General features: G+C 47.6%; 3 protein-coding genes, 4 long non-coding RNA genes and 1 pseudogene across 8 annotated transcripts; 5 read left to right on the forward strand and 3 right to left on the reverse strand.

Moving 5' to 3' along the window:
• Window positions 1-10,472: 10,472 nt before the first annotated feature.
• Window positions 10,473-17,704, forward strand: LOC140420275 (uncharacterized). Its single transcript, XM_072504309.1, has 2 exons — window positions 10,473-10,623; window positions 13,358-17,704. The coding sequence occupies exon 2, from the start codon at window positions 13,725-13,727 to the stop codon at window positions 14,898-14,900; it is 1,176 nt and encodes a 391-aa protein (XP_072360410.1). The 5' UTR covers window positions 10,473-10,623; window positions 13,358-13,724; the 3' UTR covers window positions 14,901-17,704.
• A 2,140-nt stretch (window positions 17,705-19,844) lies between these two features.
• On the forward strand, window positions 19,845-31,865 carry LOC140420276 (uncharacterized). The gene is made up of 2 exons (XR_011946259.1): window positions 19,845-20,513; window positions 26,613-31,865. It is a non-coding gene; the product is annotated as an uncharacterized lncRNA (long non-coding RNA).
• A 19,508-nt stretch (window positions 31,866-51,373) lies between these two features.
• On the forward strand, window positions 51,374-64,398 carry LOC140420278 (uncharacterized). Of its 2 annotated transcripts, none has more exons than XM_072504310.1 (2): window positions 51,374-51,494; window positions 57,565-64,398. In XM_072504310.1, the coding sequence occupies exon 2, from the start codon at window positions 57,923-57,925 to the stop codon at window positions 59,180-59,182; it is 1,260 nt and encodes a 419-aa protein (XP_072360411.1). In that variant the 5' UTR covers window positions 51,374-51,494; window positions 57,565-57,922; the 3' UTR covers window positions 59,183-64,398. The 2 variants fall into 2 exon arrangements, with proteins under 2 accessions (XP_072360411.1, XP_072360412.1); XM_072504311.1 differs by lacking the exon at window positions 51,374-51,494 and adding an exon at window positions 53,215-53,232.
• LOC140420279 (uncharacterized) lies at window positions 63,325-70,770 on the reverse strand. Its single transcript, XR_011946260.1, has 3 exons — window positions 70,612-70,770; window positions 66,638-66,967; window positions 63,325-63,792 (listed from the first exon to the last, which is right to left on the reverse strand). It is a non-coding gene; the product is annotated as an uncharacterized lncRNA (long non-coding RNA).
• A 164-nt stretch (window positions 70,771-70,934) lies between these two features.
• On the forward strand, window positions 70,935-76,631 carry LOC140420280 (uncharacterized). Its single transcript, XR_011946261.1, has 2 exons — window positions 70,935-71,082; window positions 75,252-76,631. It is a non-coding gene; the product is annotated as an uncharacterized lncRNA (long non-coding RNA).
• Window positions 76,632-84,753: 8,122 nt separating this feature from the next.
• Window positions 84,754-90,302, reverse strand: LOC140420292 (uncharacterized). The gene is made up of 2 exons (XM_072504325.1): window positions 90,146-90,302; window positions 84,754-89,737 (listed from the first exon to the last, which is right to left on the reverse strand). Exon 2 carries the CDS (start codon window positions 89,379-89,381, stop codon window positions 88,536-88,538), a length of 846 nt encoding a protein of 281 aa, XP_072360426.1. The 5' UTR covers window positions 89,382-89,737; window positions 90,146-90,302; the 3' UTR covers window positions 84,754-88,535.
• An 8,350-nt stretch (window positions 90,303-98,652) lies between these two features.
• Window positions 98,653-102,857, reverse strand: LOC140420293 (uncharacterized; annotated as a pseudogene).
• A 131-nt stretch (window positions 102,858-102,988) lies between these two features.
• Window positions 102,989-111,476, forward strand: LOC140420301 (uncharacterized). Its single transcript, XR_011946279.1, has 2 exons — window positions 102,989-103,346; window positions 109,115-111,476. It is a non-coding gene; the product is annotated as an uncharacterized lncRNA (long non-coding RNA).
• The last annotated feature ends 10,420 nt before the right edge of the window (window positions 111,477-121,896 follow it).

Below are 121,896 nucleotides of genomic sequence, written 5' to 3' on the forward strand. Positions count from 1 at the left end.
TCCGACGGACCTTCGGGCTCTTTTAAGAGCCTCAACGGGGAATTTTTCGACGACGCAACCCGGTGTGGGGGCGTGTGAGAAGGGAGTCCCCCCCAAACGAAGGAGGAAAAAACCGGCGGCGGCGGCTGCAGCGCGAGGAATCGTCGACCAAAGGGTCAGAAAGAGAGAAGTACAAGATGGCGGCGGAGAAAGCGCAGGCGACATGGGGGCCTGAGCATGAAATTGTGAGACGGTGCGTGGAGCTGCTGAAGAGGGAGGTGCTGACCCCGTTGCTACAGGCAATTGAGGGGCTCAAGGAGACATTAAAGACCCAGGAGACAGAGCTCCGTGTGGTGGAGCAGAAGGTGACAGATATTGAGGACGAGATCCTGGGCCTGGCGGTTAAGACACAGACGCACGAGGCACTTCATAAAAAGTGTACTGAAAGGATCGAAGCCCTAGAAAATGGAGCGCGAAGGAAGAACCTTCGGATACTGGGTCTCCCTGAGGGTGTGGAAGGAGTGGACTGTGGAGCGTACGCAAGTACGATGCTGAGCTCACTGATGGGTGCTGAGGCCCCTACGGGCCCCTTGGAGGTGGAGTGGGCAAATCGGATTCCGGCGAGAAGACCAAAAGCGGGAGAACCACCCAGGGCGATAATCGTGCGATTTTACCGCCTTAAGGATAGAGAAGAGGTCCTGAGATGGGCTAAAAAGGTGTGGAGTAGCAGATGGGAGAATGCAGTGGTACGGGTATACCAGGATTGGAGTGCGGAGGTGGCGAGAAGGAGGGCGAGCTTCAACCGAGCCAAAGAGGTGTTGCATAAAAGGAAGGTGAAGTTCGGGATGCTGCAGCCGGCAAGACTATGGGTCACGTATCAGGAGAGACACCATTATTTCGAGACGGCGGAGGAAGCATGGACCTTCATCAAAGAAGAGAAATTGGATCGGAACTGAGGGACTGATGCTGCAGGAAATGTTATTGATAATGTTACGGTGGAAGTTAATTGAGAAGTAAACAGGGAAGGGGGGAGACATTGGGGAAATGTGGGCGCCGGTGAGGGGGGAAAGACGGGACATAGTTGGAGAATGGGGAAGGGGAGGGGGAGGGGAAAGGGAGCTGCGCCATAAGAGGCGGGTCAGGTAAAGGGATGTTCCCGCACCAGAAAGAATAAGGCGGGAAGACAGGCGCAAGGCGGATGGGAGTTCCCCACATGGGGAGGTCGAGGAGTGAGCAGGAGTAGCCGGGGTCAGTTGAAGTCAGCTGACTTACGGAAGTAATATGGGGGGAGCAATCAAGCTAGAAAGAGATCTAGCGGGGAGGGGAGGAGGGAGGGAGAAGGGGGGGGGGGACAACTGGGTTGCTGCTGCGGAAATCCAAAAGGAAATGGCTAAAGAGTGGGTGGGCGGGGATGGTGTGCGACGCTGGGGGAGCGAGCGGGAGCGCGGAGGCGGGATATGGGACTGGCCTAGAGAAGGTAATGGCTAGTCGACACGGGAGGGGGGCAGGTAGCCCCCTAGTGAGGCTGATCACGTGGAACGTGAGAGGCCTGAACGGACCGATAAAAAGGGCCCGAGTGCTCGCGCATTTGAAAGGACTAAGGGCAGACGTGGTTATGCTCCAAGAGACGCACCTAAAGGTGGTGGACCAAGTTAGGCTAAGGAAAGGATGGGTGGGACAGGTGTTCCACTCAGGACTGGACGCAAAGAATAGAGGGGTGGCCATTTTGGTGGGGAAACAGGTCGCATTTGAAGCAAAGAACATTGTAGCAGATAGCGGAGGTAGATATGTAATGGTGAGTGGCAGGCTGGAGGGAATGGAGGTCGTGTTGGTTAACGTGTATGCCCCAAACTGGGACGATGCGGGATTTATGAGACGGATGCTGGGACGTATACCGGACCTGGAGGTAGGAAACTTGATTTTAGGAGGGGACTTTAATACGGTGCTGGACCCGGGGCTAGATAGATCCAGCTCAAGGACCGGAAGAAGGCCGGCAGCGGCCAAGGTACTTAAGGGGTTTATGGACCAAATGGGGGGAGTGGATCCATGGCGATTTCTTAGACCTAGGGCTAGGGAGTATTCCTTCTTCTCCCATGTCCATAAAGTGTACTCCCGGATAGATTTTTTTGTTTTGGGAAGGTCGTTGATCTCTAGGGTGGAAGAAGCTGAGTACTCAGCCATAGCGGTTTCGGATCATGCCCCACATTGGGTGGACCTGGAATTAGGAGAGGAAAGGGAGCAGAGAACACTCTGGCGATTAGATGTGGGACTGATGGCGGATGAGGGAGTGTGTGCAAGAGTGCGGGGGTGTATTGAGAGATACCTGGAGGTCAATGACGACGGCGAGGTCCCTGTGGGAGTGGTATGGGAAGCACTAAAAGCGGTGGTCAGAGGAGAGCTGATCTCCATTGGGGCCCACAAAAGGAAAACAGAGGCCAAGGAAAGGGAAAGATTACTGGGGGAGATTTTAAGGGTGGATAGGGAATTTGCAGAGACCCCGGAGGAGGAATTGTACAGGGAGAGGAGACGACTCCAGACGGAATTTGACCTTCTGACCACCAGAAAGGCGGAGGTATTGTGGAGGAAGGCACAGGGGAGGAGGTATGAATATGGGGAAAAGGCGAGTCGCCTGTTGGCTCATCAATTGCGAAAGAGGGCAGCAGCGAGGGAAATAGGAGGAATTAGAGACGAAATGGGAGACACGGTGCGAAGGGCAGGAAAGATAAACGAGGTGTTCAAGACCTTCTATGAGGAACTGTATAGGTCTCAACCCCCAGAGGGAGAGGAGGGGATGCGGCAGTTCCTGGACCAATTGAGGTTCCCGAAAGTGGAGGAGCGGGGGGTGGTAGGCCTGGGGGCACCGATTGGGGTGGACGAGGTTATTAAGGGACTGGGAAGCATGCAAGCAGGGAAGGCCCCAGGACCAGACGGGTTCCCGGTGGAGTATTACAGAAAATATGTGGACTTGTTGGCCCCGTTGATGGTGAGGACGTTCAATGAGGCCAGGAAAGGGGGGACTCTACCCCCGACGATGTCGGAGGCGACGATATCGTTAATTTTGAAGAGGGATAAAGATCCGTTGCAGTGCGGGTCCTATAGACCCATTTCATTGTTGAACGTGGACGCCAAATTGTTGGCAAAGGTACTGGCATCGAGGATAGAGGACTGTGTCCCGGGGGTGGTGCACGAAGATCAGACAGGGTTCGTAAAAGGGAGACAACTGAATGTTAACGTGCGACGACTATTAGGGGTGATAATGATGCCCCCAGTGGAGGGGGAGGCAGAGATAGTGGCGGCAATGGACGCAGAGAAGGCATTTGATAGGGTGGAGTGGGAGTATTTATGGGAAGTGTTAAGGAGGTTTGGGTTTGGGAACGGGTTTATTAGCTGGGTTAGACTTCTTTATGGGGCTCCAACGGCAAGCGTAGTTACAGGTCGACATAGATCGGAGTATTTCCGACTATATAGGGGAACAAGACAGGGATGCCCGCTGTCTCCATTGTTGTTCGCGTTGGCAATTGAACCTCTGGCCATGGCGTTGAGAGACTCCAGGAAATGGAGAGGGGTGATTAGAGGGGGAGAAGAACACCGAGTCTCGTTATATGCGGATGACCTATTGTTATACGTGTCGGACCCAGCGGGGGGAATGATAGAGGTTATGCGAATTTTGAGGGGGTTCGGGGATTTCTCGGGGTATAGGCTAAACATGGGAAAGAGTGAATTATTTGTGATACATCCAGGGGACCAGAGTAGAGAGATAGAAGGCTTGCCTCTAAGGAAAGTGGAAAGAAACTTCCGATACCTGGGGATTCAGATCGCTAGGAGCTGGGGAACCTTGCACAGACTTAATCTGACACGGTTGGTAGAACAAATGGAGGAGGACTTCAAGAGGTGGGACATGCAGCCTCTATCGCTGGCGGGCAGGGTGCAAGCAATTAAGATGATGGTCCTCCCGAGGTTCTTATTTGTATTTCAATGTCTCCCTATACTAATCACTAAGACCTTTTTTAATAAAATAGACAGGAGCATCACGAGCTTCGTGTGGGCAGGGAAAGTTCCGAGAGTAAGGAGGGGGTTCCTTCAGCGTAGTAGGGACAGAGGAGGATTGGCACTACCGAACTTGGGCGATTACTATTGGGCCGCCAATGTGGCAATGATACGTAAATGGATGATGGAGGGTGAGGGAGCGGCGTGGGAAAGACTGGAGAGAAAGTCCTGTAAAGGGACGAGTTTAGAGGCGCTGGTGACGGCGCCGCTACCGATCTCACCTAAAAAGTTTACCACGAACCCGGTGGTGGCGGCAACATTGAATATCTGGGGACAGTGGAGGCGACAGAGAGGGGTGCGGGGAGCCCTGGTGGGGTCCCCAATCAGGAACAACCATAGGTTCGCCCCAGGAAGAATGGATGGAGGATTTCAGAGCTGGTTCCAGTTGGGAATTAGGAGGGTGGGAGATTTATTTATAGATGGGACTTTTGCGAGCTTGGGAGCATTGGAGGAAAAGTATAAGTTGCCCCGGGGAAATTTCTTGAGATATATGCAGGTGAGGGCATTTACTAGACAACAGGTGAGGGAATTTCCATTGCTCCCGACACAGGGGATACAGGACAAGGTGCTTTCAGGGGTGTGGGTCGGAGAGGGCAAGGTGTCAGAGATTTACCGAGAGATGAGGGAAGAGGGGGAGGAGTCGGTGGGCGAACTAAAAGGAAAGTGGGAAGAAGAACTAGGGGAGGAGATAGAGGAGGGTATGTGGGCTGATGCCCTAAGCAGGGTAAATTCCTCTTCCTCATGCGCCAGGCTTAGCCTGATTCAATTTAAGGTGCTACATAGAGCACACATAACGGGAGCAAGATTGAGCAGGTTCTTTGGAGTGGAGGACAAATGTGGGAGGTGTGGCGGGAGCCCGGCAAACCACGCACATATGTTTTGGGCATGCCCGGCACTGGAAGGGTATTGGAAGGGAGTGACGGGAGTGATTTCGCGGGTGGTGAAGGCCCGGGTCAAACCAGGCTGGGGGTTAGCTCTATTTGGAGTTGCGGAAGAGCCGGGAGTGCAGGAGGCGAAAGAGGCCGACGTTGTGGCCTTTGCGTCCCTAGTAGCCCGGCGCAGGATCCTACTCATGTGGAAGGAGGCGAAACCCCCCGGACTGGAGGCCTGGGTAAATGATATGGCGGGGTTCATTAAACTGGAGCAGATAAAGTTTGCCCTGAGAGGATCGGCTCAAGGGTTCACCAGGCGGTGGCAGCCATTTCTCGACTACCTAGGGGAACGTTAGAGGGAAGACAGATGACCAGCAGCAGCAACCCAGGGGGGGGGGGGGGGGGAGGGGGGGTTTAGTTTAGGTCAAAGATAAAGGGGTTTTGTTACTTGTGTATTGTTTAAAATTTCTGTATTGTTATTGTTGCGTTTGCTTTGTAAGAGGGGAAAAATTGTTGTTTGGGAAAAAAATTTCAATAAAACATTTATAAAAAAAAAAAAAACTGTTGAAGTTTGGATTCTGAGTCAGTATCTTTCTTTTGGAGTTCATCAATTTGAAATGATTGTTGTTGAACTTTAAAGGTTTCATTTTCCAATAATGTTTTAATCTGATCACATTGTTCAAGTTTAGATTTTGCATCGCGTAATTCTTCAACAACTGCTGCTAGTTGGTCTTTAGTGAACTTAAGGTCATGATCGAATTTAGCTTTTGCGATTGTCTCTTGATGTTTTTGGAGTTGTGCCATTACTGCAAAAGACCATTTCATACGTTTTCCTCCATTTAAACGTGTGGTTTTTCCCCATGCCTTCTTGATATTATCAAGGAACCACTGTCCTATGGGGATATCATATTTTGATTCAATCTTTCTTGCAACTTCAGACAGTCCATATTATCGACAAATCAAAGATCTAAGATCACCCAATATATCGTCAATAGAGACATCCGGTACAGCGCGACCTCCCTTGGACATTGTGGGAACTTGTTCTCTACCATTTGAAGGTCCTGAATCTATTTTAGGAGTCATGTCTGCCATAAACTCAGCCTTACTTTTTGGTCGCCAACTATGTTTGTGTATCTGTGTCCACTAGCCCGACTATTCTTTCAGTCCTGTTTTATTTTAGTTTCAACGACCAGCACCCGATTGAATTAACACAGTCTATAAAAAGGTCCTTTCTAGGGGTCGAAGCACTGCTTGAGGCGGCTTTAAGACTTTTAATGGGTGAAAAAGATATTTCTTACCGCAGTCTAGCCGTTTTTATTTGGGTCTTCCGTCCTTCTGGTCTTTCTTCAGTCTTCTGATTTCATCCTGGCTGGCTCCTCCCCTTTTGCCAAACGACGCCAGTTGTAGAGACCTACCATGTGGATTTGGTGGCACTTGCGACACTAAAACTCAGTAGAAATTTGAGTTAAAATTTATTGGGTGCAAACAAGAATCGTTTATTGCCTCTATTTGTTTACAATTGAGAACCACTTAAATCTTATTCTCTAATAAGTCCGGCTAGCAAAAAGGACTTAAAAAGAAGCAACTTGTACACAATTTAACTTTGAAATAATACAGAAATGGTTTCTTGCTTACGGCAAATCAGATTGCATTTACTTCAACAGTTAGAGTGGAAAAGTGAAAGTATAGAGACAGCGAATAATTTAGATCAAAGTATCGATGATTCATGAATAAAGATGGCCATACGGACCCGCACGGTTATACAAAATCATATCAGTCTTTAGCCATCTTGGTTTAGGTTAAACCCAATTGGTTTAGGTTAGAATCAAATGAGTTTGATTTGACGATTAGCTGTCAATCTTCAATGTGCAACATTAGCTTTAAATGTTTCATATCTGAATACTTGTGTATGTTATGGAATGCGATTCTGTGCGATTATCACAACCAGTTTAAACTAGACTTAGAATAATAGAATTTACAGTGCAGAAGGAGGCTATTCGGCCCATCGAGTCTGCACCGGCTCTTGGAAAGAGCACCCAACCCAAGGTCATCACCTCCACCCTATCCCCATAACCCAGAAACCCCACCCAACACTAAGGGCAATTTTGGACACTAAGGGCATTTTATCATGGCCAATCCACCTAACCTGCACATCTTTGGACTGTGGGAGGAAACCGGAGCACCCGGAGGAAACCCACGCACACCGGGGAGGATGTGCAGACTCCGCACAGACAGTGACCCAAGCCGGAATCGAACCTGGGACTCTGGAGCTCTGAAGCAATTGTGCTGTTCGCAATGCTACCGTGCTGCCCTCGCTATTTTGCACATTGTGGACACTAGTGTCAGACTTCTGCTGACTTTGCTATTTTGCACATTGTGGACACTAGTGTCCGACTTCTGCTGACTTTGCTATTTTGCACATTGTGGACACTAGTGTCCGACTTCTGCTGACTTCGCTATTTTGCACATTGTGGACACTAGTGCCTGCCCTGTCCTTGGAATGATACCTGGTACGGCTTGTGTTTTAATGTCACACTGTCTTACAAATGTATTTGTTAGAACAATGGAGCTCAGTAAAAGTGCTGTTTTGATCTATAATGGAATTATGCTGTGTCGTGCTGTTTTGTGTCTCTGTTCTGTTGAAGCTATATGTTTTGAGATGACCTGAGGTTATGAGTGTTGAAATCCTTAATTTAAAATGGGTATTTAAAACTGGGGCTTAATATTAACGTTAAATAGCTATCTTTTAACTATCAGGTGTATTAGAAAATAGTTGGTTTCTACAGAAGCCATGTTAAACTCTAACGTGTGACGAGATCTTTATTTCAGAAATTAATACTGTATAAACGTGAATGCTTCGACGCTGCTGAGTGAGCATTAATTGTTGAAATAAATAAATTCTTCAATAATTTTGACAAGAAAGAGAACATTAAATTGTGCCAATATCTGGCTCAACCACAAGGCTATTTGTTGAATCCAATCAAGATGAGTAAGAAATAAAGCTATTGTCTTTCACAAACTGTCTTTTTGAATCAATGTACCTTGGAGTGACCAAATATATTAATTAAAGATTACTGTTTTATTTAGCCACCAATCAGTAACAGCTGATTGATCCTTAATTCAGTTACAATGAATGAATCAATAATGAATCAGCAGTTCTCGTAAAAGACTGATTTTTATTTGCTGTAAAAATGCAAAAGCAGGGCAGCAGAGTAGCACAGCGGTTAGCACTGCTGCCTCACAATGCCAAGGTCCCAGGTTCGATCCAAGCTCTTGATCACTGTCCGTGTGGAGTTTGCACATTCTCCCCGTGTTCGCATGGGTTTCGCCCCCACAACTCAAAGATGTGCAGGGTAGGTGGATTGGCCACGCTAAATTGCCCCTTTGTTGGAAAAAAATGAATTGGGTACTCTAAATTTCTTAAAAAGCTTAATTGCTGTATATGTAAAGAATGTTTTGGGCTGCATGGTGGTGCAGTGGTTAGCACTGCTGCCTCACGGTGCCGAGAACGGGTTAGATCCCGGCCCAGGGTCACTGTCCATGTGGAGTTTACACATTCTCCCCGCGTCTGCGTGGGTCACACCCCCACAGTCCAAAAAGATTGTGCAGGATAGGTGGATTGGCCACGCAAAATTGCCCTTAATTGGAGAAAAATAGTTGGGTAGTTTAAATTTATAAATTTTTAAAGAAGGAATGTGTAATGAAGGTAAAAGTACTGGCAAGAGAGACCTTCAAGGTCAGATTAACCTCATCATATGATATTGTAAAATAAGGGATTATATAGAAGCAGATAAAAGGACAGTATGAAACAGTTCTATTGTATTTCTGCCTAAGTTAATGAGAGAAGGAGGTGTCAGTAATTGGGGATCCAATTCAATTAATCTAGTGACCAAATTGACCAATTGTCATGTTATGAGGTAATGGTCACTTTGGTGATAAAAGTAGAGGTTCTGAACGCCTTCCTTGCTGGCCAAGTACTGAAGACTCCTGAGGCCGAGTTCCAAGGAAATGACTGTCAAAGGAGCCAGAGAGGGTTACGCTTCTACAGACTGATCCCCCACATGAAGTTGGAAAAGTCAATGCCTTAAAGTTCAGTAAACCTTTTTCTTTTCATAAACTTATTTTTGTATTTACTATCCAGAAAATTCTGCCTTTGTCTTAATTGATTTAAATGCTGTCCAAACTAAAGTGAATTTATTAAATGGTAAGTTGGGGGTGGCTGAAATTAATTATGTTCTCGATGACAAGATCAGTATCTTCAATTAAAAACCTTGCATTTCTATAGCACCTTTCACAACCATAGGGCGTCCCAAAGTGCTTCACAGCCAATTAAGTACTTTGAAGTGTCATCACTTTTTGTAATGTAGGAATCGTGGCAATCAATTTACACACAGCAAGATCCCACACACAGCAATGTGATAATGAGCAGGTGATCTGTTTTTAGTGATGTTGATTGAGGGATAAATATTGACCAGGACACTGGGGTAACTCCCCTGCTCTTCTTCAAAATAGTGGCCGTGGGATCTCTAACATCCATCTGATAGGGATAGACAGGGCCTCAGTTGAACATCTTATTTAAAAGAAGGCTGTTCTGACAGTGCAGCACTCCCTCAGTGCTGCGAGGAGGAATATTGGATGTAATTTTTGTCCTCCAGTCCCTGGACTGGGACTTGAATCTACAGCCTTCTGACTCAGAGGTGAGAAAACTGCCCACTTAGCCACGGCTGATACTATAGACAATACAAAGTTAGAAAGTGAAAGCTACCCTTTAAAGCCCTCATCCTTTGCCTCCAGTGCCTAAATGTAATAATAAAAACCCCAGTATAAATAACATGGATTTGACTGACAAATGTTGAGGTGTTGGTTTCGAGTCGCAAGGTTTGACTTCCCATTTGAGCTTCGGGCACCTTTCTGTCTCTCTGTTGCTCATGTCAATGACAGACAGCGATGGAGCTGAGGACTGAATTTAACTGAGAATAACGCTCCAGTTGGCAAATTTCCATGAATGTCACACAATTTATGTAAAGGGCTAAATCCAGATTTCGAGAAGACAGATTTTTAATGGGTTGAAGGGTAATGGAGAACTGGCAGTACGGTGGAATTAAAGCCAGGATGAGCACAGCCATGATAGAATTGCAGAGCAAACTGGTTGGGCCAAATGGCCTAATTCTGCTCCTATATCTTATAACTTATGAAAGGGGGAGACATTGATTTGCTCCCAGATGTTGCCCAGAGGAGGAAGTTTTCGTCTGACACTCATTGTCGAACCTCCACATTATGACATCACAAAGGAGCTCGTCCTCTAAACCAGCCAATAGGAATAAATCCGTTCCGCAGTGGCGTCACTGCATTTGAGCGCCCAGGGTGCCGACCCCCCCACCGTCTGTTCCCTCTTCCCCCAGCACATCGTCGAGACGGTTTCCAGGCAACCAGCTGACAGCTCCGGCCAGAGCGAGAAGCCCCTCCCCCAACCCAGGACTGCGCATGTCTCGGGGAGAGGGGAATCTGCGCATGTGCAGGGTGAGCTCAATCCCGCTGGCTTTACCGCTGACTTGTGCCCAATGGGAAGATTGGAGGACCGGAAGGACTCTGTTTCTCCGCCAATCAGAGCTCCCCCATTGTCTCAATGCGGAAGCTGGACATGGAGGTTTCTGCCGAGCAAAGCCGTTGTTCCTCCAACCCTGAATGAGCTTGAGCCGCACACAGACCCCTGTCTCCAACATCTGTGAGTAAAACACTTTCTTTTCTCCCTCTTTCCATTTCCTTTCTCATTCTGACCTTCAATTGGTCACTTGCAGCAACTGAAGGGAAAGGAAGTGATTCCAGGGAGGGTGCAGACTCTGGAAAGCTTGGCCCAGGTCTCTCTCTCTCTTCAAGACATTGACATCCTTTGCTCCCTCAGCTTGACACATTTATTTGTCTGGTTAAAAGGATGGTCTCTTTCCTAATGTTCACAATTAAAGGGCTGGTTTCCCCAGGAGATGGCTGACATTTAAGGGGACAGTAAGCAGGGCAAATCCAACTCAGCCAATTACTTCTCTGTGGGTCTACTGTCTATCATCAGCAAAGTGATGGAAGGAGTCATCAAAGTTGCTATTAAGTGGCACTTATTCTGCAATAACCTGCTCCCGGACGCTCAGTTTGAGTTCCGCCAGGGTCACTCAGCTCCTGACCTCATTACAGTTTTAGTTGAAACTTGGACGAAAGAGCTGAATGCCAGAAGTGAGGTGAGAGTAACTGCCCTTGACATCAAGGCAGCATTTGACCGAGTATGGCATCAAGGAGCCCTAGCTAAACTGGAGTCAATGAGAATCGGGGGATAACTCCACTGGTTGGAGTCACACCTGGCACAAAGGAAGATGGTTGTGGTGATTGGAGGTCAATCATCTCAGCTCCAGGACATCACTGCAGGAGTTTGTCAGGACAGTTTCCTCAGCCCAACCATCTTCAGTTGCTTCATCAATGATCTCCCTTCCATCATAAGGTGAGAAGTGGTGATGTGCAGTCATCCACAATGTTCAGCACCATTCTCAACTCCTCAGATAACAAAGCAGTCCATGTCCAAATTCAGTAAGACCTGGACAATATCCAGGCTTGGCCTAATAAGTGGCAAGTTACATTTGTACGACACAAGTGCCACGCAATGACCATCTCCTACAAGAGAGGATCTAACCAACACCCCTTGACATTCAGTGGCATTTCCATCGCTGAATCCCCCACAACCAATATCCTGGGGGTTACCATTGATCAGAAACTGATCTGGAATAGCCATATTAATACTGTTGCTCCCAGGGCAGGTCAAACGCTGGGAATCCAAGGTGTGTAACACACCACCTGAAGCCCCAAAGCTTGTCTACAAGCACAAGTCAGGTGTGTAATGGAATACGCTCCACTTTGCTGGATGAGTGCAGCTCCAACAACATTCCAGAAGCTCGACACTATTCAGGACAAAGCATTCAAACCTTCCATCACCGAAAAACAGTAGCAGCTGTGTATACCATTTACAAGATACACTGCAGTAACTCATAAAGATTCCACAGACAGCACCTTCCAAACCCACAACCACTACCATCTAGAAGGACAAGAGCAGCAGATACCTGGGAACCTCACCACCTGGAGGTTCACTTCCAAGTTACACACCACCCTGACTTGGAAATACATTGCCGTTCCTTCACTGTCCCTGGGGCAACATCCTGGAATTCCCACCCTAACAGCACAGGGGATGTAGGGCAGCATGGTGGAGCAGTGGTTAGCGCTGCTGCCTCACGGCGCCGAGGTCCCAGGTTCAATCCCGGCTCTGGCTCACTGTCCGTCTGTAGTTTGCACACTCTCCCCTTGTTTACGTGGGTTTCGCCGCCACAACCCAAAGATGTGCAGGGTAGGTGGATTGGCCACGCTAAATTGCCCCTCAATTGGAAAAAATGAATTGGGTACTTTAAATTTATAAAAAACAATTTTTTTAAAAACAGCACAGGGGATATATCTACACCTCCAGGCTGCAGCAGTTCAAGAAGGCAACTCACCACTACTTCGGAAGGGCAACTGGGGATGGGCAATAAATGCTGGCCTGACCAGCATTGTCCACATCCCGTAAATTAATTTTTAAAAATTTACTATCGGACAGAAATATGTCTAGTGTTGTTATGTGGTATGTATTATATATATTATTGATGGTTCTGTAATAAAATACATGGATTATTATTTCTAGTTTTGTAAATAGTACTGGACCTACATTATATATTTCCAGTCATACAGTCATTGCAGCACTGACAGAATCCATTTGGGAACTCAAGTCCATGCTGACTCTCTGTACAGCAATCCAGTCAGTCCCATTCCCCCTCGATATCCCTGTTCACCTGCAAGTTTATTTTCTTCAAGTGACCATCCTATTTTATTTTAAATTATTGATCATCTGGACTTCCACAACCCTTGTGGGCAGTGAGTTCCCTGTCATGACCACTCCATGACTAAATAAAATTCTTCCTCAGAATTTCCCCATCTCTAATCAGTAAATGTACTTATATGGAGATTCTCTACGGTTGTACAGGTTTTAGTGAGTTGAGATTTGTTGATCAGCACCTTCACGAAAATTGGGAGGGAAAGTAAGTGAATACAGGCTGTATATTACACACATTTTTCATCCAGTAATATAGACATATATCTGTCTGGCAGCCTGCATGAAGATTTCAGGTCTCTGTGTCCAGGACAGGAAGCAGTGCACTCTTGAGGTTGGCCTGGTTAAAGTCCTGGATCTGTCAATCAGCCTGAATCATCACCTTCAGGAGAATTGGGAGGGTGAATATTAGATACAGCAGAGTGAGAATGCAGGGAGAGTGTGTGGGTTGGAGATTGAGAGCATTTCAGGGAAAGAGAGAGGAAAGAATGTTCAATAGAAACTAGAATTGTCTGTTCTGAGTTTCTATCCTGTACTGACAATGATTTGTAAAATCTGATTGCAGGAAGTTCGAACGAGAGGAGTTTGAGGCGGATATCTCAAACTAAATATCACGTCAAGAACTGACTGAGTCACTCAATTCTTGGGAACCGGAGATCATCGGCCTTTGAATCTAGAAGGAGAAATGTTTGTCTATTCTGTCTGCTTCAAGAGATTTTAAACATCAGTGTGTCTGGAAAAGCACTGAGACACACACACACACCCGTGTGAGACTGTTACAGAGCACTGACTGTGGAAAGAGCTTTAACCAGTGACACAGCCTGAAAAAATACTGCACCATTAACAGCAGGGAGAGACTGTACAGGTGTTCGGTGTGTGGACGGGGCTTCAACTGATCGCCCAACGCAGTGAGACGCAAGATCACCCGGACCATGGAGAAACCATGGAAATGTGAGGATTGTGGGAAGGGATTCAAAGGCCCATACGGGCTGGAAAGGCATCAACGCAGTCACACTGGAGAGAGGCTGTTCACCTGTTCTGTGTGTGGGATGGGATTCACAGCCCCGTCCAAGCTGGCAAGGCATCAAAGCAGTCACACTGGAGAGAGGCCGTTCACCTGCTCTCAGTGCGAAAAGGGATTCACTGACATTGGCAACCTGCGGAGACACGAACGAGTTCACACTGGGGAGAGGCCTTTCACCTGCTCTGACTGTGGGAAGGGATTCACTCAGTTATGCAACCTGCAGAGCCACCAGAGAGTTCACACTGGAGAGAGGCCTTTCACCTGCTCTCAGTGTGAAAAGGGTTTCACTGACATTGGAAGCCTGCGGAAACACGAACGAGTTCACACTGGGGAGAGGCCATTCACCTGCTCTCAGTGTGAAAAGGGATTCATTAACATTAGTAGCCTGCGGAAACACGAACGAGTTCACACTGGGGAGAGGCCTTTCACCTGCTCTCAGTGTGGAAAGGGATTCATTAACATAAGTAGCCTGCGGAAACACGAACGAGTTCACACTGGGGAGAGGCCTTTCACCTGCTCTCACTGTGAAAAGGGATTCATTGACATTGGCATCCTGCGGAGACACGAACGAGTTCATACTGGGGAGAGGCCTTTCACCTGCTCTCAGTGTGAAAAGGGATTCACTGACATTGGCAACCTGCTGAGACACCAGCGAGTTCACACCGGGGAGCGGCCATTCATCTGCACTGTGTGTGATAAGGGATTTACTCAGTTACCCCACCTGCAGAGACACCAGCGGGTTCACACCGGGGAGAAGCCGTTCATCTGCTCTGTGTGTGATAAGGGATTTGCTCATTTATCCAACCTGCTGAAACACAATGTCACTCACACCAAGAGCAGGCCCTTCAAATGCTCTGACTGCAGGAGGGGTTTCAAAAGCTCACAGCTACTGATGTCCCACCAGCGCGTTCATTCTGAGGAGAGAACGTTCAGCTGCTCTCGATGCACGAAGAGGTTTAGATCCTCATCCAACCTGATGAAACACGAGCGAGGTCACACCGGGGAGAGCCCGTTCACCTCTCCGACTGGGAAAAGTGTCACTCGGTCATCACTTGCTGAGCCACAGTGTCACTCACAGCAATGAGAGACCCTTTAAATGCTCCGACTGTGGGAGTGGGTTTAAAAGCTCTCAGGTACTGATGTCCCACCAGCGCATTCACACTGAGGAGAAACTGTTCAGCTGCTCTCACTGCGACAAAGAGGTTTCAAACATCATCCAGATTGCGGAGACACCAGCGAGTTCACACTGGAAAGAAGCCATTCACCTGCTCTCACTGTGGGGAGGGATTCACTCAGTCGTCCAACATGCTGAGACACCAAAGGGTTCACAAGTGATGTCGGGTTAGATTCTGCTGTTATTCCTGCTGTTAATCACATCCAGGACTGAACCTGGAGTGGGTGGAGGGGTTTGTCTCCTCGTCAACTCCTGGTGCTAGCACGTGGTGACCCTGGCGAACTACTGCTCTCCGGATCTGGAATACCCGACTGTGAAGTGCCGTCCATACTACCTTCCACGGAGTTCACTTCTGCCATCATCACGGCGGTCTACATCCCACCCCAGGCGGAAGTGAAGAAGGCGCTTGATGAATTGTAACCGCTATCAATAACAATGAAGCAGAATACCCGGAGGCCTTGTTCATCGTGGCCGGGGACTTTAACCAGGCCAACCTCAAGAGTGCACTGCCAAAATTCCACCAACACATCTCCTGTCCCAACAGGGGCCCCAACATCCTTGACCACTGCTACACAAACATCAAGAGCGCCTGATGATCCATTCCCTGACTGCACTTCGGAAAATCGGACCACAAGACTGTGCTCCTTCTCCCGGCATACAAGCAGAAACTTAAGCTGGAGAATCTGGCGATGAAGGTTGTGCAAATGCTGGTCTGAGGCAACAGAAGAGCTCCTTCTCGACTGGTCCATATTCAAGAACTCAGCAGTCAACCTAAATATGTATCCCAGCACCATCACAGACTTCATCAGCAAGTCTGTAGAAGATTGTATGTCAAAGAAGGTAGTACGTACGTTACCCAACCCGAACCCATGGTTTAATCGGGAGATTCACTCCCGACTGAAGGGCACGTCTGAGGCATTCAAGTCCGGCAACCCTGACCTATACAAAAAAATCTAGGTACAACCTCTGCAAAGCCAACAGGGATGCCAAGCGACAACAGAAGAGTTGTCCGGAATAAGCGAGAATCATGGACTCTCATCGATTGTGGCAAGGCTTAAACAACATAATGCGCTAAAAAGCAAAGCTGAGTAGAATCTTTTGCAACAGCGCACCCCTTCCTGACAAACTCAATGCATTTGATGTTTATTTCGAGCAGGAAACCAACAAACCTTTGTCATCTGTCCCAGCTGTCTTGGGCACACCCATGCCCACCGTCACAGCCTCCAAAGTCAGTTTGGCCGCCTTGAAAGTGAACCCTTGGAAAGCGGCGGGTCATGACTGAGTCCCTGCCATGCACCCAGATCCTGCGCGGGCCAACTGGCGGGTGTGTTCGTGAACATCCTCAACCTCTCTCTACTCCGTTCTGAGATTCCCACCTGCTTCAAGAAGACCACCATCATACCAGTGCCAAAGATGAACCAGGCAGAGTCTTTAAATATTTTGAAGACGGAGTTGAATAGATTCTTGATAAGCAAGGGGGTGAAAGGTTATCGGGGGGGTCAGTGGGAATGTGGAGTTGAGGTTACAATCAGATCAGCCGGGAACTTATTGAATGGTGCAGCAGGCTCGAGGGGCCGAGTGGCCTACTCCTGCTCCTAATTTGTATGTTATCACATCCTTTATAATAGATTGTAGCATTTTCACTCCTACTGATGTCAGACTAATGGGTCTGTGGTTCCCCATTTTCTTTCTCCCTCCTTAAATATTGGGGTTACATTTACCACCTTCCAATCTGCAGGAACCATTCCAGAATCTATTGAATTTTGAATGATGATCACCAATGTATCCACTATCTCTCCAGCCACCTCTTTCAACACTCTGGGATGTGGAGCAGCAGCTGCCCATATAGTTAAGTGTGTAATTGTAAGGTTGAATTGAGTAGTATCTGTAATATGTAACTGAGTTTAGTGTTGGGGCCTTACTTAATAGACAGGTGACTGGGGATGCTGGGCAGGTATTGGTTCTAAGTCTGTGATCTACCACGCTTCGCGTTCAGGATCAAGAGGAGGGATATGTGGCCGCCTAAAGTGGCGTCTGGCAAAGGATGCTGGGAAAAGTGGCCAAGTTCAGGGACAGACAGGCTGCAGCTTCCAAATAGACAAAAAGCTGGTTTGTCTTAACAACCGAGGAAAAAGGCCATTGAAAGGCCATCCCGGGACAATGGGCTTAAATGGAAATTGACAAAGTGGCAGATTTGGTGGCGTCAGTTTTCCTCATTTGGGAAGGCATACGTGCCTCGGACACCAACGGACATGGCCGGTCAGGACAAGCCCCGCAAGGTAGCGGATTTAATTGAACATTATCGATCAAGGTGATCAAGCCCTGATCGATTGATTGGGCCTTCACCTGGGACCGCCCAAAGGGGCTCAAACTCCTGGGGATAAAAGGTGCTGCGCAGCCCACCATTCGCTCTCTCGACAGCAGCTCTCAACAGTAACCAACAACAGTGACCCTTCACCGACCGAAGAGGAAAACCATCCACGCCATCGATGGAAGGACACGAGCCGAGGATAACAACGACCAGCAACAGACTTTCAACACTGCCAGACTGCGGACTCCAGATAAGGCCATATCTGCCCCGTACTTGCCAGTCACTTGAAAGTTAAGTTAAGGTCTTGTGTGCATTAGCTTAGAGTTCAACTTGCATGTGTGTGTGATTAATTAACAGTAACAATTGTGTGATCGTAAATAAAGTATATTATTGTCTGATACAACTTATGGTAATTTGTCCAGCGTATAAGGGTTAAAGACACGCTATGGTTTTGGTACAACAGATCCTTGTGAAATTTGAAGCCATGTATTCGCAACAAGGCTCAAAGAGCAACAGCCCACTGCAGGCAAAGTCGGGAGATCGGCCAGTCCAGCAGAAAGAAACCCTCCGACCCTCCCCATTGACCAATTGTCAGAATGAACAAAATGCAGTCCTGGATGTAATTGAAGCAGAAACAATAACAGCAAATTCCAACCCTTGTAATCACTTGTGAACTTGTTGGTGTCTCAGCAGGTGTGATGAATCACTGAATCCTTTCCCACATTGAGAGCAAGTGAACGGCCTCTCCCCAGTGTGAACTCGCTGATGTCTCTGCAGGGTGGAGGAATCACTGAATTCCCTCCCACATTGACAGCAGGTGAACGGCTTCTCCCCAGTATGAAGTCCCTGCAGGCTGGATATCTGAGTGAATCCCTTCCCATAGAGAGAGCAGGTGAATCCCCAGTGTGAATGTGTCGATGAGCTTCCAGTGCAGATGGGGCCTTGAATCCTTTCCCACAGTCCACACATTTCCATGGTTTCTCCATGTTTTGGGTCTCCTTGTGTCTCTCGAAGTTGGACAATTGAAGCCTTACCCACACAGGGAACACATGTACGGTCTCTCCCCGCTGTGAATGCTGCAATGTTTTTTCAGGGTGCGTAACTGGTTAAATCTCTTTCCACAGACAGTGCTCTGGAACACTCTCACTCGGGTGTGTGTGTGTCTCGGTGCTTTTCCAGTCACAATGGTGTTGAAAATCTGTTGATGCCGACAGCTCAAGCAAACATTTCTCCTTCTAGATTCAAATGCCGAAGATATTCAGATCCCAAGGAATCGAATAACTCTGTCAGATCTAGATGTGACGTTTGAGATTTCTCTCTGAAATTCCTCCACTTCTAATATCTTGGAAAAACAATTTACAAAAGTCAGCACTGTCAGTACAGGATAGACATTCAAAACAGACAATTCTGGTTCCTATGGAACATTCTTCCCTCTCTCATTCCTCAAAAGCTGTAAATATCCATCCAACACACTCTCCCTCCGTTCTCCCTCCCAATTCTCCTGAAGGTGCTGATTGACAGATCTATGCTCACTGCTTCCTGTCCTGGACACAGAGATCATAACAAATAGGAGCTGCAGTCGGCCATTTGGCCCACTTGCCCCATCCTTTAATGAGCTCAATGGCCAATCGACCTCAGCTCCATTTACCCACACTACCCTCATATTCCTTGGTGACTTCAATGTTTTTGGGGGGGGGGGGTGTCACAATCAAACCCAGTGACTACCTGCATGTACTTTGTGTCAGGTTGAGGTCAATGCCACCCCCCCTCCCCCCACTTTTCATCCCAGTCCCAGGAGATTAGATATTGGGCTCCAAACAATTCCCCCGTGCTGGAGAAACTGCTCTATCTGCCATGCAGGCAGATGGCCCAGAAATGCACATGTCCAAGGGATGGGGGCCCTTAATTGAAAAAAAAAAGACTGGGCTCTTTAAATTGAAAAACTAAATCTGTCTAACTCATCCTTGAATATATTCAATGACCTCTAGACTCCACTGGTCCCTGTGGAAGAGAAATCCCGAGATTAACAACCCTGTGAGGTAACAGATTACTGAAAATATATGATGTAGTTACAGTACAATATTACATTACTAGAAATAATAATAAATGTACTTTACAGAACCATAAATAATATATCTAATCTGTACCATATAACAACACTAGACCTATCTCTGGCTAATATTAATTTACTGACCCTTAAATGTCAGCCATCTCCTGGGGAAACCAGCCCTTTAATTGTGAACATTGGGAAAGAGACCATTCTTTTAGCCAAATAAATGTGTCAAGCTGAGGGAGCAAAGGATGTCAATGTCTTTAAGAGAGAGAGAGGGACCTGGGCCAAGCTTTCCAGAGTCTGCACCCTCCCTGGATTCACTTCCTTTCCCTTCAGTTGCTGCAAGTGACCAATTGAAGGTCAGAATGCGAAAAGAAATGGAAAGGGGGAGAAAAGGAAGTGTTTTCCTCACAGATGTTGGAGACAGGAGGACGTTTCAGTCTGTGTGAAGCTGCATTCAATCTTCATTCACACAAAGGCAGTGCTCTGATTGGCTGGAGGACCAAAGTCCTTTTGGTCCTCCCAGTTTCTCAATAGCCAATACCTGAGCAGGAAGGTCAGAGGGTGGACTCTCCTCTGCACTGCGCAGTTCCCTACCGCCCTTGGACATGCGCAGTCCCGGGCTGGGTGGAGATGGAGATCACTGGGCTAGTTCTCGCTCTGGCCGGAAGCGTCAACCGGTTGCCTGGAAACCTTGTCTGCTGGATGTGCAGGGGAAGGGAGAGGGGGAACAACAGGAGGGGTCGGGGCTCTCGTGCCCGCCCGCCGGGCCTGCGCACTGGAACCCGGAAACGTCACCGCGGAACAGAGTGATTCAGGCAGGGCTTCTTTGGGACGTCACAATGACCCAGAGGGGCGTTCTCAGCACTCTGAGAGCAACACCCTGGTCACAGAAACAAAATACTCCGGATTGGACAGGAGCTCAGCGTCGGGAGGTCAAATACCCGCCCACCCCACGTGCGCCGAGGTCCGTCCCCTCATTGTCTCCATGACGGAGATTGGCCAATGGGAACCTGTGGACGACTGGACAGGCGCTGATCCTCCAGCCAATCAGAGTCTGGGGCCTGTGTCACTGGCTGCACGAAGCTTCCTTCACTATCTGCCCAGCAAAGCTGCTGCTCCTCCAGCTTCACACAGACTGAAACTTCCTCTCACGTCTGTAAGTAAAACCCTTTCTTTTCTCCCCATTAAATTTATGTTCTTATTCTGCCCTTTATTGGTGACTTGTTTAAATCCCCAGGCCCAGATGAGATATTTCCAGGCTGCTGTGGGAAGCAAGACAGGAGATTGCAGACACTGACAATTTTCAAATTTTTCTGGCCACAGGAGCGGTGCCAACGGACTGGAGGACCGATAATGTGGTTCCATTGTTCAAGAAGTGAAGTAGGGAAAATCCAGGCAATTGCAGACCAGTGAGTTTAACTTGAGTGGTCAGGAAATGATTGGAAAATATTCTGAGGGACAGAATTAATCTCTGTTGCGAAGGCAAGTACTAATTAAGGATAGTCAGCATGTCTGCGTGGGTTTCACCCCCACAACCCAAAGATGTGCTGGTTAGGTGGATTGGCCACGCTAAATTGCCTCTTAATCGGAAAAAAAATAATTGGGTACTCTAAATTTATTTTTAAAAAGGCTAGTTAGCATGGCTTTGTCAAAGGAAGATTATGTCTTATAAAGACCTACCCAAACAAAGACTGTAACAGGTTTCAGAGCAGCAATAGCAGTGCCTCTGGTTCTGCACCAGAACAAGGAGATGGAGCTGAGGTTGTGGACAGGGCACGTTCTGCACAATGTCCTCTGCCAATTTGGAGACTTGGAGCCAGACCTCTACATGCTGCTTGACAGTGAAGAGGAGACTGTCTGACAAGCCAGACAATCCACCCAGCATCTCAATATACACCCTCATCAGTGCCTATTAAAATCCTCATCTGATCCACCCAAAGCAGCACCCATCTCTGACCACACCCTCCAATGAACTGGCAAGCAAACTATATTTCACCCTGTCCTGGATCCAGTCCAGTGTGTCACCACAGCTGATCCCAACTCTATAGTGGCTGCTAAGTTTGTGCAGTGTTGTATCTGAGCTGGTAGCAGTGAGGGTCATATCAAATGGCTACCTGTCTTCATGAAGTGCTGAGCTGTTGCTCTCTCTTTTCATCTTTGACCTGCTGTGGCTGAACAGGCAGCATTTTCACGATGGGCCAAAGGGCATCTTTCTGTGCTATAAAACTCTCTGACTCTAAAGCAGGAAATCAGAAGGGGAAAGTTGGTTTGAAGGAAGAGGGTGGGGAATTGGAAAGGAAGAGATCTAAGGTATACACTGTGTGGAATTTGCTCGTTCTCCCCCTGTCTGCATGGGTTTCCTCCGGACGCTCCAGTTTCCTCCCACAGTCCAGAAGATGTGCAGGATAGGTGGATTGGCCATGAACAATTACCCCTTAGTGTCCAAAAGGTAGGTGGGTTTAAGGGGATAGAGAGGAGGAGTGGACCTGGGTAGCATGCTCTATCGGAGGGTCAGTGCAGAAGGATTCTGTGGATTCTATTTCATTTGCATTTTCCGTGGAGGTGACTAAGTGTGTCGTTGAGGGTAATGCAGTTGATAATCTTTATTGTCACAAGTAGGCTTACATTAACACTGCAATGAAGTTACTGTGAAAATCCCCTAGTCGCCACATTCTGGCGCCTGTTCAGGTGCACTCAGGAGAATTCAGAATGTCGAATTCACCTAACAAACACGTCTTTCGGGACTTGTGGGAGGAACCCAGAGCACCCGGAAGAACCCCACACAGACACGGGGAGTACGTGCAGACTCCATACAGACTGACCCAAGCCGGGTATCAAATCTGGAACCATGGCACTATGGAGCAAAGTGCTACCAACTGTGCTTCCGTGCCGCTCACATGTAGCCCGGAAAAACTTCAGTAAGGTTTGTGACAAGGTCTCACATGGGGGACTGGTCAAGATGGGATCCAGGGCAAATTGATACCAAAATTGGCTTCCTGGCAGCAGGCAGAGGGTGATGGTCAAAGATTGTCTTTGTGACTGGAAGCCTGTGTCCAATGGTATTCCACTGCGATCGGTGTTGGGTTCCATGTTGTTCGGAGCGTACATCAATGATCTGGATGTGAATGTGGAGATATGATAAGATCGCAGATGACACAAAAATCGGGGGTGTTGGAAATGGTGAAGAACGCCTCAGATTACAGGATGATATGGACGGGCTGGTTAGATGGCAGAACAGTGACAAATTGAAATTAATCCTGAAAAGTGAAGAGGTCAAATTTGAGTAATCTCTCCTAACTCAGCAACTGGAGTTGTGTATATAGTTACTGTTAAATAAAATAAGTTTTGTTTGTCTACAACTCGGTGTTATACTCTTCATTGTCCCGTATTAAATACCCATATCCCCACACTCTCCTGCCACTCAGCCAATTTCCTAACCGTGTCAATAATTTGCCCTCAACTCCGAGGGCTTCCACCTTAACTAACAGTCTCTTGTGTGGGACTTTATCAAATGCCTTCTGGGAGTCCGTATAAATGACATCCATAGACAGTCCCCTGTCCTCTACTTAGTCACCTCCTCAAAAGATTCAGTAAAATAAGTCAGGCTGGCTGTCCCTGATCGAACAATGTTTTTCAAAGTGTTCAGTTACCCTATCCCTGATTATACATTCCAGCAGTTTCCCCACCATAGATGTTCATAATAATCTTTATTAGTGTCACAAGTAGGCTTACATTAACACTGAGGGACTGAATTCAGACTGTCCGATTCACCGAACAGCTCGGCTTTTGGGGTCTTGTGGGAGCACCAGGATAAAACCCACGCAGACACGGGGAGAACGTGCAGACTCCACACAGACAGTGACCTAAGCCGGGAATCGCACCTGGGTCCCTGGGGCTGTGTAGCAACAGTGCTAACCATTGTGCTACCATGTCGTGTTTGGCTAACTGGTCTGTAATTCCCTGTTTTTCCCCTTTCACCCTTCTTAAAAAGTGAATCCCTTCCCACACTAAGAGCAGGTGAATGGCCTATCCCCAGTGTGAACTCGCTGGTGTATCCGCACTTCAAAAAGTGAAATTTTCCAATCCAGAGGGACTACTCCTGAATCTAGGGAACTCTGGACGATTATCGTTGGGGCATCTACAATGTGCTCCCCGACTTCCTTTAACAGCCTCGGATGGAAACCGTCAAGTCCTGGGGATTTGTCACTCTTCAGTTCCATTAGTTTCCTAGTTAGTGATGGTATCGGTATCATTATGTTAATTGTATCAAGTCCCTGTCCTCTATCGACTATTAATTTTTTCGGGACTTATGGCAAGTTATCCTCCTTTTCAACTGTAAATACTGAGGCAAAGTAATTGTTCAGCGTGTCTGCCATTCCCCCATTATCACTGACAATATCTCCATTTCCAGCTTTTACTGGGCCTACATTGCTCTTCACCACCCGCTTTCCCTTGATATAACGAAACATTTCTTCTCAGTGATATTGATGAACCTTGCAAGTTTCCTTTCATAATCCCTTTTAGTCGCTCTCACAAGCTGCTTTGTGATCCTTTGCTGGTCCTTGTACCTATCCCATTCGTCTGGATCTGTCCTGTGTCTTGTATTTTTGTGCGCTATTTCTTTTAGTTTTAAGCTGTCCCTAATCTCTTTATTTGTCCGTGGCTGTTTTTTTTTGTGAAATGGAGCCTTTTCCTCTCAGGGGTATATACTTGCTCTGTATCTCGTTAAATGTTTCTTTAAATATGCTCCACTGATCTTCAGTTGTTTGACCCATTAACAGATCTCCCCAGTTTACCGTGGACAGTCTCTGTCTCATCCCGTTAACGTCAGCCTTACCCAAGTCTAAAATTCTACTGTCTGTAACGTGCTTTTCACTTTCAAACACTACACTGAATTCAATCATGTTGTGATCACTATTTGATCAATGTTCGTGCACAGATAGGCTGCTAATTAAATTGGGCTCATTACTCATAACTAAATATAATATTGCCTGTCGCCTTGTTACATCTGGAACATATTGCTGCAGGAAACTATCCCGGACACATTCCAGAAATTCACTCCCTTTCTGACAGTTGCTTGTCTGCCCCTCCCAATCTGTGTGTCAGTTATAATCCCCCATTAATACTACTCTGCCTTTGCTGCACACTCGCCTAATTTCGGCCTTTATACAATCTAGCACCTCCGAGCTAACCAGACAGTCGATACACAACACCCATTACAGTTTGAGATTTTTTTGTTCCTCAGTTCCACCCATGTGGGAGGGGATTCTCCGTCCTGGCAGCTGGCCAATGGGGTTTCCCGTTGTGGGCACCCCCATGCTGTCGGGAAGTCCGCGGGCATGAGTGCGCTGCCGGAAAGCGGAGGATCCCGCCGACGGAGAATCCAGCCCATGGTCTTCGCTGGATCCTTCCCCTCATTATATCCTCCACAGCAGACGCCATCTCCCTGGCGCTACACTCACTTGGAGCATCTCGACAACAAGGACTCCGACATCAGTCTCCTATTCATTGACTACAGCTTCAAATTCCGAGGTGTGCACATCACCAACAACCTGTCCTGGTCTACCCACGTCAACACTACGACCAAGAAAGTACAACAGCGCCTATACTTTTTCAGGAAACTAAGGAAATTCGACAGGTCCACATTGAATCTTTCCAACTTTTACAGATGCACCATAGAAAGCATCCGACCTGGCAGCATCACAGCCTGGCCTGGCAACTGCTTGGTCCAAGACTGTAAGAAACGACAGAGAGTCGTGAACACGCCCAGTCCATCACGCAAACCCGCCTCCCATCCATTGACTCTGTCGACACCTCCCGCTGCTTTGGGATAGAGGGCAGCATAATCAAAGACCCCTCCCACCCGACTTGTTCACACTTCCAACTTCTTCCATCGGGCAGGAGATACAAAAGTCTGAGAACACATCCAAAGACGTGCAGGTTAGGTGGATTGGCCATGATAAATTGCCCTTAGTGACCAAAAAGATTAGGAGGTGTTATTGGGTTATGGGGATAGGGTGGAAGTGAAGGCTTAAGTGGGTCGGCGCAGACTCGATGGGCCGAATGGCCTCCTTCTGCACTGTATGTTCTAACAGATTCAAAAACATCTTTTCCGCTGTTCCCAGACTCCTAATCGACCCTCTTATGGACTGACCTGATCTCTTCACACATCTCCTCCACTGAGTAGTGCTACACTCCTGTATGCTTCACCCGATACCTGTGTCTATGTATTTACATTGTGTATTGATGTTTGCCCTGTGTATTCTCATGTATGGAATGATCTGTCTGAACTGTACACAGATCAATACTTTTCACTGTATCTCGGTACATGTGACAATAAACAAATCCAACCCTCACCATTGAGGTGATAGTATTTCTAATCAGTAAGGCTACTCCACCCCCTCTGCCATATTCTCTGTCCCTCCTGTAAACTTTATAACCGCTATATTTGGTACCCAGTCCAGACCATCCTGCTACTTGTTTTTGGAACTGTATTGAGTTCCCCTGAGGCCTTCCTCTCCCCCACCATTTGTTAGTTTAAAGTCCTTCTGACCTCCCTATTTATCCTTTCCACGAGGACACTGGCCCCAGATCGGTTCAGGTGGAGACCGTCCCAACGGTACAGATCCCTCCTGTCCCAATACTGATGCCAGTGCCCCGTGAAATGGAACCCCTCTTTCCTGCACCACTCCTTTAGCCACGTGTTTACTTCTCTAATTTTCTCATCCCTATGCCAATTTGCACGTGGCTCAGGGAATAATCCAGAGATTATAATCCTTGGGACCTGTTCTTTAATTCTGTTCCTAATTTCTGATATTCCCAAACAGGTCCTCTTTCCTAGTCTTGCTGATACTGTTTGTCCCAATGTGGACCACAACAACTGGATCCTCCCCCTCCCTCTCCAATATCCTTTCAAGCCGGTTAGAGATGCCCCTCACCCTGGCACCGGGCAGGCAACATACCATGTGGGACTCTCGCTCCTGCTTCCAAAGGATGTTATCACTTCCCCTAATTATAGAATCCCCGACAACGACCACTTCCTCCCCCCGCTTGAATGGCCTCCTGTACCAGGGTGCAGTGGCCAGCCAGCTCATCCTTCCTACAGTCACTGCTCTGATACCCTGCCCCTCCGAGTCCGCTCCCTGGAGACGAGGTATTGGGGAATGAGAGGAAGGAATGTTCCATAGAAACTAGAATTCTCTGTTCTGAATTTCTATCCTGTACTGAGTGTTGACTTTGAAAACTCCTTTTACAGATATTACAAGAGGAGGAATTCCAGACAGAAATCTCAATTGTCACGTCTCGGTCTTACAGAGTCACTCGATACCTTGGGATCTGAGTATCATCGGCCTTTGAATCTAGAAGGAGAAATGTTTGCCGAATCTGTCAGCATCAAAATATTTTAAACATCAATGTGACTGGAAAAGCACCGAGACACACACACCCGAGTGAGAGTGTTCCAGAGCACTGACTGTGGAAAGAGCTTTAAACATTTACACAGCCTGAACGAACATTGCACCATTCACAGCGGGGAGAGACCGGACACTTTGTGTGTTCTGTGTGTGGACGAGGCCTTAACTGATCGTCCATCCTGGAGGGACACGAGGAGACCCAAAACATGGAGAAACCGTGGAAATGTGGGGACTGTGGGAAGGGATACAGATTCCCATCTGAGTTGGAGACTCATCGACGCATTCACACTGGGGAGAGGCCATTCGCCTGCTCTGTGTGTGAGAAGGGATTCACTCTGTTCTCCAGACTGAAGAAACACCAGCGAATTCACACTGGGGAGAGGCCATTCACCTGCTCTCAGTGTGGGAAGGGATTCACTCAGTTAACCCACCTGCAGAGTCACCAGCGAGTTCGCACTGGGGAGAGACCGTTCACCTGCTCCCAGTGTGGGAAGGGATTCACTCAGTTATCCCACCTGCAAAGTCACGAGCGGGTTCACACTGGGGAGAGACCGTTCATCTGCTCTCAGTGTGGGAAGGGATTCACTCAGTTCTCCAATCTGCAGACACATCAGCGAGTTCACACTGGGGAGAGGCCATTCACCTGCTCTCATTGTGGGAAGGGATTCGCCCAGTTATCCCACCTGTGGACTCACCAGCGAATTCACACTGGGGAGAGACCGTTCATCTGCTCTCAGTGTGGGAAGGGGTTCAGTGAGTCATCCAAACTGCGGACACATCAGCGAGTTCACACTGGGGAGAGGCCATTCATCTGCTCTCAGTGTGGGAAGGAATTCACTGACTTATCGAACCTGAAGAGACACCAGCGAGTTCACAATGGGGAGAAGGCAATCACGTACTCTGAGTAGGGGAAGGCAATTAGTGATCCATCCCACCTGCAGACACACCAGCGGGTTCACACTGGGTAGAGGCCATTCCCCTCTGTGTTAGAAGGGAATCCATGATTCATCGCACCTGCTGAGACACCAACAAGTTCACAAGTGATTACAAGGGCTATTGCTGTTATTGTTTCTGCTCTCAGTTACATCCAGGACTGTATTTTGTTCATTCTGTCAGTTGGTCAATGGGGAGGGTTGTAGGGTTTTGTTCTGCTCGACTTGGCAGTCCTATGGCTTTGCCTCCAGATGGCTGATGCTCTTTGAGCCTTGTTGCGAATACCTGGTTTCAAATGTCACATGGATCACTGAGTGAGGCGGTGTTTCGAAGAGAGAAGATATTCAGTTTGCATTTCTGTTTGGATCCCCGTAAATCATGCCACATTGCCATGAAGATGGACATTGGTGGTTACATGTTTTTTGTTTAATTTATCTGGGTGAACACCCAATCAGGGTATGAGGGACATGTTGTCTGAGGTAGACTGGGAAACCACATTAAATGGTATGATGGGAGACAGGCAATAGCTAATATTTTCAGGCATTATTATTCATCTACTGGGGGAGTCAGTTAGCTCAGTTGGCTGGATGGCTGGTTCATGATGCAGAGTGACTCCAATAGCAGGGATTCAACTGTCGTACTGGCTGAGGTTATCCATGAAGGGTCCACCTTCGCAACATTGCCCCTCGCCTAAGGTGTGGTGACCCTCAGGTTAAACCACCAGTTGTCTCTCTCTCTCGCTCTCTCAAAGGGGAGAGCAGCCTATGGTCTTCTGGGACTTTTGCAACTCATTTCACATATATACACCAAAATTGATTCCTTTAGGGAAAAAAATCCAACAGGAAAAGTGATGCAACCGCGGCTAACAAGAAAAGTTAAAGATTCCATTAGATCAAAGGAAGAGGCTCATAAAGTGGCCAAAATAGTAGTAAGCCTGAGGATTGGGAACTGAATGAGATTAATAAGTAAAAAAGTAGTCCTGGAGAAATTAATGTGGTTGAAAGTTAATCAACCCTCAAACGTGATGCTCGACATCCCAGAGTGTTGAAAGAGGCGGCTGTAGAGATAGTGGATACACTGGTGATCATCTTTCACAATTCTATAGATTCTGGAATGGTTCCTGCAGATTGGAAGGCGGTAAATGTAACCCCACAATTTAAGGAGGGAGAGAGTAAACGGGGAACCACAGACCCATTAGCCTGACATCAGAAGGTGGGAAAATGCTACAATCTATTAATGGGGTGGCACGGTAGCACAGTGGTTAGCACCAGGGACCCGGGATCGATTCCAGGCTTGGGTTACTGTCTGTGCGGAGTCTGCACGTTCTCCCCGTGTCTGCGTGGGTTTCCCCCGGGTGCTCCGGGTTCCTCCCACAAGTCCCGAAAGACATGCTTGTTCGGTGAATTGGACATTCTGAATTCTCCCGCGGTGTACCCAAACACGTGCCGGAATATGGCGACTGGGGGATTTTCACAGTAACTTCATTGCAGTGTTAATGTCAGCCTCCTTGTGACAATAATAAAGATTATAATTATACTATTAAAAGAACTCAACCCATGTCAATAGAATTTGGTTCACGTGAATTGATATCTTCAGTCTGGATAGGCCCAGTGGACCAGGCTATTCTGGGTCTGGATATTTGATCCTAATTGAATTCTCCCTTAAGCTTTGAAAATGGGACAGTAACATGGTCAATCAGAACCATCAGGAAAGATCAGCTTTATGAACATCCAATGTGGCAAAAGATAAGAATGATTGTGGCCAATTACAGATGGAACCAGCATCATTCACTGGTAATGTTCCACCGTGTACCAAACAATACCCATCAACCCGTCCCCAACCAAAGGGATTTTACCCACAGTAGAGCAACTGGAGGAAAGAGGGATGTTAATTAAAACACGCAGTTCGTCAAATAGTCCAGTTTGGCAAATGGTACAGAGCGTCTGACCATTGACGACTGAAAGGCAAACCTATATCAATCTGGTATCCACCTGTGTTCCAGTGAAAGTCTGGAATGTTTAGATGGGATTAATAAATTGATCACTTTCTCCTGGAAATATTTACATCCTGGCCCATGAACTTTGTTTTAAAGAAATCCACATTTGAAAGCCCAGCCACAACATGAAATATCAGCACCATAACAGGGCAGATAAGAAAGACAGACACTCACTTTGATCTTCAGCGCATCTGAGAGTTAAAAAAATGTGACATGATTTTGGGATACCGGTGTGGGTGTGCAGTTGTGATTTGTTCCATGTGAAAAATAACAAGCCTAAATTCACAGTGAAATGGACTGAAGACCGGGTCCCAAACACACACAGCTACTGGAGACACAGCAGGAGATGAAATGGTTAATGTGGCCAGGAGATTGAGACACCATTGTGACATCATCAAGACATTGACACACACTCCAGAGAGAAACTGACTTTAAAACAATCAGGATAGAATGAAACACACTGGACATGGGCAAAGTGGGAGTGAAATTAAAGCGATAATGGGACAATGAAGGGCTTGGGAGAAATAATACTGAGTAAGAACTGTCCACAAAGAGAGAGCTGGAGAATCTTTTACATCCATGTTTGATCTGTTGCTTGAAGCATCTGTCCTAATGTACCAGTAACCTGGAACTCATGGTGCTCCTTCAGGAGAAGAAAATATGGAGTAGATGTTACCCCAGGCGGAGCCAGAACTGGACAATAATGGAGTGAAATTGAGTGAGGTTTTGTGGAGAGAGTTTTGTAAATTCTGAATGGGATGTGGAAGTCGCTGGACCAGAATTTATTGCCCTTGAACTGAGTGGCTGCTTGGACATTTCAGATTTTAACCGGGTCTCCCCGATTTCTAGTCTCTGCCACAAGGGAAACATTCTCTCAGCATTCTCTCTGTCAATTCCACTCAGGATCTCACGTGTTTCAATACGATCATCTCTCATTCTTCTCAACTGTAATGGATACAGTCCCAACCTGTCAAACCTTTCCTCAGACGATAACCCCCTCATTCCAGAATCTGGGAGTCAACCTCCTCTGAACTGCTTCTAATGCAATTATCTTATTTCTGAAATAAGGAGACCCAAACTGTACACAGTGCTCTAAATATGGGGCGAGATTCCCCGTCCTGTGGCGCGCCCTCACCAGCTGCGGGATTCTCCGTCCTGCCAGACGGACAATGAGTTTCCCATTGTTGCCAGCCTGTCGTCTGGAAATCCCCGGGTGTGAGTGCGCTGCCGGTGCAATGGAGAATCCCGTCAGTGGAGAATCCAGCCCATGGTCTCACCAAGGCCCTGTACAACTGCAGCAAAACACCCCAACTTTTATATTCCAGTCCCTTTGCAATAAATAACAATATTCCATTCACCTTCCTCATCACTTGCTGTACCAGCTGTAATTTCTGCCGTTACATTTTTGGTCCATGGATGATTAATGGACATGTCACTTTAAGGCAAGCAGCCTGTATCTTTAATTCAAGCAGAAGAATCCAGGTGCCTGTACTGGTTTAAACTGGAGCTGAAGATCTTTCGGCACCAGTGTGAGAATTGGGGTTGGGACTCGGTTTGATTGATTCGCTGGTGGCCAATGAATTGGTCCAAACGGCTGTGCTCCTAGGTAACAGGCGGTGATTGGATCCTATCCCACTGGGATGTTTTTCAGAGTCCCAAGCTTTCAGTTTGATTCTAGCAGCACAAGAGGCAGAACTGACTAACTCTCTCTCCAGAAGGCAGCTGTGAGTGCTATCTCTCTTCCCAGATAGCCTGTGGGTGCTATATTCCTGAAACCACGGAGACCTGAATACAAACCACAAACTGAAAGAAAAGTTTGAACAGAGGTGAGGTGTGTCTCCAGAAAAGTGTGAGTACTGCATTTCTAAACTACAAAGAACGTGAACAAATTAACCTACAGAGAAGATCACTACAGACTGTAAACTAAAGACTTTAACCTGCAAGCTTGCTGTGAAGTAAAGTGTGCTAAAAATCATCATCTGAAAAAAAGAATTTCTTTCACTTCTGATCTTATCCCTTTCCACCCCTCGGTGTTTGTATGTCTCTGTGTGTGTAGAGGTTGGGGGCAGGTTAAAGTGGGAATTAGGAATTGGCTTATTGTAAATCAGTTGTGTTTGCTGCATATTTTATTATTGTTCTTGTTATAAATAAACAGTAATCGTATTTACATTTGCAACCATGGTGACTGATTATTGGGCAGCCAAGGGCCAAAGACATAGGGTATTTTTGTAAGAATTATTGGTTAATTGACTAGTGCTGTGACTCTGGGGCACGTGGGGCTGGAATTGACAGCGCACTAGCCCAGGGTGTCGTAACACAGCAAACTAACTTGTGATTCCTGTATCAGGACACACAGATCCCTCTGCGCCTCAGAGTTCTGTAATCTCTCTCCCATTTAAATAATGTGGACACATTCACATTTTCCCAAGTTATTCTCTATCTGTCAATTTGTTCCCACTCACTTAACCTATTTGATGTCCTTTGTATTCTCCAAGTCCACTTGACAAATTAATTTCCAATCCCTCTTTGTGTCATCAGCAAATTTAACCACATTCAACTCATTAATATAGATTATAAATAGTTGAGGGCCCAGCACTGATCTTGTGATGCTCCACTTGTCACATCTTACCAACCCAAACATGACCCATTTATACCCACTCTCTGCTTCCTATGAGCTAACCAATCCTCTATCCCTGCTGACATGTTGCCCTCTACACCATGAGCTCTTATGTTGTGCAGAGACCTTTGATGTGGCACCTTGGGAAATACCTTCTGGAAACCTGAATAAACCACATCTGCAGGTTCCCCTTTGTTGACATCCCATGTTACTCCCTCAAGGAGCCTCAATAAATGAGTCAATCAGAACCTGAACCGCATTTTGCATGTCAAAAGAAAAATCACATCTCCTCTACCCCTCTGGTTCCTTTGCCAATCGCCTTAGAGGGACTCACTTTCTGTTAAAGAGCCTGTCAACCTCTCACCCACTTTCCCTGAACTACATCAATCTAATCATGAAAAATCCAACAAAATCAAATATTTTGACTGTTAATTGTTTATTAATGAAACAACATGGATAAAAAAACTAACAGAAAATTACTTGAGAATAAATAGCAAGCAGAGTAAAAGGATGTTCACAATGTTCAGAACCCAAGTGGTTTCTCTTTACTCTGTTCCCGTGACTCCCCACTTTGGACACCGGGGCACTGAATACCGGGGGGTCACTACCAGCCCTGGTCACCTCCTTCTGTGTCCTAATTGGTTGGAGGCCCATTTCCCAGTCAGTCCTCCAACACCTTCCTGTCTCTCTATTAGTGCGACGCCCATTGCAGTTTCCCAACTGGGGTGCAGGCCCCATTATTAGTAACTAAATTCAGCCCTCAGCTCCATCTCCTGGCTGTCACTGACACAAGAAAAGTGAGCCAGAAAACTGCCTGAGGCTCAAATGGGAAGTCAAAACTTGTGGATTAGGATCTCTGTACAGATCAATAACTTAAAAAAAAAATCAATTCCAAGTCAACAATGTAAAGGATCACACAACAGGAGTTAAGGTTTTGTGGCTTTTACTGCAGCAAACAAACTAGAAGCAACATTTTGTTTTTAATTTTTCCAATTAAGGGGCAATTTAGCGTGGCCAATCCACCTATCCTGCACATCTTTGGGTTGTGGTGGTGTGGCCCACACAGACACGGGGAGAATGTGCAAATTCCACACGGACAGTGACCCGGGGCCAGGATTGAACTCGGGTCCTCAGCGCCATGAGGCAGCAGTGCTAACCACTGCACCACTGTGATGCCTTAGAAGCAACGTTAACTCAACACTATTTTTGCCAGAAACCTCCATCTTTATTTATAAAATAGAACTTTGTCCTTTTACACAATCTAAAATTCCACTCCACAGTTATACTTTACTCTGCACCAGAAATCCAAACTTATGTGTCTCAGGACCAGTCAAAAATGATGATATAAAGATAGTGGATACATTGATGATCATCTTCCACAATTCTATAGATTCTGGAATAGTTCCTGCAGATTGAAGGCAGCAAATGTCACCCCACTATTCAGGAAGGAAGGGAGGGAGAGAGAAAATGGTGAACTGCAGATCTGTTAGCCTGACATCAGTATTGGGAAAATACCAGAATCTATTATAAGGGATGTGATAAATGGACACCTGGATAATAATAATTAACCTGGATTTATGATATGGAGATGCCGGCGTTGAACTGGGGTGGGCACAGTAAGAAGTCTTACAACACCAGATGAAGGAGCTGCGCTCCGAAAGTTAGTGATTCAAAACAAACCTGTTGGACTTTAACCTGATGTTGTAAGACTTCTAACATGGATTTAGGAATAGGTAATCATGTTTGACAAACTTTTTGGAGTTTTTGAGGATGTTATTAACAGAATTGATATTGGGGAGTCCGTGGATGTGGCGCACTTGGATTTTCAGAAGGTTTATGATAAACACCCGACAGGAGGTTAGTCAGCAAAATTAAAACACATGGGATGGGAGGTAATATACTGGCATGGATTGAGAATTGGCTAACAAGCAGAAAACAGAGAGGAGGAATAAATGGGTCATTCTCACCTTAGCAGTTGGGACGAGTGGGTTACTGCAAAGATCAGTACTTGGGCCCCAGCTGTTCATAGTTTATATAATGATTTGGATGTGGGGACGAAATGGAATATTTCCAAGTTCACTGATGACACAAAGCTAGGTGGGAATGTGTGTTGTGAGGAAGATGTAAAACGGCTACAGGAGGATTTGGACAAACTTAGTGAGTGGGCAAGGACATGGCAGATGGAATATAATGTGGAAAAATGTAAGATTATCACTTTGGTAGGAGGAACCGATGAGCAGAGTATTTCTGAAATGGTCAGAGATTAGAAAGTGTAGATGTACAAAGGGACCTGGGTGTCCTCATCAATAAGTCACTGAAGGCGAACATACAGGCGCAGCAAGTTATTAGGAAGGTTGACGGGATGTTGGTCTTCATCACAAGAGGATTTGAGTACAGGAGTAGTGAAGACTTGCTTCAATAGTGTAGTACGTTGGTTAGACCACAGCTGGAGTATGTGTGCAGTTTTACTGCCCTTAACTTCGGAAAGGTATTATTGCCACAGAGGGAGGGCAATGAAGGTTCACCAGACTTGTTCCGGGGATGGGAGGTGTTGTGTCTATAAAACCTCAGACACTTCGACCAGTTTATTAAACAAATGTTTTACCCAGGTATCTTTATTGACCAGGTAAACAAAGGACAACGGAGTGTAGAAATCACATAACTTTATTCCACAAGCAGTAAAACAGTTACCCTTAAATTATCCCACTAATTACAGTTCCAAGATTCTGAATAGTACCCGAGCCGATGAACTCATTCGAGCTGCGGGTTTGATTCTGTATCTCAATCTCCTCGGGGTCTTCTTCCGAGAAGATGGGTCTCGCCGCTGCTTCTTTCCGTCTCTGGTCAGCCGGCTCGATTACCTCTGCGTGGAGTCTTCACTGCTGGGCGGTCCGAGGGTTCGATCGTTATACCCTTTCTGTGTCCTTCCAGAATGTTCTCTGACCCCAGCCGATGAGGTCACAGGGTGGGAGTGGCACCACCCAATGGAGTTACCAATGGCCACTCAGCAGGACACCGGGAATCTGTCCACAGGAGTCCATTTCCCGGTGCGTTGTTTGTTATGTAACTTTGTCTATTCAAAACAATCAATCGATGAATAGAGCCAATTATCTCTTGATTGGTGATTGATGGAGCAGAGCAGCTCCAGACATGTGCTGGCAGCTTGTCGGAGTTCAGTGTATTCAGGCTGGTTGCTGGAGCTGGCTGTGGCTTGATTTAAAATGTCCAATTTTTAATTTAAAGTGTCTGATTTTATCGAGTCTAAAATACAGGCCACGGCACATTTTACCACCGAGGACTGTCCTATGATGAGACATTGGGGAAACTGGGCCTGTATTCACAGTTGTCTGTGCTAGATTGGGAAATTACAATAAAAGCTCGGACGATAGACAGGCAATCACAAATATTTGAGGAATTGTTACATATTTACAAAAAATATAGACTCCCTTAATAAACAAAACTCCAACAGAGGTTTTGCAACCGTGGCTAATAAGCAATGTTAAAGATTCCATTAGGTCAAAGGAAGAGGCTCATAAAGTGGCCAAAATCATAGTAAACCTGAGGATTGGAACTTGGTCTTCCTTTGCTGAAAACCAAACCAAAAGACTGATAAAGAAAGAGAAAATAGAATGTGAGAGCAAACAGGCGAGAAACATAAAACCGACAGGAAAAGCTCCTATAGGAATGTGAAAAGGAAAAGATTAGCAAAGACCAATGTGGGTCCATTCCAGGCAGAGACAGGAGAGTTTATAATGGGGAATAAGGAAATGGCAGAGAAACTAAATAATGTGAGTCTGTCTTCACGGAGGAAGATACGGAAATTTCCCCCAAACATGAGAACACCAAAGGACTAGTGAGCCCGAGGAACTGAAAAAGATTAATATCAGTGAAAAACTAGTACTGGAGAAATTAATGTGATTGAAAGTTAATAAATGGTATTTTTTCCCTGTATGGAGTGATCTGTCTGGACTGTACGTAGAAAAATACTTTTCACTGTACCTCGGTACACGTGGCAATAAAGAAATAAATCAGAAATCCCCAAAAGCTGATGCTTTACATCCCAGAGTGCTGAAAGAGTTGGCTGGAGAGATAGTGGATACATTGGTGATCATCTTTCAAAATTCTCTAGATTGGAAGCTGGTAAATGCAAACCCGCGATTTAAGGAGGGAGAGAGAAAACAGGGAACCAGAGACCACAGGGGATGGCAGGACTGTCCTATGAATAGAGATTGGGGAAACTGGGGCTGTATTCACTAGAGTTTTGAAGAATGAGAGGCAATCTCACCAAAACCTCTAAGATACTGAATGGAATAGACAGGGGAGGTGCAGGTGAGATGTTTCCCCTGGTTGGGGAGTCTAGAACCAGGGGACACAATTTCAAAATAAGGGGGAAGCCACTTAGGATTGGTCTCGGAGGAGACATTTCTTTACTCACAGGGTTGTGAATCTTTGGAATTCTCTACCCCAGAGGGCTGTGGGAGCTCAGTCATTGGGTGTGTTTAAAGCAGAGACTGACAGATTTCTAAATCCCAATAACACAAAGGGATATGGGGACAGTGTGGGGGAAAAGGCATTGAAGTGGATGATCAGCCATGATCGTATTGAATGGTGGAGCAGGCTCGACGGGCTGAATGGCCAACTCCTGCTCCTATGTTCCAATGATATAAAGATAGGTAGGAAACTAAATTGTGAAGATGACATAAGGAGGTTACAAAGGGATATAGATAGGTTACGTGAGTGGGAAAAGATCTGCCCAATCGAGTATTATGTGGGAAAACATGACATTATCAATTTTGGCAAAAGAATAAAAAAGCTTATTATCTAAATGGTGAGAGATTGCAGAGCTCTGAGATTCAGAGGGATCCGGGTGTCCAAGAGCATGAATCACAAAAGGCGAGTGTACAGGTACAGCAAGTAATTAGGAAAGCTAATAGAATGTTATTGTTTATTGGGAGGAGGATTGAATACAAAAGTAGGGAGGTTATGCTTCAGTTATACAGGACATTGGTGAGACCACATCTGGAGCACTGTGTGCAGTATTGCTCTCATTTAAGACTGGACTTGTGAGTGATGAAATGTAGGTGACTTGATTGAAGCGTACAAGATCCTGAGGGACTTGACAGGGTGGATGTGGAAAGGATATTTCCTCTTGTGGGAGAATCTAGAAATTGCAGTCACTTTAAAAGTTAAAACTTGCCCATTTAAGGCAGAGGAAAACTTTTTTTCTCTGAGGGTTGAGAGTCTTTGGAACTCTCGTCCTCAAAGGGCAGTGGAAGCAGAGCCTTTGAATATTTTTAATGCAGAGCTGGATAAATTTTTGCCAAGTAAGAAGGTGAAAGGTTATCGGGTGGTCGGCTGGAGTGTGGAGTTGAGGTTAAAGTCAGATCAGCCGTGAACTTATTGAATGGTGGAGCAGGCTCGAGGGGCCGAGTGGCCGACTCCTGCTCCTAATTCGTATGTTATCACATCCTTTATAATAGATTGTAGCATTTTCCCTCCTACTGATGTCAGGCGAATGGGTCTGTGGTTCCCTGTTTTCTCTCCCTCCTTAAATTGTGGGGTTACATTTACCACCTTCCAATCTGCAGGAATCATTCCAGAATCTATAGAATTTTGAAAGATGATCACCAATGTGTCCACTATCTTTACAGCCACATCTTTCAACACTCTGGGATGTAGAGCAGCAGCTTTTGGGAATTTATTAACTTTCAACCAATACTACTTTTTCACTAATACTAATCTCTTTCAGTTCCTCGTGCTCACTTGTCCCTTGGTTCTCTCGTGTTTTTGGGACAATTTCTGTATCTTCCTCCGTGAAGACATTATTTAGTTTCTCTGCCATTTCCTTATTTCCCTTTATAACCTCTCCTGTCTCTGTCTGGAATGGACCCACATTGGTCTTTGCTAATCTTTTCCTTTTCACATTCCTATAGGAGCTTTTCCAGTCGGTTTTTATGTTTCTCGGTGATTGTCGCAGATTGGGGACCAGACCGATGCTCCCACATGCCCCCTCCACTGCCCCCAGACTCTCAAGGCCGCCACCACCATGGGACTGGTGGAGTACTGCGCCGGCGGGAACGGTAGAGGGGCAGTATGCCGACCCCCCACCCCCAGCCACTTCCTAACCATGGCTATGTTAGCCTCCCAGTAATAATTGCTAAAGTTCGGCAGTGCCAGCCCGCCCTCCCCCCGGCTCCGCTCAAGCATTACCCTCCTCACTCGCGGGGACTTACCCCCCCATACCGAGAGCGGCGGGGACACAGGATAAAAGAGCGCGAGGAGAGCAGCGGGGACACAGGATAAAAGAGCACGAGGAGAGCGCTGGGGACACAGGATAAAAGAGCGTGAGGAGAGCGGCGGGGACACAGGATAAAAGAGCGCGAGGAGAGCGGCGGGGACACAGGATAAAAGAGCGCGAGGAGAGCGCTGGGGACACAGGATAAAAGTGCGCGAGGAGAGCGGTGGGGACACAGGATAAAAGAGCGCGAGGAGAGCAGCGGGGACACATCTGCCAGAGAAGCGACCTTCAGATTGTCGGCGGGAGCAGTGGCCAGGGGTCTGTCGGGAAGGTAAGTTTTCCTCTTTAAAAACTTACCTTGAAGAGTGACATCACAGCAAAGCAGTGACCGGATTGGCTGGTAAGGAAAGTGCTCCAATTAGCAGTAGCTGGGAGAAATTAAACTCTTCGTGTGTTGGTAAGTATTGTGATTGATAAGTAAAATCTTTATTCCTTTCACTTATTCATTATTTGATATTATATTTGAAATCAGTTAAGGTAAAAGTGTAAAAATGCCAGGAGATCCCAGACCCATGTTATGCTCCCCGTGCTCAATGTGGGAGTTCAGGGACGCGGCTGATGCCCCTAATTCTTTCATGTGCGGGAAGTGTGTCCAGCTGTAGCTCCTGTTAGACTGCGTGACGGCTCTGGAGCTGTGGATGGAATCACATTGGAGCATCCGCAATGCTGAGGAGGTCGTGGATAGCATGTTCAGTGAGTTGGTCACACCGCAGATTAGGGTTGGTGAGGGAGACAGGGAATGGGTGACCAAAAGGCAGCAAAAGAGCAGGAAGGCAGTGCAGGTGTCCCCTGCGGTCATCTCCCTCCAAAACAGGTATACCGTTTTGGATACTGTTGGGGGAAATGACTCACCAGGAGAAGGCAGTAGTAGCCAGGCTCATGGCACCGTGGCTGGCTCTGCTGCACAGAAGGGCGGGAAAAAGACTGGCAGGGGTATAGTTATAGGGGATTCAATCGTAAGGGGAGTCGACAGGCGTTTCTGTGGTCGAAAACGAGACTCCCGAATGGTATGTTGCCTCCCGGGTGCACTGGTCAGGGATGTCTCAGATCGGCTGCAGGACATACTGAAGGGGGAGGGTGAACAACCAGTTGTCGTGGTGCATATAGGCACCAACGATATAGGTAAATAACGGGATGAGGTCCAACAATCAGAATTTAGGGAGTTAGGAGATAAGTTAACAAGTAGGACCTCAAAGGTAGTAATGTCAGGATTGCTACCAGTGCCACGAGACAGTCAGAGAAGAAATTCAAGAATAGTCAGAATGAATACGTGGCTTGAGAGATGGTGCAGGAGGGAGGGGTTCAGATTTTTGGGACATTGGAACCGGTTCTGGGGGCGGTGGGACCATTACAAATCGGATGGTCTACACCTGGGCAGGACTGGAACCAATGTCCAAGGGGGTGCTTTTGCTAACACTGTTGGGAGGTTTTAAACTAATGTGGCAGGAGGATGGGAACCAGATTAGGAAGTTAGAGGTCAATAAAGAGGCAGCAACTAAAGCCAGTAAGGTACTAGATAATAAACTCAATGTGACTAAGGGGAAGAGTAGACAGGGAAGAGATGATGAACGCAAAGGGACAGGTGGTCTGAGGTGCATTTGTTTCAATGCAAGAAATGTAGCAGGTAAGGCAGATGAATTTAGGGCTTGGATTAGTACCTGGGAATATGATGTTATTGGTATTACTGAGACTAGGTTGAGGGAAGGGCAAGACTGGCAACTAAATATCCCAGGGTATAGATGCTTCAGGAGGGATAGAGAGGGAGGTAAAAGGGGTGGAGGAGTTGGATTACTGGTCAGAGATGATATCAAAGCTGTGATTAAGGAGGGCACGATGGAGGATTCGAGCACTGAGGCAATATGGGTAGAGCGAAGAAATAGGAAGGGTGCAGTAACATCGTTGGGACTTTACTACAGGCTTCCCAAAAGCGAGCGAGAAGTAGAGGTACAAATATGTAGACAGATTATAGAAAAATGTAGGAGCAATAGGTTGATTGTGATGGGAGATTTTAACTTCCCCAACATTGAATGGGACTCATGTAGTGTTGGAGGCGTAGATGGAGCAGAATTTGTAAGGAGCATCCAGGAGAAGTTTTTTTAGAACAGTGTGGAAATAGTCCAACTCGGAAAGGGGCCATACAGGACCTGGTATTGGGGAATTATCCCGGCCTGGTGGTTCAAGTTTCAGTCGATGATTACTTTGGGAATGGCGATCACAATTCCGTAAGTTTTAGAATATTCATGGACAAAGACGAGAGTGGTCCTAAAGGAAGAGTGTTAAATTGGGGAAAGGCCAAGTATAACGAAATTCGGCAGGAGCTAGGGAATGTGGATTGGGAGCAGCTGTTCAAGGGTAAATCCACATTTGAAATGTGGGAGTCTATTAAGGAAAGGTTGATTAGAGTGCAGGACAGACATGTCCCTGTGAAAATGAGGGATAGAAATGGCAAGATTAGGGAACCATGGACGACGGGTGGAATTGTGAGACTAGCTAAGATGAAAAGGAAGCATACATAAGATCTAGGCGACTTAAAACTGATGAAGCTTTGGAGGAATATCGGGAAATTGGACAAATCTCAAACGCGCAATAAAGAGGGCTAAAAGGGATCATGAAATATCTTTGGCTAACGGTTAAGGAAAATCCCAAAGCCTTTTATTCATATATAAGGAGCAAGAGGGTAACTAGAGAAAGGATTGGACCACTCAAAGACAAAAGAGGGAATTTATGCGTGGAGTCAGAGGAAATGGGTGAGATTCTTAATGAGTACTTTGCATTGGTATTCACCAAGGAGAGGGACATGACTGATGTTGAGGCTAGGGATGGATGTTTAAATACTCTAGGTCAAGTCGGCATAAGGAAGGGGGAAGTTTTGGGTATTTTAAAAGGCATTAAGGTGGACAAGTCCCCAGGTCCGGATGGGACCTTTCCCAGGTTACTGAGGGAAGCGAGGGACAAAATAGCTGGGGCCTTAACAGATATATTTGCAGCATCCTTGAGCACGGGTGAGGTCCCGGAGGATTGGAGAATTGCTAATGTTGTCCCTTTGTTTAAGAAGGGTAGCAGGGATAATCCAGGGAATTATAGACCTGTGAGCTTGACATCAGTGGTATGCAAACTGTTGGAGAAGAGACTGAGGGATCGGATCTATTCACATTTGGAAGAAAATAGAGTTATCAGTAATAGGCAGCATGGTTTTGTGCAGGGAAGGTCATGTCTTATAAATCTAATAAAATTCTTTAATGAAGTGACAAAGTTAATTGATGAGGGAAAGGCTGTAGATGTGTTTGATAAAGTTTCCCATGGCAGGTTGATTGAAAAAGTGAAGTCGTATGGGGTTCAGGGTGTACTAGTTTGATGGATAAAGAACTGGCTGGGTAACAGGAGACAGAGAGTAGTGGTGGATGGGAGTGTCTCAAAATGAAGAAAGGTGACTAGTGGTGTTCCACAGGGATCCATGCTCGGACCACTGTTGTTTGTAATATACATAAATGATCTCGATGAAGGTATAGGTGGTCTGATTAGCAAGTTTGCAGATGATACTAAGATTGGTGGAGTTGCAGATAGCGACGAGGACTGTCAGAGAATACAGCAAAATATAGATAGATTGGAGAATTGGATAGAGAAATGGCAGATGGAGTTCAATCCAGGCAAATGCAAGGTGATGCATTTTTGAAGATCCAATTCAAGAGCGGACTATACGGTCAATGGAAGAGTCCTGGGGAAAATTGATGTACAGAGAGATCTGGGAGTTCAGGTCCATTGTACCCTGAAGGTGGTAACGCAGGTCGATAGAGTTGTCAAGAAGGCATACAGCATGCCTGCGTTCATCGGACGGGGTATTGAGTATAAGAGTCGGCAGGTCATGTTACAGTTGTATAGGACTTTGGTTAGGCCACATTTGGAATACTGCGTGCAGTTCTGGTCGCCACATAACCAGAAGGATGTGGATGCTTTAGAGAGGGTTCAGAGGAGGTTCACCAGGATGTTTCCTGGTATGGAGGGTGCTAGCTATGAAGAAAGGTTGAGTAGATTAGGATTGTTTTCGTTGGAAAGGCAGAGGTTGAGGGGGGACCTGATTGAGGTCTACAAAATTATGAGAGGTATGGACAGGGTGGATAGCAACAAGCTTTTTCCAAGAGTGGGGGTGTCAATTACAAGGGGTCACGATTTCAAGGTGAAAGGGGGAAAGTTTAATGGAGATATGCGTGGAAAGTTTTTTACGCAGAGGGTGGTGGGTGCCTGGAATGCTTTGCCAGCGGAGGTGGTAGAGGCGGGCACGATAGCATCATTTAAGATGCATCTAGACAGATATATGAACGGGCAGGGAACAGAGGGAAGTAGATCCTTGGAAAATAGAAGACAGGTTTAGATAAAGGATCTGGATCGGCGCAGGCTGGGAGGGCCGAAGGGCCTGTTCCTGTGCTGTAATTCCTTTTGCTCTTTGTTCATACAAAGCCCGCTATAACTTTATTGACCCGCTTAAAAAAGGACCGCTGGATGAAGATGGGGAGACATTGAAAAACAAACAGGGATCTCGGGAGGACCGTCATTTTCACCGCTTGGACTCTGCCCGCTAGAGACAACTGGAGCGCATACCATCTCCGGAAGTCATCTTTCATCTGATCCACCAACCGGCCAAGTTCAATTTGTGTAGCCGGTCCCAATCCCTCGCCACCTGGATACCTAGGTACCTGAAACTGTCCCCTACCACTCTAAACGGCAGTTCCCCCAGTCGCCTCTCCTGATCCCTCGCCTGGACTATAAACATCTCGCTCTCCCCCATATTAAGCTTATACCCCGAAAAGCAGCCGAATTCCCCTAAAATTCCCACAATTTCTTCCACCCCCTCAATTGGATTTGAAACATACAAAAGCAGGTCGTCCGCATACAGCGAGACTCTGTGCTCCCCCCCTCCCCCGGACGAGCCCCTTGAGACCCTCAGAGCAATTGCCAGCGGCTCAAGAGCCAGTGCAAACAGCAGTGGGGAGAAGGGGGATCCCTGTCTCATCCGAAGTCGTCCTGTTCGTCCGTACACTTGCCACAGGAGCCTGGTACAGCAACCTGACCCAGTCAATAAAGCCCCTCCCAAATCCAAACCGCCCCAGGACCTCCCAAAAATAATCCCACTCAACCCGGTCAAAAGCTTTCTCTGCATCCATTGCGACCATTACCTCCACCTCCCTACTTTCCGGGGGCATCATGATCATGTTTAACAGCTTTCTTACATTGGCCACCAGCTGCCTGCCCGTCTGATCCTCCACAATGACGTTCAACAAAATTTTGACCAGCAGTTTGGCATCTACGTTCAACAGGGAAATCGGCCGTAGGACCCACAGTGCTCCGGGTTCTTGTCCCATTTCAGGATAAGCGGAATCGTGGCCTGTGACATCATCTGGCGCAGAACCTCCCTTTCCCTTGCCTCGATAAACACCTTCATCAGCACCGGTCCCAATATCCCGGTTCCGACCTGTACAACCTGCTGTAGAAATCCTGAAACGTCTTACAACCCCTACCGAGTCCCCAACTAAGTTCCCATCCCCGTCGATAACTTTCCCTATTTCCCTAGCTGCCTCCCTCTTTCTAAGCTGCTGTGCAAGCATCTTGCTGGCCTTCTCACCATGCTCGTATATCGCCCCCCTCGCCTTTCTGAGCTGTTCCACTGCCCTCCCTGTGGTTAACAAGCCAAACTCCGCCTGTAGCCTCCGCCGTTCCCTTAAATGCCCTATCTCTGGAGTCTCGGGGTACCTCCTGTCGACTTGTAGAATCTCTTTTACCAGTCGGTCCGTCTCTGCCCTGTCCGTCCTGTCCCTATGAGCCCGGATCGAGATCAGCTCTCCTCTCACCACTGCCTTCAGCACTTCCCAGACCACCGCTGCTGAGACCTCCCCCGTATCATTTACCTGTGGGTAATGCAGCATGCATTTCCTCAGCCTCTCGCACACCGCTTCGTCCGCCAACAGCCCGACATCCAACCTCCGTTGCGGGCGCTAATTGCTATCTTTACTCACCTGCAGGTCAACCCAGTGTGGAGCATGGTCCGAGATCGTAATCACCGAATACCCCGTGTCCACCACCCCTGCCAGCAAGGCCCTACCCAAAACAAGACAATCGATCTGAGAGTATACCTTATGTACGTGGGAGTAGAAAGAAAACTCCTTCACCCTCGGCTGCCTAAATCTCCATGGATAACCCCCCTCCCCCCATCTGCTCCATGAACCCTTTCAGTTCCTTTGCCATTGCTGGCACCTTGCCTGTTCTCGAGCATGACCGGTCCAGGCCTGGATCAATAACTGTATTAAAGTCCCCTCCCATGATTATCATAGAATTTACAGTGCAGAAGGAGGCCATTCGGCCCATCGAGTCTGCACCGGCTCTTGGAACGAGCACCCTACCCAAGGTCAACACCTCCATAACCCAGTAACCCCATCCAACACGAAGGGCAATTTATCATGGCCAATCCACCTAACCTCCCCCGTATGGTCAGTTTGTGCAAGTCCAGGTTCTATTTTCTCTTTTATCAGTTTCTTGGTCCTCCTTTGCTGAATTCTAAAATAAGTTCCCAATCCTCAGGCTTACTACTATTTGGGCCACTTTATGATCCTCTTCCTCTGATCTAATGGAATCTTTAACTTTTCTTGTTCACCACAGTTGCATCACTTTTCCTGTCTCACATTCCCTGAGAGAGAAAAAGAGAGAACAAAATGCAGTCCTAAATGTAATTGAAGCAGACACAATAACAGCAGAATCCATCACTAATCAATTGTGAACTTGTTGGTGTCTCAGCAGGGACGTGGAAACACAGAATCCCTTCCCACACTGAGAGCAGGTGAACGGCCTCTCCCCAGTGTGAACAAACTGGTGTTTCAGCAGGCTCGATGAAGTAGTGAATCCCTTCCCACACTGAGAGCAGGTGAACGGCTTCTCCCCAGTGTGAACTCGCTGGTGTCTCTGCAGGGTGCTTGAGTCAGTGAATCCCTTCTCACACCGAGAGCAGATAAACGGCTTCTCCCCAGTGTGAACTCGCTGGTGTTTCCTCAGATTGGATATTTCAGTGAATCCCTTCCCACACGGAGAGCAGGTGAACGGTCTCTCTCCAGTGTGAATGCGTCGGTGAACTTCCAGCACAGATGGGGATCTGTATCCCTTCCCACAGTCCTCACATTTCCACGGTTTCTCCATGTTTTGGGTCTCCTCGTGTCTCTCCAGGTTGGACAATCAGTTGAAGCCTCGTCCACACACAGAATACGTGTACGGACTCTCCCCGCTGTGAACGGTGTGATGATTTTTCAGGCTGTGTAACTGGTTGAAGCTCTTTCCACAGTCAGTGCTCTGGAACACTCTCACTCGGATGTGTGTGTCTCGGTGCTTTTCCAGTCACACTGATGTTTAAACTTTGTTGAAGTCAACAGGCCGGGCAAACATTTCTCCTTCTAGATTTAATGGCCGATGAACCGAGTGTCTCTGTCAGATCCAGACGTGATGTTTGAGATTTCTGTCTGTAAATCCTCTCCTTTGGAGTTTACAAAAGACATCACAGTCAGTCCAGGAGAGAAATTCAGAACAGATTATTTTAATTTCTATGAAACAGTCTTTCCTCTCTCGTTCCCCAAAAGCTGTAAATCTCTACCCCCACACTCTCCCTCCATTCTCACTCTGCTGTATCTAATATTCACCCTCCCAATTCTCCTGAAGGTGCCGATTCAGGCTGACTGACAGATCCCTGCTCACTGCTTCCTGTCCTGGACACAGATCATAACAAATAGGAGCTGCAGTCAGTCGGCCATTCAGCCCATCAAGCCTACTCGACCATTCAATGAGATCATTGGCCGATCTACCTCAGCACCATTTTCCCACACTATCCCCCATATCCCTCGATATCTTCATTATCGAGAAACCTATCACTCTCGGTCTAAAAATACTTGATGACTGAGGCTCCACAGTCCTCTGGGGTAGAGAATCCCAAAGCTTCACCACATTGTCTTTAAATTCATTGCTGGGGGCAGCACGGTGGCGCAGTGATTAGCACTGCTGCCCCTCAGTGACGAGGACCTGGGTTCGATCCTGGCCCCGTGTCACTGTCCATGTGGAGTCTGCACATTCTCCCTGTGTCTGCGTGGGTCTCACCCGCACAATGTAAAACGATGTGCAGGGTCGGTGAATTGGCCACGCTAAATTGCCCCTTAATTGGAAAAAAAAGAATTGGGTACTCTAAATTTATTCTTTTTGAAGGACAACTAAGTTTTGCATCCAGAGGTGTAATTAAAGCATCGTAAAAAGTGTGGGCTAATGGAATGATGTTTGGATGAAGGGGATTCCCTGTGGAGTTAATTAGATTTCAGCTTGGTAAGATGATGACAGTACTGGGAGGAGCCACGGTTTCAGGCTTTTTGCAGCAAAGCTGTGTTTTAGTTGAGAATTAGTTCAAGATGTGAGCAGAGGTCAAGCATCTCCGTTCAGTTGAAAATATATGTCTGCAGCTAGATTAGCAGTTTCTTTCCAAGCAGTTCAGAAGAGTGTCATTCGAAGGCGAGCTGAAACAAGCTGAAACAGCTTCCCAAGTTTCTTCATGGTTCTGACAGGTTTGAGATCTTGTCTTTAAAGCGGTGACACTAGAGCTCTCTTTCCTCAAAGAACATCTGTGTAAAGCAGGTATTGCTGAGGGCTAACTGTGTTTAACGGTGGATTGAGAGCTGACATGGTGTTTTTGTTGTTTGAGTGGGAATAAAGGTAGCAGTTAAGGGTTACTGTATTCACTGTATTGATTAGCATTGTTTAAGGGCTAATTGTCAGCTGTTTTCTGCTGTGCTGTTATATCTTTGAATATTGTGTCAATAATAAAGTTTGTTTTCACATAGCATGGCCCTATTTTGTGTGAAATCACTCCTGGAGTGAGGTATCCTTTCCTCACAGTCTGACAAAATACAAATAAAATATTGGGGTTTGTGCCCAGTATCCGAGCCACTGTTGGGGTCTGGTCCGGGATCATAACCGTGAGGAGGTGGGTTATGTGGATGTTTAGAGCACTTTGTACCTGAGGAGCAGAGATTTTACATTCTTTCCAGCCCCACAGCAATGTCAGACTAGAATCGACAACTTTTTTTGTGTAGAGGACGATCCTACACCTGGTGTCCACTTGCACCACAGGGAGCATCGTAATCATGGACCTTCCCCCGTTTGTCTGGAGTTTTTGCTCGAGAGCTCACCCCCAGGTCGAGAATGTGGAGGTTTGGAGCCTCCCGGAGTTCATTTATTATGCACTTTCGGGAAGAGTTTGAGTTCTTCCTTTTGGTTAACTCGACTCCTTGTATTTCCTTCTCCATTTTGTTGGAGGCATTTACGGTTTATGCTCGGGGGCTGATCATTTCTTACACTGCTAATAAAAGGTGCAGGATGCTGGAGAACCAGCAGCTTCTGGAGGTTTGTTTGGCGACGGTCAAAGAGAATCATATGGAGGGCCCGAGTAAGCTATTGCTGAAGGAGGTTCACGCAGCAAGAGTGGCTTTGAACTCCCTATTTACTCAGCAGGTCGAGAAAAGTTGAAAGTTAGTGAGATCGAAGTTGTACGAGTTTGGGAATAAGCCGAGCAAATACTTGGCCTGTTTGACAAAGGACCTTTGTTCTGCAGCCTAGGGGCAGCACGGTGGCACAAGTGGATAGCACTGTGGCTTCACAGCGCCAGGGTCCCAGGTTCCATTCCCCGCTGGGTCATTGTCTGTGCGGAGTCTGCACGTTCTCCCCGTGTCTGCTTGGGTTTCCTCGGGTGCTCCGACTTACTTCCACAGTCCAAAGACGTGCCGGTTAGGTGGATTAGCCATGATACATTGCCCTGCGTGACCAAAAAGGTTAGGAGGGGTTATTGAGTTACGGGGATAGGGTGGAAGTGAGGGCTTAAGTGGGTCGGTGCAGACTCAATGGGCTGAATGACCTCCTTCTGCACTGTTTGTTCTATGTTTATGTCAAACCAGCTGTCTAGCCCACTGAGCTAAACCAGCCCAAACCGATCAATGACGGCTTTATGGGGCCAACTTTACACAGCTGATGGTGACTATTAGGTGGGACCTTGCCCGGTGGTCGGCTGTTCCGATTTCATGGTGAGTGAGGATCCCCTTCATTAAAATGTGTTGCACAGACTGTTGTACCCTCTGCAGATGCTGCCTATACTACTGTCAACCAGAGTTGTTAGGGAAATTAATCAAATCAGGGCAAGACCTGCTCAGTTAATGGTAGGGAGTTGGGGAGAGTTACAGAACAAAGAGATCTAGGAGTACAGGTTCACAGCTCCTTGAAGGTGGAGTCGCAGGTGGACAGGGTGGTGAAGAAGGCAGTCAGTATGCTCGGTTTTATTGGTTAGAATATTGAATACCGGAGTCGGGATGTCTTATTGAAATTGGACAAGACATTGGTAAGACCGGACATGGAATACTGTGTTCAGTTCTGGTCACCTTATTATAGAAAGAATAATGTTAAACACAAAAGAGTGCAAAGAGATTTACCAGGATGCTGCGAGGACTTGATGGTCTGAGTTATAAGGAGAGGCTGGGACTTTTTTCCCTGAGCGTAGGAGGCTTAGGTGTGATCTTGTAGAGGTCTATAAAACAATGAGGAGCATAGAGAAGGAAGATAGCCAACATTTTTTCCCTGAGGTAGAGGAGTCTAGAACTAGAGGACATAGGTTTACGGTGAGAGGAGAGAGATACAAAAGAGACCAAAGGGGAAAATTCTTCACACCGAGGGTGGTGAACTTCTGGAATAGGCTGCCAGAGGCAGTGTAGAGGCGGGTACAAATTTGTCCTTTAACAAGCAGTTAGAAGTTACATGGGCAGGGTGGGTAGAAGGATATGGGCCAAATGCTGGCAAGTGGGACTAGCTTAGTGATAGAAACTGGGCGGCATGGACAAGCTGGGCCGAAGGGCCTGGTTCCATGCTGTAAACATCTATAACTCTACCTGGAACAAAATGTTTGTTCAGCTCCAATCACCAAGATAAGGGAGGGTATGGTCTTCCGAAAATCAGGCTTCATCAATTGGCCTCTCGTCTTAGGTTCATAAGGGATTGGGTTAGGATGGAGCCAATATTCATCTGGCTCAATACAGAAGCAGACCAGTCAGTTCTCCCTCGATCCAAAACCAGCATAGGCTGATTATGGGGATGCATCTCCATGCAATTTTTAATGTCCGTGATTCATTCTGAGTCTTATGCATTGGGTAAAGGATGGGACTCCTACATTTGACTGACTTGCTCCTCCTGGGCTTTCCATGAGTGAATTCAATTCAACTTAGGCCGGGAGTAGGGCACAGTGATTAGTGCTGCTACCTCAGCGCCAGGGGCCCAGGTTCAATCCCAGCCTTGGGTGGCTGTCTGTGTGGAGTTTGCATATTCTCCTCGTGTCTTCGTGTGTTTCCTCCGGGTGCTCCAGTTTCCTCCCACTGTCCAAAATGTGCAGTGAAAGTGGATTGGTCACGCTAATTTGCCCCTTTGTGTCCAAGATGTGTAGGTTAGGTGGGTTGACCATGATCAATGCAACGGGTTACGAGGATAGGATGGGGAATGGGCCTCAGTGAAATGCTTTTTCTGAGACTCAGTGCAGACTTGAAGGGGCGAATGGCCTTCTGCACTATAGTTCTATGTTATCCGTGTTGTGTTATTCATTTTAATTTGATTATGCTGTTAGTCTGCTTGTAATATTTTGGGATTTACAAACTGAATTGTTATATAATCTTACCCTCTTTCCCCACTCACGACTTTAACCTGTAAACTGGTTCTTCAATTAATCTGGCATTTCATCTCGAGGCTCTGCTCCCTCAAATATCCTGTTCCAAATTAATTCTGCAATGTGTTGCTTGGATGTATGTTGGCAATATCTCTTGTTCCGCTCTGTACCCATTTGCCACGATTTTTTCTGTTACTCTGTTGCATTCAGTGTTTAAAAATGATTTAAAACAAAACAATTTATTAAAAATCTGTCCAACTCATCTGTGAATATATTCAATGACTCCACACCCCACTGGTCCCTGTGGAAGAGAAATCCAGAGACTAATAACCCTCCAAGGGAAGAGATGACTGGATTGCACTTTATCGCAGAACCATAAATAATATATCTGATGTGTACCATATAAGACATGCCTCTGTCTGGTATTAACTTACTGTCCCCTTAAATGTCAGCAATCACCTGGAGAAACTAGCCCTTTATTGTGAATATTAGGAAAGAGACCATCCTTTTAGCCAGACAAATAAATGTGTGAAGCTGAGGGAGCAAAGGATATCAATGTCTTTGAGAGAGAGAGAGAGAGAGAGACCTGGGCCAAGCTTTGCAGAGTCTGCACCCTCCCTGGATTCACTTCCTTTCCCTTCAGTTGCTGCAAGTGACCAATTGAAGGTCAGAATGAGAAAATAAATGGAAAGGGGGGAGAAAATAAAGTGTTTTACTCACAGATGTTGGAGACAAAAACAAGTTTTCAGTCTGTGTGAGGCCCCAGTTTTGCTCATTGTCCAGCTTCCGCATTCAGAAAACGGGAAACTAAGTGGATGGTGGAAGAGTCCTTCCGGTTCACCAACTCTTCCCATTGGTCAACAACTTTCCTCCGCCTCACTCATTGTTCCCCCTCCTCGAGACAAGGTTTCCAGGCAACCGGCTGCGGCCAGAACAAGAAATCTCTCGGTGATTCCCCTCTCCCCACCCCGGGACTGAGCATGTCCGAGGGAGAGCAGAGATTGCGCATGTGCGAGGGAAAGCTCACCCTTGACCTTCCTGCTGAGGCGTTGACCAATGGGAATGGTTGGATGACCGGAAGGACTCTGGTCCTCCAAGGCAATCCGCGCGGGCTTTGTGTGAATGGAGCTTGGACGTCACAGACTGAACCTTCCTCCTGTCTCCAACATCTGTGAGTAACTCTTTTATTGTCGTCACAATTATTACAGAAACCAATTTACAAGGCTCCAGGCCTCATTACACTTCAAATTGATGATTAAACAGTCACTTAACACAAAACAGCTGCAAGGCACAAGGCCCAATTCCATTTCACAATAACGTTGGAACAGTCATTGAACACAAATAGCTGCAAGGCACAGGGCCGAAATACGTTTCCAGATACCAATTAACCAGTCACTTATCACAACCAGCCACAAGGTACAGGCCCTACACATAGTTCAAGTAACAATCGAACAGTCACATCACACGAACAGTCGTGAGGCACAAGGCCACGAAACCCAACGACCGTTCCAAAGAAAAAAGGAACAAAAAAACCACAAGACACGAGTACATTTCGAGGTAACAGCCTCTAAACACACAAGACAAGCAGTTGCGAGGCACAAGGCCCTGATACAATACGGCCGCTTCGGAAACAAATATGACCCACAGGGCCTCGATACATTTTAACAGTGTCATATCAAACCCAATCATCAGGCACCAGGCCTCAATTCACCCCAGAAAAGATTTAACAGGATAGAATCAATCACCGAACACTAATCCCCGCTCACCCACCCCCGTTCACCCCGCCCTGCAGCCGACACCCTGGGGGAAAGGCCCCTCCTCGCTAAGAGCACAGACCACCGGAGAGCCAGACCCGGGCGCGGCAGAGGAGAGAGGGTTCCCCCCTCCTGGACCCCGCCCAAAGGCTCGGGACCATTCGGAGGGAGAGCAGTTTCGCACCAACTAGCGTTCCACCACAATTACTAATTACCATTTCAGGGAAACCCGAAATGAGTTGAATGTCATAGGCTGCTAAAGAAAACGAAAGCAAAGAAAACATGAAAACAAAATCCCTTAGTACTCATAGAAAAGTCCATAAAAAAAAAAAGTCCATTAATTTTGCACGTTCCACATCATGACCCCAGCGCTCCAGCCAAAATTTCACAAGGAACAACATGTCCTCAAAGTCCTCCAATGGCAGCGGCCAGAGTCGCTCCAATGTTGGCAACAGTCGACAACAGGGAAGAAAGTCCCAGAGTCAGTCCCAACCGCCCACAGGGCGTCCAGGGGGGCCGAACCCCCAGAGACCCCAGGAACGGCAGCAACCCACCCCGGGCTGCAGGCCGCGGGCCGCCCATCGGGTATCCACTCCCGGTTCCGACCCGCCGCTTCCAGCAGCCTATCCAGCTGCCATCCTTCCTCCATTCCTTCGTCCTCCATTGGGCGAACTCAAACCCGCCGACAGCAAACCTCGCAGTCCGAAGCAGTGCCTCCGCAGCTCAACCGCTGACTTGAAACACGACTGGTCGCAGTACTCCGAAACCGGTCTTCTCCCCTTCCCTCGGGGACCAGGAGCAATGGGCGCCGAGTTGCTGTTTCACCCCATCCAGGAAGCTCCCAGAGGCGGCCTGCCTTTCGAATCGGCCCGGGGGCGGACACCAAGCTCGCACACAACCGCCCAAGCCTCCTCCACTTTTCACCCCAGGAGTTTGGACAGTGTCGGCCGTAGCTCCCACAATCCCCCGCACGGGCGGGTGATCAGGTACTGCGCATGTGTGGAGGAAAGCCCAGCCCTGACCTTCCTGTGAGGTGTTGGCTAATGGATAGAGTTAGGACCGGAAGGACGCTGGTCCTCCAATCAGCGCGGGCTTTATGTGAAAGGAGATTGGGCTTCACACAGACTGAAACATCCTCCTGTGTCTCCAACATCTGTGAGTACCTCTTTTAATGTCGTCACAATTTTCAACACAGACTCATTTACAGGGCACAAGGCCCAATTACACTTCACATTAACGATTCAACAGTCACTGAACACGAAACAGCTGCAAGGCACAAGGCCCAATTACACTTCACATTAACGATTAAACGATCACTGACCACAAAACAGCTGTGAGGCGCCAGGCCCAATTACATTTCACGACAACGTTGTAACAGTCATTGAACACAAACAGCTGCAAAGCGCAGGGCCGAAATACGTTTCCAAATACCTATTAACCAGTCATTTATCGCAACCAGCCGCAAGGCACAGGCCCTACGTGTAGTTCAGGTAACAATCAAACAGGTTCATAACTCGAACAGTCGTAAGGCACAAGGCCATGAAACCAAACGACTGTTCTAAAAGTAAAAAGAAACAAGGAGACACAAAGCACAATTACATCGAGGCATCAACCTCTGAACACATACACAAGCAGTCACGAGGCACAAGGCCCCGAAACCATACGACCACTCCAAAATAAAGTAAAGAAAAGAGAAACAAAACCCAAAAGTACAACACACGACACAGGCACGTTTCAAGGTAACGACTCTAAACACAAAAGACAAGCAGTCGCGAGGCACAAGGCCCCGATACAATACGGCCGCTCCAGTACAAATATGACCCACAGGGCCTCAATTCTTTTTAACAGTATCATATCAAAACCCAATCACCAGGCACCAGGCCTTAATTTACCCCAGAAAAGGTTTAACAGGGTAGAATCCATCACCGAACACTAATCCCTGCTCACCCACCCCCGTTCGCCCCGCCCTGCCGCCGACACCCCGGGGGAAAGGCCCCCCCTTGGCTGAGAGCACAGGCCCCCGGAGAGCCAGACCCGAGCGCGGCGGAGGAGAGAGGGTTTCCCCCCTCCTGGACCCGCCCGAGGGCACAGGACCATTCGGAGGGAGAGCAGTTCCGCACTAACCAGCGTTCCACCACAATTACTAAATACCATTCCGGAGGACCGAAATGTGTTAAATGTTATAGGCTACTAAATAAAACAAAAGCAAGGAAAACAAGAAAGCAAATCCCTCATTATACATAGAAAAAGTCTATCGAAAAAGTCCATTAATTTTGCAAGTTCCATAACACAGCACCGGCGCTCTTGCCGAAATTTCACGAGGAACAACATGTCCTCAAAGTCCTCCAATGGCAGCGGCCAGAGTCACTCCAATGTTGGCAACAGTCGACAACGGGGAAGAAAGTCCCAGAGTCAGTCCCAACCGCCCACAGGGCGTCCAGGGGGGCCGAACCCCCGGAGACCCCAGGAACGGCAGCAACCCACCCCAGGCCGCGGGCTGCCCATCGGGTATCCACTCCCGGTTCCGACCCGCCGCTTCCAGCAGCCTATCCAGCTGCCATCCTTCCTCCATTCCTTCGTCCTCCATTGGGCGAACTCAAACCCGCCGACAGCAAACCTCGCAGTCCGAAGCAGCGTCTCCGCAGCTCAACCACTGACTTGAAACACGACTGGTCGCAGTACTCCGAAACCGGTCTTCTCCCCTTCCCTCGGGGACCAGGAGCAATGGGCGCCGAGTTGCTGTTTCACCCCATCCAGGAAGCTCCCAGAGGCGGCCTGCCTTTCGAATCGGCCCGGGGGCGGACACCAAGCTCGCACACAACCGCCCAAGCCTCCTCCACTTTTCACCCCAGGAGTTTGGACAGTGTCGGCCGTAGCTCCCACAATCCCCCGCGCTGGGGAACCCGCTCTATCCGCCGCACGGGCGGGTGATCAGGTACTGCGCATGTCCAAGGGTGAGGGGAAGCTGCGCATGTGTGGAGGAAAGCCCAGCCCCTGACCTTCCTGTGAGGTGTTGGCTAATGGATAGAGTTAGGACCGGAAGGACGCTGGTCCTCCAATCAGCGCGGGCTTTATGGGAAAGGAGATTGGGCTTCACAAAGATTGAAATGTCCTCCTGTCTCCAACATCTGTGAGTAAAACACTTTCTTTTCTCCCCCTTTCCATTTCTTGTCTCATTCTGACCTTCAATTGATCACTTGCAGCAACTGAAGGGAAAGGAAGTCAATCCAGGGAGGGTGCAGACTCTGAAAAGCTTGGCCCAGGTCTCTCTCTCTGAAAGACATTGACATCGTTTGTTCCCTCAGCTTGACACATTTATTTGTCTGGCTAAAATGATGGTCTCTTTCCTAATGTTCACATTTAAAGGGCTGGTTTCCCCAGGAGATGGCTGACATTAAAGGGAACAGTAAACAGGACAAACCAAACCAATTACTTTCCTGTCGGAATACTCTCCACCATCAGCAAAGTGATGGAAGGAGTCATTAACAGCGCTATCAAGTGGTACTTACTCAGCAAAACCTGCTCACGGACGCTCAGTTTGGGTTCCACCAGGGTCACTCAGCTCCTGTCCTCATTCCAGCCTTGGTTCAATCATGGACAAAAGAGCTGAATGCCAGAGGTGAATGCCAGAGGTGAGAGTGACTGCCCTTGGTATCAGGGCAGCATTTGACCGACTATGGCATCAAGGAGCCCCAGCTAAACTGGAGTCAGTGGGAATCGTGGGAAACTCTCCGCTGGTTGGAGTCATACCTGGCACAAAAAAAGATGGTTGTAGTGGTTGGAGGTCAATCATCTCAGCTGCAGGAGTTCCTCAGGGCACACTCCTAGGCCCAACCATCTTTAGCTGCTTCATCAATGACCTACCTTTCATCATAAGGCCAGAAGTGGGGATGTTTGTGGATGACTGCACAATCCTTAGTACCATTCGTGACTCCTCAGATAATGAAGCAGTCCATGTCCAAATGCAGCATGTCCTGCACAGTATCCAGATGTTGGCTGATAAGTGGCAAATCACATTTGTGCTACACAAGTGCCAGGCAACGACCATCTCCTACGAAGGAGGATCTAACCACTGCCCCTTGACATTAGCATTGGTGAATCCTCCACAACCAACATCCTGAGGGTTACCATTGATCAGAAACTGAACTGGACGAGCCATATTAATATGGTGGCCTCCAGGGCAGGCCAAAGGCTACAGCGAGTAACACACCTCCTGACCCCCAAAGCCTCTCCACCATCTACAAGGCACAAGTCAGGCATGTAACAGAATAATCACTACTTGCCTGGTTGAGTGCAGCTCCAACATGCTGCTCTACACCATCCAGAACAAAGCAGCCCGCTTGACTGCTGACATTCCATGAATATTCAAACACTCCACCACCGACGAACAGTGGTAGCCGTGTATACCATCTACAAGATACACTGCAGTAATTCACCAAGGTTCCTCCGACAGCACCTTCCAAACCCACAACCACTACTATCTAGAAGGCCAAGAGCAGCAGATAGTTGAGAACCCCACTACCTGGAGGTTCACCTCCAAGTCACTCACCAGACAGACTTGGAAATATATCGCCCTTCCTTCATTGTTGCTGGGGCGACATCCTGTAACTCCTTCCCTGACAGCACAGGGTGTGTACCTACAACTCAAGGACTGCAGCGGTTCAAGAAGGCAACTCATCACCACCTTCTGAAGGGCAACTAGGGATGGGCAATAAATGCTGGCTGAACCAGCGACTCCCACATCCCGTAAATGAATTTAAAAAAATGTTATATTGCACAGAGATATATCTAGTGTTATATAGAATGTATTAGATATATTATTGATGGTTCTGTAATGAAATACATGTATTATTAGTTCTACCTACGTTATATATTTCCAGTCATACAGTCATTGCAGCACTTATGGAATCCATTTGGGAACTCAAGTCAATGCCGACTCTCTGTACAGCAATCCAGTCAGTGCCATTCCCCCTCGATATCCCTGTTCCCCTGAAAGCTTATTTTCTTCATATATTATTTTGAATTATTGATCATCTCGACTTCCACAACGCTTGTGGGCAGTGAGTTCCCTGTCATGACCACTCCATGACTAAATAAAGTTCTTCCTCAGAATTTCCCTATCTCTAATCAGTAAATGTATTTATATGGAGATTCTCTACTCTTGTACAGGTTTTAGTGAGTTTAGATTTGTTGATCAGCACCTTCAGGAAAATTGGGAGGGAAAGTAAGTGAATATAGGTCTCTCTGTCCAGGGTAGGAAGCAGTGAGCTTGGATTTGTCAATCAGCCTGAATCAGCACCTTCAGGAGAATTGGAAGGGGGAATATTAGATACAGCAGAGTGAGAATGGAGGGAGAGTGTGTGGGATTGAGATTTAGAGCATTTCAGGGAAAGAGAGAGGAAAGAATGTTCGATAGAAACTAGAATTGTATGTTCTGAGTTTCTATCCTGTACTAACAATGATTACTGTTGTAAAATCTGTTTGCAGGAAGTTCGAACAAGAGGAGTTTGAGGCCGAGATCTCAAACTAAATATCACGCAAGAACTGACTGAGTCACTCAATTCTTGGGATCATTGGCCTTTGAATCTAGAAGGAGAAATGTTTGTCTATTCTGTCTGCTTCAAGAGATTTTAAACATCAGTGTGTCTGGAAAAGCACTGAGACACACACACACACCCGTGTGAGACTGTTACAGAGCACTGACTGTGGAAAGAACTTTAACCAGTGACACAGCCTGAACAAATACTACACCATTCACAGAAGGGAGAGACTGTACATGTGTTCTGTGTGTGGCCGAGTCTTCAACTGATCATCCAACGTGGTGAGACGCAAGATCACCCGGACCATGGAGAAACCATGGAAATGTGAGGATTGTGGGAAGGGATTCAGAGCCCCACACAAGCTGGAAAGGCATCAAAGCAGTCACACTGGAGAGAAGCCGTTCACCTGCTCTCAGTGTGAAAAGGGATTCACTGACATTAGCAGCCTGCGGAACCACGAACGAGTTCACACTGGGGAGAGGCCTTTCACCTGCTCTCAGTGTGAAAAGGGATTCACTGACATTGGCAGCCTGCGGACACACGAACGAGTTCACACTGGAGAGAGGCCTTTCACCTGCTCTCAGTGTGAAAAGAGATTCACTAACATTAGCAGCCTGCGGACACACGAACGAGTTCACACTGGAGAGAGGCCTTTCACCTGCCCTCAGTGTGAAAAGGGATTCGCTGACATTGGCAGCCTGCGGAGACACGAACGAGTTCACACTGGAGAGAGGCCTTTCACTTGCACTCAGTGTGAAAAGAGATTCAATTATATTGGCAACCTGCGGCAACACGAACGAGCTCACACTGGAGAGAGGCCTTTCACCTGCTCTCAGTGTGAAAAGAGATTCAATTTCATTGGCAACCTGCGGAGACACGAACGAGTTCACACTGGAGAGAGGCCTTTCACCTGCTCTCAGTGTGAAAAGAGATTCAATGTCATTGGCAACCTGCGGCAACACGAACGAGTTCACACTGGGGAGAAGCCTTTCACCTGCTCTCAGTGTGAAAAGGGATTCAGTAACATTGGCCACCTGCGGCAACACAAACGAGTTCACACTGGAGAGAGGCCTTTCACCTGCTCTCAGTGTGGAAAGGGATTCACTAACATTAGCAGCCTGCGGAGGCACGAACGAGTTCACACCGGGGAGATGCCATTCACCTGCTCTGACTGTGGGAAGGGATTCTTTCAGTTGTCCGACCTGCAGAGTCACCAGAGAGTCCACACCGGGGAGAAGCCGTTCATCTGCACTGTGTGTGATAAGGGATTTGCTCATTCATCCCACCTGCTGAAACACAATGTCAATCACACCAAGAGCAGGCCCTTTAAATGCTCTGACTGCAAGAGGGGTTTCAAAAGCTCTCAGCTACTGATGTCCCACCAGCGCTTTCACTCTGAGGAGAGACCGTTCAGCTGCTCTCATTGCACAAAGAGCTTTAGTACCTCATCCAACTTGCGGAGACACCAGCGAGGTCACACTGGGGAGAGCCCGTTCACCTCGCCGACTGGGAAAAGATTCACTCGGTCATCACTTGCTGAGCCACAACGTCACTCACACCAATGAGAGACCCTTTTAAATGCTCCGACTGTGGGAGTGGGTTTCAAAGCTCTTGGGTACTGATGGAACACCAGTGCATTCACACTGAGGAGAGACCGCTCAGCTCCTCTCACTGCGACAAAGAGGTTTCAAACATCATCCACATTGCGGAGACATCAGCGAGTTCACACTGGAAAGAAGCCATTCACCTGCTCTCACTGTGGGGAGGGATTCACTCAGTCGTCCAACACGCTGAGACACCAAAGGGTTCACAAGTGATGATGGGTTAGATTCTGCTGTTATTCCTGCTGTTAATCACATCCAGGACTGAACCTGGAGTGGGTGGAGGGATTTGTCTCCTCGTCAACACCTGGTGCTCGGATGTGGCGACCCTGGGGAACTACTGCTCCCTGGACCTGGAATACCTGACTGTGAAGTGCCATCCATACTGCCTTCCATGGAGTTCACTTCTGCCATCATCACGGCGGTCTACATCCCACCCCAGGCGGAAGTGAAGAAGGCGCTTGATGAATTGTAACCGCTATAAATAACAATGAAACAGAATACCTGGCGGCCTTGTTCATCGTGGCCGGGGACTTTAACCAGGCCAACCTCAAGTGTGTACTGCCAAAATTCCACCAACACATCTCCTGTCCCGACAGGGGCCCCAACATCCTTGACCATTGCCACAAAAACATCAAGGGCGCCTGATGATCCATCCCCTGACCGCACTTCGGAAAATCGGACCACAAGATGGCGCTCCTTCTCTCGGCGTACAAGCAGAAACTTGAGCGGGAAAATCCGGTTAAGAAGGTTGTGCAAATGCTGGTTTGAGGCAAAAGAGCTCCTACGTGACTGGTCCATATTCAAGAACTCGGCAGTTAGCCGAAACGAGTATGTCAGCACCATCACAGGCTTCATCAGCAAGTGTGTAGAAGATTGTGTGCCAAAGAAGGTAGTACATACGTTACCCAACCAGAAACCATGGCTTAATCGGGAGATTCACTCCCGACTGGTCTGAGGCGTTCAAGTCAGGCAACCCTGACCTGTACAAAAAAATCTAGGTACAACCTCTGCAAAGCCAACAGGGATACCAAGAGACAACAGAAGAGTTGTCCAGACTAAGCAAGAATCATGGACTCTCATCGATTGTGGCAAGGCGTAAACAACATAATGCGCTAAAAAGCAAAGCCGAGTAGAATCTTTAGCAACAGTGCTTCCCCTTCCCAACAAACGCAATGCATTCTATGCTTATTTCGAGCAGGAAATCAACAAACCTTTGTCATCTGCCCCAGCAGCCTTGGACACGCCCATGCCCACCGTCACAGCCTCCAAAGTCAGATTGGCCTTCTTGAAAGTGAAGCCTCGGAAAGCGACAGGTCCTGACGGGAGTCCCTGCCATACACCCAGATCATGTGCGGACATCCTCAACCTTTCCCTCCTCCGTTCTGAGGTTTCCACCTGCTTCAAGAAGACCACCATCATACCGGTGCCAAAGAAGAACCAGGCAACGTGCCTCAATGACATTGATCATTATGAAATGCTTAGACCACAGCTGGAGTAATGTGTGCAGTTTTACTCCCCTTGCCTTAGGAAAGGTATTGCCACAGAGGAACAGCAACAAAGTTTGACCAGACTTGTCCCGGGTATGGCAGGACTGTCCTATGAAAGCAGATTGGGGAAACTAGGCCTCTTTTCTCTAGAGTTCCAAGGAATGAGAGGGGATTTCATTGAAACTTACAAAATCCATAAAGGAATAGACAGGGTGGGTGCAGGTGAGAGGTTTCCCCTGGTTGGAGAGTCTGGAACCCGGGGACACAATTTCAAACTAAGGGAGAAGCCACTTAGGACCGGTCTCGGAGGAGACATTTCTTTACTCCTCGGGTTGTGAATCTTTGGAATTCTCTACCCCAGAGGGCTGTGGAAGCTCAGTCACTGAGTGTGTTTAAAGCAGAGACCGACAGATTTCTTTTTTTTTTTGTTTAATAAATTATTTTTTTCGAATTAAGGGGCAGTGTAGCGAGGCCAATTCACCAATGCTGCACATCAAATTTGGTTGTGGATCTGAGACCCACAAGGCACTAGGAGAATGTGCAAACTCCACATGGACAGTGACCCAGGGCCAGGATCGAACGCAGGTTCTTGGTGCCGTGAGGCAACAGTGCTAACCACTGGGCAACCGTGCCACCCAACTGACAGATTTCTAAATATCAATAACCCATATGGATATGGAGATAGTGTGGGGAAAAAGACATTGAATCATAGGATCATAGTATTTACAGGGCAGAAGGAGGCCATTTGGCCCATTGAGTCTGCACCGGCCCTTGGAAAGAGCACCCGATCAAAGTCCACACCCCCACCCTATCGCCGTAACCCAGTAACCCCACCCAACCTTTTTGGACATTAAGGGCATTTTAGCATGGCCAATTCACCTAACCTGCACATCTTTGGACTGTGGGAGGAAACCCACTCAGACACCTGGAGAAAGTGCAAACTCCGCACAGATAGTAACCCAAGCCGGGAATCGGACCTGGGACCCGGGAGCTGTGAAGCAACTGTGCTAACCAGTGTGCTACCATGAAATGGATGATCAGCCATGATCGCATTGAATGGCGGCGCAGGATCGATGGGCTGAATGGCCAACTCCTGCTCTGATGCTCCAATGGTATAAAGATCGGTAGGAAAGTAAACTGTGAAGAGGACATAAGGAGACTACAAAGGATAGAGGTAGGTTATGTGAGTGGGAAAAGATCTGCCAAATGGAGAATAATGTGAGAAAATGAGAAATTGTCCATGTTGCCAGAAGAATAAAACAGTTTCTGATCTGAATAGTGAGAGATTGTAGAGCTCTGAGACTCCGAGGTATCTGGGTGTCCAAGAGCATGAATCACAAAAAGGGAATTGAATACAAAAGTAGGGAGGTTGTGCTTCAGTTATACAGGACATTGATGAGTCCACATCTGGAGCACTGTGTATAGTCTTGCTCTCATTTAAGGAAGGATGTAAATGTGTTGGAAGCAGTTCAGAGAAGGTTTACTGGACTCGTACCTGGAATTGGAGGCTGGTCTTATGAGGAATGATTGGACGGGCTGGGCTTGTGTCCGATGGAGTTTAGGTGACTTGATTGAACCGTATCAGATCCTGAGGGGCCTTGACAGGGTGGATGTGGAAAGGATGTTTCCTCTTGTGGGAGAATCTAGAAATTGGAGTCACTTTAAAAGTAACAACTTGCCTATTTAAGGCAGAGGAGAACTTTTTTCTCTCAGAGTTGGGAGTCTTTGGAACTCTCTTCCTCAAAGGGCAGTGGAAGCAGAGTCTTTGAATATTTTGAAGAATGAGTTGAATAGATTCTTGATAAGCAAGGGGGTGAATGGTTATCGGGGGGAATGTGGAATTGAGGTTACAATCAGATCAACTTATTAAATGGTGGAGCAGGCTCGAGGGGCCGAGTGGCCTACTCCAGCTCCTAATTTGTATGTTATCACATCCTATATAATAGATTGTAGCATTTTACCTCCAACTGATGTCAAGCTAATGGGTCTGTGGTTCCCCGTTTTCTCTCTCACTCCTTAAATAGTGTGGTTACATTTACTACCTTCCAATCTGCAGGAACCATTCCAGAATCTATAGAATTTTGAAAGATGATCACCAATGTACCCACTATCTCTCCAGCCGCCTCTTTCAACACTCTGGGATGGAGAGCATCAGCTTTTGGGGATTTATTAACTTTCAACCACATTAATTTCTCCAGTATTACTTTCTCACTAATACTAATCTCTTTCAGTTCCTCGTGCTCACTGGTCCCTTGGTTCTCTAGTGTTTTAGGACAATTTCTGTATCTTCCTCTGTGAAGACAGACACACATTGTTTAGTTTCGCTGAAATTTCCTTATTCCCCATCATAAACCCTTCTGTCTCTGCCTGGAATGGACCCACATTGGTCTTTGCGAATCTTTTCCTTTTCACATTTTATAGGAACTTTTCCAATCGTTTTTTTATGTTTCTAGCCAGTTTGCTCTCGTCTTCTATTTTCTCTTTATGAGTTTCTTGATCCTCCTTTGTAAATACTAAAACAAGTTTCCAATCCTCAGGGTTACACTTATTTTGGCAACTATATGAGTGATAAGATCTCTTATTTTATCTTCAAAAATGAGCCCAAGATCTGGTTGATTGGAGGTGTCCAAAAATACAACTTTATTGCTAATTATCCACCTCAATTCTCTTACATAAAAATAATTCAAAATTCAGATCAAATAATACGTCAAAACATAACAAAGAGAGTTAAACAAAAACATTGGGGAAACACGGTAGCATTGTGGATAGCACAATTGCTTCGCCGCTCCAGGGTCCCAGGTTCAATTCCGGCTTGGGCCACTGTCTGTGCGGAGTCTGCACATCCTCCCCGTGTCTGCGTGGGTTTCCTTCGGATGCTCCGGTTTCCTCCCACAGTCCAAAGATGTGCAGGTTAGGTGGATTGGCCAGGATAAATTGCCCTTAGTGTCCAAAATTGCCCTTAGTGTTGGGTGGGGTTACTGGATTATGGGGATAGGGTGAAGGTGTTGACCTTGGGTAGGGTGCTCTTTCCAAGAGCCGGTGCAGACTCGATGGGCCGAATGGACTCCTTCTGCACTGTTAATTCTATGAAATAAGAAAATATTAGGAAATCAATAGATGGTTCAGAATTTCTTAAAGCATGAATATAGAACAAACTTTAGTCATGAAACTATTCTTAAAGAAATTCTTATCAATGGTCTAACCCCTTATTGGTTTCAAATTCTCAGCTGAGGCTTCCTGATTTAATCAGAAAACTCTGTCACTTGGAGCATGATTTGTTATCCAGGCATTGGTCTTTACTGAAGATTCATTAATGTCTATCAAGTTAATTAAATGTCTACATGCTCCCGCCACGTGTACCAATCCTCTGAAGATAAGGCGTTCTGCATTAACCTTGCTTGTTGCTAAGGCTTTGCTACATTTTGTAAATGTTTCTGTTGCTGAGGCTGCGATACGTTTTCATTGCTAGATGTATTTGTAGAACAATGTTTTATTCATGACGAGGGCTTTTATGCAACTTTTCTTGAAACTGTGTTAGATTCTGACACATATTAAGTTGCTGTACAGCAATTCTCATATTTTTATCTGAAACAATTTCTGCCTGTATGTATACTGAATTTAAGAATTATACTGCATTGATTCTTCAAGGTACCAATAAATCAGTGAAGCAATAAATCTGTAATCTATCAATGAGCCTCTTCCTTTGACTTAATGGAATCTTTAATGTTTCTTGATAGTCACGGTTGCGTCACTTTTCCTGTTGGATTTTTGTTTCTTAAAGGAATCTATATTTTATGTAAATATGTGATAATTCCTTAAATGCGATTGCCTGTGTTTCATTACACATTTTATTGTATGTTCCCAATCAACTTGCCCCTCATAGCTTGACAGTTTCCTTCTGAGACAGAACCATGTAACCACCATAGCCTATCTTCATCTGAACTGCATGCATTGGGGTTCCAAACAGAAACAGGAACTATCTGTCATCTACCTTCCAAACACCCTTTCACTCTGTGATCCTTATGAAATTTGCCACAAGGCTCAAGAGCATCAGTCATGAGAAGGCCAGTCCAGCAGAAAGAAACCCTCCGACCCTCCCCATTGACCAACTGACAGAATGAACACAATGCAGTCCTGGATGTAATTGAGAGCAGAAACAATAACAACAGAATCCAACCCCTGTAATCAATTGTGACCATGTTGGTGTCTCAGCAAGTTCGAGAAAGCACAGAATCCCTTCTCACACTGAGAGCAGGTGAACGGCTTCTCCCCAGCGTGAACTCGCTGGTGCCTCCGCAGTGTGGATGATTCACAGAATCCCTTCCCACAGTGAGAGCAGATGAATGGCCTCCCCAGTGTGAACCCACTGGTGCCTCTGCAGGCTGGATAATTGAGTGAATCCATTCCCACACCGAAAGCAGGTGAACGGTCTCTCCCCAGTGTGAACTCACTGGTGTGTCTGCAGGGTGAATGACTGACTGAATCCTTTCCCACAAAGAGAGCAGCTGAATGGTCTCAGCCAAGTGTGAATGCGCCAATGAGCTTCCAGTACAAATAGGCACTGCAGTTGACCATTTGGCCCATTGAATTTGCTCAACCCTATAATAAGCTCAATGGCCGATCTAGCTCAGCACCATTTCCCTTAGTGACTTCAACATCTCGAAACCTATCAACTCGATCTGGAAAATACTTGATGACTTGAGGCTCCACAGTCCTCTGGAGCAGAGAATTCCAAAGCTTCACCACATCCTGGAGTGAAGAATTCGCTCCTCATCTTAACTTTCAGTCCATTTTCCTACCTGTTCCCCGTGCCCCTCAACTCCCTCGTCAATCAGAATTCTGTCTAACTTCACGGCGCCAAGGACCCAGGTTCAATCCCGGCCCCAGGACACTGCGTTTGGAGTTTGCACAGTCTCTCCGTGTCTGTGTGGGTCTCATCCCCACAGCCCAAAGATGTGCAGGGTTGGTGGATTGGCCATTCTAAATTGGCCCTTAATTGGAAAAAACATGAATTGGGTACCTTAAATGAAAAAATTATGTTTTGGCGAGGGAGGGGGGGGTGGGGGGGGGGGGTCACAATCAAATCCAGTGACTACCCACATATACTTTGTGTCAGGTTGGTGTCAATGTCCACCCCCTCACTTTTCATCCGAGTCTCAGGAGGTTGGAGACTGCTCCGGACAAGTAATGGCGGACGCAGCTCCCACAATCCTCCCATGCTGGAGAAACTGCTTTATCCCAGATGGGTGGGTGGTCTGGAACTGCACATGTCCAAGGGAGAGGGACCCTTAATTGAAAAAAAGACTGGGCACGTATAATAAAACAAATAATTCTGTCTAGCTTATTCTTGAATATATTCAATGACTCCCAGACTCCACTGGACCCTGGGGGAAACAAATTCCAGAGATTAACAACCCTCTGAGATAAGAGATTACTGAAAATATATAACATGGTTGCAGTACAATATTAAAAGACTAGAAATAATAATAAATGTACTTTACAGGTCCAGATGGAGCAGGTTAAAGAGGTGTGAATTGTCTCAAGCCAGGACAGTTGGTAGGATTTCGCAAGCCCAGGCCAGATGGTGGGGGGTGAATGTAATGCGACATGAATCCAAGGTCTTGGTTGAGGCTGTACTCATGTGTGCGGAACCTAGCTATAAGTTTCTGCTTGGCGATTCTGCATTGTTGGGTTGCAAAATCCTATCGACTCTCCTGGCTTGAGACAATTCACATCTCTTTAACCTGTGATTATCCCTCTCTCCAGTTGCTCTGTCTGGACCTGTAAAGACTTAATTACCTGCAAAGACTCTCATTCAACAGTATCGTCTTGCATCATTGACTTTATCTATCTATATGTTTCTGGAACCCACCTCTTCATTCACCTGAGGAAGGAGCTGTGCTCTGAAAGTTAGTGATTCGAAACAAACCTGTTGGACTTTTAACGTGGTGTTGTGAGACTTCTTACTTTTACTTTAACACGATCAATAATCACACTCCATGGTTACGTTGCAGAAATTGTCACTCAATTCTCCTGGAACCAGCCCAATGTGATTCTTCATTCCTGTGTTTACTGCCATTGTGTTCCTTTGCCTGACTGGCAACCCTTAACCCCAGAGGTGTCTTGCTGTGATGGTTCTCCGGATTGGATTGGATTTGTTTATTGTCACGTGTACCGTATTCAGGTCCCGATAAACCAAGTGACTCTTCCAAATCCTGAAGTGATGTTTGTTTTTTTCTGCAAATCTTCATCTAATATCCTGTAAGATGCAAGTTGAGAACAGACAATTCTAGTTTCTATAAAACATTCTTTCCTTTCTCATTCTCCAAAAGCTGTAAATTTCCACCCAACACACTCTCCCTCCATTCTCACTCTACAGTATGTAATATTTATCTTCTCTAATCCTCCCAAATCTCGAAAGGTGCTGCTTCAGGCTGATTCACAGATCCATGCTCACTGCTTCCTGTCCTGGACAGAGGCCTGAAAATCTCCATGCAGGCTGCCAGACAGGAATATGTCTATAATACCAAACTCAAAATGTGTGCAACATACAAACTTCCTTTCGCTTCAGTTGCTGCAAGTCACCAAAGTCCCCTCAGAATGAGAAAAGAAATGGAAAGGTAAAGTAGAGTTGGAGAGGCTACTCCCTCTTAATAATAATCGGGGGCAGCACAGTGGCGCAGTGGGTTAGCACTGCGGCCTCACAGCACCGAGGTCCCAGATTTGATTCCGGCTTTCGGACACTGTGTGGAGTTTGCACATTCTCCCCGTGTTTGTGATGGTTTTGTCCCCACAACCAAAAAGATGTGCAAACTAGGTGGATTGGCCACGCAAAATTGCCCCTTAATTGGGGAAAAAAATGAATTGGGTACCCTAAAATTTTTAAATAATAATCTTTATTATTGTCACAAGTCGGCTTACATTAACACTGCAATGGGGCGGTACGGTGACGCAGTGGTTAGCTCTGCCGCCTCACGGCGCCAAGGTCCCAGGTTAGATTCTGGATCGGGGTCACTGTCCGTGTGGAGTTTGCACATTCTCTCTGTGTTTGCCTGGGTTTTGTCCACACAACCCACAGTTGTGCAGGGTAGGTGGATTGAACACGCTAAATTGCCCCTTAATTTTAAAAGATGAATTGGGTAATCTATATTTAAAAAAAAACACTGCAATGAAGTTACTGTGAAACTCCCCTAGTCACCACATTCGGCGCCCGTTAGGGTACACAGAAGGAGAATTCAGAATGTTCAATTCACCAAACGCACGTCTTTCAGGCATTCTAGATGGGCAGCCTGGTAGCCCAGTGGTTAGCACTGTTGCTTCACATCTCCAGGGTCCCAGGTTCGATTCCGGCTTCGGTCACTGTCTGTGGAAATCTGTGTCAGCGTAGGTTTCGTACGGGTGCTCCAGTTTCCTCCCACAGTGCAAAGATGTGCAGGTTAGGAGGATTGACCATGATAAATTGCCCTTAGTGTCCAAAATGGTTAGGTGGAAGTTCCGGTGGCGGCTAAGGAGGAGTAAGTCGCACACTTGGTGGCTCTCAATCCAGTCGGACTTTTTCCCTGACTTTTTTGTACTTTTGAGTGCTAGTTTGGAAGGCATAGGCACTCAGGCACTGACTCCAGACACAGGTGTATGGAATTAAGAAGCAGAAAGAATCGCAAACAGTTGAAGAAGTGGGCAAACAAGGGCTGTGTACAAGCTGCTGCTGAGGACAATATGGCCGACGTCCGGACCGCGGTGCAGACAGCCCAGCCAACGACGGAGCATCTGTTGAAGGTCATTCAAGAGTGCTTTACTGTTTTGCAGCGGAACAGTTTAGACCTGATTCAGAAGGACATCGAGGGCTTGAGCATAGGCTGGATGCCCAGGATCGTACGATCCAGAAGTTGGAAAAGGCGCTGGAGGAGCAGGAGGATAACCAAAACGGTGGTGGAAGCGGAGATAGAGAGGCTGAAGGACCAACAAAAAAGGCTTCTGGAGAAGGTAGAGGACCTGGAAAATAGGTCGCATCAGCAGAATTTGAGAATCGTTGGTCTCCCGGAGGGGGCTGAGGGAGACGGTGCCGCGATGTGGCGGGCATGTTCCAGAAGCTGTTGGGAGATGATGACTTCCCGCGCCCGGTGGAAGTGGACAGGGCGCGCAGGGCGCTGGTGAGGCAGCCGCGAGAGGCGCCCCCCCTCCCCCGAGCGATGGTGGCCCGGTTTCACAGGTTCCTGGACAAGGAGCGGGTGCGACAGTGGGCTAAGCGTACGCGGAGCTGCCATTGGAATAACAGTGCCATGCGCATCTACCAGGACCTGAGCGTGGAGGTGACCAGAAGAAGGGCAGGCTACAGGCAAGTCAAAGAGATTCTGTTTAAGAAGCAGGTGAAGTTTGGGCTGCTGTATCCGGCTCACCTGTGGATCACACACGAGGGACGGCACCATTACTTTGAGGAGCCCGAGGATGCGATGGACTTCGCCAAGAGAGGAGGGCTGGTGCCGAACTGAGGACTTTGTGGACATGGGTTAATAAGACACTGGGCGATGTTTTCACTCATCGGGGGGGGGGGGGGGGGGGGGGGGGCGGCGGGGGCGGGGCAGGTGGATGAATACTTCTTACACTGCAAATAAGAGGTGCAGGTGTTGGAGAACCAGCGCTGTCTGGAGGTTTGTTTGGCGAAGGCCGAGGAGAATTATAAGGAGGCCCGAGTAAGCTATTGCTGAAGGAGGTTAACGCAGCAAGACTCCCTATTTACTCAGCAGGTTGAGAAAAGTTGAAAGATTGCGAGGCAGAAGTTGTACGAGTTTGGGAGTAACCCGAGCAAATACAAAGGCCGACTTTGGAGCGAATTTCTCTGTGCGGCTTGGCAAAGGGAAAAGGGTCACGAAGACGGAGGAAATAAACAGGAATTTCGGGAATTCTATGCAGGATTATACAAGTCTGAGCAGTCTGGTGATGTATTGGCAGTGTGGGCCATTATTTATTTTCCTTGAATCTCCCGGAAGCCTCAGAAAGCCAGCATGAGGCTCTTAATGCTACTCTTTCTAGGGAAGCGATGTCAAAGACCATGGAGGAGCTTCAGCCAGGTAAAGCGCTGGGACCACATGGCTGTGGGTGTGGGTTTTATAGGGGATTTGAGGTTTACTGTTGGAACTATTTGTGGGTTTGTATTATCACTTTGACTCAAGTATGCTGCCATTGACTCTTTCTGAGGCTTATGTCTGTTTGATTCTGAAGCGGACAAGGATCGAGGGAGCGCATCTCTTATCAGCCAATCTATCTTTTGAATGTTGACTTGAAACTGCTATCTAAAGTTTTGGTGAGAAAGCTGGAGGGCATCCTTCCAACAATCAATTTATTTTTTAAATTTAGAGTACCCAATTCATTTTTTCTAATTTAGGGACAATTTAGCTTGGCCAATCCACCTCCCCTGCATATCTTTGGGTTGTGGGGGTGAAACCCACACAAACACGGGGAGAATGTGCAAACTCCACATGGTCAGTGACCCAGAGCCGCGATGAAACCTGGGACCTCGGTGCCGTGAGGCAGCAGTGCTAACCACTGCACTACCGTGCTGCCCTCCATCTGACAATCATGAGGGAGGACCAGTCTGACCTCGCTCTGCATCACTAACCAGCTGAGCTAAATTGGCTCCTAATTATATTACAAGCTGGGCAGCGGCAGGGTTCATGAATGTCGTATTTGGGCTTCTGAGAAGATCTCGACAAATAAATGTGTCAAGCTGAGGGAGCAAAGGATGTCAATGTCTTTAAGAGAGAGAGAGAGACCTGGGCCAAGGTTTGCAGAGTCTGCACCCTCCCTGGATTCACTTCCTTTCCCTTCAGTTGCTGCAAGTGACCAATTGAAGGTCAGAATGAGAAACGAAATGGAAAGGGGGAGAAAAGAAAATGTTTTACTCACAGTTGTTGGAGACGGGAGGAGGTTTGCATCCTTGTGAAGTTCAATCGAGCAGTCACACAAAGCCCGAGCTGATTAGCAGGAGGACCATCCTTCTGGTCCTCCAACTCTTGCCATTGGTTAATACCTCAGGTAAAAGGTCAGAAGGCGGGCTACCCGTTGCACATGCACAGCCTCCCCTCTCCCTTGGACATGCGCAGTCGTGGGCAGGGGGAGATCACCGATTGGCTTCTCGCTCTGGCCGTCAGCCGGTTGCCTGGAAACCTTGTCTCGAGGAGGTTCTGTTGCCGGTTTATTTCCCCCCTTATTCAAGAAGCAGGCGAAACAACGGGTGGGGGCGGGGAGCGCCGCGCCTGCGCACTGGAACCCGGTGACGACAGCGCGGAAGAGTAATTCCTATTGGCTGATTCGGGCAGTGCCCCATTGTGATGTCACAGCGGAAGTGAAGGAAAAAAACTCCTTTCTCCAACATCTGTGAGTAAAACACTTTCTTTTCTCCCCCTTTCCATTTCTTTTCTCATTCTGACCTTCAATTGGTCACTTGCAGCAACTGAAGGGAAAGGAAGTGAATCCAGGGAGAGTGCAGACTCTGGAAAGCTTGGCCCAGGTCTCTCTCTCTCAAAGACATTGACACCCTTTGCTCCCTCAGCTTGACACATTTATTTGTCTGGCTAAAAGGATGGTCTCTCGCCACCGGGGGTAGCAGCGCGGTTGGGTGACCTGCACGACTTCCTGCGGTTAGAGAAGAGAAAGTCTGAGTTAAGGTTGCAGCAGGGGAGTTTGAGAAAAGGTGGGGGATGTTTGTGACCATGTTTGAGGAGCCGTTCGTCGTGTGGGGGGAATGAAAAAGGAGAAAAATCTGTACAAACCGTATAGTTGATTGTTGGGAAGAATGTTTCCCGGGGTGTTTATTTGCTGTAACCTACTTTGATACAAGTTTGAATAAAATGCATTTTTAAAAAAAAATAATTAATAAATAAAAGGATGGTCTCTTTCCTGATGTTCACAATTAAAGGAAGAGAAAATGCTGGAAAATCTCTTCAGGTCTGGCAGCATCTGTAGGGAGAAAAAAGCTGACGTTTCAAGTCCGATGACTCTTTGACAAAGCTTTGGACAAAGAGTCATCGAACTCGAAACGTCAGCTCTTTTCTCACCCTCCAGATGCTGCCAGACCTGCTGAGATTTTCCAGCATTTTCTCTTTCGTTTCAGATGCCAGCACCCACAGTAATTTTCTTTTATCACAATTAAAGGGCTGGTTTCTCCAGGAGATGGCTGCTATTTAATGGGACAGTAAATTAATATCAGTTAGAGATATGTCTAGTAGTTTTAAATTAGATATATTATTTATGGTCTGTAATAAAGTACATTTACTATTATTTCTGGTTGTATAATATTGTACTGTCGCTATTTGTTCTTATTTCTTAAAAAAAAGTGGGCAGCACGGTAGCATTGTGGATAGCACAATTGCTTCACAGCTCCAGGGTCCCAGGTTCGATTCCGGCTTGGGTCACTGTCTCTGCGGAGTCTGCACATCCTCCCCGTGTGTGCGTGGGTTTCCTCCAGGTGCTCCGGTTTCCTCCCACAGTCCAAAGATGTGCAGGTTAGGTGGATTGGCCATGATAAATGCCCTTTGTGTCCAAAATTGCCCTTAGTGTTGGGTGGGGTTAATGGGTTATGGGGATAGGGTGGAGGTGTTGACCTTGGGTGGGGTGCTCTTCCCAAGAGCCGGTACAGACTCGATGGGCCGAATGGCCTCCTTCTGCACTGTAAATTCTATGATCGGCTTTATATATTTCCAGTCATCTCTTCCCTCAAAAGGCTATTAGTCTATGGCATTCTCTTCCACAGGGATCAGTGGAGTCTTTGGGTCACTGAATATATTCAAGGATGAGTTGGACAGATTTTTAATATTTCCTTTGTCATGTTTTTTTACCATTTTTAAAATAATGAATGCAACAGAATAACAGAAATATTGCTGGAAAATGGGTACAGTGTAGAACAACTGATACTTCCGCATAAATACAAGCAATACATTGCAGAATTAATTCAGAGCAGGATATTTGAGCGACCAGAGCCTCTAGATGAAATGCCAGATCAGTTAACAGGTTAACATAGTGAGCGGGGAAAGAGGGTAAAATTATATAAAAACAGAAGAATAACAATGCAGGGCGCATACCCCAAAATATTACAAAACACACTAACAGCAGAGTCGAATTAAAATAACATAGATGACGTAGAATCTCTATAGTGCAGAAGGAGGCCATTTGCTTCTTCAAGTCTGCACTGACCCTCAGAAAAAGCACTCACAGAGGCAGACTCCCCATCCTAGTCCCATAATCCGGTCCATTGATCATGGTCAACCCACCTAACCTAACATCGTTTGTGCGGAGGGGCAAGAATTCAAAAATCCCTAAAACAGTACTACAATGGAGAAGAAACATGGGAGGCCTGGCCCTCCCGAACTTGCAATACTATCACTGGGCAGCCACGGCCGAAAGAGTGAGGAGATGGGTAAAGGACCCAGACATGGAATGGTTGATGATGGCCGAGTCCTCGTGTACAGGAATGACCCTCCCGGCCCTCGCTACGGCAACACTCCCATCCCCGTCAGCACCAGTCCAGTGGTGGCAGCTACCCTGAGAACCTGGAACCAGATGTGGCAGCATTTCAGTATGACCGATGTGTCCTTTATGGCCCCCATCTGCGGCAACCAATCGGTTTGCACCAGCCATTCTCAACATCACCTTCAAGAGGTAGAGACAAGAAGGGGGAACACTGATGGTTAGGGACTTTTACACGGGAAATAGACTAGCGACCTTAGAGGAGCTGACGGATAGACTGGACCTACCAAACAGGGATGAGCTCCAGGTCAAAAACTTTCTCCGCAAGGAGACACCAGCATACCCAGAAACCCTGAGAAGCACAATGCAAGAGGAGTTACTGGACGCAGACAGTCTGGGGAAGGGAAACTGTGGGGACCTGTACGGACAACTCTTAATAAGGATGCGCTCCTTACTTGACGAAACCCAGGAAAAATGGGAGGAAGAGCGAGGGACGGAAATAGGGTGGGGACTCTGGAGCGAAGCACTGAACGGGACCAACTCCACCTTCTCCTACGCAAGGCGAAGCTTCATGCAGCTGAATGTTGTGCACAGAGCACACCCGACAAGAACCCAAATGAGCAGGTTCTTCCCGGAGATGGAGGACAAATGTGAATGGTGCCAGGGGGGCCCGGCAAACCATGCCCACCTGTTCTGGGTATGTCCCAGAATTGTCAAATTCTGGACAGCATATTTACAGTTGAATTCTGGACAACCTATTTAGAGACAATGTCCATGGTTATGAGGGTGGAGCCGTGCCCACAAATGGCAGTCTTCGGGGTATCAGACCAGCCAGAACTATTCATGGGGAAAAGGGTGGACGCCCTTGCCTTTGCTTCTCTAATCGGCCGCTGGAGAATCCTGCTCGGCTGGCGATTAGCAGCACCACCCACAGCTCAGACGAGCTGGCAGACCTATCTGGATTTCTCCACCTGGAGAAGATCAAGTTCACCGTCCGAGGGTCAGAGGATGGTTCCCACAAAGTGTGGAGGCCATTCACCAACTTGTTCCAGGACCTGTTTGAAGCCAGCGGCCAATGGAACACTGGGGAGGGAGGTGGGCGTACGGGAGCCAACGGGATCACAGGGAACAGGCAGGAAAACGGGACGGGGGGAAGGGGGCTACTGGGACAAGGAGGAAGAAACAGAAACCAACTGACACAGAGACCAGAGAGCCCAGAACAAAAAACAAGAAGAGGAACCCCCAAGGGAAGGTGAAAAACAGGACAGGGAGTGCGCGGGGTGGAAGGGGGGAGGCCCATCAATGGGGGAGGGGGGGGGGAAGGGAGGGCACCGTCCACTTGTAAATAACAGATAACTCCCATTGTACAGTGAAGGGCCAGGAAAGGACCCAGAAACGACAAGTGAAGGGGGCGGAGGGGAGGGACGGGAGATGGAGGGACCGACACAAAGGAAATTGACATGCACATTGTAATCGGCACAGTTACCCTGACTGCTTGGATAGTGTATAATAAGCATTGTCACAAGTCTGCGACTCGATGAAAAAGAGGTGAAAAAAACTGCTCAATCAAATCCCGCCTCAATTTAAAGTGTTCCTCATAATCCAGATGCGTTTCCTGTAATAAAGCGATGTCGACGTTCTCCTTTCGAAAAGAGAGGATCTTTTTCCTTCTGATAGGGTGATGGATGCCCCGTACATTCCCTGAGAAAATTTGCCGATTAACTGCCGCCATTAGTTAGGCGACAGAGAGACAGGAACAGATTTTCACACCACAATCGGGCGTGCGCCATTACCCCCTCCTCCAACTCACTTTACACCAGAGGCACCAAAGTCTCCCCAAACTGCTCCTTTCACAGATAAAAGCCCCGTCTGTACCAGAGTAGGATAAAGTCAACAACACATAAACCCTCCCATAATAACAAAAATACAAAAGAATCACCACCACAATAGACCCAAGGGGACATTCCTCAATAAGACTGAGGACCCGGAGGATTAATCCCACAGCCAGACTGTCGTTACCCTCAGGATACCTTCTCCAAAATGAGGAGAGGAAAAGTAACTTTTGTAAATTGTTTTTACAGAATATTAGAGGAGGAGGAATTACAGACAGAAATCTCAAACGTCACGTCTCAATCTGACTGAGTCTCTCAATTCCTTGGAACTGAATATCACCGGACTTTGAATCGAGAAGGAGAAATGTTTGTCTTTTCTGTCCGCTTCAAAACATCAGTGTGGCTGGAAAAGCCCCGAGACACACACACACCCGAGTGAGAGTGTTCCAGAGCACTGACTGTGGAAAGAGCTTTAACCAGTTACGCAGCCTGAAAAAACATCACACCATTCACAGTGGGAGAGACGTTACACGTGTTCTGTGTGTGGACGAGGCTTCAACTGATCGACAAACCTGGAGAGACACGAGGACACCCCCACCCTGGAGAAACAATGGAAATGTGGGGACTGTGGGAAGGGATTCTGGGTTCCATCTGCACTGGAAGCTCATCGGCGCATTCACACTGGGGAGAGGCCGTTCATCTGCTCTGTGTGTGGGAAGGGATTCATTCAGTTATCCACCCTGCAATTACACCAGCGAGTTCACACTGGGGAGAGGCCGTTCACCTGCTCTCAGTGTGAGAAGTGTTTCACTCAGTTATCCGTCCTGCAGACACACCAGCGAGTTCACACTGGGGAGAGGCCGTTCACATGCTCTCAGTGTGAGAAGGGATTCACTACTTCATCGAGCCTGCGGAGACACCAGCGAGTTCACACTGGGGAGAGGCCGTTCACCTGCTCTCAATGTGAGAAGTGTTTCACTCAGTTATCCGTCCTGCAGACACACCAGCGAGTTCACACTGGGGAGAGGCCGTTCACCTGCTCTCAGTGTGAGAAGGGATTCACTACTTCATTGAGCCTGCGGAGACACCAGCGAGTTCACACTGGGGAGAGACCGATCACCTGCTCTCAATGTGAGAAATGTTTCACTCAGTTATCCGGCCTGCGGACACACCAGCGAGTTCACACTGGGGAGAGGCCGTTCATTTGCTCTCAGTGTGAGAAGGGATTCCCTCACTCATCCGACCTGCAGAGACACCAGCGAGTTCACACTGGGGAGAGGCCGTTCATCTGCTCTCAGTGTGGGAAGGGATTCACTCAGTTATCCAACCTGCAGAGCCACCAGCGAGTTCACACAGGGGAGAAGGCGTTAACCTGTTCTTAGTGAGAGAAGGGATTCAGATATCCATACACCCTGCGGGAACACTAGAGAGTTCACACCTGGAAGAGGCCATTCCCCTGCTCTGAGCAGGGGAGACATTCAATGATCCATCCCAACGATGGAGACACTAGCGAGTTAATTCTGGGGAGAGACCATTCATCTGCTCTCAATGTGGGGAGGGGTTTTCTGATTCATCACATCTGTTGTGACTCCAACAAGTTCACAATAAATTACAGATGTTGGCTCCGTTGTTATTGTTTCTGCTCTCACTGACATCCAGGACTGCATTTTGTTCATTCTGACATCTGGTGAATGGTGATGATTGGAGGGTTTCTTTCTGCTGGACCGGCCGGTCTAACACCTCTGCCTCCGGTGGGCTGACCATTTTTGAGCCTCGTTGCGATTACCTGGTTCCAAGTTTGACGAGGAGCACAGAATGAAAAGGTGTTTGCACGTTGGAAGATATTTAGTTCCCAAAGCAACCATGTTGCCATGAAGATGGGCTATGGTGGTTACATACTTCATTTGTCTAATTTATCTGGGTGGTTGTCGCAGAAGGAGACTGTCATGGTATGAGGGGCAAGTTGTCTGTGGTAGATTGGGAAATGACAATAAACATATCACTGAAAGTGGCAACGCAGGTGGATAAGGAGCTAAGAAGGCAGGTGGCATGCTTGTCTTCATTGGTCGGGGCATTGAGTATAGAAATTGGCAAGTCATGCTGCAGCTGAACAGAACCTTAGTTAGGCCACACGTGGAATATTGCCGACAATTCTGGTCACCACATTACCAAAAGGATGTGGAGGCTTTGGAGAGAGTACAGAGGAGGTTTACCAGGATGTTGCATGGCCTGGAGGGGATTAGCTGTCAGGAGAGGTTGGATAAACTCGGATTGTTTTAACTAGAGCGACGAGGTTGAGGGACGACCTGATAAAAGTTTACAAAATGATGAGTGGCATGGACAGAGTTGATAGAAGCTTTTTCCCAGATGACAGAGGTTTAAGGTGCAAGGGGCAAAAGTCAATTACCAGGTGACATATGGGCAAAGTTTAGCCGAGATGTGCGAGGGACGTTTTTTACACCGAGGGTGGTGAGTGCCTGGAACTCGCTGCCGGAGGAGGTCGTGGAAGCAGGTACGATAGTGACGTTTAAGAGGCATCTTGACGAATACATGAATAGGATAGGAATAGACGGATACAGACCCTGGAAGCACAGAAGGTTTTAGTTTAGACAGACATCATGATCCGAGCAGGCTTGGTGGGCCGAAGGGCCTGTTCCTGTGCTGTACTGTCCTTTGTTCTTTGTATGACGATAGACAATAGACAGGCAACCACTCGCATTTTATTTACATAAAATATTGATTCCTTTAAGAAGCAAAAATTAAACAGCAAAATGAAGCTATCGTGGCTACCAAGAAAAGTTAAAGATTCCATTAGATCAATGGAGGAGACTCATAAAGTGGCCCAAATAGTAGTGAGCCTGAGGATTGGGAATTTGTTTTAGAATTCAGCAAAGGACCAAGAAACTGATAAAGAGAAAATAGAATATGAGAGCAAACTGGGGAGAACACAAAAAACGACTGGAAAAGCTTCAATAGGAATGTGAAAAGGAAAAGATTAGCAAAGACCAATGTGGGTCCATTCCAGACAGACAGGAGAGTTTATAATGGGGAATAAGGAAATGACAGAGAAACTAAACAATGTGTGTCTGTCTTCACAGAGGAAGAGACAGAAATCATCCCCAAAACACGAGAGAACCAAGGGACCAGTGAGCACGACGAACTGAAAGAGATTAGTATTAGTGAAAAAGTAGCACTGGAGAAATTAATGGTATTGAAAGTTAATAAATCCCCAAAAGCTGACCTCTCCATCCCAGAGTGTTGAAAGAGGTGGCTGTAGAAATAGTGGATACATTAGTGATCATCTTTCAAAATTCTATAGATCCTGGAATGGTTCCTGCAAGTTGGAAGGTAGTAAATGTAACCCCACTATTTAAGGAGAGAGAGAAAACGGGAACCACAGACCCATTAGCCTGACATCAGGAGGAGGGAAAATGCTACAATCTATTATAAAGGATGTGATAACATACGAATTAGGAGCAGGAGCAGGCCACTCGACCCCTCGAGCCTGCTCCACAATTCAGTAAGTTCACGGCTGATCTAATTGAAACCTCAACTCCACAGAGGCTCCTTTGAAAATAAATCTTGGGAGAGCCTAATAATATTTTTTATTATAAAAATAATCTTTATTATTTTCACAAGTAGGCTTACATTAACACTGCAATGAAGTTACTGTGAAAAGCCCCTAGTCGCCACACTCCGGCACCTGTTCAGGTACACAGAGGGAGAATTCAGAATGTCCAATTCACCTAACAAGCACGTCTTTTGGGACTTGTGGGAGGAAACCGGAGCACCCGGAGGAAACCCACGCAGTTTTGGGGAGAACGTGCAGACTCCGCACAGACAGTGACCCAAACCGAGAATTGAACCCGGGTCCCTGGAGCTGTGAAGCAACAGTACTAACCACTGTGCCTCCACGCCACTGTGTCAGTTATGGGGAACAAGGAAATGGCAGAGGAGTTAAACAGATATTTTGCATGAGCCTTTATGGTGGAAGATAAATCGAATATTCCATTAATACGAAAGAATACGGAGGGAGCAATTAAATGCCATCACTGGAGAAGTTGTATTGGACAAACCGATGGGGATAAGATATGTCCCCTGGATGGCTGCATCCTCGGATCCTAAAAGAAATGTCTACAGAGATAGTGGATGCATTGATTGTAATGTTCCAAACATCCTTGGATTCTGGAGAAGTACCAGAGGATTGGAAAACTGCCAATGTGACAACCCGCCGATTCAGAATGGGAGGGAGGCAAAAACGAGACACTATACGACGATCAGCCTAACATTTATTGTTGAAAAAAATGTTGGAATCAATTATTAGGAAGTAATAGCAGCACATTGAGAAAATCATAATCTAATCAAGCAGAGTCAGCATAGCTTTGTGAAAGGGAAACTGTGTCTGACTAATTTATCAGAGTGTTTCGAGGAAGTTTCAACCAGAGTGGATAGAGGGGGACCAGTAGATGTGTTGTATTTAACCTTCCAGAAGGCCTTTGACAAGGTACCTCACAAAACATTAAGTCATGAGATAAGAACACATGGGGTTGGCGTGGATAGAGAATTGGCTAATGAGCAGGAAACAGCGATTGGGGATAAGGGGTTCTTTTTAAGGTTGGTGACCTGTAACCAGTGGGGTTCCACAGGGATCAGTGCTGGGACCGCAACTGTGTACAATTTATATTAATGACTTGGAGGAAGGAAGCGAACGTACTGTGCCCAAATTTACAGACAACACAAAATAGATGAAAAGGCAAGTTGTGAGGGGGATACAAACAGTTTGCAAAGAGATATTGAGAGGTTAAGCAAGTGGACAAAAGGTTGCCACATGGAGCATAATGTGGGAAAATGTGAAGTTCATTTTGGAAGGGAGAACAAAAGAACAGTATTATTTAAATGGCGAAAAACTACAGAAAGCTGCAGCACAAAGGGACTTGGGGGAACTTGTGCACGAAACACAGAAAGCTAGCAGACAGGTGCAGCAGGTAATCAGGAAGGCTAATGGAATGTTGGCCCTGATTCCAAGGGGGTTGGAGTATAAGAGTCGGGAAGTCTTGCTGCAGCTGTACAAGGTGCTGGTGAGACCACATCTGGAGAACTGAGAGCAGTTTTGGTCCCCTTATTTAAGGAAAGATATTATTTCATTGGAGGCTGTTTAGAGAAGGTTCACTGTGATGATCCCCGTTATGGAGGGATTGTCTTCGGGGCAAAGGTTTAACAGGTTTGGACTCTACTCATTGGAATTTAGAAGAATGAGAGGTGATCTCATTGAAACATCCAGGATTCTTAAGGGGTTTGACAGGGTAAATGCGGAGAGGATGTTTCCCTCATGGGAGAGTTGACCAGAGGGCAGAGTCTCAGAATAAAGAGATGTCAATTTAAGACTGAGATGAGGAGGAATTTCTTCTGAGAGTCTTTAGAACTGAGAGAGTTGTGGGGACAGAGTCCTTGTGTATATTTAAGGCTGAGATAGATTTTTTATCTCAATTTGTTTTTTTAAATGTAAATTTAGAGTGCCCAATTCATTTTTTTCCAATTAAGGGACAATTTAGCATGGCCAATCCGTCTACCCTGCACATCCTTGGGTTGTGTGGGCCAAACCCATGCATACACTGGGAGAATGTGCAAACACCACATGGACCGTGACCCAGAGCCGGGATCGAACCTGGAACCTTGACGCCGTGAGGCAGCAGTGCTAACCACTGTGCCACCGTGCCGCCCGGCTGAGCTAGATTCTTGCTCAGTCAGGGAACCGAGGATTATGGGGAAAGGGCCGGAAAGTGAATGTGAGGAATGTTGGTTTCAGCCATGATCCTGTTGAAATGTGGTGCAGGCTGGAAGGGCCGAATGGCCTACTCCTATTCCTTATGATCTTAGTGTGGTCTTATTCCCACCTACCCCTGATAAACTTTCACCCCCTTGATTTTCAAGAATCTATCCATCTTTGCCTCAAAAATATTCAAAGACTCTGCTTCCACTGCCCTTTGAGGAAGAGAGTTCCAAAGTCTCCCAACCCTCTGAGAGATAAAGTTCTCCTCTGCCTTAAATGGACAAGTTATTACTTTTGAAGTGACTCCAATTTCTAGATTCTCCCACAAGAGGAAACATCCTTTCCACAGCCACCCTGTCAAGGTCCCTCAGCATCTTATACGGTTCAATCAAGTCACCAAACCTCCATCGGACACAAGCCCAGCCTGTCCAATCATTCCTCACAAGACCAGCCTCCAATTCCGGGTATGAGTCCAGTAAACCTTCTCTGAACTGCTTCCAACACATTTACATCATTCCTTAAATTAGAGTAATACTGTACACAGTGCTCCAGATATGGTCTCACCAATATAGTACATACAACATACAGTGCAGAAGGGGGCCATTCAGCCCATCGAGTCTGCACCGACCCACTTAAGCGCTATCCCCGTAACCCAATAAGCCCTTCTTAACTTTTAGATCACTAAGGTCAATTTATCGTGGCCAACCACCTGACCTGCACATCTTTGGACTGAGAGGAACCCGGAGCACCTGGAGGAAACCCACGCAGACACGGGGAGAACGTGCAGACTCCACAGACAGTGATCCAGTGGGGAATCGATTCTCGGACCCTGGAGCTGTGAAGCCACAGTGGTATCCACTTGTGCTACTGTGTACAACTGAAGCATAACCTCCCTACTCTTGTCTTCAATTCCCCTCACAATGAACAATAACATTCTAATAGCTTTCCTAATTACTTGCTGCACCTGTATACTCGCCTTTTGTGATTCATGCTCGTGGACATCCAGATCCCTCTGAGTCTCGGATATCTGCAATCTCTCACCATTTAGATAATAAACTTTTTTATTCTTCTGCCCAACATGGACAATTACACATTTTCCTACATTATTCTCCATTTGGCAGATCTTGTTTCACTCATTTAACATCTACCTTTTTAACCTCCTTATGTCCTCTTCATAATTTACTTTCCTGCTTACTTTTGTATCATTGAAACATAGGAGCAGGAATTGGCCATTCAGCCCGTCGAGCCTGCTCCACCGTTCAATACGATCATGGCTGATCATCCACTTCAATGCCTTTCCCCACACTATCCCCATATCCCTTTGTGTTATTGGGATTCAGAAATCTGTCAGTCTCTGCTTTAAACACTCAATGACTGAGCTCCCACAGCCCTCTGGGGTAGAGAATTCCAAAGATTCACATCTTGTAGATCTCTGTAGATCAAACCATTGCCCCGTCCTATTCCCGTATCCGTCAGTTTATTTCCCTGAAAAGCCCATCTAATTTCCTTTGGGAGACTTTCCATTATCTCTGCTTCTACCCGCATCGTAGGAAGTGGCTTCCAGGTATTTCCCACTTTCTTCAAATGCAAACGAGTCTCAGTGAGCACAGAAAGAGGCCATCCCGCCCATTGTTCCCATGCTAGCTCTTTGAATTAACTAATTAGTCCCATCGCCCGGCAAGTTTCTTTTCCTCCAGAATCTGTCCAGTTCCCTTGTGAAAGTTACAGTGGAATTTCCTTCCTGCACCATTGTGAGGCAGTGAATCCCAAAGACTCGTTCTTTTTTAAATCTAATAATTTCACGATACACTGTGTTTGGATTTTCACAGGGGATTTGAAATGGAGAGAAAGACATGGTTGTTGCACAAAATCAAGACTCAGTCTTTATGAATGATCTTAGTGAGTGGGCAGAGTGTGAAATGTCCAGGTTTGCGGTGCCAAGATGCACACGTCCCAGGGGCTGTGCCAGGGGGGGGCACCCTGCCCTATACCTGACCATTCGGGGGCCTCCATGGCCCGGGAACCCCTCCGGTACCGTGATGCCTGGCCCATGTCTGTGTGGGGCCAATACTCATCGGCGTCCATGTGACCGGCTATGGAGTCGCTTAAATCAAGCTTTGCCTTTAGATAGGGGGTCCTTCCCGTTAACGGGATGGAGATTGGCCTTAATCCGGCCAGTGGGAATAGGCCGGTTAGATCAGAAACCGTTTGCCTCTTGGTGCCCAATTTCGGACTCTCCTGCGATCTAACTGGCGCACTTGGATTCGCGCCTTGCGCATCGTGGCCATTCGATCGTGCCCCGATTCTCATTTGCTGTAAAAATGTCAAAGGTTAATTGCTGTGTATAAAGAAAGTGCAATAAGGACAAATGTACTGACAAGAGAGACCTTCAAGCTCTGATTAGCCTCAACATTTGAAACTGTATGAATAAGGGATTGTAGAGAATCAGATAAAGGGATAGTATGAAACAGTTCTATTGTATTCCTGTCTGAGATAATGAGAAGGTGTCAGTAATTGGGGATCCAATTAAATTAATCTAGTGACCAAATTGACCAATTATCATGTTACAACAGACCCAACTCTGACGTGAGGTAATGGTCACTTTGGGGATAAAAGTAGAGGTTCTGAAGATCTTCCTTGCTGGCCAAGTACTGAAGACTCCCGAGGTCGAGTTCCAAAGAAATTACTGTCAAATGAGGAGCCAGACTCCAGAGGCTGAATTCTACAAGAATTACTGTCAAAGGAGCCAGAGAGGGTTACGCTTCTACAGACTGATCACCCACATGAAGTTGGAAAAGTCAATGTGTTAAAGTTATTCAGTAAACTTTTTTCATTTAATAAACTTATTTTTAAATTTACTATCCAGAGAATTTTGATTTTGTCTTAATTGGTTAAAGTCTTGTCTGAACCAAAGTGAATTTATTAAATCGCAAGTTGGGTGTGGCTCAAATCAATTAAGTTCCAGATAACAAGATCAGATAACATAAACCTTCAATTAAAAAACTTACATGTCTATAGCGCCTTTCACAACCACAGAACGTCCCAAAGTGCTTTACAGCCAATGAAGTTCTTTTGAAGTGTAGTCACTGTTGTAATGTAGGAAGCGCAGCGGCCAATTTCCACACAGCAAGATCCCACACACCAAATGATAATGAGCAGATGATCTGGTTTTAGTGATGTTGATTGAGGGATAAATATTGACCGGGACACCGGGGATAACTCCCCTGCTCTTCTTCAAAGTGGGGGGGCGGGGGAGGGTGGGGTGTGGGGGGGGGGGGGGTGTGGGGTGGGGGTGGGTGGGGGGGCGGGGCGGGGGCAGGGGGAGACAGGGCCTCAGTTTAATATCTTATTTGAAAGAAAGCTGTTCTGACAGTGCAGCATTCACTCAGTGCTGGGACCAGGAATGTTGGAACTGGTTTTTGCCCACAGGTCCCTAACTGGGTCTTAACCTTCTGACCCAGAGGTGATAGTGCTGCCCCCTGAGCCATGGCGGATTCTAGTTAGAAAGGAAAAGTTACGCTTTAAAACCCTCCACCCTTTGCCTCCGATGCCTAAATCTAATAATTAAAAACCCAGTATAAATAACATGGATTTCACTGACAAATGTTGAAGTATTGATTTTGAGCCACAAGTTTTAACTTCCCACTTGCTCCTCTGCACCTTTCTGTCTCTGTTGCTCATATCAATGACAGCCGGGCGACAGAGCTGAGGGATGAATTTAGCTGAGAATAACGGGACCTGTGTCCCAGTTGGGAAACTGCCATGGGCGTCGCAGTAATAGAGAGACAGGAAGGTGCTGGAGGACTGACTGGAAAATGGGCCACCAACCAATTGTTACATCGGTCACTATTCCGATCCCAGACCAGACCCCAACAGTGGCTAGGATACTGGACCAAAACCCCAATATTTCAGTCTATTTGTGTGACTGTGCGGAAGGAATGATTCACTCCAGGAATGATCGCATGAAGAAATAGGGCGTGGTTATTTTTAAAATAAAACTTTATTGTGGCTACAATATTAAACTTTTTAACTTCACACCCAAAACAACAGCTTACAATTACCCATTTAAACATTACTACTCAATCTCCCATTAAACAACAGGAAAAGAAAGATACAGATCTCAATCTATCTCACTGTGGGAGAATTGTGGGCCCAAAATTGAACTTCTCTCTCCAAACCTTTCTCCAAAAACTGCTCTCTATAATTTTGCAGTGAATCACACTCTAACCCCACGCTTTTAACCCTTAAATTGCCCAATACATTTATAATCAAATTTTCCAAAAATCTTCCAATCGTCACACCTCCCCCTTCAAAAAAAATGAACCAGCGATGTACGCAGATGGCTTTATTTTTCTAAAAACTTTTAAAATTTTAAACATTTCTTATGATTACATGCAACTTGTACTCTATAATAACATTTTACATTTTTCAACAGGCAAACATACACACGAGTGTAGTCCATTTTAGTCTCACATGTCATAGTCGCGAGCATAAATTTATCCACTCCTAGATTTCCAAAGACCGGGGCGGCCTCCAAGATTACACAAGAAAAGCTTCAACAATTCACTGATATGTAGTTGCCTGGCTCTGACAGCAGAATTCTTCTCTTGATGGTCAGACAGGTTGCTATCGATGCTGCAGCATTCATCATCTGTTCTTCACATTTATCAACTGCTTTGTATTCTGTGTCTGTTGAGGATAGCCAAAAATAATTGGTAACAGGTGCAGGTGAGATGTTTCCCCCGTTTGGAGAGTCTAGAACCAGGGGACAGAATTTCAAAATAAGGGGGAAGCCATTTAGGACCAGTCTCAGAGGAGACATTTCTTTACTCAGAGGGTTGTGAATCTTTGGAATTCTCTACCCCAGAGGGCTGTGGAAGCTCAGTCATTGAGTGTGTTTAAAGCAGAGACACAGATTTCTAAATCCCAATAACATGAAATGAAACAAAAATCGCTTATTGTCACAAGTAGGCTTCAAATGAAGTTACTGTGAAAAGCCCCTAATCGCCACATTCTGGCGCCTGTTCGGGGAGGCTGGTACGGGAATGGAACCCTCGCTGCTGGCCTTGTTCTGCTTTACGAGCCAGCTGTTTTAGCCCACTGTGCTAAACCAGCCCCTACACAAAGGGATATGGGGATAGTGTGGGGGGAAAGGCATTGAAGTGGATGATCAGCCATGATCGTATTGAATGGTGGAGCAGGTCGACGGGCTGAATAGCCAAGTCCTGCTCCTATGTTCCAATTGTAACAAAGATAGGAAGGAAAGTAAATTGTGAATGGGACATAAGGAGACTAAAGTGATATAGGTAGGTTAAGTGAGTGGGAAAAAATCTACCAAATGGAGCATAATGAGGGAAAAATGTGAAATTGTCCATCTTGGTAGAAAGAATAAAAAAAGCTTATAATCTAAACGGTGAGAGATTGCAGAGCTCTGAGATTCAGAGGGATCTGGGTGTCCAAGAGCATGAATCACAAAAGGCGAGTATACAGGTACAGCAAGTAATTAGGAAAGCTAATAGAATGTTATTGTTTATTGTGAGGGGAATTGAATACAAAAGTAGGAAGGTTATGCTTCAGTTACAAAGGACATTGGTGAGACCACATCTGGAGCACTGTGTACAGTATTGCTCTCATTTAAGGAATGATGTCAATGTGTTGGAAACAGTTCAGAGAAGGTTTACTGGACTCATACCTGGAATTGGAGGCTGGTCTTATGAGGAATGATTGGACAGGCTGGGCTTGTGTCCGATGGAGTTTAGGTGACTTGATTGAACCGTAAAAGATCCTGAGGGGCCTTGACAGGGTGGATGTGGAAAGGATGTTTCCTCTTGTGGGAGAATCTAGAAATTGGAGTCACTTTAAAAGTAATAACTTGCCCATTTAAGGCAGAGGAGAACTTTTTTCTCTCTGAGGGTCGTGAGTCTTTGGAGCACTCTTCCTCAAAGGGCAGTGGAAGCAGAGTCTGTGAATATTTTGAAGGCAGAGCTGGATAGATTCTTGGTAAGCAAGAGGGTGAAAGGTTATCGGGAGGGTAGTGGGAATGTGGATTGGAAGTTACAATCAGAGCAGCTGTGAACTTATTGAATGGTGGAGCAGGCTCAAGGGTCCGAGTGGCCTACTCCTGCTCCTAAATCGTCTGTTATCACATCCTTTATAATAGATTGTAGCATTTTCCCTCCTACTGATGTCAGGCTAATGCGTCTGTGGTTCCCTGTTTTCTCTCTCCCTCCTTAAATAGTGGGGTTACATTTACCACCTTCCAACCTGCAGGAACCATTCCAGAATCTATAGAATCTTTGAAAGATGATCACCAATGTATCCACTATCTCTACAGCCACATCTTTTAGCACTCTGGGATGTAGAGCATCAACTTTGTGGGATTTATTAACTTTCAACCCACATTAATTTCTCCAATACTACTTTGTTCCTAATACTAATCTCTTTCAGTCCCTCTTGAACACCAGTTCCTTGGTTCCCTTGAGTTTGTGAACAATTTTCTGTATGTTCCTCCATGAAGATAGACACACATTTAGTTTCTCTGCCATTTTCTTATTCTCCATTATAAACTCTCCTGTCTCTGCCTGGAATGGACCCATGTTGGTCTTTGCTAATCTTTTCCTTTTCACATTCCTATAGGAGCTTTTCCAGTGGGGTTTTATGTTTCTCCCCAGTTTGCTCTCATATTCTATTTTTTCTTTGTCAGTTTCTTGGTCCTCCTTTGCTGAATTCCAAACAAGTTCCCAATCCTCAGGCTTACTACTGTTTTGGCCACTTCAAGAGCCGCTTCCTTTGATCTAATGGGATCTTTAACTTTGATTTGTGTTCCTTAAAGGAATCTTGTTGTATTCTGTAAAATGAAAGTCACCAAAGGACCATGGGCTGCTCTCCCCTTTGAGAGAGAGAGAGCTTACTGGTGATTACTTACTTGAGGGTCACCACACTTCAGTTGAGGGGCAATGTTGAAAAGGCAAGGCCTTCATGAATAACCTCTGTAGGGGAATTGAACCCATGCTGTTGGCGTCGCTCCGCATCATGAAACAGCCAACTGAGCTAACTGACCAGCTGGTAAATATGTAATATTTCCTTTAATATTAGCTAATCCCTGTTTCCCAATCCACCTCAAACAACGTGCCCCTCCAAGGGGGCTGTTTAGCACAGGGCTAAATCGCTGGCTTTGAAAGCAGGCCAAGGCAGGCCAGCAGCACAGTTCAATTCCCCTACCAGCCTCCCCGAACAGGCACCGGAATGTGGCGACTAGGGGCTTTTCACAGTAACTTCATTTGAAGCCTACTTGTGACAATAAGCGATTTTCATTTCATTTATTTCATACCCTTATAGTTTTCTTCTGTGAGGAACACTCAAATAAATTAAACAGAAAAAAACATATAACCACCACAGCCCATCTCCATGGCAAGGTGGCAAGCTTTGGGGGTTCCAAACAGAAATGGGAACTAAATACCTTCAAACTTACAAACACTCTTTCAGTCTGTGATCCTCGTGAAATTTAGAACCAGGCAATTGCAACAAGTCTCAAAGAGCATCAGCCCACTGGAGGCAACCTCGTGAGACCGGCAGTCCAGCAGAAAGAAATCGTCTGACCATCCCCATTGGCCAACTGTCAGAATGAACAAAATGCAGTCCTGGATGTAATTGAAGGAGAAACAATAACAGAATCCAACCACTGTAATCAATTGTGAACTTGGCGAATCAGCAGCTGCGATGAATCACAGATTTCCTTCCCAGGCTGTGGGCACGAGTGGCCTTTATCCGGTGTGAAGTCGTTGTTGTGTCCGCAGGCTGGATAAGTGAATAAATCCTTTCCCACACTGAGAGCAGGTGAACGGCCTCTCCTCAGTGTGAACTTGCTGATGTGACCGTAGGCTGGTTGAAACATAGAATGCCTTCCCACACTGAGGGCATTTGCATGGCCTCTCCCCAGTGTGTATTCGGTCATGTGACTGCAGGGTGTCTGACCGAGTGAATCTCTTCCCACACTGAGAGCAGGTGTATGGCTTCTCCCCTGTGTGAACTCGCTGGTGTTTCTTCAATATGGATAGCTCAGTAAATCCCTTCCCACAAGCAGAGCAGGTGAATAGCCTCTCTCCAGTGTGAACTCGCTGGTGTTTCACTAGTACGGATGAAACACGGAATCCCTTCCCACACTGAGAGCAGGTGAACGGCCTCTCCCCAGTGTGAACTCGCTGATGTTTCTTCAGGCTGGATAACTCAGTGAATCCCTTCCCACACAGAGAGCATGTGAATGGCTTCTCGCCAGTGTGAACCCGTTGGTGGCTCTTCAGCTGGGATAACTGAGTGAATCTCTTCCCACACTGAGAGCAGGTGAACAGTCGCTCCCCAGTGTGAATTAGCTGATGATTCCGCAGGTTGGATGAATCACTGAATCTCTTCCCACATTGGGAGCAGCTGAATGGCTTCTCGCCGGTGTGAATTCGCTGGTGTGCCCGCAGGTTGGATAACACAGCAAATCCCTTCCCACACACAGAGCAGGTAAAGGGCCTCTCCCCAGTGTGAATGCGTCGATGAGCTTCCAGCACAGATGGGGATCTGAATCCCTTCCCACAGTTCCCACATTTCCACGGTTTCTCCATGTTTTGGGTCTCCTCGTGTCTCTCCAGGTCAGACAATCAGTTGACGCCTCCTGCACAGAACACGTGTATGGTCTCTCCCCACTGTGAATGGTGTGATTTTTTTTTCAGGCTGTGTAACTGGTTAAAGCGCTTTCCACAGTCAGTGCTCTGGAACACTCTCACTCGGGTGTGTGTGTCTCGGTGCTTTTCCAGTCACACTGATGGTTAAAATATTTTGAAGCCGACAGAACAGACAAACATTTCTCCTTCTAGATTCAAAGGCTGATGATATTCAGGTCCCAAGGAATAGAGTGACTCCGTCACATCGAGAGGTTACGTTTGAGATTTTTGTCTGTAATTCCTCCTCTTCTAATATCCTATAAAAGGAGTTTACAAAATGAGTTTACAAAAGTGTAGGATAGAAATTCATAACCGACAACTCTCGTTTCTATGGAACATTTTTTCCTCTCTCATTCCCCAATACCTAGTCGCCAAAAACTACCCCATACGTCGTCTTCAGGGAGCGGATTCGGAGGGGCGGAGTGACAGAGCTGTGAGCATTGGGAAAGAGACCATCCTTTTAGCCAGACAAATAAATGTGTCAAGCTGAGGGAGCAAAGGATGTCAATGCCTTTGAGAGAGAGAGAGAGACCTGGACCAACCTTTGCAGAGTCTGCACCCTCCCTGGATTCACTTCCTTTCCCTTCAGTTGCTGCAAGTGACCAATTGAAGGTCAGAATGAGAAAAGAAATGGAAAGGGGGAGAAAAGAAAGTGTTTTACTCACAGATGTTGGAGACGGGAGGAGGTGTGAAGCTCAAGCTCATTCAGAGTGAGGAGCAGCAGCTTTGCTGGGCAGGAATGAGCAGGTTAACAAGCTCAATTTCCAAAGTCTGCAGGCAGACAATGAGGGAACTCTGATTGACTGGCGGAGAAGAAGCCTTCCGCTCCTCCCAGTTTGCCATTGGTCAATATCTCTGCATGAGGGGTCAAGGGGCGGGGCCTCCCCGCACATGCGCACCAACCCGCCCCTTGAACATGCGCAGTCCCGGACCTGGGCGGAGATCACCGAGCGGCTTCTCGCTCTGGCGGGAGCCGTCAGCCGGTTGCCTGGAAACCTTGTCTGGAGGAAACAAGGGGGAGGGGAAATAATGGGGGCGGGACAGCGCACTGGAACCCGCAGACGTCACCGTGGAGCAGAGTGATTTGTTATTGGTTGATTCAGGCAGGGCTCCATTGTGACGCCACAATTCAGAGATTGGACAATGAGTTTCGGACTAAAACTTCCTCCTCATCTGGGAGCTCAGTGTTTCCTCCTTTCCATTTCCTTTCTCATTCTGGGGGGACATTGGTGACTTGCAGCAACTGTAGGAAAGGAAGCGAATCCAGGGAGGGTGCAGACTCTGAAAAGGTTAGCGCAGGTCTCTCTCTGAAAGACAGTAACATCCTTTGCTCATCTGTCTGACTGCGGGAAGGGATTCACTCGGTTGTGGGAAGCGACCTTTTGTGGATCAATTCAAAGGAGATGTACTCTCCCAGACTCAAAGCGCATCAGCCCACTGGAAGCAAGGTCGTGAGACCGGCCAGTCCAGCAGAAAGAAACCCTCTAACTGTCCAACCTCACCAAGTGTCAGAATGAACATGGTTCAGCCCTGGATGTGATTAACAGCAGCAATAACAGCAGAAGCCAATCCCTGTCATCACTTCTGAACACTCTGCTGTCTCAACAGGATGCATAGCAGAGTGAATCATTTTCCACAAATAGATCAGATGAACAACCTCTCTCTGCTGGCATGTCTTCCGGGTAGATGAATCACAGAATCCATTCCCACAATCAGAGCAAGTGAATGGCCTCTGCCCGATGTGGATTCATTGGTGCATCTGCAGTTTGGATAACTGAATAAATCCTTTCTCACACTCAGAGCAGCTGAACGGTCTCTCCTCAGTGTGAGTGCGCTGGTGGGACATCAGTTCTTGAGAACTTTTGAAGCCACTCCCACAGGCAGAGCATTTAAAGGGACTCTCATTGGTGTGAGTGACTTGGTGTATTCGCAGGTTAGAAGAACGAGTGAATCGCTTCCCACACACAGTGCAGGTGAAAGGCCTCTCCCCGGTATGAACCCGCTGGCGAGTCAGAAAATTGAATGACTCACTGAATCCCTTCCCACACTTCGGGCAGGTGAACGGTCTCTTTTCTGTGTGAACTCTCTCATGTGTCAGAAGGGTGGATGAATGTTTGAATCCCTTCCCACAGTCAGAGCACATGAACAGTTTGTCCCCAGTGTGAGCTCATTTGTGTCTCAGCATGTGGGATGACTGAGTGAATCCCTTCCCACACACAGAGCAGTTGTGGGAAACCAGCGGCCTGGGGGCCACATGCAGCCCATCTGGGTTCTGAGCGCGGCCCACAATAAACATTTTGCTGACTGTTGCCCACAGGCAGGGTTGCCATATTCCACCAATTCCCATCCACATAGTTTTTTTCTACCGGTATTACTGAAGTGATCCACTGGACAGCTTGTTTATGATGCAGAGCGAGGCCACCAGCACGTGTTCAAATCCCGTACTGGCTGAGGTTATTCATGAAGGCTTTGCCTTCTCAACCTTGGCCCTCACCTGAGGTATGGCGATCCTCCAGTTAAATCACCATATCTCAGCTCTCCCTGTCAAAGGGGAAGGCAGCCTGTGGTCAACTGGCACTATGGCGACTTGACTTGACACATGTAAAGCGAGGGGAAGTGAAGTGAGGAGCATTCTGATTGCACAACATTGACTGTGAGCCGTGCACTCCCTCTGCATCCAAAGTGTAAATATTTTATTTTTAACATTTGCAGTTGATAGTTCAATTAAAATATAAATGAATTGAACTAAGCATTTTCTATAACTCGTTATGAAATATTTGGTGTGTATTAAATGTATTTAATCTGATAGATAGGTCACAGTTAGTGGATTTCAATCTTGCCGACACAGAGATGAATGAGGGTCACTCATGCGGCCCACTCACTAGCCGAGTCTGTCTTCACTGATCTGAGGAGATATCCTTACTGTTCAGTAAACCTTACATGGAAAAGGCACAGATACAACTGTACATGGAGGAAGATAATGGTACCTGATGGCAGTGCTGGAGCAGTTTGTGATCGGCGTCCAATGCCACAACTACCTCTGTTTCCTTTCTTTCCGCCGGTGCCATAACAACGTTCAAAATCCTCCTAATGTTCGAAAACAGCTGCCTCCCTTTCACGAACCCCGTCTGATCCTCCCCTAATACCTTCGGAAGGCACTCCTCCAGCCTACCCGCCAGTACCTTCGCCAACACTTTTGCGTCCACATTCAGAAGTGATATGGGCCGATACGACCCACATTCCGTCGGATCCTTATCTTTTTTTGGAACAGGGAAATCGATGCCTGCCCCAAGGTTTGTGGCAACACCCCCTTCCCTTTTGCCTCCTCAAACATCCCCACCATCAGGGGTGCCAACCTATCCTTAAATTTTTTATAATATTCCACCGGAAACCCATCCGGCCCTGCCACCTTCCCCGACTGCATCCTCCCAATCGCATCCTTTATCTCCTGCTCCATTATTGCTCCTTCTAATGTAGCCCTGTCCCCCTCCCCTAGCCTCGGGTGCTCCGGTCTCCTCCGAGTGGCTCTGACTTGTACAACCTCTCATAAAACTCCTCAAAAACCTTGTTAATCAGCACTGGGGCCACCACCAACTTCCCTGCCCTACCCTTCACCTGAAGAATTTCCCTTGCCGCTGCCTCCCTCCGGAGCTGACCTGCTAACATATCTCCATGTTCATAAACTGCATTCCTTGCTCGTCTCAGTTGGCGCACCGCCTTCCTGGTGGACAGTCGGTCGAAGCTCACCTGTAGTTCCTTCCTCTTTTCCAGCTTTGCCGGGTCCCCATCCTCTGCATACCTCCTATCTACCTCCAACATCTCATCTATTACCCTCTGCCGCTCCAACCTCTCCTCCTTATCCACCCTAGCCTTAAACAAAATTACCTCACCTCTCACCACCGCCTTTAGAGCCTCCCAGATGACTGCCTTCGACACCTCACCCGTACAATTGAAACCTACATATTCCTTAATTACCGTTTCAATTTTCTCACAGAATACTTGGTTCCCCAAAAGCCCCACATCCAGTTTCCACCCCGGTCTCTGCGCTGCCCCCTTCTCTAGCACCATATCCACTCAATGTGGAGCGTGATCTGACACTGCAATTGCAGAGTATTCCGACCCCTTGACTCCAGCCAGCAAAGCCTTCCCCACCACAAAAAAGTCGATCCGCGAGTATACATTATGGACCGCGGAGAAAAACGAATACTCCCATTCCCTTGGGTGCAGGAACCTCCAAGGGTCCACCCCTCCCATTTCCACCATTAGCCCAGCCAGCGCCTTCGCCCGCCCCCCCCCTCCCCTGATGGGACCAGCGAGCGCGGCCGTGATCTGTCCAACCTTGGCTCCTGCACCAGGTTCCAGTCCCCCCCCCACAATCAGCTCATGCGTGTCTAAGTCAGGAATAGCCCCAACCACCTTCCTCACGAATCCCACATCGTGCCAATTGGGACTGTATACACTTAACAGCGCCACTAATCTCCCCTCCAATGCCCCTGTCACAATCACATATCTACCCCCCTGATCTGCCACCACCTTCTCCATCTGGAAGCGTACCCTTTTGCTGACCAGCACCGCTACCCCTCGAGCCCTTCCATCAAATCTGGAGTGAAACACTTGGCTAACCCAGCCTTTTTTATGTCTCACCTGGTCCTTCACCCTCAAGTGAGTCTCCTGCAGCATTGCCTCATCGGCTTTCAAACTTTTAAGATGTGCAAGCACCCTTGACCGGACCTCCTAGCCCTCTCACGTTCCACGTGATTATCCTTACTGGGGGTCTCTCACCCCCTCCCCACCTTTCTTATCCACCATCACCATACCACCGGGCCCTGCCCCATAAGCCTGACCCGCCCCTGTCCATTGTTAACATCGAACCCCTTCCCCCCTCCCAAGAACCCCCCCCTACAAAAACATCACCCAACATCCCTCCCTCCACCCCCTCTTGCTCGCCTCGTAGGCCCATTGAAGCCTGCTACCCAGGCTCCAACGTCCGCAGTCCTCCTCTCACCTCACTCCCATTCACTAACTGACTCTAGTTAGCTAGCGCGGGTGGCTCCCCCCCCCCCGCCAAAACCTCTCGCCCCCTTCCGCCCAGTCCCAGAGAAAGAAACACCAAAACAAACCCAACAATCCAACCCCTACAATTCACTAACATAACATTTAACCGTCGCAACACAGAACACCATTAACTGGAACTCTGCAACAATGCAAAGAGAAGTAAATTTCAAATTTCAATACAAATCAGTAAAAAGAAAGTTGTAACATTTGTACATTTTCCAGCCGCTCAAACACAGTCCACAGTCTTTCTTCCAGTTCCGCTCTTCACGTCTGTCCCAAGCTTTCTGCCCTCACGAACGCCTCAGCCGCCTCCGCTGTCTCAAAATAAAAGTCTTTGGCGTTATATGTTACTCTCAACTTCGCCGGGTACACCACACCAAATCGCACCCCCTTCTTGTACAAAGCCGCCTTCACTCGCACAAACGCCGCTCGTCTTTTTGCCAACTCCACCGTCCAATCCTGGTAGATCCGAACCGCAGTACCATCCCACAGCACCTCACGCTTCTGCTTCGCCCAGCTTAATACTTTCTCCTTCATGCAAAACTTATGGAAGCAGATAATTACTGCCCTTGGCGGCTCGTTCACTTTGGGCTTCGGCCTTAATCACCGATGAGCTCGGTCTACCTTGTACAGGGTGGGGTTCTCACCCTCCCCCATCAGCTCCGCCAACTTCTTAGCAAAGTATTGCGTGGGCCTTGGGCCCTCTGTCCCTTCGGGCAAGCCCACAATTCTCAAATTGTGCCGCCTTGAGCGGTTTTCCAAGTCTTCCAGCTTTGCTCGGAGCCCTCTGTTAACCTCCACCACCCTCCGCAGCTCGTCCCCCATCGAGGGGACCTGGTCGCTGTGTCGTGTCACGGCCTCCTCCACCTCCTTCATCTTCTCGCCCTGCTCTCTCACCTCGGCCAATGCCTTTGCCACCTCCACCCTGATCGGGCCGATTGCCTCCTCCAACAATGACCTCACCACGACCGCCATCTCTTTCCTCAGGATCTCCATGTGCCTCACCAAACGTTTTTCCAGCCCCACCACCATCACCTCGGTCATCTTCTCCACCGTAAATAGTGCGGTCCCGCCTTGCAGTTCGGCTTCCGCCATCCTGTCAACACTTTTCTTTTGCTCGTCTTCTCCTTCGGCGGCGAACCCACGTTTCCTTCTTTCTTTGACGCTGCTTTTCGCATCTTTTAGCGGCTTATTGTTTTTTATCTTCTTTCTTTTCTCCTCTCTCCCCCTTCACTCTCCTGCTCTTCATCAATCTGACATTCTTCTTTTTTGAGAAAAAAAAACTTTTACCAAACTTCCATGAATCTTCTTTCTCCTCTACATTCACCTGGGACCAGGCTTCAAACCTTCTTCTTCCTAGGTGGGAGCCATCCGACGTGGAGCACCCTCCCTACATGGCGCTCGGGCCTGCCGCCTCGACCTCTTCGTAGCTCCGCCCCCCGCTGCTCCGACCTGCCGGGCCCGGCCCCTCAGCCTCCGCCGCCCGACACCCGCGCGGGGGTTCTTCGCCGGCTTTTAAGCCGGCCCTGCTGGCTGCTCGTGGCGGCCCCAAAGGCCGACGATAGTCAGGGAGTGCGTGGGGTCTCGGGGATTTCCCCGAAATCGCCGCGAATCGCGGCCACCGGCGGGAGCTCTTTTTTTTGCAGCAGCCCTGCTCGCCCACCCCACCGGAAGTCCCTTGCAAGGCTCAACCTAACGCAGCTAAAAGTGGTACATAGAACCCACTTGACCAGAACCTGAATGGACAGGCTCTTCCCGGAGGTGGAGGATAGATGTGAACGGTGCCAAGGAGGTCCGGCCAACCACACCCACATGTTCTGGTCTTGCCCCAGACTTGCAGGGTACTGGACAGCCTTCTTCGAGGCAATGTCCAAAGTGGTGGGGATGAGGGTGGAGCCATGCCCGAAAGTGGCGGTTTTTGGGGTATCAGACCAGCCAGGTCTATTCCTGGGGAGGAGGGCGGACGCCCTTTCCTTTGCCTCCCTATCGCCCGCCGGAGAATCCTGTTCGGCTGGTGGTCAGCAGCACCACCCAAAGCTGCAGACTGGCTGTCCGACCTATCGGAATCTCTCCAAATGGAGAAAATCAAATTCGCCATCCGTGGGTCGGAAGAGGAATTCCACAAAACATGGGAGCCACTCACCCGACTGTTCCGAGACCTGTTTGTGGCCAACACATAAATAGATAAATAGCCAGTAGCCAGGGAGAATTAGCCAGGACAAAACAAAAAGAGGAAAGCGAGGGAGGGCCAGGGTGGGGTGGGGTGCAAGGTAAGGGAGCAAAATTCAGCAGGAAAGAATGGGGGGCAGCAGTGAAGAAGGGGGGGAAAGGTGGGAGGGGAGAGTCAGGGAGAGGGGAGCTGGGGGGAGGAGCGGCTGGGGGGAGGGAGGGGGAGCTGGGGGGGAGGGGGGGTCAGGGAGAGAACTGGGGAGAGGGGGGGTCAGGGAGAGGGGAGCAGGAGTGGGGAGGGGAGTCAGGGAGAGAGGAGCTGGGGGGTGGGGGGGGGCTGGAAGAGGGGTAGGGAGGATTGAATGCTGAGCCAGACGGTGACAGACTGTAAATAGAGAAACCTAAGAAGAAACCTTTGTGACTGTACAATAAATGACAACGAAAGGCAATGTATACAATATTGAAAATGCCAATAAAAAGATTTTTTTTTTAAAGATGGCAAGGAACAGGCTACAGATGAGTTAAAGAGAAACTATTTGTATCCAGAACATTGTGAACATCCTTTTACTCTGGTTGTCTTTGATCCTCAAGTCATTCTCTGTTTTTTAACCATATTCTGTTTCATTAATAAACTTTTATCAGTAAAAATATTTGATTTTTCTGAACTTTTCATGATTAGATTGATGCACATTAGGGAAAGTGGGTGAGAGGTTGACAGGCTCTCTAACAGAAAGTGAGTCTCTCTGTGGTAATTGTCAAAGGAGCCAGAGGGGGGAGATGAGATTTTATTTTATTTTTTGACACAGCGAGTTGTTCTGATCTGCCTGAAAGCAGATTCAATTGTATCTTTCCAAAGAGTAAATACCTGAAAGGGAAGAATTTGCAGGGCTGTGGGGAAAGGGCAGAGCAGTTGGATGAATGAGAGAGTCCTTTCAAAGAGATAGCAGGGGCACGATGGGCTGAATGGATGCCTGCAGCCTGTGAATCTGAGCCTCCTGCTTTTGTGCAGGTTAAAAGGGACAGATTTCATTGCAGCCTCTTCCCTGTATATGTATTTAAAGAGACGGGTTTCTCTTTAGCTCTGAGTGACCGATATAACAATTGGTTGGAGGCCCATTTCCCAGTCAGTCCTCCAGCACCTTCCTGTCTCTCTATTAGTGCGTCGCCCATGGCAGTTTCCCAACTGGGGCCCAGGACCCGTTATTCTCAGCTAAATTTAGCCCTCAGCTCCATCACCTGCCTGTCATTGACATGAGCAACAGAGACAGAAAGGTCCCGAGGCTCAAATGGGAAGTCAAAACTTGTGGCTCTAAACCAAGACTTCAACATTTGTCAGTCAAATCCAGGTTATTTATACTGGGTTTTTATTATTAGATTTAGGCACTGGAGGGAAAGGGTGGGGGTTTTAAAGGGTAACTTTCCCTTTCTAACTTTATAATGTTACATCCAACATTCCTCGTCCCAGCACTGAGGGAGTCTGCACTGTCAGAACAGCCTTCTTTCAAATAAGATGTTAAACTGAGGCCCTGTCTGCCCCTTTCAGGTGGGTGTAAAAGTTCCCACAGCCACTATTTTGAAGAAGAGCAGGGGAGTTATCCCCGGTGTCCTGGTCAATATTTATCCCTCAGTCAACATCACTAAAAACAGATCATCTGCTCATTATCACATTGCTGTGTGTGGGATCTTGCTGTGTGTAAATTGGCTGCTGCGTTTCCTGCATTACAACAGTGACTACACTTTAAAAATACTTCATTGGCTGGAAAGCACTTTGGGACGTCTGGTGGTTGTGAAAGGTGCTATACAAATGCAAGTTTTTAAATTGAAGATTTATGTTTTCTGAACTTGTTATTTGGAACTCAATTGATTTCAGCCACCCCCATCATACCATTTAAAAAATTCACTTTGGTTCAGACAAGGCAATTAAGGCAAAGGCAGAATTCTCTTGATATTGAATTTAAAAGGTTTATTCAAAGAAACTTTCAGACATTGCCTTTTACAACTTCATGTGGGTGATCAGTCTGTAGAAGCGTTACCCTCTCTGGCTCCTTTGACAGTCATTTCCTTGGAACTCGGCCTCGGGAACCTTCAGTACGTGGACTCAAAGCCCCCGAGTGTGGAGACCTGGGTTAGTGACATAGCTGGGTTTCTCAGTCTCGAGAAAATAAAGTTCGCCTTAAGAGGGTCAATGTCAGGGTTCACCCCGAGGTGGCAGCCTTTCGTCGACTTTCTCGGGGAAAATTAAAATGTCAGCAGATGCAGTATTCCGGGGGGGGGGGGGGGTTGTTGTTGTATGGTTGGGGTGTGTGAAGATTGGGTTGTGGGGGGGGAATGTTTATTTTACCATGTTGATGTCATTGTTTATGTTACTGTTATAAAAATTTTCAAAGACCTTAATAAAATATTATTAAAAGAAAATCTATATTTGAAATGAATGAAATGAAAATCGCTTATTGTCACAAGTAGGCTTCAAATGAAATTACTGTGAAAAGCCCCTAGTCGCCACATTCCAGCGCCTGTTCAGGGAGGCTGGTATGGGAATTGAATCGTGCTGCTGGCCTGCCTTGGTCTGCTTTCAAAGCCAGCGATTTAGCCCTGTGCTAAACCAGCCCCTGTTTGTTGCATTCATGTGAAATGAAAGTCACCTTTGAACATTCTCCCAGTGTCTGCCTGGGTCCCACTCCCACAACTCAAAAAGATATGCAGAGGAGGTCAATTGGCCACGCTAAATTGCCCCTTAATTGGAAAAAACAAATTGGGTACTCTAAATTTATTTTTAAAAATAAATGAATGTCACCAATGGACCAGGGGACCATAGGCTGCTCTCCCCTTTGAGTGAGAGAGCTGACTGGTGGTGATTTACCCTGAGAGTCACCACACCTCAGATGAGGGGCAAGGTTCATGGATAACCTCCGCCGATATGGGAGTTGAATCCATGTTGTTGGAGTCACTCCGCATCACAAACCAGCCATCCAGCCAACTGAGCTAACTGGCCCTTGAATATGTAATAATTCCTTAACTATTATCTATTCACTATCTCCCATTAGTTTCCCCGTCCATCTCAGACAGCTTGCCCCTCATACCCTGTTAGTTTACTTCTGTCAGAAGCACTTAGATACATTAAACAAAAGAGCCAGCTAACCACCACAGCCCATCTTCATGGCAACACGGCATGATTTAGGGGATTCCAAACAGAAATGGGAACTATATATCTTTTAACTTACAAAAGCCCTTTCACTCTGTGATTCTTTTATTGTGCAATTTAAAGCCTGGTATTCGCAACAAGTTTTGAATATCATCAACCCACTGGAGGCAAAGTTGTGAAACCGGAGTGTCCAGCAGAAAGAAACCCTCCAACAATCCCCACTGACCAACTGTCAGAATGAACAAAATGCAGTCCTCAAGGTAATTGAGAGCACAAGCAAGAACAGCAGAATCCAACCCCAGCAATCAATTGTGAACTTGTTGGTGTCTCAGCAGATGTGATGAAACACAAAATCCCTTCCCACATTGAGAACAGGTGAACAGCCTCTCCCCAGTGTGAACTCGCTGGTGTGTCTGCAGGTTGGATAATTGAATGAATCCCTTCCCACACTGAGAGCAGGTGAACGGCTTCTCTCCAGTGTGAACCCGCTGATGTCTCTGAAGGCTGGATAAAACACTGAATCCCTTCCCACACCGAGAGCAGGTGAATGGCTTCTCCCCAGTATGAACTCTCAGATGTGTTTCCAGGTTGGACAACTGAGTAAATCCCTTCCCACACTGAGAGTAGTTGAATGGCATCTCCCCAGTGTGAACTCTCTGGTGTGCCTGCAGGTTGGATGAACAACTGAATCCCTTCCCACACTGAGAGCAGGAGAATGGCTTCTCCCCAGTGTGAACTCGCTGGTGTGTCTGTAGCGGGAATAGCTGAGTGAATCCCTTCCCACACTGAGAGCAGGTGAACGGCTTCTCCCCAGTGTGAACTGCCTGATGTCTGTGCAGGGTGGAGGAATCACTGAATCCCCTCCCACACTGGGAGCATGTGAACGGCCTCTCCCCAGTGTGAAATCGCTGGTGTGTCCGCAGATGGGATAACTGAGTGAATGACTTCCCACACTGAGAGCAGGTGAATGGCCTCTCCCCAGTGTGAATGCGCCGATGAGCCTCTAGTGCAGAAGGGGCTCCGTATCCCTTCCCACAATCTCCACATTTCCACGGTCTGTCCATATTTTGAATCTTTGTGTCTCGCCGGGTTGGACAATCAGCTGAAGCCTTGACAACACAGAACCCACATGTATGGTCTCTCCCCCCTGTGAATGGCGTGATATTCTTTCAGACTGTGTAACTGATTCAGGCTCTTTCCACAGTCAGTGCTCTGGAACACTCTCACTCAGGTGTGTGTGTCTCGGTACTTTTCCAGTCACACTGATGTTTAAAATATTTTGAAGCCTACAGAACGGGCAAACATTTCTCCTTCCAGATTCAAAGACCGATGGTATTCAGGTCCAGAGGAATCGAGTGACTGTCAGATCGAGACTTGACGCTTGCAATTTTTGTCTGTGATTCCTCCTCTTCTAATATCCTGTAAAAACAATTTACAAAAAATATCACTGTCAGTACAGGATAGAAATTCAGAACAGACAATTCTAGTTTCTCTGGAACGTTCTTTCTTTCCCCAAATGCTGTAAATCTCCATCCCACACACCTCCCTCCATTCTCACTCTGCTATATCTGATCTTAACCCTCCCAAATCTCCTGAAGGTGCTGATTCAGGCTGATTGACAGATCCATGATCATCACTTCCTGTCAGAACACAGATCATAACAAATAGAAGCTGCATTCAGCCATTCAGTCCATAGAACCTGCTCAACCATTAAATGAGCTAATTGGCCGATCTACCTCAGCACCATTTTCCCACACTATCCCCCATCGATATGTTCAATATCGAGAAACCTGTCAATCTCAGTCTGAAAATACTTGATGACTGAGGTTCCACAGTCCTCTGGGGTAGAGAATTCCAGATCTTCGCCACATCCTCGAGTGAAGAAATTCCTCCTCATCTCAGCTTTCTCTCCATTTTCCGACTTGTTGCCCATAACATCTTTGGGTTGTGGGGGTGAGATCCACGCAGACGCAGGGAGAATGTGCAAACTCAACACGGACAGTGACCCGGGGCCTGGATCGAAGTCGGGTCCTCGGTGCCGTGAAGCAGCAGAGATTAACCATGCTGCCCACTGCCTTAAATGTTAGCCATCTCCTGGGGAAGCCAGCTCTTTAATTGTGAACATTAGGAAAGAGACCATCATTTTAGCCAGACAAATAAATGTGTCAAGCTGAGGGAGCAAAGGATGTCAATGTCTTTAAGCCATGATGTGGAGATGCTACCCAAAGATGTGCAGGGTAGGTGGATTGGCCATGCCAAATTGCCTTTTAATTGGAAAAAAGGAATTGGGTATTCTAAATTTACTTTTAGAAAGAAAAAAATTAAAATCAGGCAGAGATATGTCTAATGTTTTTATATGGTACATATTTAATATAATATTTATGGTTCTGTAATTAAGTACATTTATTATTGTTTCTAGTTGTGTAATAATGTATGCAGTTACGTTATATATTTCCAGTCTTCTCTTCCCTCAGAGGGTTAGTAGTCTCTGGATTTCTCTTCCACAGGGACCAGTGGGATCTGAGGGTCATTGAATATATTCAAGGATGAGTTAGCTATGGACTGAATGGCTGAATGCAGCATCTATTTGTTATGATCTGTGTTCTGACAGGAAGTGATGATCATGGGTCTGTCATGAGCACAGTAAGACGCCTTACAACACCAGGTTAAAGTCCAACAGGTTTGTTTCGAATCACTAGCTTTTGGAGCACAGCTCCTTCCTCAGGTGAATGGAAGGGGCTGAAGATGGAGCAGTGCTGCGAAAGCTAGTGATTCGAAGCAAACCTGTTGGATTTTTACCTGGTGTTGTAAGACAATGTCTTTAAGAGAGAGAGACCTGGGCCAAGCTTTCCAGAGTCTGCACCCTCCCTGGATTCACTTTCTTTCCCTTCAGTTGCTGCAAGTCATCAATTGAAGGTGAGAATGAGAAAAGAAATGGAAAGGGGAAGAAAAGAAAATGTTTTACTCACAGATGTTGGAGACAGGAGGACGTTTCAGTCTGTGTGAAGCCCAATATCCTTTCACACAAAGCCCGCGCTGATTGGAGGACCAGCGTCCTTCCGGTCCTAACTCTATCCATTGGCCAACACCTCACAGGAAGGTCAGGGGCTGGGCTTTCCCTCGCACATGCGCAGCCTCTCCTCTCTCTTGGACATGCGCAGTCCCGTGTCCGGGGGGGGGAGGGGAAATCACCGAGCGGCTTCTCGCTCTCGCCGGAGCCGTCAGCCGGTTGTCTGGAAATCTTGTCTGGAGGAGAAGGAACTATGAGTGGGGCGGAGCTGCTATGTCCGCGCGCCGGGCCTGCGCATTGGAACCCTGAGACGTCACCACGGATTCACGTGCGTGAGCAGTAAATTTGTGACCAATAGGAAGAGTTGGTGAACCGGAAGAACTCTCTTCCACCATCCAATCAGCTCCCCCGTTGTCTGAATGCGGAAGCTGAACAATGAGCAACACTGGGGCTTCACAAAGACGGTAACTTCCTCCTGTCTCTAACATCTGTGAGTAAAACACTTTCTTTTCTCTCCCCTTGCAGCAACTGAGGGGAAAGGAAGTGAATCCAAGGAGGGTGCAGACTTTGGAAAGGTTGGCCCAGGTCTCTCTCTCTCTCTCTCTCTTAAAGACATTGACATCCTTTCCTCCCTCAGCTTGACACATTAACTTGTCTGGCTAAAAGGATGGTCTATTTCCTTATGTTTACAATTAAAGGGCTAGTTTCTCCAGGAGATGGCTGACATTTAAGGAGATAGTGAATTAATATAGCACAGAGACAGTCTCGTGTAGTTATATGGTACAGATTATATGGTACAGGAGAGGATGCAGAGGAAATTCATAAGCATGTTGCCTGGGCGTTTCAGCGATGAAGAGAGCCTGGTTGGGAGTTTCCTGGGAGCAGAGGAGGCTGGGGATATGTGATATGGGTGGCACGGTAGAACAGTGGTTAGCACTGTTGCTTCACAACACCAGGATCCCAGGTTCGATTCCTAGCTTGGGTCACTGTCTGTGCGGAGTCTGGACATTCTCCCCGTGTCTGCGTGGGTTTCCTCCGGGTGCTCCGGTTTCCCCCCACAATCCAAAGATGTGCAGGTTAGGTGGATTGGCCATGATAAATTGCCCTTAAGTGCCCAAAATTGCCCTTAGTGTGGGTAGGGTTACTGGGTTATGGGGATAGGGTGGAGGTGTTGACCTTGGGTAGGGTGCTCTTTCCAAGAGGTGCTCCTTCCAAGGGCCGGTGCAGATTCAATGGGCCGAATGGCCTCCCTTCTGCACTGTAGATTCAAGCACCGCCCAGCTCACTACAAAAAAATCAATCCGGGAATACACCCTATACACATGCAAGAAGAAGGATTATTTTCTCTCTCTCTGCCGGGTTCACGAACCTTCACGGATACACCAACCCGATCCTTTCCATGAACCCCCCCAACTCTTTCATCATTCTCAACCTTCCCATCGACTTGGGGCTCGATCTCCACAATCTCACCTTCATTACACAATTAAAATCCACTCCCATGATCAGCTGGTGAGAATCCAGGTCCGGAATCGCTCCCAGTAACCTCTTTACAAAACCAATATCATCCCAATTGGGCGCAGACACCAACACCACCGCCGTCCCCTCTCACGCCCCACTCATTATCACAAACCTCCCAGGTCCAACACCTCTCTGGCCCCCGTAAACCCTGTTCTCTTGCTCAACAAAATGGCCACCCCCTTGACTTCCAATCAAGTGAGACCCATTGACCCATTCATCCCTTCCTCAGTCTCATGGGGCTGGTTTAGCACACTGGGCTAAATCGCTGGCTTTTAAAGAAGACCAAGGCAGGCCAGCAGCACGGTTCAATTCCCGTACCAGCCTCCCCGAACAGGCGCCGGAATGTGGCGACTAGGGGCTTTTCACAGTAACTTTATTTGACGCCTACTTGTGACAATAAGCGATTTTCATTTTCAACTGACATTTCACCCTGAGTTGCATCTTCTGCAAGAAAATCACATCCGCTCCCAAACTCTTCAGGTGTGGAAACATACAGGACATCTTGACTCACCCATGTAGTCGGTGGACGTTCCCTGTCACGATTCTCACCAAAGGCTTACGCCTCCACCCCCCTCTAGTGTCCGCCAACATCACCATTGGGTTACCACCCCCTCCCCCATCCCCACATTGAACCGGGCCCACCCAAGATGGCCCCCCCACCCTGCCCATGACCAAACCCATCCTCCATACCTCCCACGTCGCCGTGCCCCCACCACCACCCCCCCCTGCCTCACTACACTTCCGTTCACTGGCATTACCTGCTAACATGGCAACTCCCATCCGAAGGCCCCAAGCCCAGCCTCCATACAACCTGCATTGACCTTTCGTAGAAACGTGACCATGTGCAACAAGCACCGGACTACAGTAAAGACTGAAAATACCAACACGTCCAGAAAAAATACCCAAAACACAACAAAAGTCGGGGGGGGGGGGGTAATCGCTCCACTTCCAACTTTCACGGACAGAACTCCTCCACTCAAGAGTCACCTTTCAGCTCTCCCCCAGCTTATGTTCCTTGATAAAGTCATTTACCTCCTCCGGCGGCCCAAAATAATATTCCCGGTTCCCACAGGTCACCCAAAGTCTGGCCGGGTACAGCACCCCGAATCGGGTACAGCACTGCCTTGGCCTTGTTGAACCCCGCCCGCCTCCTGGCCAGCTCCCCTCCAATGTCCTGATATATCCTGATTCGGTTTGCCTCCCATTCACAGTCCTGCCGTGCCCTGGCCCACCGCAGGATCTTTTCTTTGTCCTGGAACTTCTACATCCGCACGATCACTGCCCACGGCCGCTCCCCCACTCTCAGCTTCTGTCTCAGGGACCAATGGGCCTGATCCACCTCTGGGGCCTTGTCCAACACCTTCTCCTCCACCAATGATGCCAGCATCCTGGCGACCTAGTTCGTAGCACTCATTCCCTCCACTCCCTCTGACAGACCCACAATCCACAGATTTTGCCACCTGGACCTGTTCTCCTGCTCCTCCGCCCTCGGCAGCAGTGACTTACACAACTCCCTCGGGATCGCCACCTCCACCTCCAACAGCACAATACGGTCACTCTGATCGGTCTCCACTTCCCGGATCATCACCCCCTGCATCTCGAGGTACTTTCTCACCGTTCCAGGGTCCCGCGAAGTGGTGCCACTGCCCCCTCAATCGCCTCGACCAGTCGCTCTGCATTCCCTCTGCTGCCCAATCTCCTCTTTAATGAAGCCCATCAGTTGCTCCATCTGCAGTTTTCCCGTTGTCAATGACCCCCCCCCCCCCTCCCCTCCCCCCCCCACCCCCCCACCCCCTCCTTTGTAATTGGAACAGCGCCAAGAGTCTCCCCAACTCTTTCACCAGCTCTTTACCTGTCTTCAGCCGGGTCTGATAGCCCATAAACATGCCCATCCAGGGGAGAACCTCTTGCCCTGCACTCTCGCTCCACATTACCACTGAATGTACCCGGAACTCAGGCAAAAAGGGACAAAACCAACACCTTCGAGCAGGAACCGCCCTGTGTGCGCCCACTCACTCTGTGGCTGAGCCGCCCTGTGTGCGCCCACTCGCTCCGTGGCTGAGCCGCCCTGTGTGCGCCCACTCACTCCGTGGCTGAGCCGCCCTGTGTGCGGCCACTCGCTCCGTGGCTGAGCCGCCCTGTGTGCGCCCACTCACTCCGTGGCTGAGCTGCCCTGTGTGCGCCCACTCACTCCATGGCTGAGCCGCCCTGTGTGCGCCCACTCACTCCGTGGCTGAGCCGCCCTGTGTGCGCCCACTCACTCCGTGGCTGAGCCGCCCTGTGTGCGCCCACTCGCTCCGTGGCTGAGCCGCCCTGTGTGCGCCCACTCACTCGGTGGCTGAGCCGCCCTGTGTGCGCCCACTCACTCCGTGGCTGAGCCGCCCTGTGTGCGCCCACTCACTCCGTGGCTGAGCCGCCCTGTGTGCGCCCACTCACTCTGTGGCTGAGCCGCCCTGTGAGCGCCCACTCACTCCGTGGCTGAGCCGCCCTGTGTGCGGCCACTCACTCAGTGGCTGAGCCGCCCTGTGTGCGGCCACTCACTCAGTGGCTGAGCCGCCCTGTGTGCGCCCACTCACTCAGTGGCTGAGCCGCCCTGTGTGCGCCCACTCACTCTGTGGCTGAGCCGCCCTGTGTGCGCCCACTCACTCCGTGGCTGAGCCGCCCTGTGTGCGCCCACTCACTCCGTGGCTGAGCCGCCCTGTGTGCGCCCACTCACTCCGTGGCTGAGCCGCCCTGTGTGCGCCCACTCACTCCGTGGCTGAGCCGCCCTGTGTGCGCCCACTCGCTCCGTGGCTGAGCCGCCCTGTGTGCGCCCACTCGCTCCGTGGCTGAGCCGCCCTGTGTGCGCCCACTCACTCCGTGGCTGCTACTGGAAGTCCATGATGTGCCCTTTCTAATTTGAAACGCCCAGGCTTCACATCCAGCGTGAGAAAACGTGGCAACCGGTCCTCGAAGAACCCAATGGGAGCCTCACCCTCCACACCTTCTGACAGGCCAACGACTCGGATGTCCTTTCTCTGACCCTCTGTTCTCCAGGAGACCCCCACGTCACTCGGCCGGTTTTCCAAGGATTGAATTGTTGCCTTCGCCAAGGAGGCATCTTGCTCAACATTCAGGATTCTCTCCTCAGGATCATCGAGCCTCTTCATGGTGTTTTACAGCTCGGCCTCACGAGCTCACAGATATTGAGTCAGCACACACAGCCTCTGGTCAATAACACGGAGAATGTCGTCAGTCATAATCTTCACCACCTCCGAGAGAGTCCCGGAGAGCGCGGGGTCGAGAGACCTCCTGATGGTCAGGCCGCCATGTTGAAAAGGCGGCTCCAGCCCCGCTGAATCCGCCTGCACTCTTTTATCAACGGATTTCTTGATGTTTTTCAGCATAATCTTACCAAACCTAATCCGAAGCGCTCGAGGGACATCATAGAATTTACAGTGCAGAAGGAGGCCATTCGGCCCATCGGGTCTGCACCGGCTCTTGGAAAGAGCACCCTACCCAAGGTCAACACCTCCACCCTATCCCCATAACCCAGTAACCCCAGCCAACACTAAGGGCAATTTTGAACAATAAGGGCAATTTATCGTGGCCAATCCACCTAACCTGCACATCTTTGGACTGTGGGAGGAAACCGGAGGAAACCCACGCACACACAGGGATGATGTGCAGACTCCGCACAGACAGTGACCCAACCCGGAATCAAACCTGGGACCCTGGAGCTTTGAAGCAATTGTGCTATCCACAATGCTACCGTGCTGCCCGACATGGCAACAAATATTAAATCAAGATGAGGTAGATGAGTGCTGGGCAATCGGGATAAATGACGGATTCTCGGCGAGTAGCACCAGAACCTGCGGAAAAGCAGCTATTCCCGCGCCCGCTTCACGACCGATTTCCGATTGACGAGATGATAGAGGATTGTGGGGAACCGGCAGGAAAATGGAGAGAAAGCTGAGATGAGGAGGGATTTCTTCACTCGATGATGTGGTGCTGCTTTGGAATTCTTAGAATCCCTACAGTGCAGTAGGAGGCCATTCGGACCATCGAGCCTGCACGGGTCCATATTCCACCCTATCCCTGCAACCCCATAATCTAATCTGGACACGAAGGGGCAATTTAGCACAGCCAATTCACTCACCCCGTACATCTAGGAGAACCCAGAGCACCCGGAGGAAACCCACGCAGACACGGGGAGAACGTACAAACTCCACACAGACATTGACCCAAGGCTGGAATTGAACACGGGACCCTGGCATTGTGAGGCAGCAGTACTAACCACTGTGCTACCATGCTGCCGTAATTCTCTACCCCAGAGGGCTGTGGAGCCTCAGTCATCAAGTATTTTCAGGACAGAGATTGATAGGTTTCTCGGTATTGAAGATATCGAGGGATATGGGGGATAGTGTGGAAAATGGTGCTGAGGTAGATCGGTCAATGAGCTCATTGAATGGTTGAGCAGGCTCGATGGGCCGAATGGCCGACTGCAGCTCCTGTTTGTTATGATCTCTGTGTCCAGGACAGGAAGCAGTGAGCAGGGATCTGTCAATCTGCCTGAATCAGCACCTTCAGGAGAATTGGGAGGGTGAATATTAGATACAGCAGAGTGAGAATGGAGGGAGAGTGTGTGGGATGGAGAATTACAGCTTTTGGAGAATGAGAGGGGAAAGAATGTTCCAGAGAAACTAGAATTGTCTGTTTATGAATTTCTATCCTGTACTGACAGTGACGATTCCTTTTCAGGAGATTAGAAGTGGAGGAATTATAGACAGAAGTCGCAAATGTCACATCTGGGATCTGTCACTGTCACTCGATTCCTTGGGACCTGAATATCATCGGCCTTTGAATCTAGAAGGAGAAATGTTTGCCCGATCTGTCAGCTTCAAAGATTTTAAACATCAGTGTGACTGGAAAAGCACCGAGACACACACACCCGAGTGAGAGTGTTCCAGAGAACGGACTGTGGAAAGAACTTTAACCAGTTAAACAGTCTGAAAAAACATCACACCACTCACAGCGGGGAGACCCTACACGTGTTCTGTGTGTGGACGAGGCTTCAACAGTCCAACCCGAGAGACACGAGGACACCCAAAATATGGAGAAACCGTGGAAATGTGGGGATTGTGGGAAGGGATACAGTTTCCCATCAAGGCTCGAAGCTCATCGACGCATTCACACTGGGGAGAGGCCGTTCACCTGCTCTATGTGTGGAAAGGGATTTGTTCAGTTATCCAACCTGAAGTCACATCAGCAAATTCACACTGGGGAGAAGCCATCCACCTGCCCTCAGTGTGGGAAGGGATTCACTCAGTTATCCAGCCTGCGGAAACACCAACGAATTCACACTGGGGAGAAGCCGTTCACCTGCACTCAGTGTGGGAAGGAATTTGGAAATTCGTCCAACCTGCGGGCACACCAGCGAGTTCACTTCGGGGAGAAGCCGTTCACCTGCTCAGAGTGTGGGAAGGGATTCTGTGTTTCATCACAGCTGCTGAGACACCAACGAGTTCACACTGGGGAGAGGCCATTCACCTGCTCTGTGTGTGGGAAGAGATTCACTCGGTCATCCTATCTGTTGAAACACCAGGGAATTCACAAGTGATGACAGGGTTTGGATTCTGCTGTTATTGCTGCTGTTTATCACATCCAGGACTGAACCATGTTCATTCTGACAGTGAGTGAAGTTGGAGGGTTTCTTTCTGCTGGACTGGCCCATTTCACTGGGTTTGCTTCCACTGGGCTGATACTCTTTGAGCCTGGGAGAGAACATATCCACTGAAATGATCCACAAAAGCTGAAGAAAGACATTTAATTTATTACTGGATTGGAAATAGTCTTTGTCCCCCCTACAGACAGGTCTAAAATAAATACAGAAAGAACTGGAAAAACGCAGCAGGTCTGGCAGCATCTGTGAGAGAGAAACAGAGTTAACGTTTCACGTCCAATGTAACTCTACCTCAGAACTAAAGAGGGGGAGAAATGTGATGGATTTGATGCTGGTGAGAAAGGTGGAGGGTCAGGTAGAACAAAAGGGAAAGTCAGTGACTTTTCTAGTCAGCTATAACCATGAGAGTAAGGGAAGATGATAGAGGTAAAAAGGTTAAATGAGAACTCATTAGGAATAATTAACTATAATCATATTAAGCATATTAAGGGCTGGTTTAGCACAGGGCTAAATAGCTGGCTTTTAAAGCAGACCAAGGCAGGCCAGCAGCACGGTTCAATTCCCATAACAGCCTCCCCGAACAGGCGCCGGAATGTGGCGACTAGGGGCTTTTCACAGTAACTTCATTTGAAGCCTACCAGTGACAATAAGCGATTTTCATTTCATATCATTTCAGCATTACTTGAGTGCAACAATAGCTGGGAATCCACTAAGGGTTAATCCAGATCATACACTTTAATTTCTTAGGTTTCACATCTGCAAGGTCAGTGATGTCAACTAGCTAAAAGGCCCCATTGTATCGTAAGAACTGGTGCTGCTATCCTAAGAACGAGTAGTCCAGTTTCTGTGGTAACAGCCAGTCTAGAGTGATAATGTCTTAATCAAAACTGTGTTTTTCAATTAATGTTAGATGCAGGTGTGGATAATTTGGAAACTTGGCAAGCAATGGAATGGAAAATTTGCACCAGTGCAATTAAATACAATATCTCTTAAATTGAGGGACAGGCATTTTGGCCGAATTGAGTAATTATAAATTAGTTAAAGCCAATCAAGTAATTATAAATTAGTTAAAGCCAATCAGAAGAAAAAAGGTGAGACATTAAGATAACAATATCCTTAAAAATCACAAACCGGGATGGAAAAACGCATCCTGGGATCACCCCATCTATATTTCTGAAACCTATTTCCTTTGCTGCTTGCTTTTACCAATCACCGTCTTTATTTTGCTTAAATTACTTAGTTATTTCATCCTGTGTATTATGATTTGAAGAATTACTACGATCTGTAATTGAATGAAAACTCACTACTGTATTCGCTAAAGACAATCAATCTGACTAGCTTGCTGCAGGGCTAGTTGAAAACTTTCTAAATTTTGTATTGAAAACATGTTTACCAGTGGCACAAGCTGACAAATAAAGTCCAAGTGGACTTTGCCAAAAAGCACAGACTTGACCTCTGTTATTTGGGAACTGAGAAGGGATAACGGATATCCAGGATTCCGAATAGACACACAGATCCATCAGTCAGGGATTGGTTAGAGTGTGGGTGAGATTAAATGTCAAAAATATCCTGGAACAAAAGGCAAAGGGAGAGATAATGGTTGTACTAAAGAAACAAAGCATTGGTCCAGAGTAAGTGTTAATGGCAGAATAAAGGACAACTCTGTCTGGAAGCAAAAAACATGAAAACAAGATGCAGACTGGAACTCGGCAAAAAAACAAATCAAAATGGAGGAGAGAGTTCAGGGTGTGAAGTTGCTGAACTCAGTGTTGAGTTGAGAAGGCTGTAAAGTGCCTCATGAGAAGATGAGGGGCTGTTGGTCCAGCTTGTGTTGGGCTTCTCCGGAACATTGCAGCAGGCCGAGGACAGAAATGTGAGTCTGGGGGACTTCAGTGACGTATTTAGGAGAGGGGGACTCAAGTTCTAAATATAGATGTTCAGGTACAACAGACACTTACGGGAACTTCCAAACCCAACAACCTGATTGGTGAAGATACAAACCCACTGAAAATGCCCAGGGAGGGAAAAAAACAAGAAAGGTGCGATTACTCTTCAGATTCTGAGGTGTCGCAGGGCTCGGCAAGTAACAAGGTGGCAAGGGCGGGCTCTCCCTCTCCCCTGCCGACTATATCGTCAGCCATCGGCAACGTCGACCGCATTGTGGTGGCCGGATTAGAGAAACATCACCAAAGCTTGGCGGTGGAATTAAAGAAATCGGTCGAGGAGGCCCCGGCTCATAGCTCTGCAAAATGGGAAAATCTGAGTAAAATCCTGGAAACACGTGGTGCCACCGAGAAAAGCTGGGAACAGCCTCTCCGACCATACTGACCAGATCATAACAGCCTCTCCGACCATACAAATCGGATCGTAACAGCCTCTCCGACCATACTGACCGGATCGTACAGCCTCTCCGACCATACTGTTCGGATCGTAACAACCTCTCCGACCATACTGCCTGGATCGTAACAACCTCTCCGACCATACTGACTGGATTGTAACAACCTCTCCGACCATACAAATCGGATCGTAACAGCCTCTCCGACCATACTGACCGGATCGTACAGCCTCTCCGACCATACTGTTCGGATCGTAACAACCTCTCCGACCATACTGCCTGGATCGTAACAACCTCTCCGACCATTCTGATCGGATCGTAACAGCCTCTCCGACCATACTGATCGGATCACATCAATAGAAACCAGCCTGACCTACAAACTTCTAACAGGATTAGACAGGGTAGATTCAGAAAGAATATTCTCGATGGTGGGGGAGTCCAGAACTGGGGGTCATAATTGGAGGAAAATGGGTAGTAAACCTTTTAGGGCTGAGGTGAGAGGAAATTTCTTCACCCAGAGAGTAGTGAATCTTTGCAATTCACTATCACAGAAAATAGTTGAGGCCAAAACGTTGTGTAATTTCCAGAAGGAATTAGACAGCTCTTGGGACTAAAGGGATCAGTGGCGATGGAGGGAAGGCTCAGGTTATTCATAAAATCATAGAATTTATAGTGCAGAAGGAGGCCATTTGGCCCATCGAGTCTGCACCGGCCCTTGGAAAGAGCACCCCACTTAAGCCCACACCTCCAACCTATCCCCGTAACCCCACCTAACCTACCCTCTGTCCTCTCTGGCAGACCCACTATTCTGACGTTCTGCCGTCTGGACCTGTTTTCCTGGTCCTCCACTTTCCCTCTTAGGCTCCCTTGGGCTGTCACCAACCTTCTCACCTCAGTTTCCAGAGCTCCAATCCTGTTGCTCTGATCCGAGGGAGCTTTCTCCAACTCCAGGATTGTTTTCCCCTGGGCCTCCACCTTCCTTCCCAGGCCTTCGATGGTTCGCTGCATTGTGTTTGTCGCCTCCGACATCACCTCCTTCATCATCGTGTGGAACTCCGTCCTGATCGCCTCCTTCATGGCTTTTAGCTCCCTTTTCAGCACCATTCTCCATTAGTCCCCCCCGCCCCCCCGCGTGTGTGTGTGTGTGTGGGGGGGGGGGGGGGGGGAGGAGAGTAGGGTGTTCAGTTCTCCGGCTTCTTAAACCGGAATTCCCGATAAATAGCCTCTGTTGGGTTTGTTTGGGTGGAGAGCCACCTGATGTGCGTTCGCCACCACCAGAAGTCTTGCCCTTATTGAACTTGATGATCAGCCATGATCATAATGAATGGTGGAGCAGGCTCGAAGGGCTGAATGGCCTCCTCCTGCTTCTATTTTCTCTCTATGTTTCTATGTATTCAGCCCACCCAAAGTATGTCTCCCATCAAGAAGGCCAATCTGGAAAAATCCTCCCACACGGGATGTCAACGCAAATTCCACCTGGGCAAATTAATGGGAATCATTGGACTTGACAAACAAGTACCTGGTCTCAAACCCAACCCAACAGCTGCCTGCTTTCAACCTTCCCAGGAAAGAGTGTCCACACTTAACAGGTTCAGAACCAGCCAGGGCCCCTGCTTGACCAACCTCCACAGATGGGGCATTAGTACCAGCCCCCTATGCACACATCATACAAGATGGTCCAATCCACAGACTCAGTGGAGGCCTATTCGCACTACAGCAGGACCGGAAGAAACTGCTTGGCTTGGGGACTTTGCATTTGCTAAATAAAATACTGGACCAAAGCTCCTTGTGATGAAGACAATGCCTTCAGATTGATCATCATCACCTTCAGCCTCAGAATTCACTCTGCCATGTGTCGCTTTGATGACCCTGGTTTTCCAATTTGGGCAGTTCATCTCATAATGATATTTTCAGTCGGACCTGAAACTCCTGTTAATTGTTCCCCAGTCATTCCTGGGGTTCATTCACCTATTAATTCTGTCTTTGGTTGTGATATCTGGATCTGCAAAAGATGCTTTCACCCTCCTTCACAATCTGTCCAAGTCCAACTGTGCGTCATAGACATCCAACAGATCATCTTTCTTGTAAACCTCATCAACAAAACCCTCATGGAAAATCCAAACTTTAATCAGGATCCAACCGACGGGAGCCCAGCTCCCAGGATACTTTGCTTCTGATTTTCCTTTTGTTAGGAAGTGAGGATGCCGAGGCCAGACCTTGTTTCCTCCTTGGTGGGGACGTAACCCCTGTCCACATCTCCACTTCATTCTTCCACTGGTCGTATGGCTCAGACTCCGAGAACAGCAGCGGGTAATCAGACCCTGACAATTTCCACTTGCTTCAGTTATTTCTCACAAAAACTACTGGGATTGTAAGATTCTGTCTGAAATGTTATTTTCCAACCTTCACCATCCGGCAGGCATTCTGTGTTCCCATGTTATAATCCTGAGAGCTTCATGGTGAAGGAAGAAACTGGAGCCAATCTGTACTTGGTATAGATTTATTCACAGAGTTAAACATTACAGGTAGATACCTCCTGACCCCACTCCACTCCATGTCTGTAAGTGTTTCTTGTTACAGAAAGGAGGGGAATTAATTTAAACAGCCCTGATTTCTCCTCTCTCTACTGGTCTGTAAACAGAATGGAGGTTTTGATTCCTGATCTCCCCCTTTATAAGTGGTGGCGTATTTTTCTTCACCTTTCAGTTTGGTGTGGGCTCAAACCTCCATTAATAATCCAGTCTTAGGGTGGACTAAATCTCTATTTGGTGTGGATTTGTTCACAGAGTGAAATGTTCCATTTATACACCACCTGTCACCACCTGATGTCAGTCAGTGTCTCTTTCTGCTCCTTTAAAACAAACATTAACATTGACTGGGCAGTGAAACAAAACAAATTACCAAAGTTATAAAACTTGAAACTAAAATGTTATCTTGTGAGTCAATGATGCAGCCCAACCCCCGCAGTGCCCACCGGGCATGAAGAATGGCTCTTTATATTTGCTCAAGTAACCATCCAATCAATACTGTGGATACTGAAACCCAACAGATACAATTAACACCACAGTCAGAGCATCGAAAATGTCTCTAATCAGTGTGACTGTCCTGGTGTCTCAGCAGCTCGGATGAACAAATAAATCCCACACACAGAACAGGTGAACGGCCTCTCTCCACTGTGAACTCGCTGGTGTATCTGCAGGTGGGATGACTGAGCGAATCCCTTCCCACACGCGGGGCGTAAAAGGCCGCTCCCCAGTGTGAATTCGCTGGTGTGTCTGCAGGTGGTATGACTGAGCGAATCCCTTCCCACACTCAGAGCAGGAGAACAGCTTTTCCCTGGTGTGAATTCGCTGATGTTTCTGTAGAGTGGATGAATCAATGAATCCCTTCACACACCGAGAGCAGGTGTATGGCCTCTCTCCAGTGTGAACTCTCTGGTGTCTCTGAAGAGTGGATGAATCAATGAATCCTTTCCCACACATGGAGCATGTGAAAGGCCTCGCCCCACTGTGAACCCGCTGGTGTGACAGCAGGTTGGATAACTGAGTGAATCCCTTCCCACACGCAGAGCAAGTAAAAGGCCGCTCCCCATTGTGAATTCGCTGATGTGTCTGCAGGTGGGATGACTGAGTGAATCCCTTCCCACACTCAGAGCAGGAGAACGGCTTTTCCCTGGTGTGAATTCGCTGATGTTTCTGTAGAGTGGATGAATCAATGAATCCCTTCACAAACCGAGAGCAGGTGTACAGCCTCTCTCCAGTGTAAACTCTCTGGTGTAACTTCAGGTTGGATGACTTGGTGAATCCTTTCCCACACTCAGAGCAGCTGAACGGCCTCTCCCGGGTGTGAGTTCGCTGGTATAACTGAAGGTTAAATAACCGAGCGAATCCCATCCCACACTCAGGACAGATGAATAGCCTCTCCCCAGTCTGGCTGCATCGATGAATTTCCAGCTCAGATGGGGCTTTGTATCCCTTCTCACAGTCCCCACATTTCCATGGTTTCTCCATTCGGCAGGTGTTTACGTGACTCGCCAGGTTTGGCAATCAGTTGACGGCTTGGCTCACACACACAGAACACGGACGGTCTCTCCCTGCTATGAATGGTGTGATTTTTTTTCAGGCTGTGCAAAGTTATTTCCACAGTCAGTTAACTGGAACACTCACTTCGGTGTGTGTCTCAGGTGCTCTTTCAGTCACACTGATGATTAAAATCTTTTGAAGTAGTCAAAACAAACATTTCCCTCTCAAGACTCAAAAGGCCATTGATATTCAGCCCCCGTGAAACTGAATGTCTTTGGCAGATGCTGACATGATGTCTGGTTTGAGATTTCTGTCTGTAAATCCTCCTCTTTAAACATCCTGTAAAAGGAGTTTCCAAAATTAATTATCAGTACAGGATAGAAATTCAGAAAAGACAATTCTGTTTTTATGAAATATTATTTTCCCTCTTCTTTCCCCCAAAACTGTAATTCTCCATCCCACACACACTCCCTCCATTCCAGCCAGACAAATAAATGTGTCAAGCAGTGGGAGCAAAGGATGTCCCTATCTTTAAGAGAGAGACCTGGGCCAACCTTTCCATGGTCTGCACCCTCCCTGGATTCACTTCCTTTCCCTTCAGTTGCTGCAAGTGAGAAGGTGAGAATGAGAAAATAAATGGAAAGGGGGAGATGAGAAAGTGTTTTACTCACAGATGGAGACAGGATGAAGTTTTAGTCAGTGTACAGCTCAATCTTCATTCACACAAAGGCCACGCTTTGATTGGCTGGCGCACCAGAGTCCTTCCGGTTGGCAACATATTCCCATTGGTAAACATCACAGCAGGAAGTTCAAGAGATGGGTTCTCCTCTGCCCGTGCGCAACGTCCCTTGGACATGAGCAGTCCCAGGCCGGGGGTGGAGTGAGAGACTTCACTCTGGCTGGAATATCGGCCGGCTGCCTGGAAACCTTGTCTCGAGGAGGTGCAGGAAGAGGGGACACAATCGGTGGGGGCGGGGTTCCTGGGTCCGCGTGACCGGCCTTCGCACTGTAGCCCTGAGACGTCAGCGCGCAGCAGATTAATTGCTATTGGACGATTCAGGCACGGCGTCATTGTGACGTCACAAAGACTTCCCAGCGCAAGGTCTCCCATTGGGAATAATATCACTGATCCGGGATTGGACAGCAGCTCATCGCGGCTGTTCTGTAAACCCCGCCCACCCTTACGTCAGCTTGGCCGATGGCATCCCCGGAGGACCGGAAGGTCCTCCAGACAATCAAGTCCGGCCATTGGTTCAATGGTTGGACGGACCTTCTTCCACTGTCTGCCCAGTAAAGTTGCTGCTCCTCTGGCTGTGAGTGAAGATTGAGCTTCACACAGACTGCACCTTCCTCCTGTCCCCAACATCTGTGAGTAAAACACTTTCTTTTCTCCCCCTTTCCATTTCTTTTCGCATTCTCACCTTCAATTGGTCACTTGTTTAAAACCTCAGGCCCAGATGAGATGTACCCCAGGCTGCTGTGGGAGGCAAGGGAGGAGATTGCAGAGACTCTGACAATTTTCAAATCTTCTCTGGTCACACGAGTGGTGCCGGAGGGCTGGTGGACAGATAATGTGATTCCATTATTCAAGGAGTGAAGTAAGTAAAAAAAAAAACAGGACATTACAGACCAGTGAGCGTAACCTCAGTGGTAGGGAAACTTTTGAAAAAATTCTGAGGGCCAGAATTGATCTCCACTTCGAGGAGTAAGGATTAATGAAGGATAGTCAGTATGGTTTTGTCAAGGGGAGATCATGTCTTACAAATTTGACTTGATTTTTTTCAGGAGCTGTCTCGGTGTGTAGCTAATGGTAGTACAGTTCATGTAGACTACAGGGACTTCAGTGAAGCATTTGACAAGGTCTCACATGGGAGACTGGTCAAGAAGACAAGAGCCCATGGGATCCAGAGCAATTGGCAAATTGGACCCAGAATTGACTTACTAATAGAAAGCAGAGGGTGATGGTTGAAGGTTATTTTTGTGACTGGAAGCCCGTGTCCAGTGGTGTTCCACAGGGATCAGTGCTGGGCCCTTTGCTCTTTGTTGTGTACATTAATGATCTGGATGTGAATGGAGGAGGTAAGATCAAGTGTGTTCGCAGATGATACAAAAATTGGTTGTATGATAAGTAGTGAGGAGGAAAGATTAAAGGGTAATGTAGTTGGACTGGTTAGATGGACAGAACAGTGGCAAATGGAATTTAACCCTGAAAAGTGTGAGGCAATGCATTTTGGGAGGATGAAAAGGCAAGGGAATATAAAAGAATGGTAGGACCCTAGGAAGTACATAAGGTCAGAGGGACCTTGATGTGCCTGTCATAGATCCCTGAAGTCAGAAGGGAAGGTAGATAAGGTGGTTAAGAAGGGATATGGGATACTTCTATTCGCTGAGGTATAGAATTAAAAGAGCATGGAGGTTACGATGGAACTGTATAAAACTGTACACTTGTTAAGCCATAGCTGGAGTACTGATTGCCACACTAGAGGAAGGATGTGATTGCACTGGAGAGGATAATAATAATATAATAATCGCCTATTGTCACAAGTAGGCTTCAATGAAGTTACTGTGAAAAGCCCCGGATGCAGAGGAGATTCATAAGACATAGGAGCAGAATTAGGCCACTCGGCTCATCGAGTCTGCTCTGCCATTCAATCATGGCTGATATTGTCTCATCCCCATTCTCCTGCCTTCTCCCCATGACCCCTGATCCCCGTATTAATCAAGAACTGAGTGCAGTTCTGGTTGCCACACTAGACGGAGGATGTGATTGTACTGGAGAGAATGGAGAGGCGATTCCTCAGCATATTGCCTGGGCGTTTCAGCGATGAGTAGAGGCTGGTTAGGAGTTTCCTGGAAGCAGAGGAGGCTGAGGGGATATGTGATATGGGCGGCACTGTTGCTTCACTGTGCCAGGGTCCCAGGTTCGATTCCTCCACCCTCTCTGTGTGGAGTCTGCACCTTTTCCCCGTGTCTGCATGGGTTTCCTCCAGGTGCTCTGGTTTCCTCCCACAAGTCCCAAAAGGCGTGCTGTTAGGTCATTTGGACATTCTGAATTCTCCCTCCGTGTACCCGAACAGGTGCCGGAATGTGGCGACTAGAGGCTTTTCACAGTAACTTTATTGCAGTGTTAATATAAGCGTACTTGTGACAATAAAGATTATTATTGTACAAATTTATGAAGGACATAGCTAGAGTAGATCGGAAGAAAGCTTTCCCCTTAGTTGGCAGGTCAGTAAACAGTGGGCATAAATTTAAGGTAAGGGGCTGGGGATTCAGAACGGATTTGAGGAAAAACATTTTCACCCAGAGGGTGGTGGGAATCTGGAACTTGCTGCCTGAAAGTGTGGCAGAGGCGGGAACCCTCACAACATTGAAGAAGCATTGAGATGAGCCCTTGATAGGCCAAAGCACACACGGCTATGGTCCAAGTGGTGGAAAGTGGGATTGGAATAGAGAGGTCCTTGATGGCTGGCGCAGAAATGATGGGCCAAAGGGCCTCGTGCTCGGCTGTAAACTCTCTGATTCTCTGAGATTTATCTTCATAGAATCCGTACAGTGCAGAAAGAGGCCATTGGGCCCATCGAGTCTGCACCAGCTCTCCAAAAGAGCACCTTACCAAGGCCCAAGCCCCCCCCTAATCCACAGCTAACCTTATTGGACACTAAGGGGCAATTTAGCATGGCTAACCCACCTAATCTGCACACCTTTGGACTGTGGGAGGAAACCGGAGCACCCAGAGGAAATCCACGCAGACACGGGGAGAATGTGCAATCTCCACACAATCACCCAAGGCTGGAATTGAACCCGGCTCCCTCATGCTGTGAGGCAGTAGTGCAAACCACTGTGTCTCACCATGTGTTATATGGTACAGGTTAGATATATTACTGATGGTTCCGATATATTACTGATGGTTCTGAAATAAAGTACATTAATTATTCTTGTCCAGTACTGTAGCTACGTTATATATTTCCAGTCAGATTTATAACAGAAGAGGAGTCCATTGGACATTTTGTGTCGATGTCGACTGTCTGTCGAGCAATTCTGTCAGTGTCGAGTGGGTCCCATTCTGTAACCCTGCAGCACCCATCCAATTTCGGTTAGAAATTATTCATCATCTCTGCTTGACTCCCCTCATGGGCAGCAAGTTCAAGGACATGGTCAGTCACAACCCCCTGTATCTTAACCAATTGGAACAATCCTATACATTAAAACATTTTCAGTCCAGGAATATAGACACATATCTGTCTGGCAGCCTGCATGAAGATTTTCAGGTCCCTGTGTCCAGAACAGGAAGCAGTGAGCAGGGATCTGTCAATCAGCACCTTCAGGAGAATTGGGAGAGTGAATATTAGACACAGCAGAGTGAGAATGGAGGGAGAGTGCGTGGGATGGAGATTTACAGATTTGGGGAATGAGAGAGGAAAGAATGTTCCATAGAGACTAAAATTGTCTGTTCTGAATTTCTATCCTGTACTGACAGGGATGCTTTTTGTAAACTCCTTTTACAGGATATTAGAAGAGGAAGATTTACAGACAGACATCTCAAACCAAACGTTGCATCAACATCTGACAGTCACTCAATTCATTGGGTTCTGAATATCATTGGTCTTTCAATCTAGAACAAACGTTTGTCTGTTCTGTCGGCTTCAAGAGATTTTAAACATCAGTGTGACTGGAAAAGCACCGAGACACACACACCCGAGTGAGTGTTCCAGAGCACTGACTGTGGAAAGAACTTTAACCAGTTACACAGCTTGAACCTAATCACAGTGGGGAGAGACCGCACACGTGTCCTGTGTGTGGACGAGGCCTCAACTGATTGTGCAACCTGGAGAGACACAAGGACACCAGCAACATGGAGAAACGGTGGAAATGTGGGGACTGTGGGAAGGGATTTAGGTTCCCATCTGTGCTTGAAACCCATCAACACAGTCACACTGGGGAGAGGCCATTCACCTGCTCCGTGTGTGGGAAGGGTTTCACTCAGTTATTTCACCTGCAGAGACACAATTTGACTCACAGCAATGAGAGACCCGTTAAATGCTCTGACTGTGGGAGTGGCTTCAAAAGCTCTCAAGAACTGATGTCCCACCAGCGAGTTCACACTGAAGAGAGACCGTTCACCTGCTCCGTTTGTGGAAAGGGATTCGCTCACTTATCTAACCTGCGGAGACACAGTGTCACTCACACCAATGAGAGACCCTTTAAATGCTCTGACTGTGGGGTTGGCTTCAAAAGCTCTCGAGAACTGATCTCTCACCAGCGAGTTCACACTGGGGAGAGGCCGTTCATCTGCTCTCAGTGTGAGAAGGGATTTTCTCAGTTATCCAACCTGCAGAGACATCAGCGAGTTCACACTGGAGAGAGGCCGTTCACCTGCTCTGACTGTGGGAAGGGATTCCCTCGGTTATCCACCCTGCAGACACACCAACGAGTTCACACTGGGGAGAAGCCATTCGCCTGCTCTCAGTGTGGGAAGGGATTCACTCATCCATCCCACCTA

The sequence above is a fragment of the Scyliorhinus torazame genome, chromosome 5 (assembly GCF_047496885.1).
Source record: "Scyliorhinus torazame isolate Kashiwa2021f chromosome 5, sScyTor2.1, whole genome shotgun sequence".
NCBI lineage: Eukaryota > Metazoa > Chordata > Chondrichthyes > Carcharhiniformes > Scyliorhinidae > Scyliorhinus > Scyliorhinus torazame.

Excerpts from the sequence above, each read along its gene's own strand:
- LOC140420275 (XM_072504309.1), top strand. The coding sequence starts at position 13,725 with ATGGAGAAACCATGGAAATGTGAGGATTGTGGGAAGGGATTCAAAGGC.
- LOC140420278 (XM_072504310.1), top strand. The coding sequence starts at position 57,923 with ATGGAGAAACCATGGAAATGTGAGGATTGTGGGAAGGGATTCAGAGCC.
- LOC140420292 (XM_072504325.1), bottom strand. The coding sequence starts at position 89,381 with ATGGAGAAACCGTGGAAATGTGGGAACTGTGGGAAGGGATTCAGATCC.